The sequence below is a fragment of the Tasmannia lanceolata genome, unplaced genomic scaffold (assembly GCF_043159265.1).
Source record: "Tasmannia lanceolata isolate RefF3 unplaced genomic scaffold, GAP_Taslan_0.1 ptg000015l, whole genome shotgun sequence".
In the NCBI taxonomy this organism is placed as follows: domain Eukaryota; kingdom Viridiplantae; phylum Streptophyta; class Magnoliopsida; order Canellales; family Winteraceae; genus Tasmannia; species Tasmannia lanceolata.
The window spans coordinates 260,439-404,617 of NW_027518692.1; the positions used below are offsets into that span (position 1 = coordinate 260,439).

Genomic DNA, 144,179 nt, shown 5'->3' on the forward strand with positions numbered 1-144,179 from the left:
AGATATTTTCATGGGTATGATCCTAGCCATTCATTGCAAAGCCCATGAGTCTTGTATAATTTCAACCCTTGATCTCTTCCATTGTCTTTACAAACCCTAATAAAAAATCTTTTTCTCACCTCATCCTACCCACACACTTTCCTTGTTCATCCTATGGCTTAGAATTATTACTTCCCAAGCAAGCAATGAGAACATCCAAGAATACCCTTAAAGATGGGTTGATTTCCTTCTTGCCCAAACCCCTATTTTGATTTTTATTAAAGAAGAATGATATACTTGACCCCCCTTTTTGCTCTAGACAGCCCCATCTAGTGTATTTTAACTACTCTTCTCTTTACGGGGGGTGGCTCGGGTAGGAAAAGGGTAATACTAAAAAAAAGTAATGGTAAATTTGACCTCCCATACACTTGCCTTCGACAGCCACTTTCTAGTGTATTTCACTCTCTTTTTACTCTATTCAGGGGGGCTCGGGTAGGAACATCGATCAAAGGGCTTGGCAACAATAATATTTTCCAGGTTTTTCGGGTTGATTTCGCACTTCGAGACCTTATTCAACCTCGGGATTTCATTCGAATACGCGGGTTTAGGGCCTTGTGAAAATGGGGTGTCTACAGACATGTTTTCAATAAGTCCCTTTTTTGGATGCACTAGATGAATTTTGTTAGATACACAATATGATATATGTTGATCTATATCTAGCAATGTTTGACATTTTAGTTCATCTAAATGTGGATGCTAAGTGCATATTTGTGTGTTTTTGCACTTAGATGGATTTTTCTAAAAGATTTTCAATGAAGTACAAGCATAGTCTAGAAAAGTATTTTCTTATTTTCTACATAGACTATTAGATGAATATGATGTGATTATGAAGCTCAATAAGCAAAGATGCATTCTATTAAATACATGACTAATGATATGCATCTATGCTTGATTATAAAATGATATATCTTTAAAGCACGAATGATCAAGATACAATGAATGCAACATTGAAATAGTATCTAGAAAGAATTCATATGATATAACCATGAAAGCACAACTCCATTTATTAATAATTTTAAATAATGAGTTGAGTGGGAGATTTTAGAACCCAAATCCATTTGGTTCCAATCAAGTTTGTGTGTGGGAGTGTATCTTTTCTTATCCACACCAACTTTCTTGATCTCACAAATCTAAGCCTACACCTAGATTTGTGATGCCCTAATCTACTACAATATGAACATGAATAAGTGTGGGTAGATAAGGAGCAACCAGAACCACAAGAATACATATGATGACAAAGATATTTGTCATTTTCTTCTTGTATTCTTTGGTTGTTTATAGAGAGTTCTTTATTAACTAATTTAATCTCAATTAATTGACTTTCAAAGCAATTTGTTTGTTGAGATAAATTAGCTTTTAATTTTTCTTCATTTAAATTCTTGTTTGGGGTTTCAAGGCTTTCCTTTTCTTTTCCAAGACCAATACACTTTTTAATTAGGTCATCATTTTTGTTTATCAAGATTTTGCTCAAATGACTTAATTTTTCATTTCTTTTCAAACAATCATTAATTTTCAGTTTCAAATTGTCAATTTATTTTTCTAAATCGGAGAATGAATGTTTGAAAGAATTCTCCTTTGCAAAAGATTTTTGTTGATTCTCTTTTTGTTCAACAACAGTATTTTTATCATTTAAAAAGAGAGTATCATTTTTCTCATAAAAATTTTCAGGATTAGTCCAAATATCTTTTGCATTGGAACATGATGAAATTTTCTCAAAAGCATTGGGACATAATCCACAACATATTATAATAATAGCTTTCGAATTTAATGAAAATAATTTTGCATCATTTTTAGTGCATTCCCTTGGAATAGAAAATCCCCTTTCAAGGACATCTAAGATGTCAAAGTCTATGAATTTGAGATAGACAAGCATTTTAATTTTCCAACCTCTAAAATTTGTTCCATCAAAAAATGGAGGAATTATAGTGGATTGACCTAGCTCATAATCCATTGGATTGTCACGGATCTTTATCGCTTGTAAATTTTGAATTTTAAAAATCTCTTTAAGAGCCTAAGCAATGATACCAAGTGAAATACAAGGTGACAACCCAAGAGGGGGGTGAATTGGCTGATTAAAAATTTGGGGCTTAATTAATTGGATTCATAAAATCAATTTACCAATTAAGCCTTAACATGTTTAACCCTTGATCAATTAATAGAGATATTAAGAGTTAAGGTTTGGATGTTACTTTAAGCATGCATTCACTAACCCATGTTTGATTAAAACATAGATACAAGTTGGGTTAGAGATTACCAATCACCACAATGTGCAAATGAGAAGGAGGAGAAGAACGCATCAACAAGGCACAAGATTTATAGTGGTTCGGTCACAACTTGACCTACTCCACTCTTCCAAGTTTTCCTCCTTGGGATTCTTCACTAACCACTAAGATTCTTCAAAGGACAAATCTCAAAGCCTTACACCAACTCCTTCTTCAAAGGGATCACACCCTTTTCTGCACGAATCTTTTCCGAAGACACCTTCCTCGTACACTTGATATACCTTTCTTTCCGGGCCAAATCAGAGACCCTCAAACATAGAATGAAGAAATAAAAAGAAAGAAACTCTCAATGCCTCTTGATAGGCGGATTACAAAGTTGTAAGCTCACAAACTCTCCAAAAAATATATACAATGTAAAGCTTATAGAAATCCTCTTGATAGAATGTAAAGATGCAAATTCAAAGAGGTTTAACCTTTCATATAAAAGTTTTGGTTCAAGAAGATGGGATTTTATCTTGACAAAGGTTATGTAGAAAGGTTTGGATAGTGTATATATAGCCCACAAGAAAATATGACCGTTTGGGGGGTAAAAATGTAATTTACAGGGTTGAAAAAGTCAACTTGCGAAAGCCCCAACGGATCTATTTCCCAGTCGCGGTGGTCGACTGAGGCGCGGTGGTCGCCCGCCCTTATCGGGCTCTTAATTTGAAATTCAAAATTCATACCAAAGCGGTCGGTTGACCGGCGAGGGCTTACTGTTTGAATTTAATTTTTGCTCAAAACACTATCGCAGTCGATCGGACCCATGGAGGTGACCGCCCACACCATACTGGATTGTTTCTGTTTTGAACAGAAACGTATCTGCGGTCGCCCAGCTTGACCCGGTCGACCGGCCCGATAAATTTCGAGATAACCCGGATTTTCAGGTTCCATCCCATGGTCGCCCGGCATAGCCTGGTCGACCGATTCTGAGTGAAATTCCATTTTAACTTTAAAATCTAGGGACTTTTGGGCTATGGTCTTTAGGCTTTAGTTCAAGATTTTCAAACACATTTTTGGGTGTGTTGATGGTTTTCAAAGATGTAAAATATTAAGTATAAAAACCATTTTGAAAACCTTTTGAAAGTGCATTTTATATAAAATCAAGATGACTCCAAATACATTCTAAAAATAAGAACCTTGAGTCTTCTTGGAATGTCTTGGCTCCTTTGCACTTTCTTGGACTTCATCGGCTTGAGTGAACATTTTGACCTTGTCTTGGCTCTTGTGATATCCTCCAATCTTCACTGCATGATGTGAGGTGCATGAGGTGTCACCAATGACTTGTTCAACTCCAAGCTTCTTCTTGACACTAGCTTATGAACTTGTGGGATCTTCATGATGAGCTTCTTTACTTGAGCATCTTCAAATGAGGATGACTCAAAAGTAGGTGCAAGCTCTTGGTTCCTTTGATCCTTGATCCACAAGTCATGTGTTGTGTTGAGTTGTGTAGTGGCGATATAGCATATCAAATTCCTGTGTAGAGCACAACATCTCAAAGCAACACATTAGTCTGACAATGCTAATCAATTTGTGTTTGCTAGCATCAAAACAAGAAGGTAAGGTGCACCATTGGGCTTACAGTTTCTTATTTTAGAAACTTTATAAAACATCAACCTTTTAGACATAGGAAACCCTAGAGATGGTGTCAAGGAGCTTTACCTAAATTTTGAGATGAGGATGAAAAGATATTGATTCTTTTATTTAGTTGAGAAATGATGGAGATTGAAAAAATAGAAAATTTCTTATTTTAGAAAGTTTACAAGACATCCATCTTTTAGACATAGGAAACCCTAGAGATGGGATCAAGGAGCTTTTAGCTCAGTTTTGAGATGAGAATGAGATGGAATTGAATCTTAGATATAGTTGATAATTGATGAAGATTGAAAAAATAGAAAGTTTCTTATTTTAAAAACTTTATAAAACATCCATCTTTTAGACATAAGAAATCCTAAAGATGGTGTCAAGGAGCTTTTAGCTGAGTTTTGAGATGAGGATGGGATGATATTTAATCTTTGATTTAGTTGATGAATGATGGAGATTGATAAAATAGAAAGTTTCTTATTTTAGAAACTTAGAAAACATCCATCTTTTATACATATGAGACTTTAGAGACGGTGCCAATGAGCATTTAGCCAAGTTTTGGGATGAGAATGAGAGAGTAACGAATCTCAGATTTAGTTGATTACGGATGGAGATTGAAAAATAGAAAGTTTCTTATTTTAGAAACTTAATAAAACATCCATCTTTTAGGCATAGGAAACCCAAGAGATAATATCAACGAACTTTTGGCCAAGATTTGGGATAAGAATGAGCGGGTACTGAATCATAAATTTAGTTGATTAAGTATAGAGACTGAAAAAATAGAAAGTTTCTTCTTTTAGAAACTTTATAAAAATCCATCTTGTAAACATAGGAAATCCCAGAGATAGTGTCAATGAGCTTTTAGCCAAGTTTTGAGATGAGGATGAGATGGTATTGAAACTTAGATTTTGTTGATAAAAGATGGAAATGGAAAAAAGAAATTTTTCTATTATATAAACATTATAAAACATTCATCTTTTAGACATAGGAAACCCTAGAGATGTTGTCAACAAGCTTTTACCCAAGTTTGGGGATGAGAATGAGAGGGTTTTAAATCTTAGATTGATAAAGGATGGAGATTGAAAAAATAGAAAGTTTCTTATTTTAGAAACTTTATAAAACATCGTTCTTTTAGACATTGGAGAACCTACAGATGGTGTTAAGGAGGTTTAAGCCATGTTTTGGGATGAGGATGAGGATGAGATGATATTGAATCTTAGATTTAGTTGATTAATGATGAAGATTGAAAAATTAGAAATTTTCTTATTTTAGAAACTTTCAAAAATGTCAAACTTTTAGACATAAGAAATAATAGAGATGGTGTCAAGGTGCTTTTAGCCAAATTTTGGGATGACGATGTGATGGTATTGAATCGCCGATTTAGTTGGTTAAGGGCGGAAATTGAAAAATAGAAAATTTCTTATTTTAGAAACTTTATAAAACATCTATCTTTTAGACATAGGAAACCCTAGAGATGGTGTCAAGGAGCTTTTAGCTAAGTTTTGAGAAGAGGATGAGAAGATATTGATTTTTTTTATTTAGTAGATGAAGGATGGAGATTTAAAAAAAAAAAAAAGTTTCTTATTTTAGAAACTTTATAAGACATCCATTTTTAGACATAGGAAACCCTAGAAATGGGGTCAATGAGCTTTTAGCCCAGTTTTGAGATTAGGATGAGATGATATTTAATCTTAGATTTAGTTGAGAAATTATAAAGATTGAAAAAATAGAAAGTTTCTTATTTTAGAAACTTTATAAAACATCCATCTTTTAGACATAAGAAATCCTAAAGATGGTGTCAAGGAGCTTTTAGCTGAGTTTTGAGATGAGGATGAGATAATATTTAATCTTTGATTTAGTTGAAGAATGATGGAGATTGATAAAATAGAAAGTTTCTTATTTTAGAAACTTAGAAAACATCCATCTTTTAAAAATATGAGACCCTAGAGACGGTGTCAATGAGCATTTAGCCAAGTTTAGGGATGAGAATGAGAGAGTAACGAATCTCAGATTTAGTTGATTACGAATGAAGATGGAAAAAATAGAAATTTTTCTATTATATAAACATTATAAAACATTCATCTTTTAGACATAGGAAACCCTAGAGATGTTGTCAACAAGCTTTTAGCCCAGTTTTGGGATGAGAATGAGAGGGTTTTAAATCTTAGATTGATAAAGGATGGAGATTGAAAAAATATAAAGTTTCTTATTTTAGAAACTTTATAAAACATCGTTCTTTTAGACATTGGATAACCTACAGATGGTGTTAAGGAGCTTTAAGCCGTGTTTGCGATGAGGATGAGGATGAGTTAATATTGAATCTTAGATTTAGTAGATTAATGATGGAGATTGAAAAATTAGAAATTTTCTTATTTTAGAAACTTTCTAAAACATCAAACTTTTAGACATAGGAAATAATAGAGATGGTGTCAAGGTGCTTTTAGCCAAATTTTGGGATGAGGATGAGATGGTATTGAATCGCCGATTTAGTTGGTTAAGGGCGAAAATTTAAAAATAGAAAATTTCTTATTTTAGAAACTTTATAAAACATCTATCTTTTAGACATAGGAAACCCTAGAGATGGTGTCAATGAGCTTTTTGCTAAGTTTTGAGAAGAGGATGAGAAGATATTGATTTTTTTATTTAGTAGATAAAGGATGGAGATTGAAAAAATAGAAAGTTTCTTATTTTAGAAACTTTATAAGACATCCATTTTTAGACATAAGAAACCTTAGAAATGGGGTCAATGAGCTTTTAGCCCAGTTTTGTGATGAGGATGAGATGGTATTTAATCTTAGATTTCGTTGAGAAATTATAAAGATTGAAAAAATAGGAAGTTTCTTATTTTAGAAACTTTATAAAACATCCATCTTTGAGACATAAGAAACTATATAGATGGTGTCAAGGTGCTTTTAGCTAAGTTTTGACATGAGGATAAGATGGTATTGAATCTTTGATTTTGTTGATGAAGGATAGAGATTGAAAAAATATAAAGTTTCTTATTTTAGAAACTTATTAAACATCCATCTTATAGACATAGGAAACCCTAGAGATGGTGTCAAGGTGCTTTTAGCCAAGTTTTGGGATGAGGATGAGAGGGTATTGAATCGTAGATTTAGTTGGTGAAGGATGGAGATGGAAAAATATAAAGTTTCTTATTTTAGAAACTTTATAATACATCCATCTTTTTTATAGAGGAAACCCTAGAGATGGTGTCAATGAGCTTTTAGCAAAATTTTGAGATGAGGATGAGATGATATTGAATCTTTGATTTAGTTGATGAAGGAGGGAGATTGAAAAAATAGAAAGTTTCTTATTTTATAAACTTATAAAACAACCATCTTTTTGACATATGAGACCCTAGAGACGGTGTGAATGAGCTTTTAGTCAAGTTTTGGGATGGGAATGAGAGAGTATTGAATCTCAGATTTAGTTGATGAGGATGGAGATTTAAAAATAGAAAGTTTCTTTAGAAAATTTAAAGGACAACAATCTTTTAGACATAAGAAACCCTAAAGATAGTGCCAATGAGCTGTTAGCCAAGTTTTGGGATGAGGATGAGATGGTATTGAATCTTAGATTTTGTTTGTGAAGGATTGAGATTGAAAAATGGAAAGTTTATTATTTTATAAATTCTATAAAACATCGACCTTTTAGACATAGGAAACCAAATAAATGGTGGCAACGAGCTTTTAGACAAGTTTTGAAATGAGGATTAGATGGTATTAGATTTTAGATTTAGTTGATCAAGGATGGAGATTATAAAATGGAAAGTTTCTTCTGTTGGAAACTTTATAAAACATCAATCTTTTAGACATAGGAAACCTCATAAATGGTGTGAAGGAGCTTTTAGCTAAGTTTTGACATGAGGATTAGATGGTATTGAATCTTTGATTTATTTGAACAATGATGGAGATTGAAAAAAAAAGTTTCTTATTTTAGAAACTTTATAAGATACCAATCTTTTAGACATAGAAAAACCTAGAGATGGTGTCAAGAAGCTTTTAGCCAAGTTTTGAAATGAGGTTGAGGTGGTATTGCATCTTAGATTTTGTTGATAAATGATGGAGATTGAAAAAATAGAACGTTTCTTATTTTAGAAACTTGGTAAAACATTCATCTTTTAGAAATTAGAAACCCTAGTGAATATGTCAACGAGCTTTAAGCCATCTTTTGGGATGAGAATAAGAGGGTATTCAATCTTAGATTTAGTTGATGAAGGATGGAGATTGAAAAATTAGAAAGTTTCTTATTTTAGGAAATTTATAAAACATCCATCTTTTAGACATGGAAAACCCTAGAGATGGTGTCAAGGTGCTTTTAGCCAAGTATTGGGATGTGGATCAGATGATATTGAATCGTAGATTTAGTTGGTGAAGGATTAAGGATGGAGATTGAAAAAGTAGAAGGTTTCTGGATCAATCTTTTAGACTTAATAAACCTTAGAGATTGTGTCAATGAGCTTTTAACCAAGTTTTAAGATCAGGATGATATGGTTTTGAATCTTAGATTTAATTTACGACCGATGGAGATTGAAAAATTGAAAGTTTCATAGTTTAGAAACTATATAAAACATCAATCTTTTAGACATATGAAATCCTATAGAGAGTTTCTTGTTTTAGAAACTATATAAAAGATCAATCTTTTAGCCAAGTTTTGGGATGAGAATGAGATGGTATTGAATCTTATATTTAGTTGATGAAGGATGGATACTTAAAAAATAGAAAAGTTTTTTATTTTAGAAACTTTATAAAACATCCATCTTTTAGACAGATGAAACCCTAGAGATGATGTCAACGAGCTATTAGCTAACTTTTGAGATGAGAATGAGAGGTTATTGATTCTTATATTTAGTTGATTAAGGATGGAGATTGAAAAATAGAAAGTTTTTTATTTTTAAAACTTTGTAAGACATCAATCTTTTTTGTAAGACATCAATCTTTTAGACATAAGAAACCCTAGAGATGGTGTCATGGGGCTTTTAGCTAAGTTTTGAGATGATGATGAGATGGTATTGAATCTTAGATTTAGTTGATAAAGAATGAAGATTGAAAAAATAGAAAGTTTCTTATTTTTGAAACTTTATAAAACATCCATCTTTTAGACATAGGAAACCCTATATATGGTGTCAGTGAACTTTTAGCCGAGTTTTGAGATGAAGATGAGATGATATTGAATCTTAGATTTAGTTGATGAAGAATAGAGATTTAAAAATAGATGGTTTCTTATTTTAGAAACTTTGTAAGATATCTATCTTTTACAAAGAAAATCTTAGGGATGGTGTGAATGAGCTTTTAGCCAAGTTTTGAGATGAGGAAGAGATGGTATTGAATATTAGATTTAGTTGATAAAGGATAGAGATTGAAAAAATAGAAAGTTTGTTATTGTAGAAAGTTTAAAAAACATCCATCTTTTGGACATATGAGACCCTAGAGATGGTGTTAATGAGCTCTTAGCCATGTTTTGGGATGAGGATGAGAGGGTATTGAATCTTAGATTTAGTTGATAAATGATGGAGATTGTAAAAATAGAAAATTTTTTATTTTAGAAACTTTATCAAACATCCATCTTTTAGACATAAGAAGCCCTAGAGATGATATCAACGAGCATTTAGCCAAGTTTTGGGATGAGAATGATATGGTATTAAATCTTAGATTTAGTTGATGAAGGATGGAGATTGAAAAAATAGAAAGTTTCTTATTTTAGAAACTTTATAAAATATCTATCTTTTAAACTTAGTAAACCGTAAAGATGGTGTCAAAGAGCTTTTAGCCAAGTTTTGAGATGAGGATGAGATGGTATTGAATCTTAGATTTAGTTGATGATGGATAAAGATTGAAAAAATAAAAAGTTTTTTATTTTAGAAACTTTATAAAACAAACATCTTTTAGACATAAAAAACCCAAGATATGATGTCAATGTGCTTTTAGCTAAGTTTTGGGATGAGGTTGAGATGGTATTGAATCGTAGATTTAGTTGGAGAAGGATAGAGATTGAAAAACAAAAAGTTTTTTATTTTAGAAACTTTATAAAACATCCACCTTTTAGACATAGGAAATCCTACAGATGGTGTTGATGAGCTTTTAGCCAAGTTTTGAGATTCTGATTTGATGGTATTGAATATTAGATTTAGTTGATCATGGATGGAGATTGTAAAATATAAAGTTTCTAATTTTAGAAACTTTATAAAACATCAATCTTTTAGACATAGGAAACCCCATAGATGGTGTCAATGAGCTTTTTGCAAAGTTTTGAGATAGGGATGAGATGATATTGAATCTTAGATTTAGTTGATGAAGGATGGAGATTGAAAAAATAGAAAGTTTCTTATTTTTGAAACTTTATACATCAATCTTTTAGACGTAGGAAACCCAAAAGATGGTGTCGATGAGCTTTTTGCAAAGTTTTGAGATGTGGATGAGATGGTATTGAATATCAGAATTAGTTTATAAAGGATGAATATTGAAAAAATAGGAAGATTCTTATTTTAGAAACTTTACAAAATATCAATCTTTTAGATGTAGGAGACCCTGGACACGGTTTCAAGGAGCTTTTTGCCATATCTTGGGATGAGGATGAGTTGATATTTAATCTTAAATTTAGTTGATTAATGATGGAGATTGGAAAAATAGAAGGTTTTTTGTTTTAGAAACTTTATCAAACATTCTTCTTTTAAACATAGGAAGCCCTAGAGATGATATCAACGAGCATTTAACCAAGTTTTAGGATGAGAATGAGAGGGTATTAAATCTTTGATTTAGTTGATGAAGGATGGAGATTGAAAAAATAGAAGGTTTCTTATTTTAGAAACTTTACAAAATATCAATCTTTTAGACTTAATAAATCCTAGAGAGGGTGTCAAGAAGCTTTTATCCAAGTTTTGAGATGAGGATGATATAGTATTGAATGTTAGATTTAGTTTACGACGGATGTAGATTGAAAAATATAAAGTTTCTTATTTTAGTAACTTTTTAAAACATTAATCTTTTAGACATATGAAACACTAGAGATGACGTCAACGAGCTTTTAGCTAAGTTTTGGGATTAGAATGAGAGGGTATTGAATCTAAGATTTCGTTGATGAAGGATGAAGGTTGAAAAAATAGAAAGTTTCTTATTTTAGAAAATTTGTAAAACATCAATCTTTTAGACTTTGTAAACCATAGAGCTGGTTTAAAGAAGGTTTTAGCCAAGTTTTGAGTCGTAGGAAACCTTAGAGATGGGGTTAAGAAGCTTTTAGCCAAGTTTTCAAGTGAGTATGAGATGGTATTGAATCTTAAATTTAGTTGATAAAGAATGAAGATTGAAAAAATAGAAAGTTTCATATTTTAAAAACTTTGGAAAACATCCATCTTTTAGACATAGGTAACCATAGAGATGGTGTCGAGGAGCTTTTAGCTAAGTTTTGAGATGATGATGAGATGATATTGAATCTTACATTTAGTTGATGAATGTTTGAGATTGAAAAAAAGAAAGTTTCTTATTTTAAACTGTATAAGACACCAATCTTATAGACATAGGAAACCCTACAGATGATGTGAAGAAGCTTTTAGCTAAGTTTTGGGATGAGGATAAGATAGTATTAAATATTATATTTAGTTGATAAAGGATGAAGATTGATAAAATAGATAGTTTCTTATTTTAGAAACTTTATAAAATATCCATCTTTAGATATAGGGGACCCTAGACACGGTGTCAAAGAGCTTTTAACCATGTTTAGGAATTACGATGAGATGATACTGAATCTTAGATTTAGTTGATGAAGGATTGAGATTGAAAAAAGAGAATGTTTCTTCTTTTAGAAACTTTATAAAATATCCATCTTTTAGACATTGGAAGCCCTAGAGTGGATGTGAACGAGCTTTTAGCTAAGTTTTGGGATGGGAATGAGAGGGTATAAAATCTTAGATTTAGTCGATGAAAGATGGAGATTGAAAAAATAGAAAGTTTCTTATTTAGAAACTTTATCAAACATCCATCTTTTAGACTTAGGAAGCCTTAGAGATGATATCATCGAGCATTTAGCCAAGTTTTTGAATGAGAATGAGAGGGTATTGAATCTTAGATTTAGTTGATGAATGATGAAGATTGAAAAAATAGAAAGTTTCTTATTTTAAAAACTTTATAAAATATCAATATTTTAGACTTAGTAAACTGTAAAGATGGTGTCAAGGAGCTTTTAGTTTAGTTTTGAGATGAGAATGAGATTGTATTGAATCTTAGATTTAGTTGATGAAGGATAGAGATGGAAAAAATAGAAAATTTCTTATTTTAGAAACTTTATAAAACTTACATCTTTTAGACATAAGAAACCCTAGAGATGGTGTCAACGTGCTTTTAGCCAAGTTTTGGGATGAGGATGAGATGGTATTGAATCGTAGATTTAGTTAGAGAAGATAGAGATTGAAAACTGAAAGTTCCTTATTTTAGAAACATTATAAAACATCCACCTTTTGGACATAGGAAACCCTATAGATGGTGTCAACGAGCTTTTAGCGAAGTTTTGAGATTATGATTAGATGGTATTGAATCTTAGATTTATTTGATCAATGATGAAAATTGTAAATTAGAAAGATTCTTATTTTAGAAATTTTATAAAATATCAATCTTTTAGACATAGGAAACCCCATAGATGGTGTCAAGGAACTTTTAGCCAAGATTTGAGATGAGGATTAGATGGTATCGAAACTTTGATTTATTTGAACACGGATGGAAATTGAAAAAATAGAAAGTTTCTTATTTTAGAAACTTAATAAAACATCTAACTTTTAGACATTAGAAACCCTAGAGATGGTGTAAAGGAGCTTATAGCTAAGTTTTGAGATGAGGATGAGATGATATTGAATCTTAAATTTAGTTGATGAAGGATGGAGATTGAAGAAACAGAAAGTTTCTTATTATTGAAACTTTGTAAGAAATCAATCTTTTTGACGTAAGGAAACCCAAAAGTTGGTTTTAAGGAGGTTTTAGACAAGTTTTGAGATGAGAATGAGATGGTATTGAATCTTAGATTTAGTTTATAAAGGATGAAAATTGAAAAAATAGAAAGTTTCTTATTTTAGAAACTTTACAAAACATCAATCTTTTAGAGGTAGGAGACCTTAGACACGGTGTCAAGGAGCTTTTAGCCATGTTTTGGAATGATGATGAGATGATATTGAATATTAGATTTAGTTGATGAAGGATGGAGATTAAAAAAATAGAAGGTTTCTTATTTTAGAAACTTTACAAAATATCAATCTTTTAGACTTAATAAACCCTAGAGATTGTGTCATAGAGCTTTTAGCCAAGTTTTGAAATGAGGATGATATGGTATTGAATCTTAGATTTAGTTTACGACGGGTGGAGATTGAAAAATTGAAAGTTTCTTATTTTAGAAACTTTATAAAACATCCATCTTTTAGACATATGAAACCCTAGAGATGCTGTCAACGAGTTTTTAGTCAAGTTTTGGGATCAGAATGAGAGGATATTAAATCTTAGATTTCGTTGATGAAGGATGGAGATTGAAAAAATAGAATGTTTCTTATTTTTGAAACTTTATAAAACATCAATATTTTAGACTTACTAAACCATAGAGATGGTGTAAAGAAGGTTTTTGCCAAGTTTTGAGATAAGGAAGTATTTGTTTTCATTCTTAGATTTGGCCGGATTGCTGGAGAAGATGAGGATATTAGGGTTAGGGATTCTTCTCCTTCTCTACTCTCTCCCCTTCCCAGATTTTTCAGCAAAAATGAGAAAACCTCTTTTTCCTCTATTTTTTTTGTTCATTAGCCTTTATACCTTAAAAAGTGGGATTGATATTTGCACACCACCAATTGATGGGAGCGCCAAATTTTGATGGGCGCGCCAAATGGGTTGGGACTTGGACGAGATAACTCACCCCCCTTTCATATAAAGATGATATAATTGCCTCCTTTTTGCCGCGGACAGCCCCTTCTTTGGCAACAAATCTTTTTTTTTTTCAATCTTCCTGGGTAACCCTCTAATTCGGATAAAATTTCTCCCTTATTTCTACACTAAACAACATTACTAAGCTTGTTAGCTAAGCATACGCCCACGGATTTCAACAAAATTTTGTGGGGACTCTCTTGAGACCCGAACCTATCCTATGGCACAAATGGGGATTCTAAAACATCCATTTAATAGGCTTTCCAATCAGACAAGGTTATTGGGGGTCGGTCAAAATGGGGTGTCTACAATTGCGTTCATTTCTTCTTCGGTTTCTGTATTTCGGATTAAATTCCACCATTGATCCACGTCACCATCCAATCTATACGTCGCCAATCTTACTCGTTATTGGCTGGTGCAGTCGATCACTGAAAAGATCTTTTCGATGGAGTGAATCCATCTTTCAGCTTCTAAGGGGTCTATAGTTCCGGAGAAGGCAGTAGGATGTTGCCTTATAAACTGTTCCAGTATAGCTCCTTCATTTTGAAGTGGTGCAGATGGGGCTCTTTGTTAGTTCATGTTTGTTGTCATTGCTTAGGCTAGCTGTGCTAATGTAGTGGCAATGGCATCATTTCCTGCGTTGTTGTTTCTAGCTTTGGCTGTAGGTTGTTCGTTTCTTGCTTGTCTTTATCTGCGTGGCCTGCCACGTCCCCTCCTTGCCGCAGCCTCGATTGTAAAAATCTATTCCTGATTCTCCGCCATCTTCATATCATAGTATCACGTTAGTAATTTGTAACTCATATTTAAAAGCATTTATATTAATATCACATAAGTCCTATAATAACCAACGATCAGCGGTATAGTTAACATATTTTAACTTAAATATTTTGATATGGTAAATCCTAATCCTATCTTTTTGGATCCTAATCTCCAAAACTGACTAAACTTCTCTTTGATACCAAATGTCACGACCCGAATTTTTAGAAATACCAAATTCGGTGCGTAGGAGAATATTAAATACTGAATTACATCATCTCTCTCAAAGACTTTCATTATTCCCAAGATCTCAAATACAATAACTATGTTTAGAGGGTCTACAGAAATTAGGTCTAACTTGTTACATCTTAATTCAAGACATATTTAAAACATATTTGTCCTTTGGAACAATTTTGGATTCAACTCTATCATTCATCATCTTTCATCTTTACTCCACCTGGGGGTTGGAACAATAAAATAAGGAAAAAGAGTGAGCTCAAATAGCCCAGTAGGGTATAAACAGTAAGTGATGTAGAATTGTCAAGCTCATAAGAACATGATATTTTGCAGATAAAACATCTTACATTATAAACATGGAAAGAAAGAATAAGCACAATATATTTTTCAAACGTATAGAGAAAACTTACAGAACATGATATCAAGAAATATATATATATATATATATGGACTTCATTAGGCATAGATGCTTTCATTCATAGCCATATCTCGGCCCATTCATAGCCATACCTCGGCTCATAATCCTCTAGATTTACACTCTCTAGAGTCGTCATTACCCACGTGCACATGGAGGACTATAGCGCGTCCACCCGTCATCATATCATAGTCCATATTCAGAATTAAGGCATCATAAGATAAACCCTAAACATATCTCAAGGAAACAAGTTTCGAAGATACCAATAGAATTATAGTTTTATCAGTAAAATCATTTATCTGAAAGGAATGGGGTCTGAAAGAAATGATCCCCTTTGATTCTCATCAGTTGTGGATCTCAGAAGGATAGAAACTCTTATGGTAATTGCGTATAAAGAGAATCAAAGAATTGAAAATACTTCCATCCAGTATAGCAAAAGAGAATTAAAGGAAGAAAACCCTTACATCAAGTTTAGCAAAAAGAGAATCAAAATATAGGGAACCCTTACATAAAAAGGGAATCAGAAGAAAGGGAACTCTTACATCAAATATAGCAAAAAAGAATCAAAGGAAAGGAAACCCCTACCTGAAAATTCTCCGGTCACCGATTTTTTTCCAGGTTACACCTTAGAGTGGATTGAACTGCAAATAATCTGTAAAAATATATACTAATTTTAATATATTCTAATCTCAAAACAATGTCCTTATTGTCCAGATAGTGTCTTCTTTTGTCCAATTTATGCTTCAAGGTAGTGTCCTTTCTATCTAATTTATTCAAAGGTTAGTTGGTTACTAAGCCCAGCAGTTCACCATTCTTTAGTTTATTTCTTCGCTACTATGCTCAGCAGTTCGCCTTTCCTTAATTAAAGTTTATTTCACGGGCTACTATGCTTAGCAGTTCACATTTCTTAATTAAAGTCTATTTTTCGGCTACTATGCTAGCAGTTCACCGTTCAAATATTTTGAAAACAAAATCTAACATAGGTGGTAGAACCGACCCATATTTGAGAACAAAATCTAACATAAGTGGTATATCCTGCCCATATCAGTAATACCTATGAAAAATAACTTTAAACTATCTATTATGATGCATATTAAAGACTTACTTTAGTGGTGATGAATGCATATGAAGTAAGGACATATAATCAATTTCTAAAATTCTCCCCCTTTTAGCATCGTCAAAAAGGAAGGAATGGCAAGTTTAAGCACAATACATGAGAGAAGGAATGAACTAATGAGTATCCTCATGTTGATTATCAATACAAGCTCCCCCTAAAGCTTTATAATGAGGCAAACTAATATACATAGCAAGTTTTAACATGATATGCCCCCACACCCCGCTTTTGTTTATGTTTGTTTGATTCCTTATAGAAACTTATCACTAGTTGATGTATGAATACAAGTTTAGGAACATCATGACAATAAAGAAATAATGGTATTCAAGTTAAAAGCTCCCCCTAAGTGTATGCTTTATTATGACATAATAACTCAACCAGTTGATGCATATAATCAAGACATAGCTCCTTTCTTGAATTTTACAATTTAAAGCATGTATTGGAGATCATAGATTTTCCTTCTTTTGATGTTCACAGAACTGATGCACAGCATAAAGATAAGTGCAAGTGAGATACAATGTGCAGAGAATCCAACTAATATACGCTATGAGCATACAAACAGTAAGGCCATACAATGAAAATCCATAGTATAGTGCAAGTCCATACATAACCAAACCATAGTCCATACAAACACAAGTGGCAAAAAGATAACCATATGAAGAACAAGCCAAAAACATATCCATATATAGATGTAAAAAAGTGAAGCCATAGGCCATACATAGTATCTGCCCAAAGTCACAACCCAATGGCTTGCTATACATCATAAGCATCTATACATCCATCTCAACTGCTAGCTAAACAAACTAAACCTATGCCTCTCGAATATCATCTTCCGCTACATGCACGATGCTCCTACTCGGGTTCGATCTTCCATGCCATATGGGATTCTCCTCACAAAGATCTTCAAGAACAAGGGTGTCCCACTTCAGGGCGAGACATCAGTCAAACCCAAAGGTTCACTCACTGCACATTCTGTTGCTCAGATGACTATGTCAGACGATGATGTGGACGATAGCACGGATGAGGACATCGATCCAGCAACTGCAGAGGCAGAGGTGATGGAGGTCCAGCAGGAGGATCCTTTAGATGATCATCTAGTGAGTCGCCGAGAGCTACGTTAGGTCTAGGAGGCTCTTCAGCGCTCCATGGACACACATTACGAGGCTCTTCAGCGGAGCATGGACGAGAAGCTCTCTGCTATCAGGCGCCAGATCTTAGAGCTTGGGAGATCCCGGCATTATTCAGGCACTTCATCATATCCACCTCCTCCAGATCTGCAGGGTGTAGTTGAGAGGATTCCATTTTGTGTCTTTGTGCCTTTCGAGTATGCAGTACAAGATATAAGCTTCCATAGGCCTCACAACATCCTCCATCCCACTCTGAGGAGTGATGTTCTTGAAGATGATGTTGTGGAGAACTTTGGCGGGCTTGGACAGGTTGCTTCTCTTGACTTCCATCCCTGAGCGGTACCCCACAACAATCCGACCATAGATGGTATCTGGTGAAATAGTGGTCGAGGAAAGTCCGCATGAGGCCAGAAGTAATGTTTAGGGCCAGTGAATGAAATCCCAAAGAGGGTACTAAACTCAAGTTGGGTCAATTTGATCAGGGTTTGTTCGACTTGAGATGTGAGGGTAAGGTTTGAGTCGATGAGGCATAGGTTTGAATAAAAGAGTTTCATGAGTCTGGGGTAGACTCGTTCATTCACATGGAGAAGCGGTTTCCACCCAATGGTGGTAAGATTGTCATGAAGATCGAATTTGAGAAGGGCGTCCAGCTCAACATACCAACCTGTGAGGACGCCCCCGTTCTCAAGCTTCTTCCACAGCTTCTTCTCGGAATCCATATTGAAAAGGGATGGGAAGTGAATGGCCCCCACGACAGGTTCTTTCCCCTTGCGCTTGCAAGAGGGTTCGTCACCCCCACCGCCGCGGGAAGAACCAACACCTCTTTGAACATTGGCCATTGATTAAAGGTAAAGGGAGAATGTGTGGATCCCGTCCTGGAGTCGTCCTCCTCTTCCGTGGCCCACGAGGGTGTGTTGGTTTTTGCTTTGCTTAGCGTTTTCTCTTGCCTTTAATGATTAAGTTAGAAGATGATTACTTCTTTTGTGAAATTAAGACAAAAGTTTGAATTTTCACAAAAGAGGTGAAAGATCAGAGTCGCCGGCTAGGTTAGGGCCTAGGACCCATGATTAACTCTGTTAATTTGGTCTATGATTTAAATTCTGGTTAAGTTACCTGGTTACGAGATCAGAAGGTGTACCTGTAGACACCCCATTTTGACCGAACCCTAAACCTCTTTGTGTAAATAGAAAATCAACCAAATCAGTTAATTAGATCTTCAAATTTCACCCTAGGGAAGGTTAGGGTCCCGGCTAAGTCCCTGCAAAATTTTGTCAAAATCCGAGCAAAAATGTTTAATAAGACGAGTTGAGTTAGAATGATAGTGTAAATAGGGGAGTGTATTAGCCATTAGCTTAGCCAGCTTTTACACTAGAGTGAAAAGGGGGGTGATATAGTTAATTACACTAAGAAAACTTAGCTTAGGATGTAAGCTACCTTTACAGGGGGGTGAATTATCCCACTCTAATTTTTGACCTAATTTCTTCCTGAGACCACCCATTTTCAGCAAAATCAAATATAAAACACATAGGAGGGGTGTCTTAGGATAATAGAAGGGGATAAAATTATGTTAATTTTTTATTTAAATTTTTCTCCTTAGACCACCCTTTTGCAACTAAAACCAAAGCAAAATTTTTGAAAATGGGTTGTCATATAAACTAATGGGGGACAAAATTTAAGGGAAAACTCTATAAATATAGCTTTTGGGCTCTCATTTGAAAAACAATTAGGGCTCTTAATTTAATTTTAGAGTAAGAGAGCTTTCTAGAGAGAGAGAGAGAATTCTAGAGAGAAAAATGAGATCTAAAGAGAGAATTCTAGAGAGAGAAATGAGATCTAGAGAGAGAATTCTAGAGAAAGAATGAGATCTAAAGAGAGAAAGGAGGAGAAGAAGATTTTAAGGAGATATCCAAGAGAAGAGCACAAGGTTAGTAGATTTTGAGTTTTCTTTGAAAATCTAACCTAAAATGGCAAATCTAAGTGGAAAACGCTTTAAAATTGTTAGATCTAGCAACCTAAGGCTAAAATCTACCAAAATATGTTTAAAAACATGTCTCATATAAAGATCTAAAGCAGTTCACCTTAAATTTTGAGTTCTAGTTGAATTTTGATGTGAAAATGCCAAAATAAAGTGCTGTCTAGGTTTGTTTTTGTCAATTTTCATCCATTTTTTGTGGGAATTCGTGAGCATTTCTAGCGTTGAGGTGTAGAGCTCGTTGAGATCTTTGATTTGGCGTATAATGGCCCAACATTGGCCAAGAAAAGAAGTTATGCCAATTTCAAGATTTCAGCTGAAAATTATGGTTAAAATGGTAAATTCTTGGATGATTTTTGTGAAAAATCTTTAGATCTGATGTGATAGGCTTTGGAATTCAAATATTTATGTGTTAATATGTGTGTAATGTAAATATCTAGTGAAATCCATGATAGATCAAGGGTTTTGATGTGAAATGCTCTTGTAAGATGTTGAAAAACTTCAAAAATATATGTTGTCCAAATTATGTTTTGAGTTTTTTACTGAAATCTGGTTAGAACTAAGTGTTGTACTTCACATAAGAGTTGTAGAGCTTGTCGAGATCTTCGATTTGGCTTATTGAGACCCAAATTTGGCAAAAGAATGAGAGAGTTATGCTCTTTTTAAGTTTCACCTATTAAATTTGTTAATTTTTCTAAGCTTTTGGAAATTTATTGCGTCGAGTAACTTCTGGGCCACTTCTGGATGGATTCGGCTAGAGCCGCAGAAGACAAAGTTCTTCGTTATAAGATTTTCTAAAACTTTGTCATTGTGTGTATGTTTCCAGAACCAATGTCTGATGTGTCAAAAATCACTTTCAAAATTTCAGTTTTTTGGAAAAACTCTGTTTGCTGTTACAACAGCTTATTGGTCATTTTTTAAGCACTTCTGGCTGGAGTCGAAGAAGAAAATTTTGATTTCCTAAGACTTTGTATTTGAGCAAATTTTTTCATAAACGATGTTTTGAGTGTCAAAACTGAGCGCGAACTTTCAGCTGAAACACTAATACGTCTTTTAATGGCGATGGATCGGAAGCGACCATTTTTTGGCCACTTCTGGCTGGATCCAAACGAAGTGGTCAACTGAGACAATGTCACTTATGCTGAGATCTACAATTTTGATTTGTATGGTTTTTTATGGTTTTTATGTTTGAGGGGTCCGAAATTCAATGCAAAGTTGCATTTTTCACACTATGACATAACTGTGAATTTCTTAAAAATCAAGGACAACATGAGCTCTAATCATTTTTAGTGGTTGTTTCTGGATGTTTTGAGCTTGGTTGCAAGTCATGAATCATATTTTGGATGTTTTCCATGATTTACTCGGTATTTTTGGGCATTTTAAGTTAAATTTGCATGTTGTGTTGTGTGCTTTCAATACATTTTCAATGCTAAGTGATTGAAATCAATGATGTATGCAAAAAAATGATTTAATCATAATCAAACCTTAATAAAACATGCTGAAAATATCTAAAATTAGATGAAATTAAGCATTAAAATATGCTAGGACCTTGCTAGAGACACCACGAATAAGCTTGCTCCATTCTTCCTGTTCTTGAACTAAATGACAACTCGGCATCTAAAACTCATACGATCACTTCTAAAACATATTTAAACATTTCAAATCTTATGAGTCTGATTCTTGGAGACATATCATATCTCATTCCGTCTTTGAGATCCATCGCTTACATCTCTTGTCTCTCGATTGCATCATTGCCCATTGATTATATCTTTTGCACACATCATCATTTTTCCTTTAATCCTTCCTTCATTGCAAGGGCGATGACGGCGTTAGCTCAAGCCCATTTTTTTATAGGGACCTACTGGATTATGGTAGCACCCTCTTTTCCTTCTTCCTCTTTAGGTAGAGTTTTCCTAGATGTTTAAATACCTTTAAATATTTTAACCCTTTATAATTTCAAGGGCGATGAAGGCATTAGCCCAAGCCCGTCTTTAGAGGGACTCATTAGGTAGTAGTAGTACTATCTCCTCTCTTCTTTCCTCTTCTTAAAGTAGGGATTTCTTAGCCTTTTAGGTACCTTTGGATATTAGTAGCATTACTCATTGCAATGGTGATGAAGGCGATAGCCCAAGGACATCCTTTAGGGGGACTTACTTAGTCTCGGTAGTACCTCCTTCTTTCTTCTTCTCTCTGCAGAGACTTGCCTAGTCTTTTAGACATTCTTTTAGACACCCTTAAACTATAGATCCTTCATTACAGAGCCGATGAAGGCATTAGCCAAAGCCCATCCTTAGGAGACTTGCTCGGTCCTAGTAGCACTCCCCTCTTTCTTTAGAAGATTTCTCTAGTTTTTTTAGACATGTACCATAGACATTAGTTCTCCTTTTTTGCATGGGCACTGAAAGAGTTATCTAGAGCCCTCTTTTAGGAGACAGACTATGTCTCAAGAAAAGAGTCGTACCCTTTGGAGACAGGCTTTGTCTCATTAGTGAGTCAACCCATAGCAGACTACCTCAAGTCTCATAAGCTACCTTGCTAATTGAAAACCAACTTGGTCTGGTAGTTGCCCTAACCCTATTTATCATTGCAAGGGCAATGATAAGGTTACTTGGAGCCCTCCATAGAAGACATTCAGTGTCTCATTAGAGTTTGTACTTTCCCCTATAGGAGACATGTTTTGTGTCATTGGTCATAGTTGTCCTCTCTTTTAGGAGACTTGCCCAGTCTCACAAACATCCTTTTATCTCCTTTTGTTTTAGGAGACTAGCCTAATCTCATTAGCACTCCCGTCTTAAGGTTATGCATTAAGAGTCGGTCCTTTAGTATATGAGCATGTCCTTAGCTAGAAAGTCAGTTTTTAGTTAGAAAGTCAGCCTTTCAAGAGTCTGTCCTATCATCACAAGGAGCTAGGATTCTGTCTAACATTTCATCAAGTCATGGGATTCTGTCCAACCCTTGCAAAGTATAGGATTCTGAAATTCCAAGGGTAGGCCCAAGTACTATTCTAATGACAACTTATGAGGAGGGAAAATTAGGTTACTAGTAAGTTTTAAGCTTTTGAAAACTCTAACCCAATTTTGAAGATTTAAGAGATCAAAAAGGTAATTAAGCATATAAGTTAAATCGTAAGTGCAATGCAAATATAAGGCAAGAGATAAGAGAGAATGCACCCGAGATTTAAAGTGGTTCGGTCCTCAAAACGCGAGGCCTACTCCACTCCACCAACCAAACATGTTGATGGCTTCACTATGTTGATCTTCTTAACTTCGGCGAAGATCGGTTCCAATTACAATTCCAATCGCCTTTAACCTTGGTGGCAATCCTCACCACGGAGAGAGGGCTTCGCTTCTCCCAACACTTGCCCGAATACAATTGTTTGAACAAGAAAGAAAGAACAAAAAATTCCTCACAAGGGTTTACAAAGTTTGAAGAAGATGTACAAATTGAAGCCTATGATCCAAATCCTAATTCTAGAGGATGAGAGGCACAAACAAGCTTAATACACTCTTAGGATATTCCAACAGGTTTTTAGAGTGTTAGAATTCATTGTTGGGAAGTTTATAACCCACATATATATAGAAAACCCAAATATGACCGCTTCAGGGGCATAGTGGTAATTCTGGCAAAATCCCCAACGGCTATAATTTTGTTCCTGACATAGTGGTCTCGGAGTTCCGAGAGATTTTCTTGGAGCTCCGAGAAATTCTCTCGGAGTTCCAGGAATACAAACAGAAGATGAAAAAATGTTACTGGACTATTTCTCGGAGCTCCGAGAACTTTCTCAGAGTTCCGAGCTCGGAGCTCCGAGAATATTCTCGGAGTTCCGAGAAGCCTAATTCCAGCTGGTTTTCAAATAAGTTTTGTTGTTCGTTTTGGGCTTCAATACTTTCACATTTTATACCTGGTTGGGATTGTTATGAGGGTTCCAAAGGCGTGGAACACCACAAGGACAATCACTTAAACATGTTAGTCCATTAGGGGTGTGTGATTACTTCATTCATGTCTCTTAACACCTAAACTAAGGTTTGATCTTATACATTCTAAAACGACTTCGATCTTCAATCGCAATGCTTCAAGTCTTCATGCGTCTTGGATCTCCGATGTCTTTGACCTTCCGAATGCGGTCCAATGAGAGCTTCTTGGCCTCAATCCAAGCACTCTTGTCTTAACACAATCATGATCTACAACTTAGACAATCAAACACATTAGTGATATAAAATCACTTGTGTATTGGAATCATCAAAAGAAGATGGGAATGCCAAGGTGGGAACCATTGGGCTTACAGATTCTGTCCAACCTTTACAAATCTTTTGAGTCTGTCATGCCCTTATCGATATTTAGGAGTCTATCCATTCATTTTGTGAGTCTGTCTTTAGATTGGAGTTCCCTTTTTAGCTATAGGGATTCAACCCTTAGCACTGACACTCTTCCATGCTGTGGATCACGGGGTGCAGACATATAGGTTCCCTTTGTCTAAACGGGTGAAAACACTTTAAAAATTCAAAAACATTCGAAAATTTTAAAGAACAAAAATATTGAAACACTTTAAAACATCAAAACATTTAAAAAATCCAAAACATTCTCAAAAGTCATAAATCATTAGGAGAGTAGTTAGGAGAGTCTATTTCCGAGCTATGTTGGCTTGATCCCCTTGCACGGGGTACGTAGGCAACTTGGGATCCTCATCCCAAGTCCAGTCAAACTTTTCAAAATAAACATGTTCAAATCATTCAAAAATACAAAAATTCTTCAAATAAATCTTTTACAACCGTTCTCGAAAAGATCTTCCCCTAGAGTTAGGAGTCTGTCCTAGATGTTTAGGGTGTCTCAGAGTTAGGAGTCTGTCCTGGATATGTTGATGCTTTGCGTGTTTCGTGTGAGTGTGCCTAGAGTTAGGAGGCCTCGAGTCATGGTCGGTTAGACACTTAGGCGAGCCGATGGCTAGATTAGAATGCACATAGTTAGCCCATTGTTTTCCTTAGAACATACAGTCTAGTTACACATAGGATGTAGGGCCCACCTGCATTAGTTTAGGGCTAATTTGCATTAGTTGGCGCATATAGGGAGTCCTAAAAATTACAATTCACTTAAACTTAAGCAATAGCACAAGAAGCTTTAAAAACTAGTCGAGTCTAGTTGATGGAGTCTAGGATAGCGGTTCTAGATGGTTAGGCATCGTAGTTTAGAATAGATCATCAAACTACGTTGACTCCGAGTCTTCCTGAGGCCGAGATACGTAGAGCAGCCAGGATGGCCATCCTGGTCCGAGTCAAGTATCACATTAGAGTCTTAGGGTTTATTGTCCCAGAGTCATAGGAGTCTGTTGTCTGATACTTGTTCGTATACTTGAATGATTATTTTCTTTAGATGATTCACATGCTTAGCTGTAGCATTTGCATGTTTATTTTATTTAGTCTATTGCTTGCTCATATGCTTAGCTGTAGCATTTATCTGTCTCTTGATCACATGCATCGATGTAGCCCTTTATTATTGCTGATTATTACTTTTGTTATCATCTACTGACGTTTGTTCATTGTACAGGTTTATCTCTTTAGGTATAGATGCGCATGTGTATGTTTACAGCTTTCTTAGATGCGTTGTGTTAGGATTGGATATGATTGATAGAGACTGGTAACATGGTTATCTGTTATCGGATCGATACTAGTCTTCTACGCATCTTTATGAGACGGCGGATTCTAGTATTCATTCTAATGACAGATGATACTGATATCAACTCTCTTTAGGCATAGATGTTAGACATGATGTATGGAGATTGGTATCAGGGTTATCTTATATTGGATAAGCATTAGTCTTCTACTCCTCTCTAAGAGATGTTGGATTCTAGTGTTCATTCAAATGACAGATGACACTGATATCAACTTTTCTTAGGACATGGATGTTTATATTTCATTTGCCTATCCCCGAGACATGCATGCTTAGGTAGACGTCTTCTCGGGGATATTCGTTCTCATTTCATATGATTTTCACCCAAAATTGTTCAAAGTTAATAACAAATGGCATAAGAGACCGGGTGTTTACACTCGGGCGAATTGGGGGCGCCTAACACCTTCCCCATTCGTCACAGGCACGGACTTTCGTATCTCTGGTTATCCGTTGCGACAGAGTATAGTATGGGATCCAGGGCATGCTTCCTTGAATGGCGACTCTGAGTTATTTTAGGTACGTTTCGATTCCGGACTAGTCCCTGAATCAAGAGGTATCTCATTTGTACATCGCCACTCATGCTGTGAGAGGCATTCTTTCGAGAGTTCCTTAGTAGAGATCTCCTTCTCGTGTGGCGATCTCAGAGGATCGACGTGGATCTCGTATCCTCGTCAGCTTCCTCAGGATCGGGGTCCACAGGCTGACGACTCTGCTGGGGAGTTCTTGAAACATTGTCTAACTCTGTAAAAATGCAATTTTTACTAATTTTGAAAAATTTGGCGAGAATCAAGCTAAAATGGTAACTCTTTTCGTTAGAAGCCAGGGGCACCAAATAGGTGCGTAAATAAAACAAGGACTCACACACTCACTCTCATCCCTTGCATATATTCATGTTTCGTGTTTACTTTTCTGCTGTGGTTTGCTGTGGATGGATATCAAATTGACCTATTTCGGTAGGATACTATGAGTAGGAGCCGTGAGGGCTAACCCGCCTTCTAGCGCCACTGCACTAGTAGTATACTCAGCACCTGGATACTTTGTGTGCTAAACGGACATAGTTCGTATACTGGAGGGAACTCACGGTATACAAGTAACTATGCAACCGGCCAAGTGAACCTCACATCCTTACCATCTTTATGCATTGCACTGTCCTTTTGTTTGCATATAGGGACGAACATGTATTGTTTACACATGTGGAGCTTAGAATTATGAGCCTTATCCTATCTATAGAGTAGGGTAGCTCACCTTATGTGGCTACAACGCAGTCCTAGCACACTCATGAGTCTGTCATGAGTCGAGACTCTCTCGATTCCGCTAGATTAGACTAGAGTTGGTGCCCCTGGTTAGGATATGTGTATATATATATATATCTATATATATTGATTATTAGATTAGGGCTTACTCTTACTGAGGTTTCCTTATCTAATTTAATCAATTATATCCATTCATTATTCAGATCCAGATCTGGTCTGTGGCTCTTACTTGCCGTTACCATGGCCATGATTTGTCCTTCGATCTTCCAATCATCGAATCTGATCCATTGTCACTGTCCTCATCTATGATCAGTCCTTCATTTGATTACCTTTCTCCGGTGACCATATTCTGTTTACTGATTGTTTGCTTATCTTGTCACCATTATTTGAGTGAGAGTAGTATCATTGCTGAGAGTTCTGCATTACTGAGTACCTATTCATATACCCTTTTGTTGAGTTTTGGGATTCCTTTTGTAGGACTGTCATGCTGCCAGATTTTACTGAAAAATATTTGAGTATGGCTGCTATCTTTCAAAGTCAGTGATGAACCATGAGTTCACCTTACTATGATTTTTTTGTTTGTTTCTATCTATCAATTCTATCGATTATCATTAGATTATTGGTTCTTTATCCATAATCTATCCCTTGATTTGTTGTACATTGAATTGATCCGTATTCTCTATCACGGATTCATTTTTTTTTCATACGTGACCACTAGTGGATTAGTTAAATCTTGCCTGTCTATCATATGAGTGCATGATTTTTGCTGAGATCAAAACCTATTTAGATTATGGGTGTTTATTAGTCCTACTCTTTTATTAGTCCTACTCTTTCATACTCAAAAGAGAACAGTCATTTCCAAAGAGGACTTAAATAAGAAGATTGAGAATTCCTTGACACCCTGTGGATGTAGGTCATGCCATCGTTGCCTATTTTCTTTTGACCTTCATAGACAGTTTCTTTCTGATACTCCAACTCAAAATGTCAATGGATATGCTCAAGGTTGCTTTCGTCTTGATCTGTACAGAATCCTTATCCCACGACTATTGGTTTAGTGTGTGTGCTTCCAATTCAAAAGTCTGAGTTCTGCAAATAGTCATTCTTCCAAAAGACTAACCATTTTCAAACACATTTGATTCAGGCAGACTATGGCTCCCCCTACATTGCCAACATAGCCTTTCATTGCCTCATTTAATCCAGGCCTTGTAGGGATACCTTTTCTGAGATTCCTACTCCGGGATCGAACCCTTTAGTCATCATTATCATGGAGGAAGGCAGGCTATCTGTGAACCTTCAGTGCTAGTTCATTACCTTCGAAGAAGTGTCTTATGTTTTGAAACTTGTCTTTCATTGAGTATATCCAGCTTGGTCGGGCCGGTCGACCGCCATAGGGCCGGGCGACTGCGGATAGGGATCTAGACAAAAATAAAAAAATCCAGGTAGCTCTCACCGGGCGATCGCCATGGCTCGGTCGACCGCGACGGTTTGAAATTTGAAAATAAAAAGAGAGCGCCTGATAGGGTGGGCGACCGCGACACCTCGTTCGACTGCGCCAGTATCGAAAACTAACCGTTGGGGCTTGCGCAGGTTGACTTTTTCAACCCAGTTTACTACGGTTTTACTCCCAAACGGTCATATTTTCAAATGAGCTATTTATACCATATCCAAACACAACTAAGTAACCTTTTGGAAGATCATTTTCAAATCTCTTTGAGCTTACACCTTCAAATCTAAGGTTCTTCGTTATTCCTCTTCTATGCTATGATTTTGCAATCTACATTTATCAAGAGGACCTCCATAGGACTTTCATTTACTTATTCTTTTGGAGAGTAGTTAGCTATTATCTTTGTACCAGGCCTATTTAGAGGCTAAGAGAGTTTTTCTATTTTTGTTCTTCATTTGTAAGAGGGTCTCCGATTCGGCCCGTTAAGAAAGGTGAATCAACATCGTGGAGAGGGGTTTGTGCTTCGGCCTTTGAAAGAAAAGCTTGTTTGTATAAAGGGTCTCTGATTTGGCCCATTAAGAAAGGTGAATCTGGAGCTAGAGGGTTTGTCCCCTAGGAGGTGGAGAAGGCATGTGTAAAGCTTTCAACATTAGTGGAGAAAACCCCAAGAAAAGACCAAGTACTTGGGTAGTGGTGTAGGTCCGTTAGTGACCGAACCACTATAAATCTTTGTGTGATCCCCTTCCTCTTCCCTTACCTCTTTGTGGTGATTGGTAAATTCTAACCTTACTTGTGTTTATGCTTTATTAAAACAAGGGTTAGAGAATACAAATGATTGGTAATATCTAAACCCTAACTCTGCAAGGGTTGGACAGAATCCTATGACTCTATGAAAGTAGGACAGAATCCTGACTCTCTAAAGTAGGACGGACTCCTAAATTTTATAAGGTTGGACAGACTCCTAACACTAGAGATAGACTCCTAACCTGTAAGCTCTAAGGGGAATACTAACTAGACTAAAGCAAGTCTCTTAGAAGAAGAGGAGATAAAGGGTGTTAGCAAGACTGGGCAAGTCTTCTAGACACAGAGGCGGGCTCTAAGTAACCTTATCATTGCCCTTGCAGTGATAAATAGAGATAAGACAACTAAAAACTAAGTTAATCTTTAACTTAGTAGGGGGTACAACCTAGAAGGGGGTCCTATAAATGGGGCAATGTGACGCTCTAGTGCGACCAAGGTAAACTCCCTAAGGGGTAGGCTCTAGACAGCAAGGATTGTCTCCAAAGGAGAGCTGCCTAATGAGACAAAGCATGTCTCCTAGTGGGGCTCTAGATGACTCTTTCATTGCCCTTGCAATGAATGGAAGACCTATCTATAGGTGAGTGTATAAAAGAGACTGACTCTCTAACTAAAAACTGACTCTCTAGCTAAGGACAGGCTCATATACTAAAGGACTCACTCCTAATGCATAACCCTAAGAGGGGAGTGCTAATGAGATTAGGCTAGTCTCCTAAAACAATGGGAGATAAAGGGATGTTTGTGAAACTGCGCAAGTCTCCTAAAAGAGAGGACAACTATGACCAATGAGACTAAGCATGTCTCCTATAGGGCAAACAACTAACTCTAGTGAGACACTGAATGTCTCCTATGGAGGGCTCCAAGTAACCTTATCATTGCCCTTGCAATGATAAATAGGGTTAGGGCAACTACCAGACCAAGTTGGTCTTCAATTAGTAAGGTAGCTTATGAGACTTGAGGTAGTCTCCTATGGGTTGACTCACTAATGAGACAAAGCCTGTCTCCAAAGGGTACGACTCTTTTCCTTAGACATAGCTGTAGGACCCGATCCCGCGGGAGGGGCGGGGCGCGAGCCGCCACGTCCTCTCTTGGTCTCTCGTACCCACGCGATTGGCGTGTGCTTCTTTTATTATTGATTTTAATTCGTCTTTTATGTGAACTTGGGATCACTAAGGCAATCCGAATTCCACACAAAAGAGAGTGACATAGTCGCCACCTAGATGTGGGATCTAGGACCCATAATTAACCAGAAATCTAGACTCGCTACCTGGTTACAAGAATGGAAGGTATGGGGAGTTATCCACCACATGCACCATTCCTGCCCGATAATCGGTCTTCGATTCCAAAAGCTAACTCTTTTAAATTTATTTTAAATGGCTCATTCAACTCTCTGTTAGTGTGCGAGCTAAGGGACATGCATCCTAAAATCTAATTTCAATATGAATCCTAAATGTGTATCTTGCTTTCTTAATTTGTCTGGATTCAATCTAAGTGAAAGTTCTCCTAAAATTCTAGTTTCATGAAAAATCCTAAGTGATTTAATTAAGAATTTACAAGAAGATTAATATACAAAACCCCACAATTTGTTGTGGAGCCGACTCGCGGTTGGTATGCCATCAGACATCCAAGCTGCCTACATACCCAAGCCTCACTGGGATCAGAGTCGACGTAGTTCGGTGCACCTAAGCTAAGCTACTTATGCCTAACTCAACTAAGACACCGACTTAGACGGATTTGACTGTTTCAACAGTTTTAAAAGTAGTTATTTAATTCAAGTTGAGGATTTTATTATCTTAGGATTTCATCTAAGATGCTATATGATTCTTATCTAAATGCAAGTCGTTCCTTAGACTAATGCAGGTTAACCTACATCCTAGTTTGCTAGGCTTGTCCTAGGGAAAGATGGGGTGACTAGTGTAACTAGACCTATGGTACGGTTGCTATCCATAGCAAGCGTCCGTGATGAGGCTGGACTCCTAACTCTAGGACTCCCTAGAACCTAAGACTCCCTAAAACCTAGGACACGACACGACAACAGTGTTCCTAAATTGGGCTCTAATGGTTCTTAGATTGGAAACCATAATCCAATGGTTCCAGAAGACTTGAGACAAATCGATTCAAATTCTTGAAGTTAATTAATTTCAGATTTCATGGATTTTCGGTTTCTGGACATTTAAGGAATACCAATGGTTCTAGGGTTCACCAATTTCGGCCTTGAATGGCATCCAAGGGAGGGAATCGTGCGCTCTTTCCTCGTGCAATTTAATACTTAGGTTATAGCATCTTATTGCCTGGAAAATCTCAGGATTTCCGTGGACAGTAACCTCGGAGCCAACAACATGTTATAGCTTAAATATTCAAATTGTCAAAGATCGAGTTGCAATTGGGATACGATTATGGATGCACTGGCCATTTTTCCAGGAAAATCTAAAGATCCTAAAATTTCTGTTTCAATTGATTAAGGAGTGAACATGTGACAGAATTTTAAAGTTCTTTAGGAATTTTTACCATAATTTTTAATTAATTTCAATTTTTAAATGGATTTTATCAATTTTAAACCACATGAGTGATTTTACACGTGAAATTGTTGTAAACAAATTCGAAATGAGTTGAAACTTCTACACAAGCAAGATATGATGAGATGTAGCTTACTAGGAGATTTTTACAGATTTTTACATTAAGCTCAAATTTAATTTTGATTTAACAATTAATTAACAAGATTGTAAAAATAACACGAAAACTACTAGAAATAGAAATCTAAATTCATGGAAATTTCTACAAAAATAAGATATGAATAAAAAGAGCATGTTGTGAGAATTTCATGAATTTTAAAGACTATTTACTACCAATTCCGGATTTTTCAATTTTCAGACCAGATTATGAATTAACACTACATCCCATATGAAAACAGATCCAAATCATTTGAAACTTTTATAGAAATAAGACATATGGAATATAAGACTACTGTAAAAAGTTAAAGATTTTTAATGGTGATCTGATATCAGTAAAAATTCTCACAAAATATGATAATTTTCAAAGAAAGCATAAAATAATGTACCAAACGAAATCCAACAATTCTCAAAAATTCATGGTAGAATGTGTCAGTATCATATTAGTTTTCCACAAAATTTCATTAATTTTGGAATCTGTTTAGTATATAATTTATTTTTCTTCGTCAAAACGATGTTTTTTGAAGAGTTTTCACGATTTTCGGAAAAATTCGGAAAAATTCAGAAAAATTTTGGAAAAATTTCGAGAATAGTGTACCTACCTGTGGTGAAGATCTCCGCCCAATCCAAGAGTCAAAAAAATCTGAAAAATCCTGCCGCTGCCGATCCGCTCCGCCGTCTTTCGCTTTCTCTTTCTTTTTCTTTTTTTTTCTCTTTTCTTTTTTCCTTTTTTTTTCTCACTGCTGATAGAGGGAGTGATTGGAAGAGATAATGGAAGAAGAATATGTGAGAGGGAGTGATTGGAAGAGATAAGAAGAATATATGAGAGGGAGTGATTGGAAGAGATAATAGAAGAAGAATATATGAGAGGGAGTGATTGAGGGAGTGATTGGAAGAGATAATGGAAGAAGAATATATGAGAGGGAGTGATTGGAAGAGATAATGGAAGAAGAATATATGAGAGTGATATTGATGGGAAGGAATATATATATATATATAGGGAGAGAGAGAGAGAGAGAGAGAGAGAGAGAGAGATGTTAGTGGAGAGCCCATCATGTTGTCCTTCTTAGTGGAGAGCCCATCATGTTGTCTTTCTTAGTGGAGAGCTATCATCATTGCTCTTAGTGGAGAGCCCATCATGTTGTCTTTCTTAGTGGAGAGCTACCATCATTGCTCTGCATAAGAGGTCCCACAAGAGGCCCCACTGAGGCCCCACTATACAAAGAACATATTATGACATCCAAATTAGTTTTCATAAAAATGATCCAAACCGTTCCCGTAATTAGCCACAATGACAATTGATTGTCCCTCTAATTTATTTCCATAAGTCGATCCAACCGTCCAAATAATAGCCACAATGTAAATCGGTTGTGTGACCAAAATACAATTTCCACAGATTGATCCAAACCATCCATTAAGTTGTGCCTCAAAATCATTTTCGAGAATTATCCGAATAATTCAACTTGATGATCGCAACAAAATTCGGTTGTTACGGTAACCTCCATGAAATCCTGATTGTTCCCTTGATGGGCATTTTTATGCACTGGATCGACATAGGCTCGAAACTCATTTTTTATCAAAACAATGTGGGCCCCCCGGTTGATTCGAATTTAAACAAATGTTCAATGCGGGCCCACCAAACGGGTCCAAATTCTCCCTTGCTCGGATTCTTATGAATAATCTCTCTCAACACTTAACGGAAAAATGCGAAACATGGCGGAAATGATTGGAAAGATCGAGAAAATGTAAGAGACGGACACGAAAACGAAAAATGGCAGGAAACCGATAGCCAAACACTAACTTCTTTGTTGATTAAAGCGGAGCAAAATGGGGTGTCTACAATAGCCTGTCTCCTCAAAGAGGACTCTAGATAACTCTTTCATTGCCCATGCAATGAGGAGACCTAATGTCTATGGTACATGTCTAAAAAAACTAGAGAAATCTTCTAAAGAAAGAGGAGAGTGCTACTAGAACCGAGCAAGTCCCCTAAGGATGGGCTTGGGCTAACGCCTTCATCGCCTCTGTAATGAAGGATCTATGGTTTAAGGGTGTCTAAAAGAATGTATAAAAGACTAGGCAAGTCTCTAGAGAGAAGAAGAAAGAATGAGGTACTACCGAGACTATCTAAGTCCTCCTAAAGGATGGACTTGGGCTATTGCCTTCATCACCATTGCAATGAGTAAGGCTACTGATATCTAAAGGTACCTAAAAGGCTAAGAAATCCCTACTTTAAGAAAAGGAAAGAAGAGGGGAGATGGTACTACTACGACCTAATGAGTCCCTCTAAACACGGGCTTGGGCTAACGCCTTCATCGCCCTTGCAACGATAAAGGGTTAAAATAATTGAAGGTATTTAAACGAGTAGAAAAACTCTACCTAAAGAAGAAGAAGGAAATGAGGGTACCACCATAATCAAGTAGGTCCCTATAAAAAAATTGGGCTTGGGCTAACGCCTTCATCTCCCTTGAAATGAATGAAGGATTAAAGGAAAAATGATGATGTGTGCAAAAGATGTAATCAATGGGCAATGATGCAACTGAGAGACAAGAGATGCAAGCGATGGATCTCAAAGACGGAATGAGACATAACATGTCTCCAAGAATGAAACTCACAAGATTTGAAAGGTTTAAATATGTTTTAGAAGTGATCGTATGAGTTTTAGATGCTGAGTTGTCATTTAGTTCAAGAACCGGAAGAATGAAGCAAGCTTATTCGTAGTGTTTCTCTTGCAAGGTCCTAACATCTTTTAATGCTTAATTTTAGCTTCTTTTAGATATTTTCAGCATGTTTTATTAAAGTTTGATCATGATTAAATCATTTGTTTGCATACATCATTGATTTTAATCACTTAGCATTGAAAAGGTATTGAAAGCACACAACACAACATGCAAATTTCACTAAAAATACGCATAAATACCGATTAAATCATGAAAAACATCCAAAATATGATTCATGACTTGCTACTAAGCTCAAAACATTCAGAAACAACCACTAAAAATGATTAGAGCTCATGTTGTCCATGATTTTCAAGAAATTGCACAGTTTCTCATATAGTGTGAAAAATACAACTTTGCATTGAATTTCGGACCCCTCAAACATCAAAACCATCAAAAACCGTACTAATCAAAATTGTAGATCTCACCATGAGTGACATTCTCTCAGTTGACCACTTCGTTTGGATCCGACCAGAAGTGGAAAGAAAATGGCCGCTTCTGATCCATCGCCATTAAAAGACATTAGTGTTTCAGCTGAAAGTTCGCGCTCAGTTTTGACATTCAAAACATCGTTTCTCGAAACATTTCCTCAAATACAAATCTTAGGAAATCATTGAAGGAAAAAAAATACTTCTTCGGCTCCAACCAAATCCGGCCAGAAGTGCTTCAAAAATGACCGATAAGCTGCTATTACAGCAAACGCAGTTTTTTCAGAAAATTAAAATTTTGAAAGTGATTTTTGACACATCACACATTGTTTCTGGAAAAATACACATAATGACAAAGTTTTAGGAAATTTTATAACGAACAGCTTTGTTTTCTACGGCTCCGACCGAATCCATCCAGAAGTGGCCCAGAAGTTACTCGACGCAATAAATTTTCAAAAACTGTCATTGTGTGATTTTTACACACCAGACATTGTTTCCGAAAAATTAACACATTGAATGGCTGAAACTTAAAAAGAGCATAACTCTCTCATCCTTTGGCCAAATTTGGGCCTCAATATGCCAAATCGAAGATCTCGACAAGCTCTACAACTCCTATGTGAAGTACAACACTCCGTTCTAACCTGATTTTAGTGAAAAACTCAAAAAATAAATCTGGATAGCATATATTTTTGAAGTTTTTCATCATCTTACAAGAGCATTTCACATCAAAACCCTAGATCTATCATGAATTTACTATATATTTATATTACACACATATTAACACATAAATGTTTGAATTCCATAGCGTAACACATCAGATCTAAAGATTTTCACAAAAATCATCCAAGAATTCACCATTTTAACCTTAATTTTCAGCTGAAATCTTAAAATTGGCATAACGTTTTCGTTTCCTAGCCAATTTTGGGTCACGCCAAATCGAAGATCTCAACGAGCTCTACACCTCAGCGCGTAAATTTTTTACGAATTCCAAACGAAAATTGATGAAAAAGGATAAAAACGAACCTGAACAGCACTTTATTTTGCCATTTTCACATCGAAATTCAACTTGAACTCAAAATCTAAGGTGAATTGCTTTAGATCTTTATATGAGACATGTTTTTAAACATATTTTGGTAGATTATAGCCTTAGGTTGCTAGATCTAACCATTTTTAAGCATTTTCCACTTACATTTCTCATTTTATGTTAGATTTTCAAAGAAAACTCAAAATCTACTAACCTTGTGCTCTTCTCTTGGATCTCTCATTGAAATCTTCTTCTCCTCCTTCTCTCTCTAGATCTCCTTCTTTCACTAGAATTCTCTATCTCTAGATCTCCTTTCTCTCTCTAGAATTCTCTCTTTCTCTCTCTAGAAAGGTCTCTCTCTCTCGCTCTCTCTAAAATTAAATTAAGAGCCCTAATGTTTTTCAAATGAGAGCCCAAAGGCTCTATTTATATAGTTTTTCCTTAATTTTTGTCCCCATTAGTTTTTATAACTACCCATTTTCAAAAATTTTGCTTTGGATTTAGTTACAAAAGGGTTGTCTAAGGAGAAAAATTTTAGTAAAAAATTAACATAATTTGTCCCCTTCTATTACCCTAAGACACCCCTCCTATGTGTTTTATATTTGATTTTTCTCAAAATGGGTGGTCTCGAGAAGAAATTAGGTAAAAAATTAGAGTGGGATAATTCACCCCCCTTTTCACTCTAGTGTAAAAGCTGGATATGCTAATGGCTAATACACTCCCCTATTTACACTATCATTTCAACTCAACTCGTCTTATTAGGCATTTTTGCTCGTATTTTGACAAATTTTGCAGGGACTTAGCCGGGACCCTAACCTACACTAGGGTGAAATTTGAGGCCCTAATTAACTAATTTGGTGAATTTTCTATTTACACAAAAAGGTTTAGGGTTCGGTCAAAATGTGGTGTCTACAGATGCCCCTCTTTGGCAGAGCATGCTTATCGCGCGAATGTCAAAGCTAAACAGACAACCCATTTTGGTCGACCCGAAAATGAAACTAAATTTTGATTTTTTAAAATTTTTCAAACGATGATGAGATAGCCTCTCTCCGACTCTTAACTCAGCAAGCATTGGCGAGATAGGTTCATGTTGGACGTTTTTTCATGTAACCTCCTCATGTGGGGCGCCCACTTATGTGGCCGACTCACATGGGTGGGTCTATGTGGACCCCACCTTGTGGGCTTTAGCCCAATGAGCTTTATGACTTGTATTTTGGTTTTTTTTTTTAATGAAAATTCAATAAAATTCTTTAAATTTAAAATTTTTATTGATGAACCCAACTCATATGACATTTATGGTGCACCATCGACATATGGTCGAGCCATCCCCTTTAGAAAAAATAATTTTTCGGACCAAAATACCCCTATTCGACCAGTACACATCCAAATGCGACCGAAATACCCTCAAATTGGTTCACCCCTTAAAGGGAAAAGTTAAAAATGGAAACTCTTTATGGTCAAACTTCAAAAATAGAAACTTTTAAAATTGGGTCATTTTGGTGGGAATATCAAACATGATCATTTGGTACCACCTGAAAATACCTAAAATGCCTTCAACACAAACTTTTAAAGTCAAGCGAAACCCTTGAGAAAGTCTAAATTTAGCAGGCTTTCCAAAAATTCATGAAATGATCTAAGATTCATTAGACACACCCTAGAGGAAAAATCAAACATATTGGACATGACCAGATTACCCCTGAGGTAAAAAATTTGGTGAAATTAGGGGAAACTCTGAGAAATTCTAAAAATAGCAGCTTTTTCAAAATTCATGGAACCGGTCAAGATTTCTCAGACACAACTCGGGGGTCAAACGGGACACATCGGGAATGACCAAAATACCCATGTAATGCAAAAATGGGCAAAATAAGGGAAATCCTGAAATTTCTAAAAATAGCAGGTTTTTTCACTTGCTTGGAAACTTGACTTTCATCTTTCAGATACCATTGGAACACTCTAGAAACCTTTAGGATTGCGAATCAACTTCCAAACACCTAAAATGAGATGAAATCTACTCTATAATACATGGATGCCTAATCTACTGCGGATTATGGACTCGAGAGTTGACAAACTACCGAATCTTTTGCTTTTTAAAGTGTAGCAAAATAGGGGTGTCTACACCTCCCTAATCAATTTGTTTGCCATCATAAAAAAGGGGGAGAATATAAGCCCAAGGGTTTCCATGGGTTAATCATTCACCTTACCTTCTTGTTTTGATGCTAGCAAACTCAAATTGATTGGCATATATGGACTAATAGGTTGCTTTGAAGTGTTGTGTTATATACATGAACTTCATGTCATAATCGCCACTACACAACTCTTCTCAACACATGGCTTGTGGATCAAGGATCAAAGGAACCAAGAGCTTGCACCTACATTGGAGTATTATCATTTGAAGATGTTCAAGTCAAGAAGCTCGAAGATGAAGATTCCACAAGTTCGTAGTAAGTATCAAGAAGGAGCCTGGAGTTGAACATGCCAAGGTGACACCTCATGTACCATTCAGCATACATTGAAGATTGGAGGAGAAGTCACATGAGCTATATCAAGTTGAAGATGTTCACTCAAGCCGAAGAAGTCTAAGAAAGTGCGAAAAAGCAGATATATTCCAAGAAGACTCAACGGTATCATTTTTTGAATGTATTTAGAGTCTTCTTGATATGTTCTAAAATGCACTTTCAATAGGTTTTCAAATGATTTTCATACCTAAATTTCTACATCTTTGGAAATCATCAAAACATCCAAAAATGTGTTTGGAAACCTAGGACTTAAGCCCAAAGACCATGGCCCAAAAGCCCCTAGTTTGTAAAGTTAAAATGGAATTTTATACATGGTCGGTTGACCGGGGTATACCGGGCGACCGCAGTAAGCTTGCTGGAATTCTAGCACTTGCGGAAAAATAGCGGGCCGGTCGACAGGGTTAGGCCGGTCGACCGCCATGGGTCGGTCGACCAAGGATAGGTTTTTGAGTCGAATTTTCGAGCGGACAGGGAGCCCTTGCTGGGCGACCGCCATAGGGCCGGTCGACCGCGACGGTAAGAATTTTGAAAATATAAAAGGGCGCTCGATAGGGGCGGGTGACTGCGGTGGCTCGGTCGACCGCGACGATCGGGCAAACTAGCCGTTGGGACTTTCGCAGGTTGACTTTTTCAACCCTGTTTTTTGCAGTTTTACCCCCAAACAGTCATATTTTCAAATACCCTATATATACATTATCAAAACCTATCTAACTAAGCTTTTGAACATTTGAGAAAGATCAAATCCGATTTCCTTGAGCCAAAATCTTTTTATCAAAAGTTAAACCTCTTTGATCTTGCATTTGCATATTCTATCAAGAGGAACTCCATAGGCTTTTTACTTTTTATTCTTCCTTGGAGTGTTTGTGAGCAATAAAAGTTTGTAACTCGCCTATCAAGAGGCAAGGGAGTTTTTCTTTTCTTTTTATTTCTTCATTTGTATCCGAGGGTCTACGATTCGGCCTGTTACCAAAGGTGAATCATTGTAAGATGGTGTGTCTCCCAGCAAAGCTTCGTGCAGAAAAGGTGTGTCCCCTTTGGAGTTGGAGGAGTCGGGTGTACGGCTTGGAGATTAAAAGAATCTCATTGTTTTAGTGGAGCACTTCAAGGAGGTAAACTTGGAAGAGTGGAGTAGGTCTTGTGATAGACCGAACCACTCTAAATCTTGTGCCTTGCGAATGCTTTATCTCCTCCTTTCCTTTGCACTTTGTGGGGATTGGTAACTCTACCATTTTCTTGTATTTATGTTTTATTATAACAAGGGTTAGATTATATAGGCTTAAAGTAACATCTAAACCCTAGCTTTCATTATATAGATCTTTTGAACAAGGATTAGATTAATTTGTGCTTAATTAATAAATTAACTTTAATAACCCACCAATTAAACCTAAAATTTTTAATGAACCAGTTCACCCCCTCTTGGGTTGTCACACTTATATTTCACGCTCGCCCTGAGCAACCCACTAAATACACCATATCCCATAGTTGTTTGACTCATCCAACCCATTCATTCTATAGGTTGTGGTTATGGTTATGGTTATGCTTAGAATTATAGGTTATGGTTAATGTTATGATTTGTGGAGGTTTTGAAATGGATGGCTAGAGATTAGGCTCCTATAGATCGAATGGTTAGGATTATGGTATGGAGATGGTTTCTTAGGAACACTTTATCTATGTGAGCTCCTATAGAATGAATGGGTTGGATGAGTCAAACTACATGGAGATGATGTATTTATAGTGGCTTGCCCAGGCTGTGCGAGGGGCGAGGTTTCTGAGCTATAGCTTAGCCTGAGCAAGCCACTATAAAGTATAAACACACCATCTCCATGTTGTTTGACTTATCCAACCCATTCATTCCATAGAAGCTCACATAGATAGGGTGTTCCTAACAAACTATCTCCATACAATCATCCTAACCACTTGACCTGTAGACGCCCACTTTGTAGCCGTCCATTCTAAAACTCTGCAAATCAACAGATACCATGATCCTATGGACATGATTTCTTAGAGACACCCTACCTATGTTAGGTCCTATAGAATGAACATGTCGGATGAGTTAAACAACATGGCAGATGGTGTATATAGAGGGCTGCTCTGGTTGCGCGATATCTTAGAAACCTTTTCCTGTATCTTATGGGGAAAGGTTTCTGCGCTAGAGCGCCGATAGGCTTTCTGCGCTCGACTTTAATAAAGACATCCCATTGGTCTTTCGAAGTAGGTCCCGCTGATATAGTCCTGCGATAAAGGAGAACGAAAAAAATCCCAAAACTTAAATCGAAGAGAAACCAGCGCAGAGAGAAACCTCGAGTCGAAGGAGAGTAGCTTTCGACCGAAACCCTAAATCGAAGGAGAGGAGCTCTCGACCGAGACCGTTCAACTTCGCTTCCAAATCGTCTCCCACACTATGGTAAATCTCTGCTTTTGTGAAATCCCTACTAGGGTTTTGTGTTTGGTTTTTTTTTCAAATCTCTACCCTTCTTCTTCCTCTTCTTCTATTAGAAGTGTCTCTCGTTTTTGTTTGGTATCTTTTGAAATCTCAACCTTTTCGACTAGAACACAGGGGTTTGTGTTTGGTTTCTTTTGATATCTCAACCCTTCTTCTTCCTCAGCTAGGGTTTTTTGTTTGGTTGCTTCAGTTTTTGGCTGCATGTTCTGGGAGAGGGTATACCCTATTCGGATGAGGGTTTTGGGACCCACCTATTTCTAATAAACAACTCCGCAGGAAGACAAACCCTCGATTTCTAATTTCTATTCTTTATTATGCGCAAAGGGTATCGTGGGGACCCACCTATTTCAACCAATGGGAACAATTTTAGCAACTCTAGTGCAGATAAGTTTCCTGCGCACGACCGCATGAACCCTTTTCTCACATATATAGAGAGAGAGGAAAGTGTTCCACATTTTTGGGGGATCCAAAGCATTCATTGGGAATGCCCTTCCACGGATAGGGTGTGTACAAAAATCAGCCTTGTATGATCATCCTAACCCAATCAAAGTTGGAGGGGAAAATGTACAGACAATGTGTGTCAATGTTTTTGCCCTTTTTTCCCTCCACAAATGGTAGGGTTAGGATGATCCTATAGGGCTGATTTTTGGTACACACCCTATCCATGGAAGGGCCTTCCAAACGAATGCTTTGGATCCCGTCAAAAATGTGGGGCCACATGTGTTTTTGAGCTATTATAGCTCAGATAAGCTTATCTGAACTATAGCTCAGGAATGCCTTCCTCATATATATATATATATATATATATATATATACTACACATACGTGTAGCTAACTTAGCTACACCGATGGCTTAAAATACAGTGGGCCCCACATTGCTTAGTTGATGCAAACCATTCATTTGATGGGCCCTCACATAGAGAGGGTGTGCCCAAAAAATCAGCTCCATAGGATCATCCCAACCCTACCATTTGTGGAGGCAAAAATGAACGTGTAAAAACCTTCACAAAACTGTCCATTTTTGCCTCCACAAATCATAGGGTTGGGATGATCCTATGGAGCTGATTTTTGGTAGACACCCTATCTATGTGGGGCCAATCAAATGAATTCTTTGGATCACCAAAACAATGTGGGCCCATTGTATTTTAAGCCGGCGATGTAGCTAAGTTAGCTACACCGGCGGTGTAGCTTCACTTTCCTCATATATATATATATATATATATATATAGAGAGAGAGAGAGAGAGAGAGAGAGAGAGAGAGAGAGAGAGAGGTGTTCCTGCGCAGGGAGTTCCTTGCGCTTAAGTGGCTTATAAAGCCTCCCATTGGTCACTTTTTGTGGACCCGCAAAGGTGGACCTGCTATACGAACCAATGGGAGGCTCTTTAAACCACTTAAGCGCAGGGAAGCTCCCTGCGCAGCTGCGCAAGAACACTTTTCTCACACACACACACATATATATATATATATATTTGTATATATAGGGAATTGCTAGCGTCCATCGCAAAAGGCTTTTCGCGGCTCGTCTGTCGCGCATCAGACCAGCCACCTCATGAATGAAGACAACATCTTTTGTCTCCATTCACGAGGTGGCTGGTCTAACGTGCGACAGACCAGCCGCGAAAAGCCTTTTGCGATGGACCCTAGCAAATCCCATATATATATATGAGGAAAGTGTTCCTAAACTATAGCTCAAAAACACATGTGGCCGTACATTTTTTGGGGGTTCCAAAGCATTCATTTGGAAGGCCCTTCCATGGATAGGGTGTGTACAAAAAATCAGCCCTATAGGATCATCCTAACCCAATCAAAGGTGGAGTGGAAAATGGACAGACACTGTGTGTCAATGTTTCTGCCCATTTTTTCCCTCAACAGATGGCAGGGTTAGGATGATCCTATGGGGCTAATTTTTAGTACACTCCCTATCCATGGAAGGGCCTTCCAAATGAATGCTTTGGATCCCAAAAAAATGTGGGGCCACATGTGTTTTTGAGCTATAGCTTAGGAACACTTTCCTCTCTCTCTCTCTCTCTCTCTCTATATATATATATATATATATATATATATATATATATATATATATATAGCAGAAGATAAAAGGAGAGAATTTTGTCCATTTAACACGTCAATGTGGATGAATTTTACCATTTTTTGCCCTCCCCACACATCTGTATACACTATCTATGTGAGGGTAAAAAAGGTATGAATGTTCGGAATTATTTGTAAAATCTGTGGCATTAACACCTCGCTGGTAATTTCGAATGTTGATTTGCTGGCCACCTTCTCCAAACGCCATGTCTCGCCCATCCTTTGCAATTGTACGTATTTAGAGATTTGTCTTATTAGATGTGATGAAAAACTGCACGGAAATACTATTTCTTGAAAGGTTGGTAGCAGTAATACGTAACGAAAGAAGCTAGCAATAATAGCAATAATAATCATTACGGAGCAAAGTTTGGGAGGGAAATTACGAACAATGGGTACTTGGATATGACAATTACGGGAAAAACTACAAAGAAGAGGTATCAAAATATGACAATTACGAAAAAACTACTTTTCCTTATTAATTTTTTGAGGATATTATGAATTCCGCACACCTGTAAAAATATTTACAAATTCCGGGCACCTTCAAACGAACAACAGATTATGGAAACCTCTATAGATTGGAGGGCTAGGATCAGCCTATGGAAATGATTTTACGGGCACAACCTATTGATGTTGTGTTCCATCACATGGACGGTTTGGATCAACCTATGATGTGGTCCGTACAGTTCTTTGTCGGCCCGTGCATCGCACGTGGTTTTTTACTAGTATATATATATATAAACATAGGGGGCCTACATTGTTTGGATGATCCAAAGCATTCATTTGATAGGCCTTCATATAGATAGGGTGTGCCCAAAAATTAGCTTTATAGGATCATCCTAACTCTTCCATTTGTGGAGGTTAAAATGGGCGGGTATAAACCTCCATAAATCTACCCATTTTTGACCTCCAAAATGGAATAGTTAGGATAATCCTATGAAGCTGATTTTTTGGGCACACCCTATCTATATGAGGGCCTATCAAATGAATGCTTGGGATCATCCAAACAATGTGAGCCCCCTATGTTTGTGAGCTCTATCTCATATAAGCTTATATGAGCTCTAGCTCACAAACACTTTTCCCGTATATATATATATATATATATATATATATATATATATATATATATATATATATATATATATATATATATATAGAGAGAGAGAGAGAGAGAGAGAGAGAGAGAGAGAGAGAGAGAGAGAGAGAGAGAGAAGGATTGTGTGCTCGAGCGCACCTAAGCTTAGGTGCGCTCGAGGGCAAAAACGCATGGGTCCCACATTTTTTGTGCTGATCAAAACCATTCATTTGCAAGGCCCCATCATAGATAGGGTGTGTACAAAAAATCAGGTCCATTGGAGGGCAAAAATGGACAGATTTGTGGCAAACGGTGTCTGTCCATTTTGACCTCCACAAATGGATGGGTTAGGATGATCCTATGGAGCTGATTTTTTGTACATACCCCATCTATGGAAGGGCCTTTCAAATGAATGCTTTGGATCATCCTAACAAAGTGGGCCCACATGAGTTTGGGGCCCTCGAGCGCACCTAAGCTTGGTGCACTTGAGTGCATAATCCTTTTCCTCATATATATATATATATATGTGTGTGTGTGTGTGTGTGTGTGAAAAGGGTTTCTGCGCTCGAGCGCAGATAAGCTTATCTGTGCTCGAGCACTGAAACAGGGGTGTGGGGCCACTGGGGGGGGGGGGGACGGTGATCCAAAGCATTCATTTAGAAGGCCCCATCATGGATGGGGGGTGATGCGTATTGTAGGCCCAATAAGTGGCATATTTGCTCATTAGAACATATAAGATTTTTATTTCCATGTCATTTAATTTCTAGGACTTTTATTTCCATGTTTTAGTTTTTAGGGATTTTATTTTCCATGTTATTTTTATTTTCAAGTTATTTAATTGCCTATATATAGGTCATCATGTATTAGGGTTTTTAGATTTTAATGATGAATGAATGAATTGAGAATAAAGATTCTCTCCGACCCCTCTTCTTCTTCTACCCTTTCTTCTTCTTCTCTTCTTTTCTTCTTCTCTACGCCTACTTCTTCCCTTTTCCCCTCTATCTTCTATTTCTCCCTCCTTAGATCACATCAGTTTAGTATCAGAGCAAAAGATCCAATCTCTCTTTTCCTCTCCCTATTCTCTTCGACGTTCTCTTTCTCTCTATTCTTTCTTTGTTGAAAATCTTTCCCCTTAACCCTTGTTTCTTCCACTTTTTCCTCACCCAAATGACAAGGCCCCAAACCAGTTCTTTTGTTCTTCGGCCCTATCTCCCACTGTCCACCGGAGATCCCGACAACAAAACCACCGTCTCATCTCCTCCTTAGATAAAAAACCTAAAGAAATTTTTCAGAAGCCTCATCCCTTGCCGTTTAACCCAGAAAATCAGATTCATGGTTTTTGGTTTGCGGATCCAACCTAGCCAAACCCATCCCCATGACATCCCAAAAATAGTTCTAAAGTTTAGACTGTAAAGCCACCCTACACCAGACCCATAAAAGCTTCAGCCGTCCACCTCATCTCCTTGTATTTTTGCCCGAAAGCTACATCACAAAGCTTATCTTGCGGCGTGTTTACTGGCCGCATCTTCTTCTCAGATTGCAGCCCCACGCCATTCTCAGCATCTGTTAAACTGGAAAGTTGTTGCCGGGTGGAAAAAAAAGGGGAAAGGAAGGTATCATCTCATAGGGGCAACAGATAAGACTAATAAGGTAAAGTAGATATATACCTTGCCTTTATTTTAGGCTATACGGTTATAGAAAAATGAAAAGTAAAGATAGCTTGTGAAGAAAGTTTCGTGGCCTACAGGTATGGCTCGTAAGTTTCTGTAGCAAAAAAAATAAGAATGTTACCCCCTCTTCTTTCCCTAGATCACCCCCACCCTTTACATGTATTATTTACCTTATGATATAAGGTAAATAACCACCTCTCCATTTCACCTTAGACACCCCCATCACTTTCACATAAAGTGGTCACGTGACCACTTTCTAGACAAAGTGTAATCACCACCACTCCTATTCCTTGGGCACCCCTCTTCCATTAGTAGTATTAGTTTAACCCCCTCTTTTTACCTCTAGGCACCCCCCCCAAAAAGAAAAAGAAAAAGAAAAATCAGCACTCTATCTCTCTCTACACTCTCTCCCCTCTCTCCATTTAGACCCTCATGATATTCCATTTAAATCGATTTTAAATGGTCAGTGAATGTTCATAGTGGTGTCCACACATGTTTGGACCCTCATGATATTCCATTTAACATGATAGATTTGAGTTCCCAAAGCCCAAACCAAAACAACAACAAAAACACATTTCATTTGCTGTTTTCAGGCTTCTCGGAACTCTGAGAAAATTCTCGAAGCTTCGAGAATTGCTCAAAGTTAAAAAAAAATAGGGACTACGGTTTGCTCGGAGCTCCAAGCCCGGACTCCGAGAAGACCGTTGGGGAGCTTGAAAAAAGGCATATTTATTGCTCCCCTATATATATGAACCTTAGGACTCTTGGAAAACGACTTAAGGAGTTTACCTAATATTCTAAGAGCATTCAAAGGTATTTATTTTCATTCTCCTTAAGATTTTCACTCTCCCTCTCTCTCTTGTGCCTTTACCTTGGATTATTCTTGAGAGACCTGAGGCTTTTCATTTGTTCATCTTTTTCTAGTAAGAGTGAGTGTACTTTACATGTAATCAGCCTATCTAGAGGCAAGCAAGCTACATCTTCATTTCTTCTTTGTATTTGGCAACAAAGGGCGCCGTAGAAGACCCTTGGAGCCCGAAGCTCGGTTGATAATAAGACGAAATCACCTTGTCTTTTTTAATTTAAACGGCTATCAAAGGCTATTACAATTCCCAAAAAGCTCTCAGCAGCCAATTAAAAAAGAAAAGACAAGGTGAGTTTGTCTTATCATCCCCGGTAGTGCCAATATCAATAGCCTTCTTTTATCTCAACTGTTGTGTTCATTGTGGTTTTCTTTTAGTTTTTTTAGAAATTAATTTCTAAAACAGGCCTCAATTTATTTTGAAAAATTACATATGTATCCTCCACTAGTTGGGTTTTTCGCCGAAGAAAACCCGGTAAAAGTTACGAAGCAAATATATGTGCGGATTAAATAATCAAACAACCAAGAGAGCAATCACACAAGAGAACACAAAAGATTAATGTGGAAAACCCTCCAATGAAGAGGGAAAAACCACGGGGCGAATCCGACGAAATATCCACTAATCAAAATAAGTAATACGTCTTTCTCTCAAGTTTTCACCCGAAACTTGAGCCAATACAAGAAATAATAGAGTCAAGAGGGTTATCTAGTTGTGAACAACAAAGCCCACTTTTTCACCAAAAAATACCTACTTTGATCTTCAAGTCGAAGAAACTCAAATCCTCACAAAGTCTCCATGCAACAAGAGGATCCAAAGGCGTGTGAAAATCTCCAGGAAGAACACCCCAAGAAAGGCTCTAGGTTTTGATCCCAAGCCAAAACCCTAACCACACAAAGACCACCCCTGTTTCTTCTTCTTCTTCTGTCTCTCTCTGTCTCCTTTTTTTTCCTCGCTACTGACGATTTTTCACTCGTCAAAATAAAGAAACCCACGAGTGGGATTCCTTCTCCACCGTAACACACCCACTAAATTCTCTCTCCCATTTACCTTTTTCAATTAGGAGGCTTTGTTTCCTATTCTACTAGAATATTAATAAGTGAGTGTGGGGCCTACATGGGCTGGACCCTCAACACCACTATCTTACTAAACGTTAAGAGAGAAAGACATGTGAGATGAAGAAGTGAAGAGAGCTTCATTTCCCGGTCTGCCTTTCCAAACCCCGCAAATCATCAACTATCACACCTATGTATTTTTTGCAAGTGGTGGAACAACTGGATGCACCTTTTGCACAGATGCACGTGGCGTGGGCAGTCAGGCGCTAGTGGCACACTTGGCACTTAACACGTAGCATCGTCACAAGGAGCAATAGGAGCGCTTAAATGTTTCTATATTGAATCTGAGTCGTTGATCACAATCATGGTTGATTAGTATGATTAGATGATGATCATGCCGAGCAGGTGTAATTTGGACCACAGGACCACACTCAGCTGTGCTCCAACGGCTAGTGTTTGATCGATTGACATCTGGACCGTCAGATCGTCAGGTAACATTAGAAAGACGATCAGGAGCAATATAGTCACAAATTGTCGATCAGAGTACGCAGGTTTTACTAAAGCCAACAGTCACTCTAGAGCCGATCTAGAGTAATTGTTTGGGCCTACCATTTTACACCTCATGTTTTGATGGGTGGGGCCCATTATTTTACACCTATGCATAGATGGGCCGACAATGCTAGTATTAGAAAATTATTCTTTTCAAGAATGTATAGCATGGGCATGAGGTCTCTACTTTCGGGCTATTTCCGCTCGAAATTTGTCCTCGATTTCTACACGGAAGTTGTTCCACACATAAAAGAGAGCACATCCATCTCATTTTTAGCCACAACAGCAGCTTTCCGCACAATTTCAGGAGTAATCTTGACCGTTGATCGTGTTCCATCTTCCGATCAGCACCTTAACAACATCCGATTTGAGGTCCGTGAAAGGTATTGTGTTCCTTTCGGCATCACGGACAGATCCGACGGCTGATTTCCTGAGATTCCATCTTGGGACATGCGATACTGATTTGCCCTACAATGACTGCACCATAGGTTCCATATTTCTATGGTTTTGATGCATACTACTATCCGTACGGAGATTACGATGCTACGTGCCTACAATGGGTCAAGGCTCTTGATGCAAACCATAAGTATTATGGTTATGATCATCAAATAACCATAAGTCGAGTTAAGAATACAGTATGTAGAGATGCAAGGTGAGACACTTCTTGCGAGAGCGCAGTGACTTAGGCGTGCCTTGTTTTGGTCAATGGCAAGATGTCCGTGATAAGTTCGTAAAGGTCTATGCTCGAAAAGCTTATTATCGATATCATCAGAGGCAATGACAAGTCCAACCCCGAGGAGACTGGGAACGACGCACTCAAGCTACTTTGGATCAGCACTCAGACATGATAGCTGATATGAAAGCAACCTTGAATCGCATTAACAAGCATCTTGGGTATAAGTTTCCCAGGGAGGCCATGACCATCAGGAATTCATGCTCAGCCTATCCATTTCCTTCTTCCCCTGTTGATGATGCTAGTGGTCTGTCAGAGGCCATTGTCTTAGAGCCAGTCACTGTTATTTTCAGTAGTTCGTCAGATGATATTGTTGATGGGGCCGATGTCGATGAGTATGATGATTCCGAGATTCCCCTAGGGTCGACAACCGAGCATCTAGAGAGTGAGCTTGCCACTTCTACAGTTGAGGCAGATATTGTGGCTGGGCCATGCGAGGCTAACTCATCGATAGAGTCGACAGAGCACAGTCATGAGTCAGAGGTGAGTGTCCTGACCGATGAGCCACTACCAGAGACGGATGATCGAGAGCATAGTGTGGAGGATTGCCATATCTTTGAGCCGATTGAGCAGATTGCTAGACTTTGTGCAGATATAGAGGAGATGTTGACAGATATTATTCATATGGATATGGTACTACCAATGGATATTACACCCAGCACGAGCGAGATAACCTGTATGTTTCAACAGATGATTGGGCTGATCGGGATTACTATTTCTACATTCCGCCGCACTTGTCGGGATGGATTGCTTATGGTGATCTCTACTAGGCGGATGCGTGACATCGATGGTCTTCTACTTCTATTGCTAGAGTGGGTCATTTATATATTTGATCCAGGTGGACTAGAACTCGAGGCGAGTTCTTGTCAACACGGGGAGAATGATGCGTATTGTAGGCCCAATAAGTGGCATATTTGCCCATTAGAACATATAGGATTTTTATTTTCATGTCATTTAGTTTCTAGGACTTTTATTTCCATGTTTTAGCTTTTAGGGATTTCATTTTCCATGTTATTTTTATTTTCAAGCTATTTAATTGCCTATATATAGGCCATCATGTATTAGGTTTTTAGATGTTAATGATGAATGAATGAATTGAGAATTGAGAACAGAGATTCTCTCCTATCCCTCTTCTTCTACCCTTTCTTCTTCTCCTCTTCTATTCTTCTTCTCTACGCCTACTTCTTCCCTTTTCCCCTCTATCTTCTATTTCTCCCTCCTTAGATCACATCAGGGGGCCTACCAAAAATCAGCTCCATTGGATCACCAATGGGTGTCCATTTGTGGGGCCAAAAATGGACAAATACTGTTTGTCTACAAATCTGTCCATTTTTGGCCCCACAAATGGACACCCTAAGGTGATCCAATGGAGCTGATTTTTGGTGGACACCCTACCCATGAAAGGGCCCACCAAACGAATGCTTTGGATCGCACCCAAAATGTGGCCCCACCCTGTTTCATGGGTAGGGTGTCCACCAAAAATAGGATCACCTTAGGGTGTCCATTTGTGGAGGGAAAAATGGACAGATACTGTTTCCCGTCCACAAATGGAAGGGTTAGGATGATCCAGTGGAGTTGATTTTTGGTACACACCCCATCCATGATTATCTATTTCCCGTCCACAAATGGAAGGGTTAGGATGATCCAATGGAGCTGATTTTTGGTACACACCCCATCCATGATGGGGCCTTCCAAGTGAATGCTTTGGAACACCCCCAAAATGTGGGCCCACCCTTGTTTTCTACACTCGAGAAATAATTTTCTTCCCTAAAATCTGATTTTGCCGCCCAACAACATGGCACTTGCCAACAGTTTGGGTTTTCCCTTCAAAATATGTATTGAGTTTGGCGCCTACTAATTAGACCACTATCTAAATTGAGTGGGAAAAGCCAGATTTCCCACCCCTTACTAAATTCAAATTTTCAGTTTTCCCGCAACTAATTCAAGTTTCTTCGGTCTGGTACTATTCCTCCCTAAAATCTCTCAAATATCTATATAATGGCCCTTCTCTTCCTAAAATCTCTCCCTCTCTCCATATTATCTCTATAACGGCCAATCTCTCCCTAAAATATATCTTCTCAATCGTTTTCCATATCCTAAAAACAAAATGACAGCGTATTCTGTAACCAGAAGAGCAGACGAATATGAAGGGCAGCAGTGACGGGTTAAAACCATTTTGGCAATGCTTCCATGGCATAGCCTCCTGTGTACGAACTCAGATATGTATACAGTTTCCATTTACAGGAATATGAGGTCGCTGCTGCTGTTACATGTAATTTCTGGGTTTGGCAATTTTCTAGCTTCTGCATTGTAATTTCTGGGTTTTGCAATTTTCTGTACAAGACAGTGCTGCTCTGTTTGGATGCTTTGGGTGAGACATTTATCAATCAAAAGCATGATAAGAGGGAGACGAGAGGCGAAGAGCAAAATCTGAAATCCCAGCATTCACTTACGGTAACAACCTCTTATTCTATCTATCTATCTATCTATCTATCTATCTTAATTATATACACCACTGGCTTTTTCTCATTTTTTTATGAGAAACCATTTTTTCGGTGAAAAACTATTTTGCTAATATTCAATTTCCATTTGGGTATAATGCTTCGATAGTCACAAATCTCTCTCTCCCCCCTCCCTATTCATTACGTTTTAGAATATCCATTATGCTGTCTCTCCTCTATTAATTCAGTTTTGCAAACAGCTTTTCTTGGTGCAAGCTACTAGATTTTTATTATTACGCTACATCATGTCATGGGCCACCCATGCATTTGACTGGAGCTCACGATTTTACATCTCATGTTTTGATGGTATGGGTCCCGCCATTTTCCACATTGAACACTAGTGTGTGTAGTTTTGATATTAGGTGCAAACTTAACTTTTTGGATATGCTTAAAAGAGCTGTTAAAATTCCCTAAGGGCTCATTTGGATGCCGAGAAGATTTTGATTTGGATTTCTCACATATGCAGCCCTTTTTACGTTGTGATTTGGATCTGGATCAAATCCCTGGATCTTCAAATCAGCGACGACAGTGAAAAAAAATCAGATTTCGAAATATGCTGTGGAAAAAAGTAGTTGGAAATCCACAGATCTGGCAGTTTCCTTCACCCTCTTTGCTCCGCAACCTCTCCCCTCCAGTAGGAAGTACCTCCTTCCCTCTCTGTCTCTCTCAACGTGAGCTGGGGGTCAATTTATTTTGTATTCAAAACTCAATTCCAAATCCAAATACAAAATATGAGGTATCCAAACAGGCCCTAAAGGTTATTTTATATCCATTATTCCTAAGGCTAGGAGCACAGAGGATATAATGGAATTTAGACCAATTATTTTAAATAGCAACTAAGTTATCTGTACTGTTTATTTTGTTTGAAATGGACGAAGCGCTTTGTTCTGCTTCAAAAAATAGAGCACAACACTAAACGAGTTTTGTGGTGTTTCGTTCTGTGTTGTTTGTTTTGGATTAAATAGGGCGAAACACCTTGTTTCAGACGAATCCGTGTAGTAATTCTCCAACTTTTCTAGATTCACCATTTGGTAGTGTGGAATGAGGTTAAACTCATAGCTAAGCATGACCTATCGAATGTTTGGTTTGATAGGTCACTTTTCAAAAAAATAAAAATAAAAAATTGAATGTTTGGTTTGAAGGCGATTCCTTAGCAATATCTGTTGGCTTAAGGGGGATTTCCTCCCTCTGTGGAAGTTTAGGGGCTCCTCATTAGAGAAAAGAGGGGCACTTTACCCAAGTTTGAGTGTTGCATTCCACACATTCTTCGCAAAAGAACTAGTTTGTTGAATTCTTTAGCTAAATTTTGGAGTATCTTTTGTTGTTTTGGTCTGTGGCACAAGACGCCCACTTTGTAATCTTTTTTTTGTTCTTTCAGAGATTGGATTTTCTCATTATTTGCATGTCTTTTTCCGTTTTCCATTGGATTATATAATTTTAATTGTCGTATTTCTTTGCTTTCCTTGCCCAGTTGTTACATGCAATTTTTTTCTTCCCCTAGTGGTTGTATTATTTTCCCATTCCTATATGTAATTGTTAGCACTAAAATCATGAACAGGTAATCTCTTCACCTGTTTAGATTCTTTATTTTTGGAATCTTGTTTAAATTGTTTTCCTCTGGAATCACATGCACAGTCTCTTTGTTTTCTAAAAGTCTTTATCTCTGAAATAAAAAAACGGGTCTCTTGGAGTAAATTATGGAGGCTCCCAATATGTTTAACATGGTATATGGAATCTAGAGGAAATTCATTTGCCAATATGAGAAATTGGGTGGTTCAAATCCAATCTATTTGTTGTTTTCTGTTTGGAATTGCTCCCAATATGTTTAACAAGGTATGTAATCTAGAGGAAATTCATTTGCCAATATGAGAAATTGGGTGGTTCAAATCCAATCTACTTTTTTTCGTTTGTTTTGTTGCTGTGTGGAATTGGATTTTTTGAGTTGACACCAACATTCAGGAATACATTATACAACTAGATCATGTTTTCCTATTCTCAAATTGTTTATCATAAATGTGCAGTTGGAGGATATCAATATCATTGTTTGCAAATTCCTTTATCTGGTCCTTGCTTATATTTTAACCTTGGATTGATATGTGGATGGTTACCATAAGCTTTTTCAACCTTTGGGAACCATTTTGCATGCATTGTCTTAATATCTTGGACTCATTATTGAATGCAATCTGATGTCTTCTGACTCGAGTTGGAAGTTTAGCTATTTGATACCCTTTGTCAGGCCATGGTTGCCGACTCTTTTTTTCTCTTTCAATTGATTCTTAGAGAAAGATGAATGGCATTTTCATTTGGACTTATAGCTAATAAATGTGCTTATTTGGAATGTTTTAGTAACATATTGTCTCTTCTTGGCCTTGGTTTGGTGCTTCCTCTAGGTATTCTTTGTAGTTGCTTCAGGCTGCATGCTATTTTCTTTAAGGTTCTATGGTCAAACTGCTCTATATATTATATGGATTATGATTTTCAGGTGTTACTGCGTCTTCGGGAGGAAATCCTTCTATGGAATTTAAAATTAACCATATGGAGTCGAATGCTTTAAGTTGATTGTCAAATGCTAATTCTAAATGAGGAATGGACACTGCAATGTAGTTTAGTTTCTGATGTTCATTTGGTGACAACATGAGTAGACCAACCACCCGCAATAAAAATAAAAGACAGCGCCCAGAAGACAGTGATGAATCTTCATCTAAGATTTTGCGGTATTTGTCTGTCTTTCTCCAGCTGTTATTTTATTGACCTTGGTGGTTATGTTTCTATATCTAATTTCACTCATGGTTTTTCTGTAGGAAAATTCATTCAACTGGGGAAATTACACAAGATGACATCCATCATCTATATTTGATTTGGAAGCCTGTTTGTCAGGGGTGCCGTGTAAATTCAAAGGATTCTCCAAATTGCTTTTGTGGGTTAATTCCACCACCTAATGGAGCTAGAAAATCTGGTTTATGGCAGAAGATGTCAGATATTGTTGTAGCTCTTGGCCCCGATCCATGCAAGGATCTTCGTTCATGCCCTAATTCACCTGCGGGTTTGACTAATCTGGGTGCGACATGCTATGCTAATAGCATTGTTCAATGCCTTTATATGAACACATCATTTAGGTCAGGCGTTTTCTCGCTTGAACCGGATCTTTTGAAGCAACATCCAGTCTTGGATCAACTTGCACAGCTATTTGCCCAGCTACACGCCAGTGAAATGGCTTTTATTGATTCAGCTCCATTCATTAAGACTCTAGAGCTTGACAATGGTGTTCAGCAGGATAGCCATGAATTTCTCACCTTATTTCTTTCTTTGCTGGAAAGGTCTCTTAGCCATTCGAAAGTTTGTAAGGCAAGAACTATTGTTCAAGATCTGTTTCGTGGAAGAGTATCTCATGTGACCCGGTAAGAAATAAACTTGTGATGCATTTTTCATATGCAACCATGTAAGTTATAATCAGTTAGTCTGCTTCTATGTTTCACGTCGTCCTTTTATTTTTTAAAAATTTCCAGTCATAAGCATGGTTTTAAATTTTTTTTGAAATTCCGAAATTTCGGATATCAGTTGGGACCAAAACTGAAATTTACTGAAATCCGAAATTTTGGACTTGCCAAATTTCGGACCAAATATCGGAAATTTCTGCGAGTGATACTTATCTTATTTTTATGGTCTTGGGTAAGAAACGAACCATACAATCCTTGTATTCTTTGTAGGTGCTCAATGTGTGGAAAAGATTCTGAAGCATCTTCAACTATGGAAGACTTCTATGAACTCGAGTTGAATATTAAAGGTTTTAACAATCTTGATGAGAGTTTAGAGGATTACCTTAGCGTGGAAGAATTACATGGGGAAAATCAGTACTTCTGCGAGTCATGTGGAAAACGAGTTGATGCAACACGTTGCATTAAGCTTCGCTCACTTCCTACTGTTCTCAATTTCCAGCTAAAGCGTTGTGTTTTCCTTCCTAAGGTACTTTTCTGATGCTACAATCTGTGCTTTTTTATAACTTGTTTATTAAAGTCAATGTACCCCTTTTAATTCAGTGGTGGGTTTTTGCCATGGATCTAAAAGTCGGTTTCGGTAATTTTTTTTTTCAAATTTCAGTCATTTCGGCATAAATTTTTACAATTTCGGCCGAAATCAAAACCGAAATCTGAAATTTTACGAAATTTCGGATTTCGGTCAAAATTTAAAACCATGGTTTTTGCCTTGTCTTGATATTTCTCTCTTCTCTCTCTCTCAATTTCTGTTTGCTTTGTTCTCCAGACTACGACAAAGAAGAAAATAACCTCAGCATTCAGTTTTCGTAGACAATTGAATATGACGCGGAGATTAAGCGACCACTCTCAGTCAGAGCTAATATATGACCTGTCAGCCATACTGATTCACAAGGGCACTGCTGTCGACAGTGGCCATTATGTGGCACATATTAAGGATGAGTTCGATGGACATTGGTGGGAATTTGATGATGAGCATGTCTCCAAGTTGGGTATTCACCCTTTTGGAGAAGGACCCTCAACTGTTAAGTCTGAGCCGATTGTGCAGCCAGCTTGCTCTGAACAGTTGGGCTCTGTTGTGAATGGAAATCCTATTAATATCGCTCCGCCTTCCTCTCCAGATATTAGTATTGGTAGCTGTCAAGAGATATTTTCATCAACTGATGCTTATATGCTTATGTATACTCATAGACATGATAAAGAGAACAGTGGAAAACTAGGGCCTCGAAATTTCAAAGATGCTCTTCCGTCTCACCTTTCGAAAGAGATAGAAGAACTAAATGTATCATATGTCAGTGCTTGCCAAGAGTATAAGTTAAAAAAGGACAGATTAGTGCAAAATATCAAGGAACACAGAGAAGAAGTTAGATTACTTCTTTCTGAAGCTCCTGTTAATTCACTTGAAGAGCGGTGCTTTTGGATTTCAACAGACTGGCTTCGTCAGTGGGCTGATGTTGTTACTCCTCCGTAAATACCATCTTTCTATATTTCCTTTTTTTCTCTTAGACCATTGAAAAATGTCTATCTTTGCCTAAATTTTTATGGAGATGCTTGCTTTGTCTGCGTGTAATAAAGTGTCCTGTACAAGGATGAGTGGGCCATTGGGTGTCAAATAACCGAGAGAACTAGGCTTTGAAGTTGTGCAATATCTGTATCCCAATTTCATACTTCATTGTAGTTAGGGTTGTTATGCTTGTCTGTCCAAATCAGGTATACATTGCTCTATTATAATTTATGAGCAGAACATTATTTTCCTAATTTGCTCGTAGTCATATGGATGACTATAGTTAATGGCATATGATTAATTCTGATGTGCCAGCCCTGTTTACTCAGCCTATGAAACCGTACCATAAGTTTAAAAGAAGCAGCCTTCTACTCCAATTGTCCTATTTGTTGTCCTCCTACACATGCTTATAATATTAAACTTCATAAATTGGGTCCTAAATTTTGGGGTGGAAGATTCTTATTTTATCTTTTTAAAAATTTAAGAATTATACTATGCTGTGTGTTAACATGGTACCTAGCAAAACTATTTTGGTATGCAACCTGCATAAATACTAATTCTGTCTTCTATCGCCTGTCTATCGCCTGTTCAAATTATTTGTCATCTTTGAAAAATTTCCCTTTTAACTTTTTATGAATTTTCATGGTACATTAATAAGAGGATTCCCTTGGATTCTGCGGTCTTAGTTTTACATTGTAATGTCCTGCAGTACTATCGACAACACACCAATTCAGTGCTTACATGGAAGAGTCCCGATTTCAAAGGTTGGCACCATGAAGCGAGTGTCTAACAAAGCTTGGCACCAGTTGCTCTCCAAGGTGTGTTGTAATGGACTTTTATTTGACGTGCATCTGTCCTACAACTTGGTTATCCTACTCATGAGTCATTTGCTTTTTATAGATTAGATGAGCAGATATTTTCCCTTTAGCATGAGTTTTTAAATATTGTTCCATTGGATTATGGCGTGGCCTTTGAGGCATTGCGTGTTGGTGGCTGTCATTCATATTTTCATCATCAATACTTGCACCGCAAGTGGGGTATATTTATTTATTGAGTTTATTTGCTTTCTTTATAATATGTGATTGTGTGGATGATAATTGAACTTGAACTAGGGCAATGATAATTTGTAATGGCATGTAGACAGGTTAGTCTTGCTACTTGTACCACAAGATAACCCTGGTTATTTGTCTTTTAGAATAAGACTTTTCAGGTTATGTGCATTCAAACTTAGTCAATTAAGATATCTGGCCTGTGTTAGCTAGGTATGGGCATTGGCAATGACCCATTCGGTCATTTAAGATTCTTCACGACCAAGGTTTAAAATTTCGGTTTCGTTGTCGGTTTCGGCTGAAACTGAAATTTCAGCAAAAATTCGGTACTAAAAAAGTTTTGGCCAGGTTCCAAAATTTCAGCTGAAATTTAACAACCGGAAAAATTCAGAAAAAAATAAAAATAAAAATAGAAAAATAAAAAATTTCGGCCCAAATCCTGGCAGACACCGAATTACTCTACTTTCAGTGCTGACCCTGGCCAAAATCCGACATTTTGGCCTGAAATTTCGGATTTTGGTCGAAGTTTTAAACCATGATCACAACGTGTACTATAGGTGTTGGAGAACATTTCCTACAATATGCATGATAGATCCATATTCCTTTTACCACACAAGTTGCTATTGGACAGTTTTGTAAGCGACTCTTATTGACATTGTGAGGGAGAGGTTTCCACTTTGACAATCCATGTCCATCTATTGTTCAATAGACCGTTATGTCGTCTGGTAGGTGTTTAGATTGAAGTCAAGTTATGTATTTTTTTTTTTTTTTTTGAATGGTTACTGAATTCAATAAAAAGGGAAAGACCGAGAAAGTCCCCTCACACACCCCACTACACAAGCATAACACATCAGCAAGAAAAAAAATACAAAAAAGAAATTAAGGGGGCAGAAAGTCATAAAGCTCCAAATCCTGCTTCCCAGCACCAGCTTTAGCCAACTTGTCAGCTACTTTATTAGCTGATCTTCTTACATTTTGATACGCCATAGAGCACCCAAACGTTATATCCTTTATTTCATCGAAAAAACGAAGAAATCTCCAAGGAGGAACCAACGAACCCTTAAGCCACCTAATAACATTTAACGAGTCTCCTTCCACAATAGTGCTCGCCAACCTCTCACTCCCTAGGAGCAACATGCCTTGATATGCTGCTCGAACTTCAGCTTCGTTCGAATCAGCTACGCCGATAGGCCCAGAATAAGCCTGCAAAACTTCACCAGCAGAATTCCTTAAAACACCCCCGATCTCTGCTAGGCCGGGGTTACCCATGCTTGACGCATCAAAATTCAACTTGGAAAAGCCAACAGGTGGATTGACCCACTTCTGTAAAATTACAGAATCGGGTACTTGACTGTTGCAGACCACTTTCCACCCCACCCACAAGTTGTAAGCCGATACAAATTTGAAAATTGGCAGCGCCCTTGCCCATGAAATCGATAACGCAACTACCTTAATATATAGATAGTAAGAAGAATTTGCACGCCCTTCGAAAATCCTATTATTTCTTTCCATCCATAGAACCCACATCAAGTAATGTATCTGCATGGGAAAATTCCTTGACACTATATCACAGCTATTAGGCTAATTGGTTCAACTTAGTTTATAAGTAAGTTGAATTAGCTACATATGTTGCTTATTTGCCCCTGGATTTTCACATGTTTGATCAGAAATTTTGCCAACTGTATTGCATAATTACTTTTATATAGTTATTGCATTAGATAAAAAGGGTTTGTAAAATTAATTTTCTCAATAAGTGGGTAAATGCTTCTAGAAATAATTAGTAAGCTTCTATGGCCTAAACGTATTGCTCGTGTGGACTGGAATTCACTGATTTCAGTTTGAGTCATGAGTGTGTATGCTATCATGTTGAGATAGGATGACTGGTGCTGGTCTGATTTTGTGCACGTCCCTTTGTAAAGAAAGTTTGGAATGGAGGCTCATGACTCAGATCCTGTTAGTATGATAGAGGACTTAATTATGCTTGTTGGATAATCTTCCATTATGGAACTAATCCAATTAATTAAGGGAATTAGTTTGTTAGTTATGTGACTCAATGTCACTGCAATTGTTAAGCAATGACAATTGTATAAATATAAGCAAGAATGACATTATCTTAGCACTTGCACGCGTAGAGATTAAATAGTCAATATGTAGTTTTTAAGAATGGAGTCAATTGTATTACTAGTGGTTTTGACTTAGAGTTTACAATAAAATGTGTACCTTTCTTACTCCACAATCTCAATCTGGTATCCTGTCAACCTGATACGTCTGCTCTCTCCCTATTGTCTGTACTTTTCTTTTTGACGAATGTGATTAAAACATTAGCTGAAGCAAAATAAAAAATTACAAAACATCAACAGGCAATGATTTCCCAACATAAAACTCAGGCCTAGATACTCCCGACATGGCCAACTTATCTATCAGATCGTTAGCACTCCTCTGAAATACGCTCAAATGAAACATCCAGCCCACGACGTATGTCATAAGTATAGTTCTTGAGAACTTCTCGTCAATGGAAAATATCAGGATTTTTTTTTATTATTATTTTATTTATATCAGGAAAAATGTAAAAAACTAAATTATTTAAAATTATAAAACATTGAATAAATAATAAGTATAGAACTTAAGCAAAAGAAAAAAAAATGGACGATAACCAATCAGCCACATTGCAGTGTCTCATCTAAATTTTTTATTTCCCCACTTGTATGCTTGCAGTTTATGCATATTATGAGAAATCTAGCTTGGGTATGCATGCTTATATTTTCTAATTGGACAATAATAGTGAATTGCATGATGTAAAACTTGCCTGCGTTGTAAAACATAACGTTTGATTACATCGTTGGTAGTTTTTTATTGCAACTCGAACACACATGGGGGAAGTTTTCCATGAAAATGCTATTCAATATGAAGCATTCAACATAATTTAAATATAAAATTCCAGGAAATAGAAGGATGTGAACCGAAGAGTAGATTTTATTTTACACTGAAACCTTTCGAAGGAAAAAAAATTCAATGGAAAAATTGTCAGCACATCCAAACTTGGCATAAGATGTATAGACCCTATTTCAATTTCAATTCCCATTCCATATCCTTCGTCTCCATTTGTTGATTTTGCTTCCTTTTTCTTCTCATAGATTCGAAGCTGATGAACTGGGCCATCACAAGATCTACTTCTATAATGTTACATTTGTGCTCTACATGTTGGATTGGTGGTAGTGATATCCGTTCATTACCCTTTCACCCCACCAGCCACTCCTGGTTTTTTTCTCTTGGGTTTTGATGCGATCAATGCTTTTAAAAATGGGTTTTGGGCTATGTTGCATCAGTATGGGTAACAGTATCGGAATCCGACATGGGTATCGAGTGTCGGATTTGGTAAACCTCAAAACAAGTCATTCGTGGCTTGCCAAAATATTTTAATCAATTCTCAAATTTAAATATTTTACCTAATAATATGGTTATAACAAGTAACATATTGAAAATTTTGATAGGTTAAGTAGATATAGTGTTGTATTTACATTTAAGAAACTTACTATTATGATAGGTATAGCTCAAAACATGTGGCAATTGTAAAGTTGTTTGTGGTAATAGTATTAAAAAAAAGAATCAAAGATATCTAGAAGTGTCTCTGTGAATCATGAGTATTGGAATCTGAGACATGTTCGGCACGGGTACTTCAGGTACTTCACCCATTTATAAGAATCCATGTAACATGGGTTTTGGGTTTCAAGAATGATAGAAGTATACTACCCAGCTTCCAAAGTCATGGGAGAATACGTTGTTCCAGTTAAACAGAAGACAAAAATCCTTCATATACATAGATTCTATACCCTATAAGGGTAATGATGATGACCCCTTCAAGCACATAAAGAACTCAATGTGAACTCACCTAATAATTGGCTAAATCGTAGAGGTAACCCCAAGTGACTCTACTATAAGTAGCTGATCTCTTCCGTCTCTCCCTCTTTCTTCTTTTTCTCCCCCATCTCTCGCTGATCTTTCTCTCTTCGATCGTTCTCCCTCTCTCCTTTCCTGATATCCCTTTCTCCCCCTATCTTCTTTTCTTTCACTTTACTGATCTCTTCGTATTCTCTCTCTTTCTGCCTTTTCTTCTCCCCCCCCTTTCTTCCTCTTTGGTCTTTCTTTCTCTTAGATCTATCTTTCCTTTTTTTTAATCTTTCTCTTTCTCTCCCTTGATGGGCAAGGGAGGTGTTAGTGGCCGGATGATGCCCTGAGTTGGGCAGACCTTGCAGGGGATGCAGCTAGGGCTGGCAATTTCACCCGAAAAAGAGGGGATCCGCCCCGCCCCGCCCCGTTTGGGGCGGGGATTCCCCGATTTGATAGGGAAAGGTGAAGGGGAAGGGGAAGGGGAATTTAAAAATTCCCTGGTGCGGGGAGGGGAAGGGGAAGGGGATGTAGTTGTCCCTGCCCCGCCCCGCTCGCCCCGTTAATCAATGCCATTTTTTTTATATATTTTTAAGTGTTTTTTTTTAAGGAAAACTACTAGAAACTCTGTGGATCGGCTACAAGATTCCCCCAAACATAAACTTAGCTTGTCTTTTCCTTTTAATTAGCTTCTGAGAGCATTTTGGGAACTATAATAACCTTTTGACAGATGTTGAAATAATAAAGACAAGCTGAGTGTATGCCATTATCAAAAAATCGTAGTGCCAACATCGGTGGCGAAAATAAAATAATAAATTGCATTTTGATTTTGGTTAGGGACTTAGGGTTTCCTTAATTCCTTCCCACGAAAGAAGCATTGCTCAGGTTAGGGACACAGTTCACTTTTTGCATTTTGGTGATTCCCAAGCCTCTAAACATTGCTCAGGCATCTATTTGGGTTTATAACGCCTGTTGGTGCGACTGCTACGAGGGCACTCAAGAGTCAAGTCAGTACTTCAAGGGATTTTGCTATCTTCTGAAGAGTAAGAAATATATCTCCTTCGTCTATAAGTATGTTAGTTTATAACATTTTTATATATTGAAATTGCATCAAGTTGATTAGGGACACCCATCATCAGTGTATCAATGACTAAAGAGGGGGTGATGTTGGAGCGGGGCGGGGCGGGGCGGGGCGGGGATTAGATATTCCCTGCTGGGAGGGGAGGGGGATTCCCCACCATCCCCGCAGAGGGGAGGGGAAGGGGAGGGGGGAAATTCCCCGCAAAGGGGAAGGGGTAGGGGACCCCAACATCCGGCCCCGACCCGCCCCGTTGCCAGCCCTAGATGCAGCAATGGTGGCTGGAGGTGCGAAATGGCCGGATCTGGGTCCGAGTGGGCCGGATTTATTGGGGAAATGATCAGATCTGGGTTGGGTGGATGGAGAAAGTGGGCTGATGAGTTGTCGGAAGTGGTGAACGTGGTAGGAGTGTGAAAAAGGGTGGCCGGATTCGGGGAAAAAAAGGAAGAGGTTGGATGTGGAGGGCAACGATGGGGTTTGATCGAGGTGCAAGGTTGGGGCTAGAAGGGTAGGATTATGGTGAATAATGGTGGGCTCTAGGATTATGTGAAAATAAGGGTAGGATTAGGATTTTAGGTTCTGGTGAAGCTGAAGGGGAAGAAGTTAGGGTAAAAATGGTGGTCTCTAGGGTTAGATTAGGGTTTTTGGCTTGATGGTTTAATGGGGATCCCCCGGAATGGGCGGTGGCGCAAGGTAGAGGCCGCCGATGATCGGATTCGATGGATTGGCTATCGTGCACGGTCAGAGGCACACAATAGCTTTAGGCCTTTGAGCGGGATTTTTAAAATTTGAATTAGCCGGCTAGAAAGTTGTGGAGCAGTCTGAGTGTTGTGGCAGGTCACAACTATGATTTGATGGGGTCCACAAATATGGTACTTTCAAATGAGACCATTGTGCAATATAAAGGAAAGGAAGGGAGAATGCTGAAGGCATTTTCAGCTGCCGTAGTAGATGAAGAATTCAAAAGGGAAGTGAAATACGTATTCGGCAGGGTGGCAACGCATGGAAGTGTAGAACTCGTTGTAGTGGTTGACCCAAAAGATCATTTTTTGGCTTTTTACTGCTCTAGGAGCATGCTCCTAGCCACCCTTAATTGATTCTAAGTAATGCAAGTAGGGACCCCTGGTCCCCAATGTGATCTTCGTAGCATCAATGAAATTGTCAATTTAAAAAAATAAATAAATAGCTGACAACAATCTGATAGTAGCACATGCATATTGCTAAAGATAACGGACATTAATTACTATATGACGGTTGGTAATTGATTATTTTTGTATCATTGTATATATATTGTCTGTTACAATATTTTTTCAAACTTCTCTACCCATTTTCTTCTATTTATTTGCTAATTTTATTTATGTTTTAACTTGTCATTTATATATATCTAGTATGGAGGAGGGCCGGAATTGAGCAGTGATGACTACTGCATTGATTGCCTCAAGGATGGGGCAAAGACTATGGTCTGCATTGATAACTATAGGGATCGTAGAGCGTCCATGAAGGAACTTGCAGAGGCTGCACTTGCAGGAACTTGTCTTGAAGGGAATTTGTATTATATATCTAAGGCATGGTATTGTTTTTCTATATCTGGTGTCTCCTTCATTGTTCTTTTATTTCTTATTTTACTTAATGTTCTCGTATGTTTTTGTGAGTTATATATCGTTCTGCCAATCAATTTTCAGAAACTTCAATTTGACTTGTGAAGTTGGCCTGTTTCTCAGATTTAACCCAAAAACTGCATTTTTTCAAATTTACTCGTAAGCAGCTATGATATCAGCATCATTTCACCTCTTCTTCCAGTTTATATAAGCAGGAATATGCTCTATGTTTTTACTAAACCAACAAAACTGTGGAACTTTTTCTTTTTTCTTTTTACTTATTTTCCATTTCTTATAACCGGTACGAGTTTACTTGCTTTTTACAAACCATTTATTCTGGCTTTTTTAAATACTGTTATCACACTGCTGTTGTTTCATATTAACTAGCGTGTTTTTTCTATTTGTTTCATTTAGTTTTTTTTTTTTCAATTCTATCTATGTAAATCTGGTTTGTTTTGTAGGTTGTTACAGTGGATACGTAGGAAAAACATTGATACACCATGTGATGCCGATTCTGGACCAACAGCTTCTCTAAGATGCCCCCATGGGGAACTTCTGCCGGAACAAGCTGTTGGAGCGAAGCGTTTGTTGGTTCCTGAGAATCTCTGGCTCTTTCTTTGTGAAAGTGCTACCGCAGTGAAGGCTGATGACCCTTTGGGTTGTTCACCCTTTCCTTTGGATTCAGAAACTTGTACGCTTTGCAACAAGGAGCTGACCCAAGTGGCATCTTTGGAGGATAGCCTTAGGTAACATTGAAGATTTCTTAATGTGTGTGTGTGTGTGTGTGTGTAAGTTCTAAGATTTCTTGACAGTTGAATGCTAATATTCTGGTTTAATTGCTTATTTCATTGTTATTGCTGCAGAGCGGCCAAGATTAAACAGCGCCAGAATCATGAGAAATTATTTCAGGGGAAAAGTATTCCACTTTCTCCTGGTTCTAGGTATCACTTATTGCCTTCGTCATGGTTGTCCAAGTGGAGAACTTATATCACCTCAAGTGGGAAAAATGTTTCTTCTTCTGTAGAACCTGATAGTCTGGATGACATCCTTGATTCGCTTAAATGCGATAAGGTGAATTGCTACTTTGCATTCTTTTCTATCATTGGTTTTCAAGTTGTTTCATCAAGCTTTTATTTTTTTTTATTTTTTTCGTACAAGGTATATTGGTGCTAACTTGGCTTCCTAGTACCTTTCCATTTTCTCGCATAAATCAGATGAGAGAAGTGATTTTAGATAAACAATAATTAGAAATACATGAAAACAAGTGACAAGGTAAAATTGCACCAACAGTTTATTTTCATTAGGGTGGCACTGCTAACATGATATGGAGGGAAAATGATGTTGTAAACAGTTAATATGATTGTTTATTGTAGCTCGCTATTGGTGTAGGCAAGGGACATTAGCACTGTTCATTTTATGGTTTCCTTGGGCCCCTTGCGGCTTGACCTATATGTCCTTTTTCCTTTCTCACTGACATGGTTTTGGCCGAAATTTAAAACCAAAACCGAAATTTAAAAATTTTGTCTGAAATTATAAGAGGTAGAGCGAAATTGCCATCGAAATTTCCACCAAAATTTCATTTTCGGCTGAGGCCACAACCGAAACTGAAATTTCAAACCTTGCTCACTGGTACAAACATGATCCAGTTGCATTTATACAGCCCATATGGTGGTGGGCCTGGGAGTGTGCGAGGTGCACCTTGGAACGTATATATATATATATATATATATATATATATATATATATATATATATATATATATAGAGAGAGAGAGAGAGAGAGAGAGAGAGAGAGAGAGAGAGAGAGAGAGAACATTTCCTACACACTTGTGTAGGTAAGTTACCTACGCACTACCTTAAAATACAGTGGGGGCCCACATTGTTTGGGTGATCCAAATAATTCATTTGAATGGTCCTCACATAGATAGGGTGTCCACAAAAAATCAGATCCATAGGATCATCCTAACGTTGTGGACGTAAAATGGACGTGTATAAACCTTCACAAATTAGTCCATTTTTTGCCTCCATAGTTTGAATGGTTAGGATGATCCTATGGATCTGATTTTTTGTGGACACCCTATCTATGTGAGGGCCATTCAAATGAATTGTTTGGATCACCCAAACAACGTGGGCCCCCACTGTATTTTAAGGTAGTGCGTAGGTAACTTACCTACACAAGTGTGTAGGAAATGTTCTCTCATATATATTGAAAGTTGACAAATATTTTCATTGATACTGTTAAAGATACATTGGGGACCAGAGGTCCCATCTTGCATTACATAGTATTGATAATTCCTGGCGAGGAGCATACTCCTGAGCCAGGGAAGCTAAAAGAAAGTAAATAAAAGGAAAAATTTAGGGTCGCACCATTCTGCATCGTGCCCTCTTCACTGGCTTGGCACTGTCGCCCAATCAAAAAGAAATCCCCTTTCTTCTCCCTATGGAACTGACCTCCTCTATTAATATTTTGAAGAAACATCCAGTAGCTTCTCACATCAAACCTTCACACTCCTTTTCCAAGAATTTTTTTTTTTTTTTTTTTTGAAATGGCAGGGTGATTTCATTAAAAGGAAGAGGGCCGAGATGGAACCCAACCAAAATTACAAGAGAAACAAAACAACAAAAACAATACAAAAACTTAAGGGGAAGGAAGTAAAAAATAGTAATATTTATCCTTTTCCAAGAATTTAAATCCTGCATCAAAACAAACAAATGAAAAAACATCCAGGCAAATATGCCTCGCGAAGCGAAAGACCGTGGTCTCTCAAGCTATTGAGGATCTATTTCAATGTTATTCCCCATCTAGATGACATTAGTGCTCATCATCTGAACTACGACTAGAGGTTAAGTTTCCACTTAGAGCGAAACGTTGAACCTCCTCCTTAACCTTTGTGATGGAAAGACATAATGGCATCCCGCCTAAGAAATGCTTGCATCGAAGCAAACCACAACTTAACCTCAGAATTCCAAAAAGAGAACAATATACTATCCCACGCAGCTCCATCTTCAAAACTCTAGTGAAGAAACATCAACCCCTACTAACCTCTCTCTCTCTCTAGACACTTGCTACTTCTAGAATCTGAGAAACAACTAATTCTTCCAACCATAGATTACCAAGAACCCTCCAACCCCAAATTCCTACAGACTGACCTTCCATTTCCTAATTACACAACCAAAAGCTTTTCCAAAAATCCAGACACGAGCGAACAACAAAAAAACAAAGAGAAAGACTCAAAAGCTATTTACAAAGGGGAAAATGACTCTAATTACTGGGATTGATAGGCCCTCCCTTTTCACGACTGTAACTTTTACTTTTTTCCTCTTTCTCACTCGGATATCTGTCCTCCGTTCCCAAACACCTCCTCATTTCCTCTACTGATTCCTCCTGTCCCATAGATATCGCCAATAGCCAGCATGTCATCAATTTCATCAGCAGTGATGTCTTCCTTCTTGGCAGGAAAGGTCATGGTTTCCTCCAGGCTGACCATCTTAACCGTCTAACCTTCCTTCTGTTCTGACTCCCAACGCAACCTCCTTGCCTTCCTCTCTTCTTCCAAGGCCTTTTTGAAGTGCGGGCGTTTATAATCTGGGACACAAGCTTCTCTTGCATGTCTCTTTCCTGTTAGACGGAAGAACTCTTCTTCATTCTCTCTAGCAGCTCTTTTGAATTCTTTCCACTCTTGCTTTAGAATCTCCATCGCTCTCTCTTTTGGCGTTGGTGGACCTTCATATGTCCTTTTCTCGTTGTCCTTGGATATTTTTTTACTTTCTTCTACTGGATCTTCCCATACTACTTTCCTTTTGCCTCTCCGATCCTCTCCATCACCTTCACCTGATGATGAAACGACGCTCGGCTTGTTAAAGTTTTCCGTCGCCCTTTGGATCACATAAACAAACTTTTTTTTTTCTCTTCTCGTCCCTTGCTAAGCCGCCCTGTAACTTTCTTTTAAAGATACGAAGACCGCCTTTAGTAGCCCAAAGCGACGACGGTTTGAAGTAATGATTATTTCCTTAGGGTTAAAGCCACCTCGCATGAAGAAAGCTTCTTCTTTACGGAAATGTTTCGGCTGCTCACGTTTCCGTTGGTTGTGACTCCTGTTAGCCTCATCTCGATTAGATTTTCCAAAATCGTTTTCGTAGCTATCATTAAATTTCCTTGAGCCCGTCAAACTCTTGCCGATTTCATATCCATACTTCCACCTATTCAATTTCTATTGACCTTCCTTTGTGTGCCACTTGTCCAAAATATTAATGCTCTCTGTTTGCCCTTTAGAACAGATTTTCCTTCTTTTCTTTTAGGACTCGACGTTCGAGTCACTGACACCTGTGAATCGATTAGAGTACACTTTTTGATTCAAATTTGTTACGTGAGAGAAAGAGAAAAGAGAATAGTGAGTTAGGGATACTCCCCCTCACAAATGTATTTATATAAAGGCAAAGATAAGTACAACGACAACTATGCCCTTAGGCAAAAGCACTATATCCAACACTCCCCCTCAAGCTAGAATGTAGATATTATACATTCCCAACTTGCTACAAATATCATTTAACTTCGACTTAGGCAAGGATTTGGTGAAAATATCTGCTAACTGGTCCATAGATCTAGTAAAGGAAACATGTATCTCGCCCCTATGGATTCTCTGACGAATAAAATGGCAATCAACCTCTATATGCTTGGTTCTCTCATGGAAGATGGGATTGGTGGCTATGTGAATCACAGCCTTATTATTAAAATAAAGCTAAGTTGGAGAAGAAGAAGAAAAACCAATCTCTGGCATGAGGGAACGTAACCAAAGAAGCTCCCCACTCATATTTGACATAGCTCGGTACTCTGCCTCGGCGCTGGACTTCGAAACTACCTCTTGTTTCTTACTTTTCCACGACACTAGATTGCCGCTAACAAAGGTACAGTAACCCTTGGTTGATCTCCTATCTGCTGGAGATCCTGCCCAATCTGCATCACAATATCCTTCCACCCTGACATGCCCATTTTTCTTGAATATCAAGCCTTTCCCTGGTGCCCCTTTCAAATAGCGGAGAATCTGAACTACCGCTGCCCAGTGAGAGTTACGTGGAGCACTCATAAACTGGCTAACTACTCCAACTGCATAAGAGATATCTGAGCGAGTGACAGTGAGATAAATAAGTTTCCTAACCAGACGACGGTACCTGCCAGGGTCATCCATCAAGTCTCCCTCTTCTGAAAGCAACTTGGTGTTTGGATCTATGGGAACACCAGCGGGCTTTGCCCTCACAAATTTAGTCTCCTTTAACAGATCTAGCACATATTTTCGCTGAGAAAGAGATAGACTGCTGCCAGAATAAGCTACCTCAATCCCTAGAAAATATCGTAGGCGACCAAGGTCCTTAGTGGAGAATTCTGCTTGCAAGAAAGTCTTCAGTCTCTGTATGCCAACCGTATCACTGCCTGTAATAATAATATCATCCACATAGACTATAAGGAGAACATGTCCTGCTCCAGAGTGACAACTAAAGACAGAGTGATCAACTGCACATTGTCTCATACCAAATCGCATGACAACATCACTGAATCGCTCAAACCATGCTCAAGGAGACTGTTTGAGCCCGTACAAGGACTTGCGCAGCCTGCAAACTGAGGAGGATATATTCCTTGAGCAATATATCCTGGAGGTTGCTCCATATAAACCTCCTCAGTCAAGTCACCATGAAGGAAGACATTCTTGATGTCAAGCTGATAGAGAGGCCAACCGCTGTTGGCAGCAAGAGAGAAAGATCCTGACAGAAGGAATTTTGGCAACGGGGGATAAAGTCTCCATGTAGTTAACGCAGAAGGTCTGTGTGTATCCTTTGGCTACAAGCCGCGCCTTAAGGCGCTCAATAGTGCCATCTGGTAAATTCTTGATGGTAAACACCCATCTACAACCAACAGGATGGGCCCTAGAAGGGAGGGGAACTAGATCCCAAGTGTGATTGGACAGCAGAGCAGCCATCTCAGCCTCCATAGCAGCTCGCCAGCCCAAATGAGCAAGGGCCTCAGAAACCGTCCTGGGTAAAGAAACATAAGACAAAGAAGAAACAAAACCACGAAACGTAGGAGTGAGGATCAGAGGAGACGAAAGAAGAAATGGGGTGAGCGGTCGTACGAAACCGGGTACGTGATGCAATGGGTGAATCCACTGAACTATCAGAAGAAGGTAAAAGAGATACCTCAGAGGAGGAGGATGGGATTGTCGGCTATGAGGGTGCTAGCTTGAGCTGCGTGGAATGGATATCACGTCGCTGATAAGTCCGTGTAACCGGGGAGGAGGAGGATGAGGAGGAGGGGATAACGAAGGAGACTCAATAGGAGTAGGAGTGACATGGATATGGGAAGGAGGAGGAGGTAATGAATGAGGGCACAAAGAAGGAGGCTGAATAGGACTAGGAGTGACAGGGATAGAAGTAGGGGGTTGAGTCAAGGAAGGAGACTCAATAGAATCAGGAATAAGAGGAGGAAGAAGAGGAAGTAGAGTAGGAGGATCATGAAATGGAGGAGTTGAAAAGAATGGAACCGACTCGAAGAAGGTGACATCGGCCGAGGTGAATAGCCTGCGCAATCGAGGGCTATAGCAACGATAGCCCTTCTGGGTACGGGAGTAGCCCAGAAAGATACACTTTTCCGCCCGAGGATCAAGCTTATCCCGGGCAGGAGAAAGATTGTGTACAAAATAGACAACCAAAACTCGGGGGATAAGAGGGAAGGGATCATTCTTAGGTTGGAGAATCGAGAGGGGAGAGGAGCCATCAAGCACAGAGGATGGAAGGCGATTGGCAAGGAAGCAACTGTAAGAGTCGCATCACTCCAATAGGACTTAGGGACGTGCATTTGAAAGAGAAGAGATTGGGTAATGTCAAGAAGATAACGAATTTTCCTCTCAGCTACACCATTTTGCTGGGAGGTGTAGCCACAGGAGGACTAATGAATGATGCCGTGGGAGGAGAGAAAATTGGTGAACTCAGTAGAAAGGTACTCACGGGCATTATCAGTGCGTAAACATTTAAGAGTGTAGTTATATTGAGTAATGATTTCAGCATAAAAGGTGCGAAATGCATGAAAAACCTGTGAGCGATCTTTTAGTAAATATAACCAAGCTACACGAGAGAAATCATCCACAAATATGATAAAATATCTGTATCAAAAAACAGACATTGTCCTCTAGGGACCTCACACATCAGAATTTACTAAAGCAAAAGGACACGAGACTCGACTAAGGACCCTAGAGGGAAAAGACACACGATGGTGTTTCCCAAGCTGACACGATTCGCAATCAAAAGGCTGAAGAGGAGAAGACATAGTAAGCATCTGCCGAAGCTTCTGGAGAGGAGGGTGGCCAAGACGTCAATTCCACAAGTATGAGTCGACGGAGCTGTGCAGAGCAACACGAGGAGAAGCACCATTGAGATGATATAGTCCATCCACCTCACGGCCCGAGCCAATCGTCCTCTTAGTCGTGAGATCCTGAAAAACATAGTAGGAAGGAAAGAATGAGACGGGGCAATTAAGATGCTTAGTAAGTTGACTAACAGAAATTAAATTGAAAGGAGACTTAGGGACACAGAGAACAGAAGATAAGGTGAAATCCGTCGATTGTCCCTAGGGATCGGAAAACCCTAGGGCTCTGATACCATGTTAGGCGAGAGAAAGAGAAAAAGAGAATAGTGAGTTAAGGAAACTCCCCCTCACTAATGTATTTATATAAAGGCAAAGATAAATACAATGGCAACTATGCCCTTAGGCAAAAGCACTATATCCAATAAAATTCAAGAGCTGGATTTTTCAACGGCTCTTTTTCTTTTTCTTTCCTTTATCAAGAATTACTTTTCCTTCGGCAACGGGATGCCGGTACTCTATTTGTCATCCTCCTCTCAGAGTCCAATGATTTACCCTTTGTTCGCTTCTCCAAAGTGCTGTTTTTCATTGACATTCATCTCCACGTCTACCATCTTAATTCTTACCTGGAAGTTCTTTGTTCCTACCTTCAGGCTAATAAATGGAATCTGGTATTTCCAGTCTTAGCTGAGGCATAAGCCATACAATGATCGTGATTCCCCGTTAGCTGGACCTCAATCACCTGCCCAAAGTGCTTCCCCAAAGGCTCTATTGTTGAGGAAGTCCATGCGTGTAGCGAGATATCATAAAATTTGATCCATTTAGCTTTTGTTCCAGTGCCAGTGCCAGTGCTGGGCACTGGACTCCAAGTCTGCAGCAAAATGAGGTATCCCCCGAAGGCGTCATTTCCTCTACTAAGAATCTCTTTTGCTTGTACTTCCGATTCAAAATTGAAAAGAATTAACGATGGGCTGATGTGAAACAGTTTTGCTAACAGAGGTAGATCCCAAAACGTTTTTACCCATGACCATACCTCTTCCAGGATCCATGAGTTGTTTCTCATGCAACCCACCAAACAGCTTCTGAGGGCCGATTTACGCTCCTCAACATGCTCCAGCAGTATTCTGATCTCCGGTGGGCCACTGCAGGTTTTTTTGGGGTATTTTATTCTTACCTCCTTTGAGAGTAATACCTCTTGCTCCTTCTTACATGGTACCGGGCACTTCCGACATTGATTGCGACTCGCAAAATTCTTATAACCACAGCCTGGGCATTTTCAATCTGACTGGAGAGAAGAGGTATTCCAATAACTCCTCTCCTCCTGTGTGTCAGAACTTCTTCTAACTCCTACATGGTAGTTTCGTAAGAGGGACTCCCTCACATCCTTACTTTCCGAGGCTACATAATTATCTCAATTCCGGTTAATACACTTCTCTTCATCAGCTTCTGGAGGAAGATTCTGAAGATCATACTTCCATTGGAAATGAGAGAGCTGTATTTTCTCAACTTATGTCTACTGCCATGATTGATGCAAACAATTACTATCCTCTGTGGAAACCTGAATCAAACGGGTGACTGACTTTCAGATCGGTGTGGAACTCTGTTCGAATTCACCATCCTAAAGTTTATTGGGCTTCTACTGTCTGGTTTAAAGGTCATGTCCCCAAGCATAGCTTTACAGTTTGGCAGGCTATCCAGAATCGTCTTGCCACCCTAGATGGATTACTGTTTGTTGGAAACTCTAGAGAAACTTCATGCCTTTTGTGCGGTTCTGATAGAGAATCCGTTAACCATCTGTTTTTCCAATGTGCATTCTCTTCTTGGATCTGGAGATCCATCCTCTGGAGGTTTAATAACTGCAGAAAACCAATGAGAACCATAACTGAGGAGGAGGAATGGATTCGCACCAAGTTTCAGAGGCAAGGGGCAATGCGCCACTGCAATTCGAGTAGCTTTTGGAATTGCCATTTATGTTATCTGGTCTGAGCGGAATACTAGGCTTCATGGAGAGAGCCTGGCAATCACAAGCAAATTATCTTGAGGAGGATTCTCGGAATCTTGAGAGATAGAATCCTTTTCCTCAAGCTTCCAGATGAGCCTAATCAGCAGATTTTGATTCTGGCAAGGAATATGCGATGGCCCCTCTTCTGTGAGAATCGCCCCCAACAGCAATGCTCCTGGGAGAAGCCTGATTCTCACTCGATAAAGCTTAATTCTGATGCTTCTATGATTGGCGACAATGCAAGTATAGGTGGGATTCTTCGAAACTCTAATGGGGAATCAGTTGCTTTATTCTCGATGCCCTCTGCTCCTAATCCCTTTCATATTCTGGAAATGGAAGCAATTCTTCAAGGGCTTCATTTGGCACATCGAAAAAACCTCAAGAATTTATGGATCGAATCAGATTCCATGGTGGCAGTGAACATCCTAAACAGAGAGATTGATTGCCCGTGGAAAGCTAAGCACTTGCGGAACAGAATAAATCTGATGTTACAGAACTTTCATGAGTGGAAAGTTACTCATATATGGAGGGAGGCTAATCAACCTGCAAATTTTCTATCTAAATTGGATTGCCCATGTAAGGGGGAGGACATAGAGTCTATGTCCATCCCTCATGCTCTTTTGGATCTCATTTTGCAAGACTCTATAGGGACTTGTTATTGTAGATTGTAATTCCCTCTTTTTATTTATATACTCTGGTCGGGGTCCTGCCTAACCCCAGCTTGCCCATCAAAAAAGAAGAAGAAATGATTCCTTGGGTGGGGATGTAGCAAATCGATAGTACGTTTTCCTTTGGATACTGATCGTTCTACTAACCCCAGGCGCTGAGCCTCTCTGTAGAAGAACCCCAAGAAATATGAAAATTGAGGGTCTGTTGGTTTTCTGCTCAGTGATTTGGCTGTCTTAAACTATGCTGTCTTGAAAATTTTTAATCTCTACCTTTCATTCCTCTGCCGACGTGGGATCTTTGTTTTCGTGTGGAACTCCAGCAATCTCCCCCTCCACGTGAAAGCAACATGGGATCTAGGAGGTTTTCCATCCCGGGTGATTCTCTTCGCCTTCGAAGGTAGACCGGAGTTACCATGCCTCGGCTCTGATACCCTTTGTTAGGACCCGGGTGGAACTCAACCTTAGAAGCTGATATATATATGAGAAAAGAGTTCCTACTCGACAGAGTAGATAACTTATCTACTCAGTGGGCTTAAAATACAGTGGGGGCCACATTGTTTGGGTGATCCAAAGCATTCATTTAATGGGCACTGACCTATAAAGAGAGGGTGTGCCCAAAAAACCATCTCCATAGGATCTTCCGAACCCTTCGATTTGTGGAGGTTAAAATGGACAAGTATAAACCTCCACAAATCTGTCCGTTTTTAACCTGCACAAATTGAAGGGTTATGATGATCCTATGGAGCTGGGTTTTTGGGCACACCCTATCGATGTGGCCCATCAAATGAATGCTTTCGATCATCCAAACAACGTGGGTCCACTGTGTTTTTGGTCTGCAGACTAGAGAAGGTTCTATAGTCAACCGACTAGAGACACTTTTCTCATAAAGTGTTCCTGAGCTATTGCTTAAAAACACGTGGGGCCCCACATTTTTGGGGGATCCACATCATTCATTTGGAAGGCCTTTCCACGGATAGGGTGTGTACCAAAAATCAGCCCTATATATATATATATATATATAGGAAAACTGTTTGTGAGCTCGAGCTCATATAGCTTATATGAGCTTGAGTGCCACAAACACACCACATTTTTTGGGGTGATCCAAAGCATTCATTTGGAAGGCCTTTACATATATATATATGCGTCCGTGCTTGGTTTTTCATATTGACTATTGAAAGTAATCTTTTATTTGTTTATTTTATGCAGCATTCACGACTTCTAGAAAGGCCTCTCGATCTAACTTGCAAACGTGGTGTGATTGTCCAGAGGATATCTGCTGTAAGTAACTGAAGTACTTCTGTAAACTTTCTGTCATATGTTGTCAATGCTGCTCACATTTGGGACTCAGGAGCAAGCTCTTTAAGTATATAACTAGTTTCCTCGCCTTGTTGTGTCAGTTTCTTTTTATAAAGCCTGTTTTTAAACTTTGTAACCAAATCCAATGCACTGTGAAACACTTGAACTACTGTGGACACCTGTCATTGATATGATTATGAGGAGAATCATATATTTATGAGCATGTCTAAAATAAAAAAAAGAATCATATATATATGAACCGAACAGTTGGATTGGATTATGGAATATTATATCCTGGACGGAGCTCAGGATGTTAACTAGAACTACTTATGGTGCATGCTCGCGGCAATTATTGTTTAGTTTATACATCTTTGTCCTTAGGTTTTGGTACTCTTTGATGGTTGCATATCTTGCTTGATAGCTTGAATGGGTTGGTTTGACAATTTATTGTTCGTAGCCTTTGAAGTTTTATTGAGAATTGCATTCTTTCATTTTCATGGGTCTGAATTGGAAACATTGAATTGCCCTTTGTAGGGATTAAAACTTGCATACCTTTTGGGATCATAACTTGCCTCCCTCCTCCTTGACACACACGCGCGTGCGGACACACCCACGCGCTATTATAAAACTTAGTAACCTGAGTGCATGTGTAAGAGTTCCGGAGACTCATTATCATGTTCAATCATTGAAGCTGGTGGTCGATGGTTAAATAAAAAAATGGCCAATTGGTGTGAACATGGACACCATTTTGGATGAGGCGACACTTATGATGCCTAGATGCGCACCTGGACAGATGAACATCGTTACAAATAGGCATTTTTCAAGTCGTAGGGAACATATACGTGAGATACGTGGGTTCTGATGGCGCCAGAATCCGGGTTCGCGATCGCGCGGTGGGTAGAGGGCCTTCGCTGAGGTCTGCAATCACAAACAAAGGGGTCAGGGAGGTCTGGGGTGGGTCCCGGACGACCACTTCGACACTCAAGTCAGTTTCTGGGCCAACAATATAATGACCAACAAGAAATGGCTGGGGTATAATCAGGTTTACCAGGACCAACGCACGGGATCTTTCTCTCTTCTCTGATATTTGAGTGGATGAGCTGGAGGTAGAGGGTAGGGGGGAGGGATAGGGCGTCCAACCCCTCTTTCCCTCTCTTGCTTAGGGTCGAATTGTCTTAATAACGGTTTAGAGCTTCCTTTAATGGTACCTGATTTCAGAGAGTAGTTACCCCCTTTGGTCTCCCTCACTCCTTTTGCTTTAGGGTTATACTTTGATTTTGCATGCGAATTCTCTTCATGGGACGCCACGTGGATCTCTTCATCATTTCAGAGAGAACCTTCTTTCGTTGGATTGGGTTGTCCCCCTGGTTCGACAGCACGAGTGGCATTGTTGTGTAATCTTGCCCATAATCGTGATGATGAAGTTTTTTGGTGGCGGGGAGATGACACCTGGCGGGATCACGTGGCCCAGCCATATCTTAGTATTTGCTTAATCATAATTAGATTCCTTTGGTGTAAGGGTGACACGCGGCGGGATCTAATGGCCTCGCCGTATTTTCACCCTATCATAATACCCCCCTACTCCTTTGGTCCATTGATGGGCCAAGGAGTAAGTTCTCTTACCCGGTCCTAGAATATAGCGACGAGGGCAATTACGACGATCTTGGAATGTGAGGGGACACGCTGCCTCATTCGGCGGTTCCTTCTCGAGGAATCGTGGTGCAATTATGGGGCGCCGGTTGACCATCCAATCGGAACGGGATACGTGTTGGGCAAGTCATTTTGTTTCGTGATCCAAGGGTCACCTTTAGCTGTTATAAAGAAGGGTTCTTGTTCTTCTTCTTCACGAGTCTTTTTCACCTTGAATCTTGCCTGTTTTCCCTCCCTTTTTTGAAAAGATGCCTAAATCCTTTGCCGGCTCTCCATCGAGGGATAAGGGCAAGGCCCCTCTTGTCTCCGACTCTTCTAGCGATCCTGATCTGTCTTCTGAGTCTGACGAAGACCTTATGACTTACCAAAAGAAGGCTAGGAGGGATCTTGGCCCTCCTCCGGGCTTTCGTCCTCTTCGCCTTGTCAGGGTAAGCCTTTTCCTTCTCTTATTGCGAAGAAGCGGTCTTTTTTTTCCAAGGTCTATCGGCAGGGGATGGATTTATGCAATCGCGTCTTGAGGATGGGTGAGGAAATCGAGGACTTGAAGCGGGGGAACGGGGAGTTGCAGAGGAAGGTCCGTGACATCAACGAGCAATTGCTTGAATATGAGGTGGATCCTCTGCTGGAGAGCTCCTGGGAGGAGGAGGAGGAGGAGGACTCAGAGGGGGAATTCTCCAATCAGTCGTTCATGCTGATTTGGGGGTTTGGTGGCTGCATTTCGGGGCCGTGCTTCCTCCTTCCTCTCTTCCCCTCCTTTTTTTTGAAAGAAAGTTATTTTTGAAGGCCCTGTTGGCTATGGGTCTCTTCTCCTTTTTTTTTGTGTATGATGGGGCCCAAGGGGCCAGGGCTTGCGTGCTCTATTTTTTATTTCTCTCCCCCTTTTTTTGTTGTAGGCCTTCGGGTCAGGAATACGATCAATGAATAGTTTTATTTTGTTCCCATGGGATGTTTCGTATGGTTCTTTTATTGTTGCTAGCGTGTTATGCGCGTAATGTAGGTGCATTCTTTCTATGAGTGTGTGGAGTCGGGGCGGGGTCTTAACTCTATATGTCGTTGTGACGGGCGAACCTTGATCCGGTTCTCTGGTCCGGCCAGATTTACCTTTAGTTTGCAGGGGTGGCGGGGATTTCTTGCCTGAGTTCCCGGCCTTTCTTGCTCAACTGGACCCTTTTTCCATCTAAGTGGAACAATCGTAGTGTGGTCGGACCCTTGTGTTGAGTTCCGAGCCGTTTTGCCCAACCGGGCCCTTTTTCCATCTAAGTGGAACAATCGTAGTGTGGTCGGACCCTTGTGTTGAGTTCCGAGCCGTTTTGCCCAAACGGGCCCTTTTTCCATCTAAGTGAAACAATCGTAGTGTGGTCGGACCCTTGTGTTGAGTTCCAGGCCATTTTGCCCAACCGAGCCCTTTTTCCATCTGAGTGGAACAATCGTAGTGTGGTCGGGCCCTTGTGTTGAGCTCCGAGCCGTTTTGCTCGAGCGGGCCCTCTTTCCATCTGAGTGGAACAATCGTGGGTAGGTACGGCCGGATGATTTAAAATCCGACTTTCAAACTATTCATTAAGTGGGACCAAGTTCGGGGAGGATCCTTCAAATGGCGGCCCGCCTCGTTTCGACGGGAAAATTGTAGAAATAACTTGTTCTGGAAGTCTGTAGCAGGGGTAGAAGTGTCTTTTCGCAGTAAGAGATGGCGCTTCGATTTTGGCGGTTTCCTCGAGTTCCCAAATCGGCGCCATGTGTGCACGTCCCATCCGATTGGAAATAGCAGGAGGCTAGTCGACATGTGTCGAAACCCTAACTTTTAAAGCTTTCTCAGGAATATTTCCCTTTGTTTCTTCGTCTTCTTTGGGTGAAGTGGGTTTTCCTCCGAGGCGATTTTGTCTGCCAGCTGATCTTCTTCTGCTGTCGACTCTTCCCTGGTTTTTGTCCTTCTTCGTTATTTGTTCCGGTGAGTTCCATACCTTTTGTTTCAATTGATTTCTAATTCTTTTTCATTTGTTCTTTGGCGATGTCTGATACAACTGATTCCCAAAATCCACATAGTGAGTCAGTGGAAATAGTGGAGAGTGACCAACCAAGGAAAAGGAGGCGGTTGGTAAAGGGCGGAGGTGGCGATCTCCGAGATGACCAGATGCCTAGAGAACTGGAGGGTAGTCCTGGGGCCTCTGGTCCGTCGTTCGAGGCCACCCCATCTGAACCCCATGTTCAGGCTCCTCCTACTCGCGAGGCGGAGATTAGGGATATAAGGGCCGGCGCTATTATCCGCCTTGGCCGGGTGACGTTGTTCAAAAGTTTCTTGGAAAAGGGGGTGGCAGAGGATTAGAAATGAATACAACATTCCTGAGGAGTACGGGACTAGGATCCCTACATCTAGGGAGCGGGTGTGAGAGGGTGTTACTAAGGAAGATGTGGCTTTTTACGTGGAGGCTTTTAGGGCAGGGTTTAGGTTTCCGCTCTTGGGTATTAAAGTGGAGGCCCTTGAATTTTACCAGGTGGCCCCTTCCCAACTGGCACCTAATAGCTGGCGTACTCTTTTGGCCTTTGTAGCCAAAGCGAGCCTGCACAAGGTTTAGCCTACCCTCCCTTTGCTTAGGAATTGCTTTGCCCTTAGTCCTTTAGTGAAGGGTGAGGATAGCTGGTTGTACCTGACCCAGCGTCTCCAGGTGAATGTTGCAGCGAACTTACCTTCTTCCATTAAGAGGTGGAAGGAGGAGTTTGTGTTTATAATCCCTCTGTCAGATGCGGATTGGGGTTTTCCTAGGTCTTGGAGGCGTTCCGATGAGTGGAGAAGAAAGTCTTTCCCCAATGAGTCAGACTATCACAAATTTGACTTGGGGAAGCTTGTCACCGAGGAACCTATTGATGTTTCCGAGTTCAAGGAAGAGGGGAGTTTGAGGAAATATGGCCTGATCCGTTCTAGGGAGAGGAGGACCCTCAGGGCAGTCGAGGATGTGGGAGAGAGCTCCGCCAATCCCCGTGGTGAGCCTCCCTTCTCTCTAGCGGCTTTTTCTAGGTTTTTTTCCGAGCTTTGTTTTTTATTTCTGAACTGCTTTCTTTGTTTCTTGGTTGTAGGTATGTCTTCCTCCGAGGACATTGCTAAAGGGAAGGGGGTTATGGCGGAGTTGTCGAAGGGTTGACCTGGTCGACCAAAGATTCCCTCGGATTTCATGGCTGCAGCAAGGGAAGACCAGTTGGCTGCCAGGCTTCCTAGGTCTACGCCCTCTAGCTCCTCCGGCCGCTCGGTGGGGGTGAAAGATGTGACAAGACCTCCTTCTAAAGAATTGGTGCCCCCTACCAAGAGGGTCGTTCCTCCTCGTGCCCCGCAAGGAAAGACCTGTCGTCTGGTCCAGGCTTCAACTGCATTTTTTGAGGACGTTCCCAGTCGGATGGAGGGGTCGGGTATAACCAAGTTGCTTTCGGACAAAGTGGAGGTCCCTGCGCAGTGTTACCAGATGCACGGCGAGGTGTTCAAGCCGGAGTGGAAGATCGGTGTTGTGGATGGTGTTCTTTCGAACCCGCGGGTCGGGGTGGAGTTGGGGCTGATGACGGTCCTCCCTGGTGATGAGGCCGAGTTGGAGAAGTTTCCTCGTAGGGCATTGGGTGCCCGGTATCTCCATTCTATATCTTGTGTAAGTACGGTTTGATCGTTTTTTGTTTTCTTGGTTGGCTTGAGATAGTACACGGCGAATTGCTAACGGTTCGTTTGTGGTGAGACTTTGCAGGCTCAGAGTTATGCCAGAAAAATGCTGGAGTATATGCTCGAGGATGAGTCCGAGATAAGCACTTTTGATGAGCGTGTCCGTAAGTTGGGCGAGGATCTCGAGAAGGCCCAAGCCGAGAAGACAGTGCTTGACAATACCGTAAAGGACCTTCAGGGGAAGCTCCAAATGGCCGAGCAGAGGAGGGACATGGCGGGGAGAATAATCTGTTGGTTGCCCGGGAAACGCATGCTAAGGCATTGGCGAAGGCGCGAGAGGAATGGCGGGACTCTGAGGAGTTTTTTAAGACCGCGGCTGCGTTTAGCATTGATGTTGAGATAGACGCTTTTATTGAGTGCCGGCGGCGTGTTCGTGAGGCTGATGTTTCATTCCCTCTGGAAAAGTTGATGCACGAGGCCGAGGAGACCGTTTTAGAGGATCCTCCCCAGGAGGGGGCGAATGCTGTGGAGTCGACTCAGGATGCGGCAAGGGAGGAGGCTCTGGGTGCTCTTGTTGAGGCTGATCCCAGTAGGGGGTAAGTATGGTTCTCGCGCCTGTCGATCTTTTCACCAAACTCTTCTTTATGGTCCTGCTTGAGTCCGGTACTTTGGGTCTGTAATAATTTGCTGGACAATATTCTCTTTTTCTTTTTTCCTTCTTTTTTTATGGAGCGGGAGGGGGGAAGGTACGTTCGCCCCCCTTCTCCGCATATTTCGTATAACTTGGTCCTTTTTTGGAAAGATAGCTTGTAAGTTTCCCTTGGTTGCAACAGTGCTGGCTTCGGTTTGGTAGGCAAGGATACCTCTAGCGCGTCTTCATGGGGCGTCACTTCATGGTGCCCCGCTTGTAGGAGGGCCATCTTCCTCGCAAGTGATCAGCTTGGAGTTGATAGGTCCTGCCTGTCCTTTAGGAAGGACATGACTTCTTTTATTTCATGGGAATTGTTTTAGGGCATTTTCTGGGGGATCAATCCGGATGTTGCCTCTGTCTCGCTTCCTGTGCTCTTCCAGTCCAGCGCAAGGCACGGGCCAGAGGGTGGAGATGCACGTAATATGGAGAAAACGTCTTTTCATTGATCGCAAAAGAGGTTACATTGGCTTTGTTCTGAAAAAAGAAAGATAAAAAAAAACACAAGCACAATAATTTTTCAAAAAAGACAAGACGCCACTTACCCTTCCCTTTTATTAATAGAGCTTACGCAGATTGTTCATGTTCTAGCTCCGTGGGATTGGGGTCCCGTCGAGGTGTTCAAGCTGGTAGGCTCCGGGTCGGAGTGCCCGAGCGACCTTGGAGGGTCCTTCCCACTTTGGGGCGAGCTTTCCGGAGTTTCAGGGGTCGGATACCTCCGATCGTCGTAATACCAAATCTCCGGGCTTTACCGAGCGCTTTTTTACACGGGAGTCGTAGTATCGTGCCACTTTCTGTTGGTAGGAGCCGATTCGGAGACTAGCCCGTTCTCTTTTCTCCAGGATTAGGTCGAGGGTGTTCCGGAGGAGCTCGGAGTTTTCATGTTCATTGTAGTTTTCCACGCGGAAAGTAGAGAGACCAATTTCAACTGGAATGACAGCTTCGACACCGAAGGTTAAGCTAAAGAGGGATTCTCTTGTTGTAGCTCGAGGTGTTGTCCGGTAGGCCCAGAGGACATTGGGGAGTGCCTCCGCCTAGGACTTCCCTGCTTCCCCCAACCGCTTCTTGAGACTCTGGAGTAGGATCCTGTTGGTTACTTCCACTTGTCCGTTAGCCTGAGGGTGTGCTACGGAGGCGAACCTGTGTTTGATACTCAGATTATCACAGAACTTGCAAAATTCAGCACTTGCAAACTGGGGTCCATTGTCTGTCATGAGTATCTTTGGTATGCCGAAGCGACAGATCACGTCATGATAGAAAAATTTCCCTGTTGCCCTTGAGTTTGGCTCTGTCACAGCTTTGACCTCGACCCACTTGGTGAAATAATCGATGGCGACGTACATCGTTGTATGCCCTCCCGGGGATTTTGGGAACGGGCCAACCAGGTTCATGCCCCACATGGCGAAGGGCAGAGGGCTCGACACGGGGGTGTACGGGGTGGCCGGCTGGCGGGGCGTTGTGCCGAACTTCTGGCATGGGCCCCAGTTTTTGACGAACTCTTGGGCGTCTCTCAGGATCGTCGGCCAAAAATACCCGTGCCTTTTGATTTTTTGGGCCAGTGTCTTTCCGCCTCCGTGATCTCCACAGATCCCTTCGTGCACTTCCCGCTGAGCGTACTCTGACTCAAAGGGTACTAGGCATCGGAGGTATGGCCAAGTGTATGATCGCTTGTACAACTTGGATCCGTGGAGCACGTAGTGGGCGGCCTTTGCGATTAGTCTCCGGGCTGCCAATTTGTCTTCAGGTAGTATCCCGTCCTTTAGGTACCGTACTATGGGGTCCATCCAGTTTGGCCCGGCCGGAATTTCCATCATTTGCTTTTCATCAATGCTGGGGTGAAGTAATATTTCCGTGTACTCGGAGCCGAAGTCATGGGTTTCTTCAGAGGCCATTTTGGAGAGGGCGTCCGCACGGTTGTTCATGCCCCGTGGCACTTGGAGAACCTCGACTTCCCCCATTCCTTTCAACTTCTCTCTTACCTTCTTGAGGTATCTTTTCATCCTGAGCTCTTTGGCTTCGTAGGTCCCATTCACTTGCTCGACCACCAGTTGTGAATCATTGTAGGCTTTTAATTCTTTGCCCCCAGTTCCGTGGCTAGGCTCAACCCTGCCAATAAGGCCTCATATTCAGCCTCGTTGTTGGAGGCGTTGTTGGAGGCTTTGAAGTCTAGTCGTAGGGCGTATTCTGCCATGAACTCATCCGGCCCCTGGGGGACCACTTCTGCTCCGCACCCTCCTTTGCTCGCTGAGCCATCTACGTGCAGAATCCAAAGGGTCTCATTGCCTTCCTCGGGTTGTCCAAGCCCATCGCGCTTGTCTCCATGGGCTGATTGCTCGCTGGGGGCCTTTGTTTCTTCCGTCAATGTCGGTTCCGGGGCGGGGGCAGTGAATTCCACTATAAAATCAGCGAGGACCTGGGATTTGATGGTTGGCCCTGGTCGGACTTGTATGTCAAATTCTCCCAACTCGACGACCCAGCTTACCATTCTTCCGGAGGTCTCTGGCTTTTGTAGGATTTTTCTCAATGGTTGGTTTGTTAAGAGTACTATGGTGTGGGCCGAAGTAGGGGCGGAGCTTCTGGGCAGCGGTGACGACGGCAAAGACGAACTTCTCTATATTTAGGTACCAGACCTCCACACCATGGAGGATCCTGCTCACATAGTACACCAGATGCTCCTGCTTGTCTTTTCGTTAAACCAGTACCGCACTTACTGTCGTAGGACTGACAACCAAATACAAAAAGAGTTCTTCCCCGGGCTCGGGCTTGGTTAACACTGCTGGTGTTTGGAGGTACTGCTTTAAAGCGTCGAAAGTTTCTTGGCACGCTGGAGTCCATTCGAACTCCAGTACGTTCTTTAGGAGCTTAAATAACGGCTGGCATTTTTCGGCCGATCTGGACATGAGGCGGCCGAGGGCGGCGACCCGCCCCTCTAGCCGCTGCACTTCCATCGCAGTCGCTGGGGGTTCCATGTTTAGGATGGCCTGGATCTTTTCAGGGTTGGCCTCGATGCCTCTTTGACTGACCATGAATCCAAAGAATTTCCCGGATGTCACCCCAAAGGTACATTTTGCCGGGTTGAGTTTCATCCGGGCTCGTCGCAGAATGTCAAAGGTTTCTTTGAGGTTGGAGATGTGCTTATGGGCTTCCGGGCTTTTTACCAACGTGTCATCCACGTATACTTCCACGTTTCTACCTATCTGCTTTTGAAACAGCTTATTCACGAGCCTCTGGTACGTGGCCCTCTTGTTTTTCAACCCGAAGGGCATGACCGTATAACAGTAGACGCCCTGGTTAGTGATGAACGATGTCTTGGGAATATATGGCCAGTGCATCTTTATTTGGTTGTAACCGGAGAAAGCGTCTAGGAAGGTGAGGAGTTCGTGCCTGGAAGTATCATCGATGAGCTGGTCTATGCGTGGCAAGGGGTAGGGGTCTTTCGGACAGGCTCGGTTTAGATCCGTAAAGTCTATACAGGCCTGCCAACCACCATTGGCTTTTTTGACCATGACTACGTTGGATAGCCACTCGGGATACTGGATTTCTCTAACAAATCAGGCTTGTAGCAGTTTTTCCACTTAAGCTTTGATATGAGTTTGTCGCTCTGCCGCAAAGTTTCTCTTCTTTTGTTGGACGGGCTTGAGGGTTGGATTTACGTTCAACTGGTGAACCGCAATCTCCGCGGGTATGCCAGACATGTCTGAGGCGGACTACGCGAATACATCTTTGTTGGCTCTGAGAAAGTTAACCATTTGGTTCCGTTGGGTGCCTCTTAGTAGGGAGCCTATCCGGACCTCTCTCTGGATGGTTCTCGGATATAGGAACGGAGTCTAGCTCTTCGATTGACTTTCCTCTAACCGTGCGGGCTCGTTCTCGGGGATTTTCGCTTCTGATCGTGAAATTTTCAGCTGGGGCGTTGCTTCCTTTCAAGCTTGCTACGTAGCACTGATGTGCTATAATTTGTTGCCCGCATACTTCCCTTATCCCTGTCAGGGTGGGGAACTTCATTTTGAGGTGAGGGGTAGAAACCACTGCTCCCAGAGCCCTCAGGGTTGGTCGTCCTATGATGGCACTGTAAGTGAAAGGTATATCCACGACAAAAAAGGTGGCCATAATGGTTTTTTGGAGGGGGTACGTCCCGAAGGTGAGGGGTAAGTCGATTTTACCGCTGACCTGCACGGATGCCCCTGAAAATCCCCAGCCTTCCCTCTCCCATTTTCATTTCCTCGAAGGTTTCGAGGTGCAACATGTTGACGGAGCTCCCAGATCCCTTAGGGTTGGTCGTCCTCTGATGGCGCTGTAAGTGAAAGGTATATCCACGACCAAAAGGTGGCCATAATGGTTTTTTGGAGGGGGTACGTCCCGAAGGTGAGGGGTAAGTCGATTTTACCGCTGACCTGCACAGATGCCCCTGAAAATCCGTATATGGAATACTCTGCAGGCCCCAGCCTTCCCTCTCCCATTTTCATTTCCTCGAAGGTTTCGAGGTGCAACACGTTGACGGAGCTCCCAGATCCCTCAGGGTTGGTCGTCCTATGATGGTGCTGTAAGTGAAAGGTATATCCACGACAAAAAGGTGGCCATAATGGTTTTTTGGAGGGGGTACGTCCCGAAGGTGAGGGGTAAGTCGATTTTACCGTTGACCTGCACGGATGCCCCTGAAAATCCATATATGGAATACTCTGCAGGCCCCAGCCTTCCCTCTCCCATTTTCATTTCCTCGAAGGTTTCGAGGTGCAACACGTTGACCTCCTCCCTGTGTCTACCAAGATCTTTCCTACATCGAAGTTAGAGATGATCAATCTGATGACCAGCGCATCGTCGTGCGGGACTTGTAGTCCGTTGTAGTCTTCGGTGGAGAAAGAGATGACCTGGCCTTCTTGGGGCGGATCCGTCCGTGCCTTTTTAGAAGGCATTTCTAGGGAAAATACTCGCTGTGTATGCTCGTCGACCGGCTGTCATTGGCCCTCCTGCCGCAGGTCCTCCTGTGATGAAGTTGGTTTTTCCAACAATAGTGGGGGGCTGCTCAGGGGCCGGCGCCTGGCGCACAAGTTCTTCTCTCTCGAGGGACCGGTGGTGCCGGGAGTGGTGGCGACGGTCTCGGGACCGATGTCTGTAGCAGGACCGGTGCCTGCTGCGGGACAGGCACCGGCTTCTCGGTCTGTCGGTTGGGGAAGAGCGGTGTGCTTCATCCTGGTGGTGGGAGCGCTTTATTCGCGCAGGGTTCTTAAGGTACCGATCTAAATGGCCTTCCTCAGCTAGTTTTTCTAGCTGGAGTTTGAGATGGAAGCAACGGTCAGTTTCGTGGCCGTGGTCCCTGTGAAAATCGCAAAACTTTCTGGTGGAGCGCTTCTTCGGGTCAATGCTCATTTTCTTGGGAGGGGTCAGGAGACCTTGATCTCTGATGGCAAACATGACATGGGAGAGCGGGACCTTCAGGGGAGCGTTTCCTAACCTTTCGAAGACGGGGATGGGGTTCCGATTCGCCGGCCTCTCCTCGGCCCGCGGTTTCCCGGCTCCCCTACCGTCTTCTTTCTTTTTTTCCTCGGGGCCTGCTCGGCTTCGTTCCTGTACACATACTTCTTTTGCTCGGATGAACTTGTTGGTTTTGGATTCGAGTTCTTGTAGATCCCGCGGTGGCTTGAGAGTGAGGTGCACTTTGAGATTTTGGTCGGTGGTAGTGTGCTTTAGGGCTGCAACCGCTATCTGGACGTCGATGTTGGAGAGTTGAGCCAACTCGGCATTGAATTTCAACATGAAGTCTCTCAAGATCTCGTTCCTTGTCGGAGAGCCAGGAGAGCGTCCGCCGGATCGTGGATTAGGTGATTGTTGGCGAACCTCGTTGTGAACTTCCTTCCGAACTCATGAAAGGATCCAATGGAGTCTGGCTCCAAACGCAGGTACCAATCGTTAGCAGTTTTTCTCAACAAGGAGGCAAAGGCTCTGCACATGAATCCATTTGACGTGCTCCAGAGCGCCATTACCCTCCTGAAAGTCTGGAGGAATTCCAGGGGGTCGGTGGTTCCATCGTAACAACCGAGTCGGGAGAGATCCCTGTTTCCACGAGGGTCTTTGGGGACGCTGTCTCTCTTTTCCATTCATCCAGGATGTCGTGGGCGTATTGTTTTTTCATTTCTCGCTTAACTTCCCGGATTTGTCTCTGTAGGTCTGCTTGTTGCTCTAGCTCTAGCAGTTGCGCCGAGGTAGCCACTTCCTCCGTCCGCACCGGGGGTAACTCTTGGAATCGAGTTGTCCGGGTAGAGATGACGTGGCTTTCAGTAGCTTGTCTCCTGGCATCTGGTTGACATCCCCTGGTTGGGGGAGGTAAAGGGCTATTTGTCGAAAGGGAGGTGACTCGGACTGGTTTGCGCCTTCGCCGATGGTGTCATTCCTCGAGTGACTCCACGCTGTTTTCTTCGTAAACTTCAGTCCGAGCATGCGGTGCCGATGGAATTGCTGGAACTAGAGGCTTTGGCTGTGGAGGCAACCGTAGAAGGAGTTCCTGGCGAAGCTCGTTGAACATTTCCATCGTAGGGACCATCTGCGGTCTGCTGGAGGCGGGCAAATGCTGGCCAGAGGCTTGCGAGTTCTGCTGGGGTCCCACGGATGGCGCCAACCAGAATCCAGGTTCGTGATCTCGCGGTGGGTAGAGGGCCTCTGCTGGGGTCTGCAATCACAAACAAAGGGGTCAGGGAGGTCCGGGGTGGGTCCCGGACGACCACTTCGACACTCAAGTCAGATTCTGGGCCAACAATATAATGAACAACAAGAAATGACTGGGGTATAATCAGGTTTACCAGGACCAACGCACGGGTTCTTGCTCTCTTCTCTAATATTTGAGTGGATGAGTTGGAGGTAGAGGGTAGGGGGGAGGGATAGGGCGTCCATCACCTTTTTCCCTCTCTTGCTTAGGGTCGAACTATCTTGATAACGGTTTAGAGCTTCTTTAAATGGTACCTGATTTCAGAGAGTAGTTCCCCTCTTTGGTCTCCCTTGCTCCTTTTGTTTTAGGGACTTAATGGTGTATTTATACTTTGATCTTGCATGCGAATTCTCTTCATGGGGCGCCACGTGGATCTCTTCATCATTTCAGAGAGAACCTTTTTTCGTTGGATTGGGTTGTCCCCCTGGTTCGACGGCGCGCGCGGCATTGTTGTGTAATCTTGCCCATAATCGTGATGATGAAGTTTTTTGGTGGCGGGGAGATGACGCGTGGCGGGATCACGTGGCCCAGCTGTGTCTTAGTATTTTGCTTAATCATCATTAGATTGCTTTGGTGTAAGGGTGACACGCGGCGGGATCTAATGGCCTTGCCGTATTTTCACCCTACCATGTACCATATGATAATACACAAGACATGTATAAATAAAATATCATAAATCTTAAAAAGATTTGTCTTAGAAAATGGAACTAGCAGTAAATTTAAAATGGTATATATACGGCTCACATGTTAAAAATACAAATGCAAATACGTAACTCTAACAAGACAAAAACATTATAGTTAATTCGAAGAGAGTGACATGTTTCAAGCCTCATGGTTATTTCAATAGAAATATTTAAGTACAATTATCGGTATCGTATCGTGTCAGACATGGTACATTGGGCCTACATAAATATCTGAGCATCACTCCCTTTAGCAGGCAACATTCCAATCGGGCGCCAATATCGAAGTGGGTTCTCTTTGTTGTTGACCAAGACTCAAAATCATGGAAAGAATTGGCTGTCAAAGCTCACTAGCCACTAGACATCAACTTCCCCACTTCTAGAAAAGCGAGCACACATGAAACCCCACCAATCAGGAAAATTCTCCTTTAAATAAACATATTGCCGCCGTTGCACCCGTAATGCTTGATGGAAGATGCTCCGTGGCGCACCCCATGTCCCCAAACATAAAACTTTTTTGTGGAATTGGTTCAAGGCTTCTCAATCCATATAACTACTCAAGCTACCTACCCACACCTTGAATCAGCATTCATGCTTACATAGCCACATCTGCTGCCCTTGGGCCTTGATATGGGAATGGGTTATTTGTATGAACACCTCTGCGGAGCTATATCCAAGTCTAGAAATCCTAGGGTTACAACTCGGGCCGGGTTGGGTCGGGTTGAGGCCAACCCGACCTGAGTTCAACCCAACCCAACCAGCGTTGTTAAGCTTAAAAAAAAATTCATAAAAAAATGTCGGGTTTCACTCTGGTTGGGTTGCCCAAACCCTCAACCCGAACCTCTCCTAAACTCGACCCAGGTTGGGAAAACTCAACCCAAACCCGAACCCGACCCGAGCTCAACCCAATCTGACCCAACTTTCTTTTGGGTTGAACCTGTCAGGTTCGGGTTGAACCCGACCCGAGTTGCACCCCTAAGAAATCCCTCACCCCAAAGTCGGGTGATGGGGACCATCCTAGATCCAAAATTTGATTTTTGGGTGTCTTTTAAGTTTCTAAAGTCATAGAGGTACCCCATTCTTTTCCCACCTCAACGTAATGCTGTAACTTCTCCACATGATCCACATATGCATCTAGTGAGGAACTTGCTAGCCTTAAAAGCATGAAACCAATAAAACCTTGATTCTTCACAAAACTAACATCCACATCTCATGGCTCCCACGTTCCCAAGGATGGGTCAAGTTGAACTTTGAAGGCTCATTCCTCTACAAGTGGGAACATGGAACCCTTCACCCCCAAATATCATCGAACTTAATTTTGATGGAAGTTATTTTGAGAGTTTGGGATCAGGTATAAGAAGTGGTGTGTTTAGAAACAACTCGGGATAAATTGTCAGGGCATTCAGTGATCTAGTCAGGAATCAAGGTTTTAAATTTCGGTTTCGGGAGTGATTTCGTTCCTCATCGAAACCGAAATTTTCGGCTGAAATCTCGAAATTTCGGGCGAAATCCACGAAATCAAATATACCAATATCTTCTTCTTGAGAAAATTTCGGACGAAATCCCAGAAATTTAGGGAAAGTATTATTTAATGATAAAAAATCGTTTTTTCGAGTGAAATCCCTTAAATTTCGGCCGAAATTTCGAGGGAAACGAAATTTCAAAATTTCGGTCGGAATTTAATATCATTTCGTGTAAACACGATTTTGGTTTCGTTCTTGACCGAAACCCGAAATTTCGGATTTCGGTCGAAATTTAAAACCTTGTCAGGAATATGGATCAAATGAAACAGGAGTGAACGTGCTTCTCACGGGTCTACACATCACTCCTGCTTCTCACGGGTCTACACAATTTTAAGAAGAATCCATACGATTTTTTATTGGTGGAAGGAAATTCAAAGAATGTGATTTCTTCTGCCTTGGAATTCTCTCAGGCTGTCTTGGAAATTATCGATCTGTCTAGGGAGATTGCCTCGTTCTTCAAACATACTGCAAGATGTGCAAATAACCTATAATTTGTCGACACGGACACGAATTTTCAGGCCCGGCAAACTCCTAAAATTTAGAAACAGGAACACGGCTAAAATAGAAAGTACATATGATCATGATTTGTGGACACATAGTCGTGTGCCGAGTTTCGACACGGATACGAGGTATCTGACATGGAAACCCCTAAACATCTAGAAATAGTGGCACATCAAACACGTACATACATATAAAGTTACTGACACTTCTAGCAGTACACTTAAGAGTGTCTAAAGAGTGTCTAAAGAGTTTCGACACGTTCTTTAAAAAAAAAAAGTGTCGACATGTGTGGACACAGGTGTCGTGTCGGACACGACATGACACGTGTGTCTGCAATAAATTCAAAGTGTCGGCCAAACCATAGCAAACAACACAGCAGACAAAGTAGTAAACACCCATAGTTTGTAAAAAAAATGACCCTAATTTGACCCCATCTTGTTTCGTTACAAGTATAATATATTGACCAACTTGAAATAAGTGAATAAAAAGGTAGAAAAAAAACTAAAATACCACTCCTATAAGGTTTTTTTGAATCTCTCCATTTTACTTTTATGACTGGAAAACATTTAGACAACTTTAGGCTCTCTTTTTCCCTTTTGATTCTTTCTTTGAGTGTGGCAAAAGAATATGGTAGTTCCTGCATCATTAATAGCCAAGAGAACAGGTTTAGAATATTCTAGGAATTAGAAAAGCTGTGTTGTTTGATTGTTGCGGAACCAGCTAGGCATTGCAGGTCATATGATTTTTAAATGCATTAGAGAGTGAAAGGTATAAAATCGTTCTCACTGCCATGTGGTGAGAATGATCCATGAGAAAATTCTGCATCCTACACTTGGATGGTGGGACCCTCAACTTAGACTGTCCATTCAGTGGACGCCAGCGGGGTTAGCCAGTGCCTAACTGTTGTGTTCAGTGGGAGGTGGACATTTACAATAGAAAAAGTTTTTCTTCTTTTAACTGTTCATTATTGGCAACTCAGATCAGACAATTTTGATTATTAAATCGTGATATATTCGACATTACAATGAGAATGTTTTGTACTGGATCGTTCTCGAGCATGTCTTTCTGCTTGTTTCTGATGCTGATTTAAGCCTTGATCGTCTTCATGTTTGTCTTATTGATATTTTCGACCTCACAGTTAATGTTTGCTATTATATGTGATCCCAATTGGAGAAGCTATAGATTCTAGTATTTAATATATTTTGGTGTACTCCAGAATTTATATTATTATAATAGTGTTTCTGCTTCAAGTCATTCGATGATGAAGATAATATTATTCTGGTATCAACTTATTGTTCTTGTTTGAATTCCAGACAGATGGTTTAACAATCATCACGGAGAGTGATTGGAAGTGTTTCTGTGAAGAGTGGAAAGTTCCTGAGGGGAAAGGTATCTATGCTGAAATCTATTATAGCTGCACCGCAAATAAATTGGCTGGGTCGTGTGAAGAAATGCCGCTTTTAGAATCACAATTGGATCCTTCTGTTGATGAAGTGAATGGCGAGCTTGAGTCTAAAGAGCCTATTATTAAGACTAATCCAGAGGTGAGACTAAGTTAAAGATTGAATGATAATTAGAAAGTAGATAATGGAATGCGCTTGCTCCTCAACAAAAATGAAAGAAACCACCTTGAATTATTTAAACTCAATAGACCTGTGCCCATTCCAACAAGGCTACTCTTTAAATGGAGATGCTTGAGTAATTATATGTTAAACTTCATTTCTCATTCATTCTAGATTCTACTTTGTCAATTTTATGAAATTAAGTTGGTTGATCAACTAGAATGGATGAGTTTTTGTAATTTTCTCAGCAATGAGTGCAGTCAACTCCATGCATGCCATTTTGGCGTACCTATTTTTTGGTATTTTCTTTAAGGTTTCCCTTTAATTTGGCTAGATATGTGAATATTGCATTGGAGAAAGAGAGAGCAGTGAGTTGACGCGGAAACTTAATTATTATGACGAGGATATATGTGTATTTCTTGTTCATGGTAAGGAAGCTCCACGCTCGGTTTTAGAAGCTTCTGGGACAATTTCTGAGTCTGATCGCCGCACTTCGAAACGCTCTCGGAGAACATCAGGCGGTAACTCGATCAACTTGAAAGTTTCTGGCTCCACATCAATTTACCAATTGAAAATGATGATATGGGAATCCTTTGGGGTAATCTATTTTTTTCCAATTAAAACTTACTATCTAATATTTAGTTAGAGAAAACGGTTCCTACACATATGTGTAGAGAGTTCTCTACACACTAGCTTAAAATACAGTGGGAGCCCACATTGTTTGGGTGATCCAAGCCATCCATTTTAAAGGCCCTCACATAGATAGGGTGTCTACAAAAAATCAGATCCATAGGATCATCCCAACCCTACGATTTGTGGATGTAAAATGGATGTCTTTAAACCTTCACAAATTAGTCCATCTTTTGCCTCCACAATTCGAATGGTTAGGATGATCCTATGGATCTGATTTTTTGTGGACACCCTATCTATATGAGGGCCTTAAAAATGAATGGTTTGGATCCCCAAACAATGTGGGCCCCCACTGTATTTTAAGCTAGTGTGTAGATAACTTATCTACACATGTGTGTAGGAACCGTTCTCTCATTTAGTTATTGCCTTTTGAAATCCCATGTATTATTTCCGTTTGTTGTAGGCTTATAGTTGTTTTTCATTTTGGTCCATGTGAACTAAAACTTCTCCTCTTGGCATTATGGCACCACATATCTCACACACATTTTTCCTTGTTTAATAGTTGGTAAAAGAAAAACCATGAAAGTTGTATTGTTTTACCAATTGATGTTTTATTGGGACATTTAGCATCTTTAAGTAAACTTGTCATTTCGCATAATGTTTCAATGATACGTAGTAGTGCTTAGCTTTGAAATGAGGAAATTCTTAATATTTTAGCAATCGCTATCCCTTTAACAAATCAGAGTTCATTCTAACTCATTTGCAATGTGTACACCAAGGAGCAGTTGGATGAGGTGGAAGAAGAAGAAGCTGATTTGGAATAGTGTGAGGTTGAAATGTACGTGGAGTACAAGATGGAAATTGGGAATATGGTATGATATGCTTTAGAGGGTTGAACAAAAAGGTTGAGCTTTAAAGATTAAGGAATATCAACTTATATTGTGCCATCAAAAGTTATCGGAAGCTCCTTATTTGATCAGAAAAGCTTGCTTCCATGGAAGCTAAATTCTTCTCATTTCCCAAATTTAGCATAAGCACATTTCTGACACACATCTTAATTAAATAGTGTTTCCCTTTTTGGTAATGTCAAATGAGTATTTTTTTAAAATAATGAAATATTATTAGGTTGAGCAAAGAAAGCCAATGATCGTGATGGCCAGGGATATACAAAGGAAAAATGCAAGAACAAAAAGGATACTGCAAACGAGAAAAATCAAGGTGGGAGCTCGTAAAAAAATCCCATGCTCAATGTATTAGCACTAGAACAGGCCAAAGCGATCAACTTCTCCGTTAGACGATCTCTGTACATGCTAAAACTGAACTGGGAATCCCTCCACTATCTAGGATCTCATCGAGATGTAAGTGAATAAGATTGGCTCAAACACTGCTATCGGAAAGCTTGACTCCCTGCAAAAGCCCCGTAAGACCTGAATAGGCCCATCCGACTGGTTCAAACTCATCTCTCAACAGCCACCTAATGCCGGTCAGCCCAAGGTTGCCATACTCGACCTGTGGAAATTTAGCTTCAACCAGCCAGGCTTGGGAGGGACCAACTAGTGGTAGAGAAGTCCACGATCTCCTTACTAGAGCGTACCTCCTTCTAGAACCGATGAAGGTCAGAGGAAGGATTCTATTCCAATATACGATAAGCGATATGATTCTGGAATAGGGGAATTGAGGCCCTTTTACCATGTCCTGAAACAAGGGAGCTTTGCTTGGTTTATCATCGATAGCAGATGATTATATTGATAGTGGAAGATGTGAAAACAATCGCATCAACACCCACGCCCCTACTGGTTTCATGTCTTAAGAAAGAAAATTTGGTAAAGGTTTTCAACCATTGATGGTTTCATTTTCCGTTGGTGACAAGCATAGTTGCCATTTTCGTTTCGTCCGAACTGGGCAAAAATTTAATTCCGGACCGAAATCCTAAACGGAATGGCCATATATTCTATTTCCTAAGAGGAAACAAATTTACATTGCATCTCTATATAAAGAAAGGATGATGGCTGGACGAATTTGAGTTGTTGGAATCTTTAGGAGTTCCAAAACCCACAAAAGTCGTCCAAGTAGCTCACAAGAAAATTCGTTTCACTCTAACTTCTTCTTTTACACTCTCTTCTCTCTCCTAGTTGATAGCTTTTAGTTCTTGAAAAAACGTGAAAGCTATGATGGATTTCAGTTTGTTTATGCTGGGATTGGATCCTAGCATGGTTATCTCTTCTTCCTCCCTCAATCTACGCAACGAGAAGAGCCACTTGTTCCTCTTCTGGAGCGGCACGACTTTGAGAAACACCAGGACCCTAGTGAGGAGTAGATCAAGTAGAGATTGGCGGTATTGGTCAATCAACTTGTGTTGGTAAAGTTTTCTTTACTTGTGTATTTCAATTCATCATCTTGAATCAATCAAGTAACCAGGATCTTCATTCGGTTGGTGGAATCAAAATTTTTTGTTTGTAGCACAATCTTGCTTCCACCGAGCATCGCGATTTCCACCCCTAACTTCGATATAGGTTAAATAATTATATTCATATGATTTGCATGTGAAATATGGTGTATGTTTTATATATACATATTTATGTGAATTCCATTTGAAATGTGATATGAACTTTATTATCAGACAACACAATACATTTCATTAGGTGTTCAATGTTGTTAAACCTTTATGAGGTTTTTTTCTTATGTTATGATTTTTAGTGTTTGTTTGTGCTTATTCTAGTACTTTTTGAAGTTTCATCTTAAATGTCCATCATTTGCATATGTTTTCATATATTTTGGTAATTTTGTAAAATTTCCACCAAAATTTTCATCTAAAATTGACATGTTTCCATTTCCATCATGACCAAAATGCATACCGGAACCAAAACCTAAAACCTTAAACCTTGGGCTAGATTTTCTTTTTTATTTGTTAGTAGGGTACTTGAGCAGGTGCCCTTTCTCTAATCGTAGTCTTCTTAAGTGTTAGTTAAACCCGCTCTGATTAAGTGATCAAGGCGCAGTGAAATCCCTTTGGATAAGAGAAAACAAAAAAAATTCTTCCCTTGATAATATTTATAAGATTCGTAGTTACTAGACTATCAATGTTGATCAAATTGAAATTCACGAAGATCAAGAAAAACAATATCGAAGTTGATTACTCAAAATAGTTGTCTCTACTTGATCTACTCGCTAGTTTCTACGCTTCACAAGCGTGAACGCCTTGGAAGCTGGATCGATGTCTCCTTTTGATTACTTGGACTTGTGAAGAAATCCTTCTAGGAGAACTTTTCTTGAAGAACAATTGGAAGAAGATGAATACTTTGAATGAGAGAGAAGTAGAAAGTTACTTGGAGAAGAGAGATGAAAACAGATGTAAAAACATTTTTGACTCTCTTTCTTTTCCATAACTAAATGTATAGGGAAGAAAGCCTTGGGCGCCCTAAACGTGCTCGGCGTTCAAGCTTTCCTAAATTTCCTCTCCCAAGTTCCCTTATCACACATGAAAACTAATTTGAAGAGTTTGAATTAAACACAACTTCTAGTTAGTTTTTTTTTTTTAAACAAAAAACTTTCCCTTTTGAATATCCAACTTTATTTAAATAATGAAATACCCTCTAGTTAGATTTTTATTTTTTTTAAAACTTCCCCTTTTGAAGAACTAACTTTATTTAAATAAAGAAATACCCTTTTGGGGTTGGGCGTCCAAGTCTCATTGGGCGCCCAGCCCATATGGGCTGCCTTTAATTAATTCTCCATCAAGTTCGAATTTAAAAATCCTCTTTTCGAAATCCAAAATAAATAAGGAAACTTATCTTCTCTCTCTAATTCTCATAGAATGGAAACTCTATGGGTGCGTTTTACAACGATTCTGATTCAGTTTCTTGATTTTGATTTTGACAGTTATTATTATTTTTTTTGTTTTTTAAGTAAAATTGTGTTTGGCAAAAAAAATTGATTATTTACTAGAAGTAATAAAGAATCATGAGTAGCACATGCATTATAAGAGTGATATATGGAATGGGGGTGTAACTAAGTGTTCTTATTAATAATCAATCATCCAAGGCTTTGTTCTTCAACCTAGAGGTTGGAGCTTCAATCCCAGGTTACCTGCCCAAAAAGAAAATTAAGGTATATTCATGCATAAAAACAGTTTATTTCTTAGACTTGATGGATGGACATGAAGCAAAATACACTCTTGTTGGGAGGTTCTAAACCTGCAATTTGTGTCCAAAGTTATGTTGGCAATGTTAGCCTAAGTAGGCCCACTTGCTCATGGATCCAAACCATAATATTAGCCTATGTTGGGCCAGTTGCTCAAGAATGACAATGAGAGCTTCTGGCCGTTTTCAATTCCCCCACAAGCCCGCAGAATGCCGGCAACACGTGCTTCGTCTGACTTCAGCCCCGTCATTGAATTTAACTCCAAAACCCAATAAAATACCTATGCCAAAGCACCCGCTAACAAATATTGCTGCAATATTCAATCTCCATGTAACAATATCTAGTTCACGCATTCCATCAAACACTCAGTATGCATCAAATAAAATCTTAAACGAGACTGAGAATGGAAAGCTTATTGAATTCACGAAATACAGTAAAAATACAGCATTCAAGCAATAGAAATCAACACATTCTAAGCAGTGGGAGAGAGATGAGAAAAATGAAACAAAAACAAGTGAATCGAGGCAGCTTCATTGAGTAGAGACAAATTCCAAAATCTGATTAATATTCAACAAAAGACCATTAGAGAGAGATTCCAAAACCTGATTGTTATACGGCCTGATTACTTTTCTCAAACAACCCATTTCAACCAATATGGTTTCTTGTAGGACTTACTGAGAGAGAGAGAGAGAGAGAGAGAGAGATGAGGTGCTTGGATCTGTGGAGAAGGCGTTGTAGATGCAGATTGTCGCGAGGTCGTCTTAATGGCAGTCGGCTTCAATGGAGAAGACGATTTCCCGCCTGTCGGCTTCAATGGCGGTCGGGGATCGTGGTCGATGTGGCTTCAGCGGCAGCTGGATGGTTCTTTGGAGAAGACGACATGAGTTTGGTGAGCAACGTGATAAGGTTTTTTTAGGAGAGTCCCCTGACAAAACGATCTCGTGATTCTGTTCCTTGCTTGAAACGTAATAAATCTGTTTCATGTTTTTCGATTTCAGATCGGAAAGAAAAAATAGAAAAACGATTCCGTTGAACCTTGCCAAACATTTTTTGTGTGTTTTTCTGTTTTTAATATACAAAAAAACACAAAAATTGGTTTTTTTTGGAACGTTGCCAAACACAGCCTAAGCTTTCCCATGCAAATAATTACTTCAATTAATTACAATAAGAGAATTCTTCTTCCAATGGGGATTAATTAATTAATCTCATTAATTAATCATTCCCCATAAAAGGCCACATAGGAAAAAATGCCCAAGTGAATGTACCATACCATATGGTACATCTCTTCCCTACATCTCATGTAGTTAATCATATCTGTCCTTTTAATCAATGAAATCCAATACCCGGATACTCCATGAATCTTAAAGGGTCAAGCTAGTTATGAGTGAGATCATCGCAGGGAGGCAGGACTCAAAGAGCCCCACTGCAACCTTGCTCTGCAGTCATACTACGATCGCATTTAGGTAAGTGGTCCCCACCAGGACATTACCCTGAAGATGACCGTCAGATTATCCAATTATCTTTTATCACATCATATGCGTACTTCCTACGTCAAATCCTCATTTCTCGGGCTGGGTCCTACGCGGGGGTTGGACACTAACTACGCCCTGGGCCCACCCAAGGTATGCCTTCCAATCCAACAGCATGGGCCCACAAATACATTTGCAAATTCCTTTGTAAATCAAATAGATCTTGGAATATGAGTTATGATCTAAGCCTCGAAGCGGTCTACCAAGGTTTCACAAAGATCGGATCGTCGGATCATCAATCGAGAGAGAGAGAGAGAGAGAGAGAGAGAGAGAGAGAGAGAGAGAGAGAGAGAGAGAGAGAGAGAGAGAGATGTAGATCTTGCGAATTTCGATTCAGATCTAACCGTCGGGTTATCTTGAATTTCCCATACGTTATGGCAATGGAGAGTAGAATTTTCTCCCAAAATTTGGCAACAATTGAACTTTTGGATTGGGAAATTTGAGATATGTAGTAAATTGATTTTCAAGAAACTTTCTTAATCCATGATTAGGTTAAGAATGAGATTCAAGAATCGGTTAAGATGATTTGTAAATTAGGAGAGAAATGGTAAAGGGGATGAATTTGAATGGTTGCCAGAAAGTGGAAAAGATTGAGTTGAAAGGGGTAATGGAAAAGAGAAAGTGATGAGTTGAAAGGGGCATGGAAATGGGAAAATTAAATGCAAGAATGAGCGATAAATAGCTGGAATCAAACCAGATCTCCCTAAAGCACCCGTCGGTTTTGGGCTCTCACCACGATCTAGTTCTCTCACCTAGACGATCCAATAATCGCTCTTGGATGAAAGGCTTTCCACCTTCAAGAATCTTAGCTTCTCACCTAAGATGGAATCAAGAATCTCTCTTGATCAATGAAAAGGCATCTCACCTGTTAAGAAGCAAGAAATATGCTCAAATTTATATTAATTATCATTGCATTAAAGGGCCAAAGTCCTTACAATTTAATGGCAAAGTAATTCCCTCGAAATTCTAAGAAAGTGGGAGTAAAAACATAGTCCTACCTGCCTATTGCTAGTAAAAACCAATAAAGAGGTGTGGCATGGCATTGACTAGCTCAAAAACCTTTATGTCCTTTACATAGAGTCTATATAATCCTACTACAAACTACTTTCCTTTTTGAAATAAAGCTCCAAATTTTAACTTAATCTTCCATTGACTTGAGAAATCCTGTTACATGGACCTTTCCTCCTACAAATAGACTACTAGACCTTTTTTATTCAAGTTGCAAGGTGGTCCCTTGAGGTCATTTAACAACTTAAAGTTTTACAAATGACTTAAATGCTCCTACAATTAAGATTTTTGTAATACACTCATAGGCCCCATTTTAAACACTTTCAACGTAAAGAAACCAAGTGATATTAGTGGGAAAAAGGGTAACCCTCCTAAAAATTAAAAGGCTTAATAGGCACCTAAAAATTAAAATTTGGACCTCCTATGAATTTTTGTACTTGACGAGCGGCTAATGACAAAGCTGCGACGGACATGGATATCAGATATCCTCATGTCTTAAGGTACCTTCTCACATGCCTAACACAACTGAATGTCATAATGCATTTGCAATGAACAACATATGCTGACCTAGTTCCTTGTATTCTACATGTTTGTCTTCCTCGTGCTCTGACCATTAACCAAAATAACAAATCATTAATAGGAATTGCTCTACATGTTTGGGTTCGGAGTTTCCTTGGTTATTTTCAAAATTAACATTTTTTAAGATAGCATGGGGACATTTAGCCGAAATAAACATATATAAAAATTCAACAAGAATAAACAAATAGAATTAAAAAAATCATAGTTTTTAAGGCATTGCTCTATATCATAAGGTATTTACGTTATATAAAATAAACTGATGAACTTATTATAATCTGTGACAAGTTATAGCTATGAATTCGTTATAATTCATGTTTTTTGTTAGTTATGGGACATTGTCCAGGTCATACGTTACTTAAAGCAATTTAATAAAGCATTATTTCTAAAAATTACTTGAATTTAAATGGCATATTTTGAGATATATTAGGAGTCTCGTCCATAGTAGCCCCCCTTGTGGTATTCCGTTTCGTTCTTCGCTTCGTTTTGGCTAGTGGAATGGAACGTTTCGCCGTTTTGGCCCTTTCGGCATTTTGTTTTTGAAAAGACGCTACGATGACTGGAGAACTTTTTTAATAGTTAAGAGTTTTAAAAAATCATAAAAATTAGAAATTACTAGAAATATAAGAAACAATTATATGAACCAAATATTAAAAAAACACATTTTATTACTTAAAAAATTAAATTTATAGCAATACATCAAAAAATTTACAAAACACATCTCAAATCTCATCTCTCAACAAGTCAATTATCAATCATACTTGTTAAGTCATCTCCCGAATCCTCCTAAGGGCTCTCATAAGCAAGATCATCGTACTCAATGGAATGGTAGCCCTTGTCGTCGTGGTCACCAACATCTGTCCGCGTCTTCGCCGTCCGCAGTCATTTGTTGTGAAAACAACAGGGTCATCTTCTGCAACGCAATCCATTATAACATCAAGGAGTTCAAAACCATTGTTTTAATTTCAGATGAAATATTTAGGTTTCGGTTTGGACCGAAACCGAAAGTACATTGAATCGTTTTTTATAGGATTTCGGCGAATCTTCGTCGAAATTTTTGTAAGATTTCCACCTAAATTTTAAGATTTCTACCGAAATTTTCTGAAATTTCCAAAACTCTAAAAAAATACCGATATTTTTTTTTACAAAATTTTACATGATTTCATCCGAAATTTCTCTCGTTGGTGGCCAAAACCGACAACGAAACCAACATTTAAAACCTTGCACTCAATCCTTGTGTATGTTTTTATTATTATTATTATTTTGAAGTGGACCTTGTGTATGGTGTTAATCCACAAAAAGAGTCCTCGAAGCTAGTACAAGACATTTTAGTAGTGTGTGAAATGGTTCCGGGAACCTTTTTTCTTTCCCCTTTCACATGTGATGTCTCGTTGCCTATTTTGACCTGTCAGGCTTATCGCTGGGTACGCTACTGTATTGGGTGATATTGTGGGATGCAAAAAAGTGGTGTTCCACTTATTGGCTGGTAAACAAAATGTTAATCCACAAAATGAGTCCGCAATTCCGCAAAGCTGGTACAAGACACTTTAGTAGTGTGTGAAATGGTGGATAAAGGGTTCCAGGAACCTTATTTCTGCCCCCTATCACATATGATGTCTCATTGCATATTGTGAACTATCAGGCTTATTGCTTCGTACACTAGTGTATTGGATAATTGTGGTGTTCCAGCATCTGGCCCCTTGTACAAATAGAATTGGAGCGATACATCTAGTATCATCCGATGTTTTAAAATTTGAAAGATACTTATGTGCCTTGTGACATGCACAGTAGGCCATGTGATTTTTTGCTAGATGTAGCCATGATAGTGGACTGTGGATCCATCTGTCATTTATCTTGTGGTATGTTTCATCTTGATGCCTCTTGTCTATCGGCATCAGATGCCTTTCAGTGTGGTAAAAATGACATTGTCATTTGATAATACAAAGATTTTTTTTCAAAAGTGAGAAATTATATTTATACCATGAAAGTTACATTGGGGACCAGAGGTCCCGCCTTGCATTTACATAGTATTATGGTAAGGAGCATACTCCTGACCAGTCAAAAGAAAATAAAAAGTAATTATAAATACATCAAAGTAGAGTATAGCTCATCCACCCTGTCAATTCATACTGCTTCATACAAATCTACAGACCCATGACAACCCCCAAAAACTATTTTCATACCTCCTCCCCAATTGAACAAAAAGAATTCTTAATCCCTCCAAATTGTCAGAGGACAAATATTTGAACAAACGGGTATCTCCCTAAAAACTGGAGTTTCTCAAGCTAATGGGAGCCAGATTCAATAATAACGACTCCACTGCTTCGGAGTAGCGCTTAGGATAACCATACCTGAGAAAATGAACCTATAGAGAAGATATTCATCATTTCATACACTCACTTGTGACCTCTAAAAAGCTCATCGAGACGAACTTGAGCCAAGCAGAAGGCCTTATGGATAGGGGAACCAAAAACTCTCTCAAACCTAACCTAGACCTTCCATGCTAACATTACTCCTGCGGCCTCTTCTGGGGATTATAAACGGGCTTTTATAGACAACCATATAATCAACACAAGGATTTCCCCTTTTTTAATTCGAAACTCACAAGAAATTTATGAAAGATCTGAGTTGGGAGTAGAACTTATTGTCTAATCCCCCTTCTTAGATTCTCTTACTCTCACCTCTTTTTCTTCCTTGTCTCTTACCGCCATTGTTAAAAACATGTTTTTGGTGGCCCCCAGATCTTCACCATACTCAATTCCAAAAACATCCCACATCGTTAGTAAATCATTGAATTCTTCCATGAAAGATCCACGACTTTCTGACTCTTCGGAACTATCATCGACCCGCTTGTCCTTACCTTTAGAGGCCCCACTAGGTCGCAATAGTTCCTCGGCCTACTGATCAATATCCTGCCCCAACAATTCCGAGTGATCAGGAGCTTCAATCGGCAGTCTCGAATATTCTCCAGATTCCTAATTACGGCCCTTTTTTCCTCCCAAAGGCGCTGACAAGCTCGTCTTTCCTTTTCTTAAACTTTACTGAATACTGGGAGGTTGAGGAGGGGCATATGCAGTTCCCTATCATTTGTCGTCTCAGAGGAGTTGAAATCGTTGCCGGGATTGCTGGAAGATTCTTTCCTAGGGTGAGCCCATTGCTTTTTCAACGGGCTAAGGGAAACCTCGCATGGGGTGGGAGATTCCGTCCTTGCCAACTTTTCATTATAGCGAAGGTCTTTCAGAAGTTAGAGATCACCAGCCTCGAACGAAAAATCCTGATTGTTGTCACCCTGAATAGCTTCCTTCTCTGGCATAGCAGGTCAGTGAAGTTATCAAAATTTCGAAGGAGCTTTTGAGAGTTAGCGACAAGTGTCCTCTTTCTGTGATCTTATTTTCTGAAAATACCTTTGAGTTTCCTTGTAAAAACAGAGAGACCACCTCGGGTAGCTAACACCCAAGCTTCCGAATTGTGATTTCTACGGGGTATGATACCCTTCCCTATACGTAGGCGTTTGTCCTTAGAATTGTTGGCTTCCTTATTAAATATGTTCTTGTTTATTTTTAGGGCCCTTTTCTCATTTTCTGAAGACAAAATACAGCTATCAGCAATGTCTTTACAAAGGGCCTTTCCTTTCTCACCACGTGTCGCAATAATAAATGATTTCTGAGCCGATCCGCCTCCAGTCTGACCCGATCTTCCCCCCACAGTTGCAACCCTACTTTCTGATAGTCTAGGTGAGTTGGCTCCTAGGACAGGCGAGAAAGTGCAATTTTCAAAATTCAAACATGGGCCCACTAACGGCTCCTTGACTTTGGTACGCCTCTCGGGGTTAACAATTGTCACATTTTCCGGCAGGTCAGCCATTGCCGGCGATTGAATATCCGATATCTGCGTATCGGGCCCCTCAGAAACAACCAAATTATTTTTACTACTGGATTCCCCCACTACCGAGATCGCCATACTATTAATACTATCCTTAGATATCACCTTAACTCCTATAGAGTAAATGCTGGAATCTACTTCCAGGTTGATAGGCGAGGGAATAGATTCCCAAAGAGGAGTTATGACCAGAGCCGAGGCGAAAGTCATACAATGGGCATGATTACCATAAAGTTGAGTCTGAACAACCTGGCCCAGGTGCTCTCCAAGAATATCAACGGTTGACATAGACCAGGCATGAAGAGGAATGTCATAGAATCTAATTCTATTTGTTCTAGCTCCCGTGTTGTACACTGGGAACCAAGGCTGAAGGGAGGAGAGGTATCTCCCAGAGCATCACCTACACGCCTGAGAATAGCGGTCGCCTGAGATTCCGATTCAAAGCAAAATAATGTCTACTGAATTGATGGAATAAGATTTTTGCAGCTCAGGAAGGCCCCGATATCTTTTAGCCCATTCCCATACATCTTCTAGCAACCAAGAACTAGATTTCAAACTTCTTATAAGGCAATTCTTTAGACTTTTCTTTCTTTCCTCTACCAGGCCAGCTGGGATTTCAAGGGCCAAAGGATCCCCATGAACATCAACAAGCGAGGGGCCAACTTTTGGCCTCCAAACCATGGCTGGGGCCAGTTTGGTTTTAGGCTCCGAGCAGGTCCTACATACATTGCAAGAGCCAAAGTTTCTATAATGGCATTTCGAGCACATCCAGTCGCTGCCATTCATGGGCATGCGACGGTTAAATTCAGATGCTCTACGACTTGGGTTTCTTCTGGCCCCAAACTCCATACGCCTTGCTCTGGTGTCCCGGTCTTCGACACTCCCCATCAATCCCGGATGGGATCTGGGGGGAGCCCACCGAGACCGGGCCAGATGATTGCCTTGTCCGAACAGACTTAATGTCCTTCGACAACAGATGTTAAGGACCCCCAATGATTCAAAGACTTCCAGAGCATGATACCCTGATTCAATAAAGTTTAAGAAATGTTCCACTGTATGGTCATGGTTAGAGCCACACGAACAAATGAGGGATTCCACCGGATAGCCAGAAACAACGGCCACCCGAGGGAGAGTCCGTTGGCTTCTGAAAACGTCTCTAATGGTCATTTTTAGTTTCCTTCTCTGTCTTCTCTCTTTTTTCTCTCCCAAAGATTCATTTATTGTGTTAAATGCAAGCCATAATACAAAGATTTATTCAGGGATGAATGAGTAAGAGCTATTTTGAGAATAATGTGAGCAAACTTACATAATAAAGGTATTCCATATGCCCTTTTTTTGAAATGGCAAATTTCCATATGCCCTTAATACTTTGAAAACTATGTCTTAGCTGTCACAGGAAGAATTCCAGAAACTTCTAATTATATCTAGAATAACGTAGAAGATTCTGGAATGTCCTAGAATGTTCTAAGCATCTCTAGAATTATGTAGAGTGCTCTAGAATCTTCTAGACCCTCTAGAATTATGTAGGTTATTCTAGAACCTTCTAGAAGTTAGTAGAAGGGTAGAAGGCTCTAGAACTGAGAATGTATGAATATTCTAGAAGAGGGTTAGACATTTTGTAAAAGAATATACTTGAAATATTCCTAGAATAATCTAGAGAAAGAAGTATGTTGAAAGGGATCTAGAATGATCCCTTATGGCCTATAAAAGGGGAAGAGCCCCTCATTTGTGAACAACCTCAGAAAGTTGTAAGCATTCTTCAACTAATAGAAGCTCTCTTTCTATACTCTTAAGTGTTCTTCTAGCATTCCCCTAGTTGGGTAGAAGGCTGACTTGTGCTAAGCATTGGAGTGCTAAGTGCAAGTGCTGGACTGTTTTAGCTAACGAAATTGCTAAGCCCGTGACATTAGCTGTGTGAACTTTTTCATTTGGGTCTTATGTAGTTAAAATGCACTCTGAATACTATCATCAAATCAGGTTTGACTGTAATGCTACTACTGCTAATTGAGGATGCATCATTTTATTTTGTGTTAAATTATAACAAGCATTTTTTTGCCCCTTTTTATTCTATAACATGCAGTAAAATATCTTACAGGTTGTTAAGGAGAACCAGACACTTCATAAAGGCTCCAGGGAAATTGAAGGTGAATCTGCTACTTTGGCCGACATGAATATATTTCCTGGAGATGTCCTGTGGGTCACAGATTCAGAGATTCATGAGAATCGTGATATAGCTGGTAATTAACCTTCACTATGCATAATAAATCATTTAGAATTGTTATGGTAATTGTTGTGAACTGTGAGCAAGGAGTTCCCTGCCCACTGTGTACATATGGTGCTGATTGGGTCTATTTATCTGGTGGGCCACCAGCAGACCGATCAGAACAGAAATTACCAACCCCAGCCATAATGAGATGATCCTAACACCTTGATAAGGACTTGATAAAATTGCATGCTTTCGGGGGGTTTCCCAGAATAGTTGCACGGTTGGTTTTTGCCTGCCTTGATCAAATGGGGAGATCTCGGTCACCAGCTGACCGATGGCCTCAACCACTGCATGTGGCAGCTGTACAGTGGACCGGTTGTATCCTTGTTAATTGGATTGTGGGGGTGCCCATTTCATTTTCCTGTACAATACGAGGATTATCTGGTGTAAACACCTGTGAAATTTTGATGTCATGTGGGTTAGTTTTATTTTAGTCTTTATTTAAATGCCGTAAGAGTTTGGGTAAACATAATGTAGCATATCCAAAAAATATCCCCTGTTTGATTTAAAGTCCTGATCTTCTCGAGTTACAAGCACTATAGAATACTTATTTTTAATAGTGAGGGTTATTTTATATTTTCGAGTGATAAATCTTTGAAATTTGACTTACCCCTGAGATGACTCGTTTCATTCTAACTTTGATGTTCTGCAGATGAGCTTTCAAAACAGAAGATGGATTTGCAGCAGGCTGAGGAAGGGTTCCGGGGAACTCTTTTGACATCAAATCTTTTGTTTCAGGTTTTTTTTTTTAAGTGGCACTTTTTCATTTGCTTTTCATTTGACACAGATTGCCTATAATTTAAGTCATTTAATCATTGACACAGGGATGATGAGGCCTTGACGCTTTGTGTTATATGTGGAGACCTGTAATGTGACAGTCATTTAGTCGTTGACAGAGGTATGATGAGGCCTCTACGCTTTGGGTTATATGTGGAGGTGAGCTGCAAGTCTCTTCACCAACTTGTTTCTATTTTTGTTATTACTTCGTTTGATATGGTAAGACTTGTTCAAATGCTTTAAATTGAAGCATTCAATAGTGCTTTTGGAGTAATTTTTTTTTGTTCACTTGGGAGGGACCGCCAGTTCTCAGGCACTAGCTTTAATCCTTCTGTGATTAGCTGACCCATTGTATAATATTTACACATCAAATGGCACCCATATTCTTGAAAAAAAAAATCAATGTTTTCGAAAATATTGCGATATTTTGCTATTTTTGATAAAACGACAAAATTCTAAAACTTTCCTTACTGAAAAATCTAGATATTTTCATTTTTTATTTCTTACCATGAAAATATTAAGAGAAATTCATGATGTTATTTGTGGGATTTGCCAAGAACCATTGCAGAAGGCAATTCTCGGGCTGGCTGTTGCATGAGAAATGCATTCTGTGATGGTCCCTAGCGAATCCCATTATTTGTTGGTCTAATTTTGTTCTTAAATTTTATATTTTTATGGGAGTTGCTAGCCACTTTCGTGGAAAGCCATTTTGCGTCCCACTTTTGCATGTGATGACAGCAATGCTTGTTGACTTTTTGGCAGATTTTATCGTACTCATTTAATGCATCTGAGACATGTCTCTCATCACATGCAAAAGCCGGGCGTGAAATGGCCTTCCGCGAAAGTGGCTAGCAAATTCCTCTTTTATATATGATAATTTTTTTAGTTTTCCAATATAAATTCAAAAATAAGAAAAATATTTAAAATATCTTGAGATACACCCTTCCTGATAATTTTTTTGACAAATATCTTGGACACGTCAGGACAACGGGACTGAATATTTTAATTTTTCGCCTGCTTTTGGTAGCATTTTTAGTTTTTATTACATCTTGACGCAATCTTTGATATTATATGTTATCAGTGTTCTGATATTTCTGCTCTGCTTTTGTCTGGAAGTAGTTAAATTTGGCTAAGGCGCATGCTTGGATTGGAAATCGATATTGTATGTTGCTATCATTAACTCAAAAAATGAATCAAATTGAAACATCAAATATATTTCTTTGTTAAGAGCAAAGCATTTCTAATCTCAAAAATGATTTTTTTTCTTCTAATTGCAGGTTTCTTTCAAGATTTTGTGGACGACATTGTTGATCAGCGGGGGTGCGGCTAAAGTAAGAACGGCATTTTGTCTGTTTGGTTTGCTTAAATACTTTCAATATATGCTTCTTTCGATACCCTCTTTATGGGCACCCTCTTTATATGTTTTTTGAGTTGAACAAGTTTTGAGGGCTAGGTTCGCCCAACGGGGGAGACTTTTGAAGCATAACAGATAATTTATATATAATAGACGGTTCTCACTTTGACTACAAGAATTGATAGGAGGATGTGAGAGCTGACACACTTGCTGCCTGCGTTGCTGCATTTAGGCCAATACCACGAAAAAGAACAAGCATTCAAAAGCAGTCGCAAGTAAAACCCTAGCCCTTAAAAATATTCTGGAAACGGAAGGACAAGCTGAACATAGTTTGAGAATTAAGGGTGCGTTCCTTAGCCTCCTTTTAGAGTAATTTTCTATTTTTTGGCCTAAAAATAAGAATTGTGTTCTTTAGCGATTTCAACAAATCATCTAAGAATTCATCCCAGTCTTTAGGCATTATTAAAGTTTCTTGCTTCAGGGAATCGGATGCTATCTCCGTCTATCCACTAAACTTTTTTAGCGTGAAACATGTCTACTCTCTAACTGTTTTAGTATGAAACCATTTTCCGTAATCTAGAGATAGGTAAAAACTAGGGCTGGCAATTTCACCCGAAAAAGAGGGGATCCGCCCCGGGGCGGGGATTCCCCCGATTTGATAGGAGAAGGAGAAGGGGAATTTAAAAATTCCCCGGTGCGGGCAGGGGAAGGGGAAGGGGATGTAGTTGTCCCCTCCCCTCCCCGCCCCGCCCCGCCCCGCCCTGTTAATCAATGCCATTATTTATTTATTTTTTAAGTGTTTTTTTTTTAAGAAAACTACTAGAAACTCTGTGGATCGGCTACAAGATTCCCCCAAACATAAACTTAGCTTGTCTTTTCCTTTTAATTAGCTTCTGAGAGCATTTTGGGAACTATAATAACCTTTTGACAGATGTTGAAATAATAAAGACAAGCTGAGTGTATGCCATTATCAAAAAATCGTAGTGCCAACATCGGTGGCAAAAATAAAATAATAAATTGCATTTTTATTTTGGTTATGGACTTAGGGTTTCCTTAATTCCTTCCCACGAAAGAAACATTGCTCAGGTTAGGGATACAGTTCACTGTTTGCATTTTGGTGATTCCCAAGCCTCTGAACATTGCTCAGGCATCTGTTTGGGTTTATAACGCTTGTTGGTGCGACAGCTGCGAGGGCACTCAAGAGTCAAGTCAGTACTTCAAGGGATTTTGCTATCTTCTGAAGAGTAAGAAATATATCTCCTTCGTCTACAAGTATGTTAGTTTATAACATTTTTATATATTGAAATTGCATCAAGTTGATTAGGGACATCCATCATCAGTGTATCAATGACTAAAGAGTGGGTGATGTTGGAGCGGAGCGGGGATTTTGTCCCCGAAGGATGCGGGGAGGGAAGGGGATTAGATATTCCCCGCGGGGAGGGGAGGGGGATTTCCCACCATCCCCGCAGAGGGGAGGGGAAGGGGAGGGGGGGAATTCCCCGCAAAGGGGAAGGGGTAGGGGACCCCAACATCCGGCCCCGATCCGCCCCGTTGCCAGCCCTAGTAAAAACACAAATCTGATTCCGAAGGACTCAATGGTTGCGTTCTTTAACTGTTCTTTTGCTTTTTCGCTCTAGAGAAGGAAAAAAGAAAAAAAGAAAAAAGATCGTGTTCTTTTAACTTTATGTGACTTTGGAGAATAAAAATTAATTGCTCAGGGGGCTCTCTCTCTCTCTCTAAAACTATCTCCTTCCTCACTCCCTTCCCACCTCCTCCCCTTTGCTCTTCCTCAAAACTAACGGTCCGCCTACGGAAACCCTAAGACTCCCTGCGAGGACTGCTATAACAATGGCTAGCGAAGACCCTGCAAACCCAACAACCCCGGAAACTGTCACCATGCCGGCGACCTGAAGGGTTTTGCATAAGTTCGACAGCCCCTCTCTGATATTTCCCCCTTTCACCATTTTCCATTTCTTTGTGTTCTATAATGCAACCAGTAGCCATGAATGCTCTTCGCCAACCTCCATTAGCAGATTCCGGCTGAATCGAGGAGCCCTTTCATCGGCATGGGTTGCTACAACACAGCCGAACACACTGGGTTTTCTCGGAACAGAGAAGATGAGAACCTTCCAGTAGGTCCATTAGGGCAGGTAGTTGGCTCTTGCCAACCAAGGGATTGCGTTTTTATTGCCGTTATCGACTCACCAAAAATGAAGTAGCAAGGGACCTGAGTGTCAGCTTTAACTGTAGGAAGTCAATTCAAAAACGAAAATAAGAGACCCACATTTTCCCTTACTCGGCAGCCATGAGGAAAGGGTATGGATGAGTTGATGGAAAGGGAGGAGAGCCAAATGATGTGTGACGAAATTAGAGTGGCGAGAGAGAAATATATAAAGGTGGAAGGAAGTGTAGGGATGTTGAGGAGTAGGGCAGATGATTGATTCAGTTTTAGCTTTTATGAATACCACTTTCAAAAATTGATCTAGAAAGAATTCGAACTGTATGAACTTTATGTTTTGAGGTAATTGGAGTAGAAGTCGTAGTTATGAAGTTCGATACTGCTAGTTGCAAACCCGTAATGCACGGGGCGAGAGAAAAAACTTACATAGATAATGAATTCCAAAGGTTGCCTTAATGTTTCTTTAACAAAGTAGCGAGTAGTAAAAAGGAGAGCAAAATGTAGTTGAAACTGTAGTCGTAGAAAGAAAGAAGAACAGAAAAAAAAAAGTTACTAACCTTAGAAAGAAATACCCCTTTGCTCACAGTAAGTAGGCAAATCCACAAGCTTGTTGTTCCTCTGGAAAAAAAAAGGAAAGGTAAGATAAATCCTCAACATAGAGAGAGCTTTGCGTGAATATATGGAAATCAGTAGTGTAGAAAAGGGGAAAATGTCTGATAGGAAAAAAAGATAAAAGAAATGCATCCGAATATGAAGTTTTGATGCAAACATATGCAATAAATGGATTTCACAATGAAAAGAGGCGGCCACCATATAACTTTTTTCTTTTGAAAAGAGATAGAAACTAAGAAAAGTGATAGTTTTAGGTGTGAGACAAAACCATTTCCAATTATTTAAATCCACTATAAGTTGAGACATGAGGACTCCTGATTTTCCACGTTAGCAGTAACCATATTGGTTGTACTCCGCTAGTCAATAGAGCTTAGTGACTTCTATTAAGCAGGTGTGAGAGTTTTATTATCCAAAAACTCTACTTGAGAGAGCCTTTTAGGTGGACTAACATCGAAAAACGTGGTTGTGTTCCAAAATGACAAAAACCGATCTATAGTTGGAAATGATTTTTGGGGCACAACCTATTTATGTTGTGGCACAACAAATGGACGGTTTGGATCATCCTATGGAGCGGGCCATACAATACATTTTGAAAAATACTGGACTATACGGCCACACATCACAAACAATATAAAAACTCTAATGTAGTTTGCACTTTCTCCCGGCAGGGAAATGCCTCTTGTGATGGTGCCTCGAAAATTCCCAAGTTTTTTATATGGTGTGGGGCCGTATAGTTCACGACTTTTGAAATGGAATGTACTGCCTACTTCATGGGATGATCAAAACTGTTCATTTGGTGGGCCACAAAGTAAATAGCTTGTGCCTGACAAATCAAGCTAGTTTTTTGTAAATTGGTCCACTACAAATAGGCCCATGAAATACATGTGTGACAATCCAAGAGGGGGGTGAATTTGTCAATTAAAAATTTTGGGCTTAATTAAATAGATTGTTAAAATTAATTTGCTAATTAAGTACTAATTAATTTATCCTTTGTTTTAAATAATCAACACAAACCATTTAGGGTTTAGATTTTGCTTTAGGCTTTATATTCTGTAACCCTTGTTCAACAATAAGGAAACATAAATACAAGACAAGAGTAGAGTTTACCAATCACCAAGATGTACAAGAGAGGAAGGAGAGAAAGCAATCACAAGGAACACATGATTTTTATAGTGGTTCGGTCTATCACAAGACCTACTCCACTCTTCCAAGTTTCCTTCTTGGATGCTCCACTAAGATTGTGATTCTTCAATGGCGAATCATCAAGCCGTACATACAACTTCTCCTTCAAAGAGATCACACCCTTTCTGCACAAAGCCTTGCGAGGAACACTTCCTCTTACAAATGATTTACCTTTGTTAACGGGCCAAATCGGAGACCCTCGAATATAGAATAAAGAAATAAAAGGAAAGAACTCTCAATGCCTCTTGATAGGCGGATTACAAACTTCAAAGCTCACAAACACCCCAAGGAATAGATACAAATGTAAAGCCTATGGAGATCCTCTTGATATAATGTAAAAGTACAAGTTCAAAGAGGTTTAACCTTTCATATAAAAGTTTGGGTTCAAGAAGATATGATTTGATCTTGCAAAATGGTTGTTTAGAAAGGTTTTGATAGTGTATATATAGCACACAAGGAAATATGACCGTTTGGGGGTAAAACTGTAAAATACAGGGTTGAAAAAGTCAACCTGCGAAAGCCCCAACGGCTCTTTTTCCAGACCGGAGTGGTCGACCGAGGCACGGTGGTCGCCCGTCCTTATCGAGCTTCCTTTTTTTAAAAAAAAAAATTTCAAAATTCATACCGGCGCAGTCGATCGGCCCTAGTGCGGTCGCCCGACGAGGGCTACCTGTTTGAAATAAATTTCGGCTCAAAAACATTATCGTGGTCGACCGGACCATCGCGGTTGTCCGCCCAAAGCATACTGGATTGTTTCTGTTTGAAACAGAAACATATCCGCGGTCGCCCAGCTTGACCAGGTCGATGGGCCCGCTAAATTTTGAGATGTCCTAGAATTTCAGGTTCTATCCCGCGGTCGCCCGGAATATCCCGGTCGACCGGCCCTGTGTAAAATTCTATTTTTAACTTTAAATTTCAGGGGCTTTGGGCCATGGTCTTTGGGCTTAAGTCTTAGGTTTTCAAACACATTTTATGGTGTGTTGATGGTTTCCAAAGATGAAAAAAAGTTAAGTATGAAAACTATTTGAAAACCTTTTGAAAGTGCATTTTACCAAATATCAAGAGGACTCTAAATAAATTCTAAAGATGACACCGTTGAGTCTTCTTGGAATGTATCGGCTCCTTCGCACTTTCTTGTACTGATTTGGGTTAAGTGAACATCTTGAACTTTGTCTTCACTCTTGTGACTTCCTCCAATCTTCAAATCATGTTGAGAGGTGCATGAGGAGTCACCATGACGTGTTCAACTCCAAGCTCCTTCTTGACACTTGCTAGGAACTTGTGGGATCTTCATGTTGAGCTTCTTGACTTGATCATCTCCAAATGGTGATGTCTTCACTGTTGGTGCAAGCTCTTGGTTCCTTTGCTTCTTGATCCACAAGCCATGTGTTGAAAAGAGTTGTGTAATGGCGATTATGACATGAAAATCCTGTATATAACACAACACCTCAAAGCAACACATTAGTCCATAAATGCTAATCAATTTGAGTTTGCTAGCATCAAAACAAGAAGGTAAGGTGAATGATTAACCCATGGGAACCCTTGGGCTTACATTTCTTATCAAATCAAACATGTCCTATGCAACTATGAAAGTTCCATATACAACGTTTCTTTATAAAAAAAAACAGAGGATCCAAGAGATTACCAGCAGAAATAGAAATCAACCCAGATATACTCATAGAACATGGGCAGGAGAACCTCCTCTTCTACCTCCAAACCGTTGATCCCCGACTGATTTGAAACAATAAAATCTTAAATTCTTTTAGAACCAAAATAATGAAAAAGAAGAAAGTAAAATACAGATGGGAGAAAATAAATTACCGCAACCGTTATAAACCCGAAAGCCTTCCGCCTACTGCAAAGTGAGAGTCGAGTGAATCAATGGTATATATATATATATATATATATATATATATATATATAGAGAGAGAGAGAGAGAGAGAGAGAGAGAGAGAGAGAGAGAGAGAGAGAGAGAGAGAGAGGAATTATAATTCATTTCTAAGTGGGAGGCAATTACGGGAAACGTGGGAGAGGGAAATTACGGGAGGCAATTTCTAACTGGGAAGAAGCGTGTGATAGAAGGGATCGTAGGAATAGGAAATTTATGCCAATCCTGGACTCTTAACTCTTAAGTTTCATCTTTTCTGTGGTTTATTCTTATCAAATTAAAAATTGCAAATTTGTACACAAATTGTTTAAATAGAAGTTTTCTATTGGAGAATCATGTGAGGAAAGTATACGGGAGAACTCCTAGCTTTAAATAGAAAAAGATTTCTATTCGAGAATCCTACGAGTAAAGGAAACGGAGAATCTCACGTAGTCCAAGATTCCATTTTACATATATATTATATGATTTTCAGATTATAAAGAGAAGTGGAGTTCATAGGGTTTTTCTGAATTTTAGAATTCTTGTTGAAATCTAAGAAGAATGAATAATAACATGTTTAAAAGAAGGGATTTTTGCTGATTAGTCCCTACATGGTAAAATAATTGCTTAATAGTCTCTAAGAAAAGCATATTATCCAAGCAGTCATACTTTAGAAAATATTTGCTAAGAGGTCCTTAAAACTCACCTACGTCAATTTTCTCCGTTAAAAATTTTAAAATGGCAAATTTACCCCCCAATCCCTTAATCCTTTTTAATGTATTTTGATTTCCCTTCCAATATTTTCGGAAACAAATTGGGAAAAAAGCGAAAATAGTACCACTTCTAATATTCTCTTCAAAAATCATTCAATAAAAAAATCATTTTAGGAATTAAAGAAATTTAAAATCCCTTAAACAATTAAATAGGTTCCTCAAACAAAACCATCCGAAGTTCAAATTTTCAACAGAAAATCGGATTAAATTTAAAATTTTAATGTATCACTGACATTCCAGGGTCCCACTACCATGCCCTTATCAATGTTCGAACATACCTTGTCTTTTAATTTAAGAGGATTGCTAGGAAAACGGAATCCCATGCTAGAGAAAAGAACCGGATCATCTATTGCTACACGTGTTCATACACCAAAAAAAGAGAGGCATGTATCTCGAGAAATGCAAAAAACATCCAAATCCACCGGTCATATTCATACCTTTATTTTCAATACGGGATCCCGTTTTAGAAGTGTTTTCCTAGTTTTAAATTGGTTTGTAAGAGATTTTTGGGAATTGTAGCAGCTCTTTAAATACAAGATGGATTAGTGTTTCTCTTACAAAATGTCTTCCACTTAGGCCCTGTTGGATTGTGGGAATTTTATTGGAAAAGTTCGGAAACGAAAAAAATTATAAAATTCGTTATTTCTTACATGTAAAAATGATATGGTAAACCAACCCTATTCAAATTTTCAGTTAGGGAACTTCGGGTTATGATGTTATCCCTCTAAATTAATCGAGGAATGATAGAATGAAGGGCATCCTTGCAAAAATTCAGATTCAAGGGCGCCCTTATTGGCTGATTTCTTAAAAGTGCATTTCTGATGTGCCTGAAAAAGTTGGATGGCGTATAAAAAATTGGAAACCATGTTGACTTTAAGAAATCAGCCAATAGAGGCGCTCTTGAATCTGATTTTTGTAACGGCGCCCTTCATTTTATCATTCCTCAAATTAATCAGACATAATTCCCCTCTTAAAACATCGAATGAAAATAATTTCCTTCGATCAGAAATATTATCTTCCAATCCAACCAAGATAGGAATTACCTGGAAACGTTTGGAATAAAAAATATTCCTAAAGTTTTTTGCAGTATTTATTCATGAAGAAAAGATAACTCAAACCAACCCTATTTAATTTTTTCTAAATTTATTTAATTCCTAAAACGATTTTCTGTTGACATATTTTTGACGAGGATATTGGAAGAGTTACTATTTTTGCTTATTTTCTAATTTGTTTCTAAAAATATTGGAAGGGAAATCAAAATACCATTTTAAAATTTTTAACGTAGAAAATTGAGGTAGTTTAGTTTTAGGGACATTTTAGCAAATATTTTCTAAAATTAGGACTGCTTGGATAATATGCTTTTCTTAGGGACTATTAAGCAATTATTTTGCCATATAGGTTCTAATCAGCAAAAATCGTTTAAAAGAACATGATTCTAATTTTTGACGAACTCCAAAAAATAAGACCAAAAATTAAGAATCGATTCTGATTTCCAAAATGAGAATCATCAAAATGGTTGAAGAACACACCCTTAGCAACTCTTAAATTACCTCTAAGCTGATCTTCTCTAAAGGAGATAGAACCTGCTAAGAGAAACAGCTTTCAGGTGAAGAATATCAGAAAAAAAAATTACACCAACAATAGTGGGCTGAAAGTTCACCTGAGATCAAGTTATTATACAGCTTGATCTGAAGACATCTCCTGATGCTTTTCTAAATTGTTTATATGTAAAAGTTTCCCACCCTAGAGGGTTGTCAGGCGTTTACAGTCTACGATTGGAAATACAATGGTTCATGTTGAGAAAATCTGCCGGGCTAACCAATTCGATCATGCACAAATTTAACGGAAAACTAAAATTAATAAACAAGCAAGCCACAAGATGAACACCGAGATTTTACGTGGTTCAGCCAACCCTACTCCACGGGCGAGAAACATGATCTTCCACTATGAGAAAAAACAATATACAAGGATTATAATGGATTTAACCCAAAACCCGCAACCCTTTCCTTGCTTTCCAAACCTAAGACCGCACAAGAGTAACCCGAGAGAACCCCCAAGAGAAAACCCAAGAGAAAACCCCAAGCATCTGTTCTGCTGACCCACTCGGTAGGAAAAGAAATGGAAAATGCTTCCTTTATGCTAAAAGTCAAAATTTCGAGCGTTATGTTGCACTACTTTAAAAAATCTAGGGATCCTACGTGGATTTCATTTTGCTGACATGGAACATCAAAATCCGCGCTCGAAATTCCGTTGCGTAGCAAGGGAAAAGCCAAAATCAGTGGGGAATCCACTTCATCGGACCTAAAAATATCGAAATACAATGTCTCCTCCACCTCTCTCTCTCTACCTATCTATATTCCTCTACTTGCCTCCTCTCCCTCCCTCTGTTCGTCGCACGAATTTACATGGGATTAACGGCGGCATGAGGGCGGCCATTTCTTCATGGCCGAGACCTCAATCGCGGTTGGAATCGAGCACATGGTGTGGAAGGGTTTAGAGGAAGAAACCCATCTAGGTTTTTCCTATTTAAAGGGCAATGGGATTCTCTGCAACTTTCTCTTTCTTTCTCTCTTTGGGTTTTCTATTTGAAGGGGCATGGCATGTTGACAAAGGAATGGAAGGCTTCAGAGGGAGAAACCCATATGGGTTTTTTATTTGAATGGCCATGGATTTCTGAGATGGGTTCTCTGCCTTTGCTAAATCTGAGAGGGAAAGGAAAGGAGGTGAGATGGAAGGCTTCAGAGGGAGAATTGAGAAACCCATATAGGGTTTTTTATTTAAACGGCCATGGAGAACCCTTCTGTCCTTTTCAGTGCTAGTTTGTTTTGCTTGCTTCTCTTTAAGACTGTAATATCTTCGTTTTCAGAGAAGCCATTTTTCTTTTTCTCTGTAATACTAAACAGAATGCCTTAATTCTTTCATTTTTTTAATTTCTTTTTCTTTTCCTTTTCTATTTTGCCACATCATTTTAGGCGGATTCCGCCACGCTGAATGCAACAGAACACAGCCCAAGAGAAAACCCTGAGAAGTAACCCAAGAAGCAACCCACTTCCACTTTCTTCTTCTCGCTATATCTCTTTCTCTTCCCTTCTCTTTTTCTCTCTCCCTCTCTTATGTTTTTCAGCCTAAGAGAAAACCCACTCCATTTTGGTATTAGGTTTTCCCCAAAACCTAAAAAAAGGTAGCTTTCCTTTTTGCGCTATTGCCTTCCCACCCAAGCAGCACTCAGTGGGTGGGAAATAAGGCAACTTTCTCAACAATCTCCACCTTGGCTTATTTCCCAGCCATCTGAAGATTTTTCGTGGAAGTCGCTATTGATCCGCTATTGCCGTGAACCACCATTAGCCTTACGAAGTACCAGCTACACACCCCTCGAATCATCCTGGTTCTGACTCCTCCCGATACGATCAACACGGCCAATGCACATGTGTAGCTGCCAATTCGTTGTTGATTGACCTAGTCAACCTTGGAGAGGGATCTCGATCCATCCTCCCCAACGCAGGTACCGTCATCCTCTCACCATCGCCTGCAACCTGGAAACCCGTCTCCGCACCAACTGCGAAAGAGACCTTACGCATGCACGCGCTACCACTCCGTTTCTAACTAACCATCGAAATCTTAGGAACACTAGTTACCGTGTCCCCGACCAGATGATATAACTCCCCACAATTCTCTCCTTTTATCAGAACCATACAACTGCGTGTGATTTTCATGGCTCCACCTGCAGCTGAAAACCTGCAACCCCTGGAGTCCAACCGACCAAGAGATACTAGATTCTTCTGTAGCTTTGGGACATACGCCACACCACCCAAAGTACGAACCACTCCATCAAACATTTTAATCTTCACCGTTACAACTCCCGTGACGTCACAAGTAGACTCGTAACCCAAGGAAACTACACCCGCCCTTGTCTCCTGGAACGTATCAAAATATTCCCTCATGAAGCATACATGAACAGAGCAATATGAATCTAGAATCCACTCATCATGAGAAGTGTGATTACCTAAGGAGACTATGAGAACGTCTCCAAACACTTCGCTCTATTTACCCGCTACTACAACATTTGTAGCACCATTGTCCACCTGGTCAGCTCGCTTTGGACTATCCCGCTTGATGTGGCCATATTCCTTGCAATGGTAACATTGCACGCCCTTTTCGCTAACGCTGGATCTTGACCTGCCTTTTCCTGATCCCCTGTCAGACTTCTTCTTTGATTCCCACCATGAACAACCAACCCATGCTCTTCATTTCCACTAAGAACAGGTTTCTTCCGCATCTCATTCGATAAGAGCGAAGCCATGACTTCCTCTAACTTTATTGTATCCTTACCATATAACAAAGTCGTCACCAGGTTGTCAAACGAATCAGGAAGCGAAGTAAGAAGCAAAAGGGCCTTGTCTTCTTCAACTTTTTCATCAACCTTGTGGAGCTGATCGACAAGTCCGTTGAACACGGTAATGTGTTCTAGAAGATCCCCACCTTCCTGCATCTTCAGCCCGTACAATTGCCGCTTTAGATACAGCCGGTCGGCCAGTCTTTTTGACATATAAAGCTTTTCCATCTTCTCCCATAATTTAGGCATATCTTCCTCTTCCATAATGTTAAACATAACGCTATCTGCCAGACATAGCGGAATCGTGCTGACCGCCTTCGACTCAATGTCTTCCCATTCGGCAACAGTCTTCTTCTCCGGCTTCCCATCATTTCCCTTCAACGCCTTAGCCAAGTCCTGTTGAACTAGGATGTCCTTCACCCTCATCTGCCATAGCGTGAAACTGCCATTTTCGTCAAATCTATCGATGTTGAACTGAGTAGAGCTTGATTTCACCGCCATCTCAGATTACTTCGCACTTGTCGGTGTCGTGCTCCGCCTCGAACGAAAATCTTCCTTTGGACAAATTTTCTACTCCTAAAGATCGCTCTAGCTAAGATTGCCACAACACCGACGATCGCTCCACCCGGCCTCCACGATCGCTCCAACCACGGCTCTGATAACACTTGTTGAGAAAATCCGCCGGGCAAACCAATTCGATCGTGCACAAATTTAATGGAAAAGTAAAATTAATAAACAAGCAAGCCACAAGATGAACACCAAGATTTTACATGGTTCGGCCAAGCCTACTCCACGGGCGAGAAACACGATCTTCCACTATGAGAAAAAAACAATATACAAGGATTACAATGGATTTAACCCAAAACCCAAAACCCGCAACCCTTTCCTTGCTTCCCAAACCTAAGACCGTACAAGAGTAACCCAAGAGAACCCCAAGAGAAAACCCCAAGAGAAAACCCCGAGAAGCAACCCAAGAAGAAACCCACTTCCTCTTTCTTCTTCTTCTTCTCTCTCTCTCCTCCCTTCTCTTTTTCTCTCTCCCTCTCTTATGTTTTTCAGCCTAAGAGAAAACCCACTCCCTTTTGGTATTAGGTTTTCCCCAAAACCTAAAAAAAGGTAGCTTTCCTTTTTGCCCTGTTGCCTTCCCACCCGAACAACACTCGGCGGGTGGGAAATAAGGCAACTTTCCCAACAGTTCACCAAAATTTAATATACAAATTAATTTTACCCCTAACATTTGCTGAAAGAAAGAGCGGAGGGTTTTTATGAGGAAAGAAACAAAGCATATTAGTAGAGGTCCATGATGAATGACTTGTCTTCCAGCTTTAACAGAGCTTTCTAAAAGTAGATTGAGCAAAAATTAGATGAGACCAGCCGAACATAATGATCTCATTGGTCTTGAGTTCTCACACTTTGTTGGTTGGTTCCAGTTTCAAAAGTTGATTGAGCGTAGTTATTCAGAGTGAGGAACCTTGTGTTTAGAGTTACATGGAGTGTGTGGGACGAGCCATAATTCACTGATCATTCTCTATGTCCATCTCCCTTGTACTTTTTCATTTCACTAAACCTAAAAGATGAATAATAGTACATTCAAGTTTCTTGGGTAAAAATCTTGATGGGCGACAATCCATGTGAAATCAAACCGTTAAAAGTCACGGTGATTTTTAAACCGGTCAGATAACAATCCATGTCAAAAACCAAACCTTCAAAACACAATCTACTTTTCAAATCAGCTCGCCTTTAATCACGACGGAAGGTTAGTTTTGAGATTCTCCTTGACTAGGTTTTTACCCCAATTTGCTTATTTTCCTTGTGGCTTCTGGTTACGATCGAAGAGGAATTGAATCTTCAATGGCTACATTTGTAATAGGGTCAAAACTATCTTTGCCATTTAGCATAGCAAGCCTTAATGTATCTTCTTTAGATGGGAGCTTTAGATTGGTTCCTCATGTCGATCCCACATAGTCAGGATTGATCATGCCTTCCACTCCCTTCCCCTTTCCTTCTTCCTCTTCATTGGCTACGCTCAAGCGTTGTCGATCCGCTTCCCTGTGATCAGTTGAATGTTGTTCTTATTTCTTTGCTGCGTTGAGAGTCATATGCTTGGGGGTTTTCCTTGTGAAATGAGTTGATCAGCCAAGTCTTGGTAGGCACAACTATCTGATCAATTTTCTATTTAGCAAAATGAGATCTCCCGCTCCTTGGCATTCCTCAGGAGACGACGTGGACACGACCAAATCTCCCATTTCCTTAGTGAGTGGGTTATTCAACCTACAAACTGAGTCTAGGTGTCCTAACCTGAAATATCTACCATAGTATTTAAGGATTTTCTAATAGATTACCTTTTGTCAGGATCCTCCTGGCATACCCAACTAAATGCAATCATGAAGTTTTTCCCAGATATTAACCTCCAGCCAAATCTTTGCGAAGTCTGTTCTGGTTCTTTGATTGGTTGGAGCGTCTATTTTCAAACATCTTCCCAAACAACCCCCTAGTTGAGGCAAGAAAGTCTTCATTATAGTAAAGAGAAAGGCCAGAGAGGATGATCCAATTCAGAGCAATTAGAGGCTCTACGCCGGGTTTGAATGCAGACCATCTCAAGAATCAAAGGAGAAAACCTTGATTTTTCATGTTGTCTACAGGCCATACAGATAGGAAATCTCTGTCTGGGCTAAACCAAATGTAAGCCCAAGGGTTCTCTCAAGGGCTCCTCATAATTTCACCCATGTTTTGATGATTAATAAACACAAATTGATTAGATTTATAGGACTAATAAGTTGCCTTGAGTGTTGTGTGGAAACAGGAAAAGACTAGGACATCACATAACACAACACAATGCATCACTTGGATATCCATGTGGACACTACATGAAGCAACTCAATCTTGATTGGAGCAAGCTCAAAAGGACATTTGATGGATGATCCTACAAGATGGAGTGAAGATTTGAAGATCTCAACCAAGTCGAGCATCGAACGGAGCACATTGAAGATCATGTTTAAGAGAAGACTCAAGAGTTGGAAAATCTGATTATAGGTTGAATCTCTAGAACTCTTGGTGTTTTCTCTATCAAGGCACACTCTCTTGGACCCCCAAATTTATGTTTTTAATGTCCAAGAGATAACCCAAAAGGATTACGAAAGAAACCCTAACTGAAAAACAAAAGTTTTGCAATCGACGGTCGATCGACCCTAGCACCCCGGTTGACCGGGCCTTTTTAAATAGGTGAAATCGAAACTGGTAAGAAACCATTCGGCTGGCGACCGACCCGGTCGACCACGGAACCCCGGTCGATCGAGATAGTTTGAAACTTGTTTTTTTAAATCTGACCAGCACATGGCCGGCGTGCGACCCCGACACCCTCGGTCGACCGCGACCACGCGAAAATAGATTCGTTAGGGCTTCATGTACTGTTTTAAAAAAGACCCAGTTTTTTCAATTTTTCCCTCCAACGGCTATATTCTTTCAAAGGCTATAAAAAGGAGATTGTAGCTCCATTTTAACTTGATGAAATCATTCGAAAATAGCCTAACACCCATTAACCTATTGGCTTCTCCTTTTGGGTTTTCAAACCTCTCCCCAAACACTTGTGCCTTGATTTTGATCACATTCAAAGTGTTGGATATATGATTTTCTTGTTTATCTTTGAGAGAGAATTTGTAGTGAGCTTGATTGTATTATTTGCCTATCTAGAGGCTTGATAGTGCTTAAACTTTTTTCATTATTCATTTTACACGCAAAGAAGAGCTTTTTCCTTGGAGGCGGTTTGTGAAGAGGGGTTACTACCTTGGAGGTGGTTTGTAAAGAGGAGTGATTTCCTTTGAGGCGGTTTTGTGAAGAGGGATTGTTCCTTGGAGGAGGTTTGTATAAAGGGGGTTTGTCCCTTGAAGGAATCAAGTTGTAAAGCCCGGAGATTTTACTGCTTTTGTAGATGTGATGGGTTAGGATTTGTTTGCTTTCTTTGCCTATCCCCGGGTCATGCATGCTTAGATAGATCGTTTTCTCGGGGACGTTTTGTTCCCAGCACATGATTTTTGCCCAAAATTCTTCGAAAATAATAAAAATGGCATAAGAGACCGAGTTCGCTCGGGCGAGTGGGGTGCCTAACACCTTCCCCACTCGTAACCAGGCACAGACCTTTTCTTCTCTGGTTATCCCTTGCAACATAGTATATTATGCGTTCCAGGGCCTTAATCCCTGGATGACGACTCTTCTTTATATTTAGGTACGTCTTGGTTCTGAGTTCTACTCCGAATCAAGAGGTATTGCACGCCATGAACTCATGTTGTAAGGGCGCTATTTCGAGAGAGCCTCAGCGGAGCTCTTTGACACGTGTGGAAGATCGAGAGGCTGTTTTGCCGCCTCGAGATCGGGAGATCGGGGGTCCACAATGACCGAGAACGAGTTAGAGGATATAAGTGACCTACCCCACATCCTTCATTTTAGGCCAAAGTCCATCCTTTCTTGTATAAAGTCAAGAAAGTCCCAATCCACTTGATCGAATGCTTTCTCAATGTCTATCTTAAAAACTAAGCCCGATTGTCCACTTCTCTTGACCGAATCAATTAATTCATTAGCGATGAGAACCCCATCCAGAATCTGTCTTGATTCAACAAAGGCTCCTTGGAAGTGGGATATAATCCTTCCCATGATATTTTTCACTCTTGCCAGCAATTTTGCAATGATTTTTGCAACACTGTGCATTAAACTAATTGGGCGGAAGTCCTTAACCCCAATCACTCCTTTTTTAGGGATTAGGGCGATGAAGGTTGCTTTTGAGGCCTCGCTGATATCCCCCTTTGCTGGAATTTATGGAAGAAAGACATAATATCCCCCTTTAGTATATTCCAGAACTGTTTGCTACGTTTGGTTGCTTGGACTGGCTCAGAGAGTAGTGGAATAGGAAGTCAAAGGGAAGAGACAAGAATTTTGATTTGCCTAGAATTACCTCGGAAAGTTGTGTAGTAGTGTTTGGTTGCGCGGGAAATAATGGGAGAGTATGAGAAAAATTAGGGGGTGTCATTACCAATATATGGAGAGAGGAGAGAGAGGGAAGAGAGAGATAGAGATAGAGAGTATCATTCCCTAGGAAGTTCAACCATAATTCTTTGCTTTTGGAATAAGGGGACAAGAAAGAGACAAGTAATCATTACATGAGAGAAATCTAAGGGAATCAATGGGAGTGGAATGCATTTTGGCAACCAAACGTTGAATAGCATGTCAAATCCAAACCAAATTCGACGGCTGCCAAGATTTTGTGCAGCCAAACGAAGCAGTTCGAAAAAAGCCATTGGGAAACCATCCAGCCCCGGGCCTTCTCCCCGGCCATTGAAAAATGGTCTGCTCGACTTCCTCTTCCGAGAAAGCCCGATCTAACATTTGTTTTTGCGCTGGAGTGATGTTTTGGAATTGGATTCCGGCCAACTTAGGTCACCACTCTGAGGATCTAGAGTACAACCTCGAGTAGAACTCCGCAATTATTGCTTTAATGGTAGTTTGGTCTTCAATTGTGGAATCCCCATCCTTCAAACAGTTTATTGAATTGATTCTCCTTCTCAAATTTGCATTTCTATGGAAATACTTTGAGTTCCTATCCCTAGCTTTAAGCCACAGGGCCCGGGATTTTTGTCTCCATCAGATTTCTTCTCTCGGTAAGATCGCCTCATTTTCCTCCAAAAGTTTAAGACGAGCCATTTTTTCCTCTGTTGATAATGGTCCATCCTCCTCGCTTTCTAAGATGATCAAACGATTAGAGATCTCCTCCTTCCTTGATTAGTTTCCTCATCTGCGGTCTTTTGCCATTCTCTAATTTTAATTTTTAGCCCCTTCAATTTTTGGCACAAAATATAGCCTTTCCAGCCTCCGACTTCAATATCTTCCCACCACTGTTTGATCTTATCCTCAAATCCTGTTATCTCCAAGAGGTCCAAGTCAAATCTGAACGGTCGGGCACCCCCAGAAAAGGTATAGATCTCCAACACCACGGCATTATGATCCGACACAGTTCTTGGGAATGCTTTCTGAGAGATCAGGGGGAAACATTCCTCCCATTCTCGAGTAACAAGGACCCTGTCAATTCTGCTCATAACCAGACGATCTTGATTATTGGACCATGTAAACCTTGCTCCATTAAGAGGTAGGTCTATCAGTTCATTATCTTGAATAATGGCTGAAAAATTTCTCATGCTAGTAGTAATTCTGGTGTGTGTGCTCTTCTCTGATGGGAATCGAATTGTATTGAAGTCGCCACCACGAATCCACGGCCCCTGCCAATCTTCTCTAATGCTCACCAAATCACACCATAATTCACTTCTGTCTGAAGCTCTGGCCGGTCCATAAATGGCTGTAAGCATCCACCTCTCATTCAAATCGGAAGATGAAAAGATGATCGATATCGAAAACCTCCCCATGCGAAATTCCTCCAGATGGACTCTCCCTTCGTTCCAGATTACTATTATGCATCCTGCTGTACCCACCACCACCACTTTTGCAAACCATTCCCACTGGTTCCGACCCCAAGTCTTGTTAATAACGGCCGCCAAATCAAGCTTATTTTGGATCATAAAATCCTTTACTGCCTGTGTCTTCCTATCATCCCTTAATCCCCTAATATTCCAAAAGCCAAGCTTCATTGGGAACGGGGATTAGAACTCCCAAAAGCTTCACAGTTTACTCGAACAAGGACTCCCCGCTGGTAGCCGCCCAAAAGAGCAGCACCCACTCCCCCAAAATTGGATGTAGCTATTTTCCTAGGAGCTTCCTTGGCAAAAGTCTCCCCCCGGACTTGATGATAACTCGTCCCCCGATTTATCAAATTCCACCTTTTTTTTCGGCCCTTTGCGAAGAGTCCTGAAGCTCCTTATTTTTTTTCGCTCCCTGTTTTAGGACCCGAAGTGCCTTGGCAACTTTTTGCTGCAAGCTTGTCGAGAGTAGGGGTAAAGATGTCATTTTATGCCCCTTTAAGGTATTTGTTGATTCCTCTCGATTTCTAGCGATGATGTCCGGTCTAGAGACCGCTTGGACTAAACCTGTAAGGGGCTTTTGAAATTTGAAAACTCTCTCTAGGCCCACGATTGATACGTGGGGATCAAAGCCGCCTTGATTCATCTTACGAGATTGCCATGTGGTAGAAGGGCCAACGATCATCTTTCTAGAGGCCGACGAGTCATCGGAAAATACAGGCTCAGGTTCCGACGTCTTCTTTTGCTCCTTCGAGCCCATAATTTGCTTCGGATTCTTTACAAAATATATATACATCTTCTAAAATATTCACATGCCTCTAATTCTAGAGCCTTCTACCCTTACGAGGTTCTAGAGGGTTCTAGAACAACCTACATAATTCTAGAGACTCTAGAAGATTCTAGAGTTCTCTACATAATTCTAGAGATACCTAGAACATTCTAGGACATTCTAAAATCTTCTATATGATTCTAGAGATGTATAGAAGGTTCGAGAAGCTTCTCTAAGAAAATTCTACATAACTTTAGGCTTTTGGAAGGTACTCTACTTTTTCATGCTTGTCTTGGGCCTCCAATATGCCTATAAAATGAGATGTGGTGAGCCAAACTATCACTCCGTGACACTGGGATTCGTTGCAAAAATCCCAGTGGGGTGCCAATATCAAAACTCGGATGCTTTTGTAATTTTTCAATTTTTTTCAAAATGAAAGAGAAAATTGGGGTAACTAAACAAAGGTACCTAATGGGGTTTGGGGACCGCTCGGGCTTCAAAAGATTTTGAAAATCACTTGCAAATGGGCATTTTTGGGGTTTTCAGTGTTATTTTACACTTGGGCTCGGTTTCAAGAATTTAGAAATTGATTTCGGGAATTGGTTTTGGAATTTTTTGGAATAAGTTTCGGGAACTTTGTTCGATTTCCAGATTTTTAGGGGTCTGGTCAAAATGGGATGTCTACACCAGAATATAAGGTTCTTCGTTGAAGTCTGCGCAGATGGCAAGAGGATAGGGTTCTTCTTTCTTGACTTCTCATATGTAATTGTTGTTATCAGTACCCTACAGACAGGGTTCGATAGTACAAATTAAGGACGAGAAGTCAATTGGCGGAGGTTTAGTGAAGATGGAATTTGAAGTGGACGAAGATGGGTTATGATTTCGAAGAGGGTTGGTGTTGATATTTGGCCCAGACAGGAGAATGAATTGCTTATTTTCAAGAAGATCTTGGATAGCATGTTTCAGGGCGAGACATCTATCTGTTTGGTGTGCTCTACCTTGATGGTACTCATAATATTCTCTGTTGTTCTAGTATTTTGGCAGAGGGTTAGGAGGTGGACGGGGTGCAAGTAGAAATAACTTCTTTGCTTGGAGAAGTAATTTCATAATGGTGGAAGGATTGGCTGGTAAGGGAGTGAATTCCCTGGGTGGCTTGTTTACAATGGCAGGTCCCGGAGGTGCATTGCTCTGTTGCCGAATGACTGGAGTTTCAGAGGTTTCTAGAATTGAATTTGTCTCATTAACTTCCTTGGATATGGGAGGCTTCTTGGACTGAGTATTTCTAGAGTCGGAGGAGGCTTTACTGAGCCAACCACGGGCTAAGGAATCCTCAATTTTGTTACCGGTATCGATGAAGTGTTTGAGGCTATTGAAGCTTTGAATGGCCATGGGACACTGGAAGGACAAGGTTAGGTTCTGTTGCATCATGTCCATCTGCTCTTTCTCGGTGGGCCACTTGAGCATTTGAGCTGTCTTCTGACGCCAACGCTTTACAAAATCGGAGAACGCTTCCATGGGCTCTTATCTGGTGGTCTGAAGATCTTGACAAGAAGTTTCAGTACCGTCTTCGTAAGAGAACTGCTTGATGAACTCATTTATAATGCATTCCCAACTCATAGTCGGCAACTCAGGCAAACATTCAGAACAACTCAGGCAAACTCAGAAGCCATTTCTGCGCCACGCCCTTCAGAGACATCTGAAAGACGAGGGCCAGCTGATCTGGAGACTAACCCTGTGACCGCAGCATACTTTCGAATACTGCAAGGTGATTACGAGGACAACCAGTTCCATCGTATTTTACTCATGTCAGGCCATTTGAAGTTGGCCGGGAGCTGTTCATCTGGAAACAAGGAGATGTCTCAGAAAGAGAGTCATGTTGACCCCTAAATCTTGATAATTTTAAAATCTTGACTAACCTTGGCAAACTTATCTTCCCACTGCTTCAGAATCTGGGCAAAGGGATGGTTCTCATCTGCATACTGCTCTTCTAGGAACGGATCCGGTGGCTGAGCTGTAGACTGATTAATTGGTGAAACTGGTATGGTTTCCTAGACAGGAGGAAGTGGTTGCTGAGGTGTACTAGGAACTACAGTAACCTGAGGAGGTGATCTCAATGCGGCGTTCTCTTCTGAGAGATGGCGGACACTCTGAGTGAGTTCAGCTACTGCTTGTTGCAGTTCTTGGATAACCTGGGACTGGTCCGTCGGTTCTGCCGTAATGGCAAAAGGAGTTGTAGGACTAGATGGTTCTGAAATTTCTACTGAATGCGTAGGAACTAAAGAACTAAGTAGTTCTGAGGTTCTTAGTAAGCGAGAATCGGTTCGGTACTAGCTTTTCTCTTTCCTAGGTGCAATGGTTTTAAGTGTACGAACTTTCTACCTGCAAATGGGAATATACACTAGTTTTAGAACTTTTTCATGCAAGGAGAAAGAGTTATACAGACAGTTTAAGATTTTAAACAAGATTTTTCAGGGAATGATCTTATTTTATTCATATGTCTGATGAACTTTTACAAATTGTACAAAAAAGCCTGTGATAGCCTGACTTTAAGTAGTATTTTTACAAAATTTGCAAAAAGAAAGGAAACTTGATATCTTCTGTATGAAGTAATCCCTTGATTGGTAGGTTTGAGCCGCGACGAAGATGGCAGAGAGTTTGTAGAGCGAACTTCTACGCTTTTAAGGAATCCGAGGGCTCGACATCCGAAGGGATGTGTGAGAGGAGCGCTGAGTACTAGTCTGGATGTATTCTGCCTCCATGAGAAACACGCTAGTGGATATAGAGTATCCTGCGGTTCTCCCATGCTGAGTACGGAGTCCTGGCTGTATTTTGCACTGAATTCTTCAGGTGGACGAAAGTGAGGGAGTGGTTCCCATTGTCGTTGCTTTCCTCCGAACTGACGTATAATTCGGTTAGGAATGTAGAAGAATGTGTCCTCTAAGCCAAGGATGCGAACGTATTCAGCCCTGGCGGTGTTCGTGTCATGATGACAGCATTAGGTTCTTTAATTCTCCATGATATATAATCATCGGTGAGGGTTCCTAACCAATTATGCCACTCAGATTGACTGTCAAAGTGAATGTGCTGACTCCATGACTCGAAGTTCGTAATGCAAGGGATCGTTCGGTGACGAGGGACTGCTATACGACTCTTTAGGCATAGCCAAATGTAGAGAAGGGTGGGACACCCTGTGAAAGGGAGATGATGATGTTGAAGACATCATCAAGTCCTTTGAAGGTTTTGGTAGGTATAGTGGGTGTGGGGTTGGCATCTAATGACAACCGGTCCAACACACTAAGCAAGGCAAGAGAGACCGTATCAGATCTCTGACAGAGGAGATACTTAGCATATACACAGAATATATATGCTTCGTGATGACGTTGTTGAAATGTCAGGTCTTCTAAATGTCCCTCTGGAGCGTAGGCATCGATGAGCCTATCTATGTTCAACACATCTGATGACATAAAGTCATCTGGGTCTTGTTCTGGCATACAAAGTAGCCAAAGACACAAGAATTTGTTGAATCTGTACCTAATCTCAGGACGGATGATGGGTCCATTTTGTAAGTACTGCAACAAAGTACAACCTTCTTCGAAGGTGGGACATATCTCTTGAAGACCAAAGTGAAAACATGATATTGGGGATTCCAACACTTAGTTGCTACTTTGAGAAGGTTCCAATCTATTTGGATGGACTCATACAAGGGAAATGTTTGCTCATGAAGGGTGACATGGCTGAACTAGAGGAAACTCTTCGACTCACTATAACTTCGAATCCATTCGGACATCATTTCTGTAGTCATGGTCCGCTTCATACAAAAGATAACAAGGAAATCTTCAGACAAACAAAAAATAACTACAATACCTATGCACATATTTTTATTTATTCGCATTTTCTTTTTCTTTTACACGGAGGCCTGTAGTAGGCTAAATACATAGCAAAAACGGTAAAAGAAATGAAAATGGTGTTCTCTGTCTTCTATGCAGACTGATCAATGACCGAGGGTTAACATCCTCCGAGCGACTTCTCTCTGTAAGCTGAGGTAATAGTCGGGTGACACTTCGTCTCCTCGAGCTGCAACGATGCTGAAGATATGGATGTTGTTTCTCTACTTCCATTTGGAGGCAACTTTGTTTGCCTTCCATGGGTGAATCCTACTGGTGGAGAAAATTGATAAATGGGATGACAAACTTCCTGCTTGACCCCATACTGGCGCATGATGCGATCCAGAATATAGAAAGAACTTTTTTCTAAGGCAAATTTTTTGACATGATTGGACTTATGGGTTGTCAGGGCAGCGGATGAATATCCATCTAACTTCCAAAATATGTCTCCTGAAGAGTGGGTACCTAATCAAGAAATCCACTTGGACTCGGTATTGAAACGCTGACCAAAAGCCCAAGCGTTAAAGTTGAAAATGGATATATTTATCGTGGTCCTAGGGATAAAAATACCAAGTTTAAGGGTAAGCAATGTATAGCAGAATTGGACATCCTGAAAACGGGAGGCTTGAATTTGCAGAAAACGTATCTAGGCCATTAAGGGTTTCTCCCCAAATAACAGAAATTGGATTGGCTCCATCAGGGATTTGATCCACAACATTGAGGATGCTAGGGGAAGCTATTATAGAATTTTGAGAAGTGGTACTGAGCACACATAGAAAACGAAAGAATGCTATATCGGTGCATCTGATAGATGGAATCTTCCAAATCTCCATCTGGGGAGAAGGCACGGAGAAGAAAGTTGGTTAACACGCCGTCATTATTTTGAAAAGTAGAGGTGTCAAAATGACCCCAGCAAAATAACCGTTTGACGGACGCTCGGTAACGACCTGTGATTGTAGGAGTGATCATAGGCCCATCAGGTGATACTCTTAACAAAGTACAAAATTCTTCATAAGTTGGACACATTTCTTCTGTGCCAAAATGAACAACATGATACTGAGGGTCCCAAAATGTGGCAGCTGCCTTAAGAAAATCCCAGTCTACCAAGATGGTAGGTAAGAAAGGGATAAAATTTTTCACTTGGATCTATCATCCATCCGATGTACCTAAGACTTTCGAGAGAGTAGAACCACTGCATCCATTCAATCAATTCCTGTGGGTCCATGATCTACATACATAGAAGAGAGAGAACAAAATACAACAAAACAATTGTAAAATGCTCGGTAAAACACTTGTTTTTGTATTTTTATTTTTATTTTGTTTTTGTAATTTTTACAAATTGAGGACGGATCCTAAACAGGCGAGAGGTTGAGAGCAAGGTCTGCCCCTGTAGTATGTGACTTGGGAAGACACTCCTAGAAAGATTGAATTTGATCAGGGTTTAGATAAATATCTAACCTTAATCTCAAGATGACAAATGGACAGAGGTCCGACACTTTGATTATGACAAAAATTGAGCTGGGTATATCTTCTCGTGAGAGGATATATTCATTCGAACAGAGCCATGATGCTTTGACCATATAAAGTGGTCAGAATAGGTTTGTTTCCAAAGGAGAAGACAACCTGACTTGGGCATGACTCCTAAGTTGTGACCATGACATTGGTAAGAAAAGGGGTTAGGGTTATCTTCCCAGGGGAATATAGAGACAATTTGGGCAGAGTTCCACCGCTATTTTGACCGTAACAGATGGTTGGGATGAGTCTAACCTTTCAGGAAGACTGACTTGGTTTGAGCAAAGCTCGGGTACCGTGACCATAACAATGGTCATGTCAAGGATATCTTCGTACAAGAAGATAGGTTTATTTGTGCAGACCTCTGCCTCTTTGACAATAACAGGGGTCTGGATAGGTCTATCTTTATGTGGAAAGACAGATTCAAAGCGGATTTGACCGGGATGGTCGGGACAAGTCTATGAAAAGATAGATTTATCCAAGCAGAGCTTCGCCTTCTTGACCATAATGATGGTCAGGACGGATCTAAACTCGCTAACCAATAGAGCCTGATAAGGCTGAGACCAAGATGATATTGACATATCTACCTTATATGGAAGGATAGATTTGGGCAGAGCTTCACCGTTTTGACCATAATAATGGTCAGGACGAGTCTAACTCAAACAAGATTGTAGAGCCTAATGTGGCTGTGACCAATGCGGTCAAGACAAGTCTATTTTTATACAAGGATGGATTTGGGCAGAGCTTCGCTGCTTTGACCATAACGATGGTCAAGATGAAAGATGAATGTGGGGGTTATGATTTCAAAGTGAAATAATAACCTTTATTTCTGAAAGATGGATCCGGAATGTGAGTCTTTTGGTTAAGCGTGTTAATCGTAAGACGGACATTCTTCCAAGGTACCATGGTTGTTTATCCAAGGAAGGTGATGATATGAGTTTGCAACCATGTCTCTGGACAAAACAAAAGGATTGGAATAACCCCTAGTTTTGGGTAAAAATGAGCTACGACCGGTGCGCATCGGGCTAGGGTAATGACATCCCTAGCAAGAATTGAGGCAACCCGGGCACACCTTTTTAGACTCGCTCGACATGCCCTAAGTGGGCCAGAGGTTTAGTGTATTCCTATTTTGGGAATATGCTGACATCTCTCGAGAGTAACTGGTTTTGGCTTTGCGTAACTCTAAGCTCACCATGCCCTATGTGGGCATGGTATACATCTACGTGCGTATGCTGGGCTGATGCCTTGTGATGAAGGCTGGAAGGTCCCTCTCGCCGAAGTGATCAAACAACCCTTACCAGGTGGTCCTCAGGGCGGAGGGAAGTTCAATACATCATCGTTTTAATGCTACCACAAGGGCAAAGTGCAAAGAGGTGGTGCTTTCACATCAAATGAAGTCGTGACAAACAACAATCCGGACAATGGCATCCCAAACGCAACCCATCTGTCCCAAGTGCTAGTTACTCCCGAGGGTAATAGGTATGCAAAACATGGTGTGTGCAGTGTTTGACATAAAATAAATGGGTAAGCCTAGGTGCCTCCCGGGGCATTTTTACACAATTTGGCAGCAATTTAGAGCATTGGCTCAAGCAATCCCTGCAGAACAAGCGTATGGCACTGAAAAGTAAATCTAACACTTGTTTTATTTTGCTCGTTAGGATCATCCGCAACTTGCGAAGTGTTCGCAACTTACGGGTGCCCCTGAAAGCTACATCGGGTTAAGGATAACCCTAATAAAGGCCAAAAAAGCCAAGTTATTTGATTAGATTTTTTGAAAATGCCAAGTCAAGTTGTAAGCTCAATGGTTCCTACCTTGGCAATCTTCTATGTTTTGATGATTCCAAACACAAGTTGATTTTTGTTGTATTTCTAATGTGTTTGATATTTCAAGTGCATGTATTGGAAATCCAATCTATCAAACATCAAAGTCAAGGGAAACAACATGGATCGTGGCTTGAACCTATCATAAAGATCAAGATGAGCCAAAGGAGGAAGAAGGCTTAGAGCATGTCATGAAAACAATGTGAAGCCTATAGAATGAAGGAATGGTCCATGAAGATAAATATTTGAAGGTTGAAGACAAAGTGAAGAGATCTAGTATTTGTCAAGTCTTAGAATGTAAAAGTTCAATCCTTAGCTTAGGACTTATGAGAGGACCAAGGAGTACTTAACAAGGCTTAAACATAGTCTATTAGAGTCCTAAGACATGATAAATATCTTGGGAGAAGCCTTAGAGAACACACCCAAAAGATAGACTTCATTGGCATTTGCTCTATAGTTCAATTAGTGACAACAGACGTTAATTTGATAATAATTGGTTCTAAACATTTTCAAATATTTTTGAAAATATTTTTAACAGATAGATCTCCTTCTTCTAATTTCCGTAAAGCACAAGAACATCGAAATCCAATAAGAAACAAAGGAGATATGAATTTTACAAGTTAGCCGATATAACCTGGAAATCCAGTTACGGACCTCCATGGGATCTCACGGAGCTCCGTGGAGGCACCAGGACCAAAATAAAAATGGCTAACGGCTAGTACGGAACTCAGTGCGTAGCCTCCGTACTAGCTGTTGGGAGCCCTATAACGGCTAATTTTGGTCTCCCTTGCCTATATAAAGGTGTCTAGCCTTTCTAAACACAAGTCCAACACTCCTAAGCCTTACTTGAACATATTTAGAGTTAGAAAAACACCATTGAGCCTCTCTTGGTGTATTTGCAAAAGATTGGGCATAGGACTTCATTGTATATCTTTGAGAGTTGTTTTGTGAGTACTTGAGAGATTGATCTTGCCTTTGAAGAGGCATTTGTATTTTTATTTATTTTTAATTATACTTGTATTTGGGCGAGTGTTCGGAGAATCGGAGCCCTCTCTCCGTGGTGAGGATTGCCACCAAGGTTAAAGCAATTGGAGATTGTAATTGGCACTGGTCTTCGCCGAAGTTAAGAAGATCAACATAGTGAATCTATCAATGTGTTTTATTGGTGGAGTGGAGTAGGCCTCGTGGGTTTGAGGACCGAACCACTTTAAATCTTGGGTGCACTATTTCTTATCTTTTGCTCTTTACATTTGCATTGCACTTTAGATTTAACTTGTGTGCTTGAATGTTTTGATCTCTTATCTTTAATTGGAGACTTTAAATTTGGGTTAATGTTTTAAAAGGTTAAAACTTGCTTTTATAAACCCAATTCCCCCCTTTCTTGGGTTGCCACCATCATACTTGGGCCTAACATTGCATTCTCAATTGGTATCAGAGCTTAGGCTCTTAGAGTAGATTTTTCAAAACTTTGGTAAGGTTTTCAAAATCTAACAAGGGAAAGATTTTTTTTGGCAAACCCTATGAATTTTCATGTAGGGCACTCTATCTCTATCCCTCCATCTTTTGATGGAAGTAATTATGGGCCATGGAAAACCTGTATGTGGTTCTTCCTAGGATCTTTGGATGTTGAGATTTTAGAAGTGGTTAAAAATGGTTTTTCTTTTTCTAAAAAGAAGTGGGGGAAAAATGATTTGAAATTGCAAGATTTAAATGTAAAATCTATGATTGCAATTTGTTGTTCTTTAGCTTCTCATGTATTTGAGAAAATTTCAAAATATAAGAATGCAAATGAGATTTGGATTGCTCTTGAGAATATCTATGAAAATCATGTTTGTCATTTAGCATTAGTAGATGAAAGTGCATCTCATACACATGATAAGATTGAGGTTCCTTGCAAAAATTTGAAGTCTTTACAAATTGAAAAGGATCTCAAAACTTCAATTTTCAATTTGCTAAAAGAGATAGATTCTTTGAGAATGGAAATTGATGAGTTCTCGCTCTAAAATGATGCTTTGAATCAATTGAACAAAGACTTGATTAGCGTTAACTATAATTTGATTCAAAGATGCAAATGATTTGAGAAAGAAAATGGGAAATTGTTTGTTGAAAATCAAATTTTACAAAAAGAAAAGAAAATTTGTGAAAATCTTAAATCTTCTTGTGATTTCACATGTCCTTCTATATGTTGTGCTAAGTGCCATTTTTGTGGTAGAGCTGGACATTTTAAAAATGATTGTGAGTTTAGGATTTTGCCTAAAAGTAAGTTAATTTGGGTTGAAAAAGGTTCTTTAGGAAAATCTAAACCAATTGGACCCAAGGTAGTTTGGGTTTCAAAGGCCCTAACTTAAGTTTTCTATGCTTTGCATTAGATTAAGGGCTTGTGCTAAATTGAAAAATCATTTTATTTTGTTGTCCAAGGTTCTTGTTTGATTTGATTTATCATTACCTTGGCAATTTATTTTGATAATCCCCATTACATTCTTTCTTGTACTTTATTTAGGGGGAGATTTGATTTAGGGGAGCATTGTATGTGTTTTACTTATAAACCCCATTTTGTTATTGCCCTCCTTGTTTTGTATTTTCATATTTAACAAGGGGGAGTTTAGATTTGATATTTTTATTCTCTAAAGTTTACACAAGTCAATATAGAGCTATAACCTTTTGATTTTCAATTAGACATCTTCCTCAGCAGAGTCGCCAGTCTGTGGGGGGCGGTTCTTTCCTGTCCGCGCCGGGGCTGTGGGGGATCACCACATCGGGTACTCCTAAGAGTGTTAGTTTATATGCGTTTCTTGCAGAGTTGCCACTTAGGTCGTGACTCCGCAAGAAAGAGAAACTCAGAGTCGCCACTTAGGTCAGGGCTTAGGACCCGTGCCTGTTCTTCCGATGAAAAGGGGAGTGTTACCCGAGTTTCATTGGAGGAACAGTAACCAAAAGAGTTTTTTTGCTTTGGGCCTAGAACCTGTTAATTTTGCTCTTTTTTTTAAGGCATGGTCTTTACAGATATCTGAATAAGGGTTATGGTTACAGTCGGGGAAGGTGTTAGGCATCTCTCTTGCCCGGATGAATCTAGTCTCTTGACTTGATTTGGCATTTTTCGAAGAACTTAATCACGATAACTTTGTTTTTATCCTTTATCCGGATTATGCTTAATTCCAGAATGTAAATAAAATGAATTTACAAAAAGACCGAAAATCAGCGGTAGTTATCCTTATTGAGATTGTATGTTGTGTATGAGTCCCAGAAGATCTTGCAGCAGACCAAAATCAGGTTAACTTAAATCAAACGGAAAGGACAGTACAAGAAGGAAAATAAATTTTGGGTTTATGATTCCCTCCATTTGTCCAACACCGTGGAGCGCCGGGCTCTCGTCTCTGTCTCGTTTGTCTTTTGTGGGACCGGAGACAAAGTGGTGGGTTAAGGAGAGGAAACGTATCCATATTTACAGAGAGGAGAGGGGTTTACGTTACAGGATTTAGGGCAAAAGGAGCCCTAAACCCTATAACTACCCTGCACGAGTTTTGTAATATAAATACAGAAAGCCGAGAAATAAATGTAAATTTACTAGAGAAGTGAGAGAACTTGTCGAGATACCGGCGGTGTAACGGCACTGATTAGACGCGGAGACTTTGGTTTTGCCTAGATTTCGGCAGGATAACGACGCTTCTTAGATGCAGGAGCTTCTGGTTTGTCGAGATTTCAGCAGAGCAACAACACTATTTAGACAATAGGCCTTGTGTTCTCCGAAATTCAGTAGCACAACAACACTATGTTGACGAAGTGACTTCAGGGTTTGCCGAGATTTCGGCAGAACAACGGTGTTATTATGGTGAAATAGCTTGTAGTTCTGCGAAATTCAGCAAAGTAATGACGCTATTTGGATGAAGAGGCTTTGGGTTTGCCGAGATTTTGGCAGAACAACGACGCTATTATGGAAAAATAGCTCACATTTCTGTGAAATTCAGCAGAGTAACGACGCTATTTTGAGAATGTCGCTCCGAGTCTTTAGAAATTTGGCACAATGCCAACGCCTAGTATGAGCTACCTACGTATTTCTCTACTTTCTCTCTTCTAAAGCAAAGAAACTAGGATTTTTTGATATTCAGAAGGGTTTTTGAACTGAAAAACCAAAAAAGGGGGGAAACCAAAGGTTAAAACTAACCAAAGAGAGATTAAAACAAAAAAAAAATCCTTTTTAAAAGATTAAAATCTGATTTTTACTCTTACCTCCCTTATTATAGAGGAACGAGCTCTAAATTCGCAGGTTGCGAAATTGTTGCACCCTGCAAATTTGGGAGAAATCTAAATTCGTAGGGTGCGAATTTGGATGACACTGACATATGTCAGTGTTAGGTCGGCAAGGGTTGAAAAATGTGATTTTTCGTCTTTTCTCGCTTCGAAAAATGTGATTTTTCGTCTCTTTTGACTGGTTTTCAGAAAGTTTCGGCGGACCGTAACTCCTCCGTTTGGACTCCGAATTACATGCGGTTAGATTCGTTGGATTCCTTGTTCTGAGGAGATTCAAATGAACCTAATATCGGTGATTTTCGGAACATGAAGTGTTTTTCGATAAACATGAATGTTTGCCCCAAAGTTAACTTCTCGGTTGAAAGGATGTGTGGAAACAGACTTTTGGTGGTGCCGTGAAAGGCGGGATACCGTGTAAAGACAAGCTTTGGTTTCACCTCAGGGGTAAAGTTCTTTTTTTGAAACATTGTCCTAATTCATAACCTAGAGAAAGATTGAGAGAAATATTACAGGTGGTCTGGGACTCGTCATGAGACTCTTCCTCGCGACAACCTATCAATAGTTCCACCTTGACAAAATTGGGTGCGTACAGGTCCAAGCCCATATGATTTTACGGGCCTAACTCCCACCCGTCTTCAATCCCAAATAATACAAATAGAAACGTAGAGAGAAAACTGGGAGAGGTACAAGCTAAGATAAAGACCTTGGAACATATGATGTCAGCTTCCATGAATAATAGACAAGTAATTGTTTAGTTACATTTAACAGAAATTAGTTATACGTGTTAATATTTTCCATATTGGTTATAGTGGTATATTAATTTACATGTTATATGTTAGGTTCCCAATGCCGCTACCCCTTCAACACAACCTGAAACTAATTCTGCTCCAAGTCAGGAAGCTCTAGCCCATGAGGTATCTACATTTTTTTTAACAAAACTATGTGTATTACATTTCCATCTACATGGAGTATTACTTTACTAGTATATTCGAGTCAATTGTGTCTACTAAATAATTTCATTTGTTGGTTGTTGTTGAGGTCTATTTGATGAGTGGCCTACAACCTGATGCGAAAGTGGCATGAGGAATTCTTCTGAGTGATGATCCGTCTAAAATAGTAGGAGGATTACAACTGGGACGTGGATTTTTTGAAGTTTCTATCAAGGTCTCATTGATGCACTATGAGCCTTTGTTTTGACCGTACGGACGTTTAAGAACCATAAGAAATGCCCTCGGAGCAAATGTTGCTGGGATGAACTCATTTGTAAGTATACAACTCATTATTGTATCTTTTTAATACTTAAATTTTTTAATCGATATAGTTACTAATTATTTATAAATTATCCTTTTGCAGGTACAACGCATAAAGAGCGGAAGGGGGGGAGTAATTGGACTAGTAGTTGATATAATAGTTTATAAGCAAGAATTGTAATATGGACAAGTTCGTTTTATGAATGAATTGTTTCCTAATGAATTAAATGGTTTTGATATTATTGAATGAAATGGTTCTCTCTCTCCCTCTCTCTCTCTCTCTCTATATATATATATATATATAGAGGAAAGTGAAGCTACACCACTGGTGTAGCTAACTTAGCTACACCGCCGGCTTAAAATACAATGGGCCCACATTGTTTTGGTGATCCAAACCATTCATTTGATTGGCCCTCACATAGATAGGGTGTCCACAAAAAATCAGCTCCATAGGAGCTTCCCAACCCTTCAAACTGTGGAGGCAAAAATGGACAAATTTGTGAAGGTTTTTACACGTTCATTTTTGCCTCCACAAATCGTAGGGTTGGGATGATCCTATGGAGCTGATTTTTGGTGGACACCCTATCTATGTGAGGGCCAATCAAATGAATTCTTTGGATCACCAAAACAATGTGGGCCCATTGTATTTTAAGCCGGCGGTGTAGCTTCACTTTCCTCATATATATATATATATATATATATATATATATATATATATATATATATATATATATATATATATATATATGTAGGGAAAATTCTAAAAAATGTGATTTTTAGCCTAAAATCTCAAAAAAGGGTGAAGTTGGCTAATTTCTCAAAAAAGGGGGAAACAGATCCCCATGAGTGTTTTTGGGCACTTTTCACCTACCATCTTCTTACCTTACCCCTTCTCTCTCTTGTTTTTTACTCTTTTTTGAAACTGAAATCTCCCTCCTCTTGAAACGACGAGCTCTTGGCCGGAGAAGACGAGATTTTCACTGGCAATCTCCTTCCTTTTGCTACAAATCATCTTCCTTTCGCTAAAAATCTCCTTCTCTACGGTATGTGTTCAAATTTGAGATTAGGGTTTCTTTGTTTATGGTTTCTTCATGAAAATGTTTTTATGGTTTGATTTGGTTTGCTTTATGGTTTGAATTGGTTTATGGTTTTCTTACTTTATGGTTTTCTTCATCAAAATGTTCCAATAAGAAACCCTTGAATCCATTAATTTTTTGGTCATTTTAGGGTTTTCCTTCTTTAGGGTTTTGGATAGGGTTTTTATGCTTAGACTTGGTTTGGTGATTTTCACAATTGTTCAAATTTGTTGGAGGGTTTGTAACCCTTTCAATGCAGTGATAATTAGTGGTTCCATATAATTTTTAGCGTTATGATAATTAGTGGTTCCATATTATCCATATTATCCAGTGATAATTAGTAGTTCCATATAATTTTCAACCCTTTCAACCGATTAATTTCCAACCTTGTAACCGTGGTTTGAAGGACGCTATAAAGTTTCAACCCTTTCAACCCATATAATTTTTAGTCTTCCAACCCATATATTTTGAATAATTTTTGGAGTTTTGTAAGAGGTGAGAATCAATAATAATTAGTAGTTCCATGGATGCTATTATTGTTCCTTGCATGTTTAGACAATTTTTACTGACATCTTAGAGAGAGTAGGGTCCTTGGAACCACTAAGTGCTTCATAGGGTTGTAGCAGTGGTTTCAAGGCTTGTAACTGTGGTTCAGAGGCCGTTGAAATCATAACTCTTACATTTTGAAGAATCTAGAACTCTTGGAACCAATAATAAAAGTAATTAGTTTATTAGTGGTTTCACTGACTGTAATTGTGGTTCCAACTATCTGAAACCAATATTGTTTTCATGTTCCCTTGAAAGCATTGTGGTTCCAAGTAATTGTTAGTATTTAATTGTTGTTCCTTTAATGTAAATGTGGTTTCTTGGACCCTTCAACCCAGTAATATTTTTTAGAAGGAGGTCATACAACTGTTTTTGAGAGTCGGGAGAGTTTAGGACCCTTGGAACCACTAGATTGATGCAGGTTGTATGACCTCCTGGTTCCAAGGGCCGCAAAGCAATAAATTTGAGATGTTTATGAGTTTAGAACCATTGAAACCAGTAATTGTGATTCCCAGTAATCTTTGAATAACTATTTATGAGATTGTAAGAGTTTGAACCAGTAATTAGTTGAATAGTTGTTCCAAGGGTTGTAAGTGTGTTTTCAAGTATCGCAAAGTAATATTTTTTAGATATTTAAGAGTTTTTATGGATGAAAGCAGTAGATTTGGTTGAAGGCAATCTTCTGTTTAATAATGGATATATAATGTGCTTGAAGGCACTAATTCTGGTTTTTCCTTGTTTCTGCAGATAAGGGACGGAAGTTGTTATTCCATCTGCAGCTCCTCTTATGGTGATGAACTTTTCCTTTTTCCATTTGAATCTCCTAAATGTACCACTACTTCAACTGTTAATGTTTCCATGATCCATTTGCAGGCAAAGTATGTTACATCTAGATGTTGTCCTTCCCACTTTGACGTGTGCGTCGAGATATTTCACTTAGGGGAGGCACATAGAAATTTGATAAGTAAAATCTCATTTGGAGATTTGCTACTACACCTTGAAGGTGTTGAGTTGCACAAGAAGATTTTGACGGCATTGGTGAAATCATGGGAACCGAAACGGAAAGCATTCAAAATAGGTGGCATTTTGGTTCCGTTTGTAGCTAGTGGTGTAGCGAAAATTTTAGGATTAAGTATGAGAGGAGAGAGGCCGAAATTAGTTTGAGATAGCACGACCGTTGAGGATGGATGGAGGTTCGGGGCTCCAACAGCCACTGTTGAACAGATGTTAGAGGTAATAAATGATGAAATGTTCTCAAATGAGGAAGAATCGATTAGGTCCACTGTGAAGCATGTGATCTTGCTATTTTGTAGCATTTTCTTATTTGCACAGAGGGATCGCAAGGCATATTCTTGCTTATTTCTGTATATTAATCTGGAGACGGTTGGAAATGTTGCATGGGCCTACGTCGTCTATGACTTCTTGATAGAGTCATTAAATTCATATGTTGCAAATGGAAAGGGGCATATAGTCACTACAAGAAAAAGGGTTATTGCCGGCGGATATTTCCCGGCGGTCCAAATAAACGTCGGCAAAGACCATATTTCACCGGCGGTCACAGAAAAACCGCCGAGGTATCGCGTTAACCTCGAACTCATTTTTGTGATGTTGTCCACGATATCCCCGGCGGTCATGACCGTCGGCAAAATGTCGAATTCCCCGGCGGTAATAAGTGAAACCGCCGGTGAATCGTATTGTTAAAACCCAGCATTTGTTGACCATCGGCATATATTAAAGGGGAAAACTCTAGCTAGAAATCCACGATTCCTCATTTTCCTTCCCGCGCGTGAGACTCTTTTTCCCTCCACTTCTCTCACCGTCTTAGCTAGGAACGAAATCGAGACTCACCAAAAAAAGAAATCGAGACTCTCCTTTGAAGAAAGCTAGGTGATTTGGTTTGCTTTTTCCTCCACCTCTTCTCTGTATTTCACATTTGTTCCTCCACCTCTTCTCCCTATTTCGTTTGCTTGTAATATATGTTTTTTGGATCTCTATTTAGGGTTTTGCAAAGGGTGGAAAGGAGGGCTTGAAGAAGATAAGGATAACTTTGTTTAGGGTTTTGGATATTGGAGAAGAAGCGAAGGGTCTGATCTCTCTAACATCCCAAAGATATGAAGACCTAGGTGATTTTCAGCCCTAAAATTCCTTTGTATTTTCTTTTTGCTCGTTCCTTTCCAACCTAGCTAAATTACCTATTTATTCATGGTTTTCCATCAGAATGTAAGGGTTTTTTTAGGGGTTTTCATCGATCTTATTTTGGGGGTTTTGTAAACAATCTCAGTAGATTGGTTTTTATGAGAGAAGAGATGACCCGTCTCTCAACTGGAATGGGGTTAGGATTTAATTTTTTACATAATGTGCAATCCCTCTTGCTTTTAGTTGTGAAATTCCATGACAAAGAAATGTGTTTGTTCTCGTAATAGTTTAATTTTTTCCTTCCTATGAAATGAATTTTTTCCAGAAATCTACTATCTTGAAGAATGTTTTTGTTTCCAATGTTGTTTTTTTTTTTTTTTGAAGATTAGGGTTCTGTTCTTTAAAGACGTAGGATATATTCTATGGAAGTAGAATACCAACGGTAAACCACCATCGAAGTAGCCTTCTCTGCTTCAACCTTCAGGTTCTGCCATTGAAACCGCCATCAATAGGCAGCCACATACCTGCCGAAATCTAGTTTTTTAGCAATACAACCTTGAATACTAGCCTCTCTTCTTCTTTCTTTTATTGCTGCAAACCCCACCTTGAAGCAGACCCACTTTCTAATTATTTGCTCAGCCTCAAAACAACCCTTTAATATTCTTTAAGCCCTTTCGCAAAACCCAGCACTTGGTGCACAAAAAGCTAGTCCTCAAAATTTCCTTTGTATCCCCACAAAAGTCAACCGGATACCACCCCCTTTCAGCCCACTGCAATGACTTAAATATATTAAAATCCTTGCCAAAATAGCCCCTGTTTCCGCATTAGATTACCCATGTTTTGACCGATTACCCAAAGCCTCCTTTTCTTAATTCTTGCAGCCCTCTATAAGTTTAACCAACAAACAGTACATAGAATAGACAAACTAGTCCCTTCCTAAAGCCTCATCACAGTCCATCTTTGTTCCCTAAATAGTCCCTTAATTCCCTAGTTTAAGGCACTAAACAAACCCCACAAGACCATCCTACAAACCTACCCTTTCCTTATAAAGCCTTATCCATCTCTTTTACCGAATATTAAAACTTCCGAAGATTTCGGTAAACCCACAATTTTGATTGTTCCATTATGCTTGCTAATATTTTTGCTTAACCTATTGTCGTACTTTTAAAACATATTCATGATGGAGTTTAAGAATCACTACTCATTTTGAATCTGTGCTATAAATAGAAGGTTTTTTACTACTAGTGCAGGTACAGTCACTGTTTAAATTAGGCATGACACCCATATAATTTCATCCTATATATAGGAAAATAAAAGCAAATCAAATAAGAAAAAAAAATAGCATGGTCCAAAATGTCTAAATTTATGGCTGTCAATACCAATTTTCTTTTGCTAATTTCTACTTGAGGATGGCTGCAAAATAATGATCCAGTGGTGACTTTTTTACCATTTTGACTTTCAATCATCAAGTGACAGTACTCATCCTAGAGGTTGAAATCAGTCATATTGTTTGGGAGTAGGCTTGTGTTACTTTTGCGAGTTGGAAAAGTGAATGCTGAGGGTGAATCTAGTAAAAGTTTTGCCAATAATTAAGCAATTAAAGTGAATTATGAAAGTATTTAGTTTGGTGAAAAAGGCGTT

The 144,179-nt window shown here is 39.8% G+C and overlaps 2 protein-coding genes and 1 long non-coding RNA gene across 10 annotated transcripts in view; 2 read left to right on the forward strand and 1 right to left on the reverse strand.

Annotated features, from left to right (window-relative positions):
- Positions 1 to 40,142: 40,142 nt before the first annotated feature.
- LOC143892429 (ubiquitin carboxyl-terminal hydrolase 26-like) lies at positions 40,143 to 108,070 on the forward strand. Of its 8 annotated transcripts, none has more exons than XM_077397044.1 (19): positions 40,147 to 40,309; positions 50,488 to 50,626; positions 50,721 to 50,827; positions 53,357 to 53,588; positions 53,676 to 54,272; positions 54,582 to 54,837; positions 55,135 to 55,832; positions 56,579 to 56,687; positions 63,270 to 63,451; positions 63,941 to 64,225; positions 64,343 to 64,550; positions 74,706 to 74,777; positions 91,485 to 91,715; positions 92,068 to 92,331; positions 105,591 to 105,732; positions 106,414 to 106,499; positions 106,586 to 106,697; positions 107,658 to 107,700; positions 107,816 to 108,070. In XM_077397044.1, exons 4-17 carry the CDS (start codon positions 53,509 to 53,511, stop codon positions 106,589 to 106,591), a joined length of 3,216 nt encoding a protein of 1,071 aa, XP_077253159.1. In that variant the 5' UTR covers positions 40,147 to 40,309; positions 50,488 to 50,626; positions 50,721 to 50,827; positions 53,357 to 53,508; the 3' UTR covers positions 106,592 to 106,697; positions 107,658 to 107,700; positions 107,816 to 108,070. The 8 variants fall into 8 exon arrangements, with proteins under 8 accessions (XP_077253161.1, XP_077253159.1, XP_077253157.1 ...); XM_077397042.1 differs by having other exon boundaries at positions 50,504 to 50,626; XM_077397041.1 differs by lacking the exon at positions 50,488 to 50,626 and having other exon boundaries at positions 50,717 to 50,827.
- Positions 108,071 to 124,576: 16,506 nt separating this feature from the next.
- Positions 124,577 to 125,467, reverse strand: LOC143846006 (uncharacterized). The gene has a single exon (XM_077354416.1). It carries the CDS (start codon positions 125,465 to 125,467, stop codon positions 124,577 to 124,579), a length of 891 nt encoding a protein of 296 aa, XP_077210531.1.
- A 16,696-nt stretch (positions 125,468 to 142,163) lies between these two features.
- The window catches only part of LOC143847022 (uncharacterized), a 7,080-nt gene continuing 5,064 nt past the window's right edge, over positions 142,164 to 144,179 (forward strand). The window contains exons 1-2 of the long non-coding RNA XR_013234905.1: positions 142,164 to 142,289; positions 142,402 to 142,525. This is a non-coding gene — a long non-coding RNA (uncharacterized LOC143847022). The remainder of the gene's footprint in view (positions 142,290 to 142,401; positions 142,526 to 144,179) is intronic.

Coding starts and splice junctions, on each gene's coding strand:
- LOC143892429 (XM_077397044.1), top strand. CDS start 53,509: ATGAGTAGACCAACCACCCGCAATAAAAATAAAAGACAGCGCCCAGAA. Junction 56,688..63,269: donor GGCACCAGTTGCTCTCCAAG/GTGTGTTGTAAT, acceptor ATATATATCTAG/TATGGAGGAGGGCCGGAATT. Junction 64,551..74,705: donor ATTCGCTTAAATGCGATAAG/GTGAATTGCTAC, acceptor TATTTTATGCAG/CATTCACGACTTCTAGAAAG.
- LOC143846006 (XM_077354416.1), bottom strand. CDS start 125,467: ATGAAGCTTGGCTTTTGGAATATTAGGGGATTAAGGGATGATAGGAAG.